This window comes from Phyllostomus hastatus, unplaced genomic scaffold (assembly GCF_019186645.2).
Source record: "Phyllostomus hastatus isolate PE091 unplaced genomic scaffold, TTU_PhHast_1.1 phas_contig_196, whole genome shotgun sequence".
Classification (NCBI taxonomy): Eukaryota; Metazoa; Chordata; class Mammalia; order Chiroptera; family Phyllostomidae; genus Phyllostomus; species Phyllostomus hastatus.
Genome location: NW_025333709.1, coordinates 13,983,249 through 14,125,962, shown reverse-complemented (window position 1 = coordinate 14,125,962; position 142,714 = coordinate 13,983,249). Strand labels below are relative to the sequence as shown.

At 48.4% G+C, this 142,714-nt stretch overlaps 2 protein-coding genes across 3 annotated transcripts; one reads left to right on the top strand and one right to left on the bottom strand.

Annotated features, from left to right (window-relative positions):
• Positions 1 to 32,133: 32,133 nt before the first annotated feature.
• CCDC149 (coiled-coil domain containing 149) lies at positions 32,134 to 128,063 on the top strand. Of its 2 annotated transcripts, XM_045834496.1 has the most exons (13): positions 32,134 to 32,394; positions 67,710 to 67,871; positions 69,771 to 69,809; positions 82,075 to 82,182; positions 96,483 to 96,599; positions 97,424 to 97,596; positions 98,310 to 98,382; positions 99,804 to 99,888; positions 101,840 to 101,984; positions 109,521 to 109,597; positions 110,950 to 110,982; positions 115,541 to 115,657; positions 126,901 to 128,063. In XM_045834496.1, exons 1-13 carry the CDS (start codon positions 32,347 to 32,349, stop codon positions 127,332 to 127,334), a joined length of 1,611 nt encoding a protein of 536 aa, XP_045690452.1. In that variant the 5' UTR covers positions 32,134 to 32,346; the 3' UTR covers positions 127,335 to 128,063. The 2 variants fall into 2 exon arrangements, with proteins under 2 accessions (XP_045690452.1, XP_045690453.1); XM_045834497.1 differs by lacking the exon at positions 110,950 to 110,982 and having other exon boundaries at positions 32,136 to 32,394.
• A 6,901-nt stretch (positions 128,064 to 134,964) lies between these two features.
• On the bottom strand, positions 134,965 to 140,309 carry SOD3 (superoxide dismutase 3). The gene is made up of 2 exons (XM_045834614.1): positions 140,167 to 140,309; positions 134,965 to 136,419 (listed from the first exon to the last, which is right to left on the bottom strand). The coding sequence occupies exon 2, from the start codon at positions 136,389 to 136,391 to the stop codon at positions 135,693 to 135,695; it is 699 nt and encodes a 232-aa protein (XP_045690570.1). The 5' UTR covers positions 136,392 to 136,419; positions 140,167 to 140,309; the 3' UTR covers positions 134,965 to 135,692.
• Positions 140,310 to 142,714: the final 2,405 nt, after the last annotated feature.

Genomic DNA, 142,714 nt, shown 5'->3' with positions numbered 1-142,714 from the left:
TCTCCCCATCTCTCCTCTGTGTCTTCTAAGGTGTGCTTTCCCCATTTCTGCTCAGCCTTTCTCGAAGCCCACTTGAAGATATGTTTTATATACTTTAAAGAAAGATTCCCTACATTTTTCTTACTGACGGAATTCTCTTGTCCCTAGGAATATGTATACACAACAAGCCAGAAATACCAGAGAGTTAATACCTCCAGAATGACTGTCAATATAAAAAAACAAATAAAAAGGAGTGAATAAGCAGCTTAGCCTGCTCACTCCTAGTGGGATGATTGTGGCATGTGCTCCATGCCACAACTCAAAGTCCCCCACAGAGCTGAGCCCCGCAGCCCACAGTGGTCCAATCAGTCCCTCCTTTGCTGGTTTCCATCCTTTCCCAGTGTCACATCCCCACGACCTCACAGTGCTTCTTGGGATTCCCTCCCTGCAAAACACTTGCACCCAAATCTTTGTCTCAGGATCTTTCTGGAGCGACTAACCTAACAACAAGGCATGGAGCTTCCAGAAAGGGGCACATGGACATTGGACAGCAGACCGCAGGCGTCACTCAAGAACCTCTAAACACATACCCCACTCAGAGAAGCCAGCCGAGCTCCTTTCTGGATGTGGTCCTTTGGGGGAAGGAAACCAGGGAGCATCTGCAGAACAGAATCTGCATCCAGATTGCCAGCATTTTCTCTGCGGAAGCCCTTTCACCCTGCGGAGGCCGGTGGGTGGTGAACGGCGGGAGGCAGGATGGGAACAGGGAAGATGGTCCGTGTTGTCCACAGGAAGTTAGGGACAACAACCAGACAACCGAAGCAGACCAGTTTCGAAGGCCATCCTAGCCCAGCCCCATCGCCTGACCTGAGGTGTGCTCCCCTCACTCACCTCCCACACCAACGACACAGCACCCCTCAAGTTTAGACTCATGGTGTCCAGTGGAAATACAGTGCAAGCTCCAAATGCAAGTCACATGTGCAATTTAAGGTTTGCTAGCATTCATAGCAAGTGAGAGAAGAGAAACAGGGGAAATGAACTTCAGTGATATATTTCACTTAGCCCAATACCATCCTGTATTATCACAATGCCATCCTTTCAACATGTAGTCAATATAAAAATTACTAATGTGATATTTACATTATTAAAAAAATACAAACAGCTTTCAAAAGCCAGTATGCATTTACGCTTAGAGCATACTTAAATGTGGATGAGCCGTATTTTAAGTGCTCAGTAGCTACATGTGGCTAATGGCTGCAGTGTTGGGCAGCACAGGTTTGGGACATAACTTCTTGCTGTGTAGTTTTGAAATGTTTTCATATGCTTATCATTATTTAGTCAGCGTTACTAAGAGGCAGACCCCTTGGATTATCATCCTTGCCATGAAACTACCTCAGGGGGTGGTAACTACCAGGGGGTTAAGCTATTTTCTATCCCTTACAGGTAGCCGCACCGGGGCCTGAGCTAGATTTCAGTCCTGGGTGTCTCCATCACGTCACACGTACTGCATCTGTGTTCATGTCACCTTTTTAAAACTCCCTTTTAATCTCTAGCAGGTGCTGGGCAAGACATGTCCCAGAATTACCAACAGAGAAAGCAGTGAGGCTTCCCTTGGTGGAATTCAGGGAACTTTCACCCCTCCGTGTTCTGAGTTGGGTGGGGGCGCACCCACGTGGAAGTGGGAGCATGGAGCCCACTGCAGGAGGTCTCTTCCAGGCCCGAGAGTCTCAAACCACAGATGGCTGATTGGTGGGGACAGGAGCCGGCACCTGCGGGTCACCTCTGGGAGCAAACTGTCACAAGTAGTTGTGCCCGAGGCTGACCCAGTTTGACAGTGGGCCGCACACCGGCCCTCTCCGTTTCAGGATTTGTTCCAGGCATTTGTTTTTTCACAAACCACTCTATTTGCCTCTAAAAATATTCCTCCAGAGCAGATGTGCAACTGGCCGTGACTCTCCGGCGACAGCCCAGCGCACAGCCCTGAGGCCTCCCATTGGGCCTCCGGCTCAGGGGCTGCAGGGGAGCAGGGCGCAGCCTTCCTGCCTTAAGACGGGCAGTGCTGGTCACTCCCATCGCCCCAAAATGAATCCCCCCTAAGAAAAGTGCCAATTCAGAAGGGCTTGCAGGCTGTCTGGCTACCTGTGAACAGTATGCATAGAACTCTCTGGCTGCAACAGAAAAAACTGGATTTGAACCCAGTTAATTAATCTTTGTGTCTGCCTCTGTCTCTCTCTCTCTCTCTCTCTCACACACACAGCAAAAATTCAAAGGGTGGTTTCAGACATAGCTAGATCCAGGTGCTCAGTGAATCACTGGAGTCTGGTCTTCCCCTGGCCTTCTTTTGGTTTTATTTCCTCTGTGTTGATTTCATTCTCAAGCAGGTTTTCTCTTCACAATGTCAAGTGGCTGCCAGCAGCTGCAGTCTTACGAATGCACCACGCCAAGTTCAACCAAAAAGAACGTCTCCTGTCCCTGATAATTTTTAAACATTTTATTGGGGCATAATGGTTATACAGTAAACAGTGTGTATTTCAAGTGTATAGTCTGATAAGCGTTGACATAGGTACACACCCATGAGACCATCACCACAGTCAAGGCTGCGAGTGTAGCCATGGCTCGAACAAAGTTGTCTTTGTAATTCTCCCTTCTCATTCCTCCTTTTCTCCCATCCCCAGTAACTACAGATCTGTTTTCTGTCACTTTCTATTACTTTGCATATTCTAGAATTTTATGTTTGTGGAATCATACAGTATGTATGGGGCAAGGGATGTGAGTCCTGGATTGCTCTGAGTGTAACCAGCTCTTGTCATGCCTTCCTATTAAGATGGCTGACCTCAGTCTTCTCGCCATCCTTCATCTCCTGGTGAGGCGTATTAAGCAGCGCACTCGCTGGCTGCCCAGCAGTCTCGCCCTAAGAAACACCGTGTTCTGTGAGTGGGAGGGCAGTGGCGAGGGCCTGGAGTAGGTGTGCGTGTGGGCTGTGTACTGGGAGGAACTGAGGTAACGGATCACTGAAATAATTTACATTATAGCCTGAAATGGCCTAGATCTGCTTCAGTTCGCACAGCACGGCAGTGTGGTAAATCCGCAAATTCACTCTGGAGAGGGGAGTCAGCAGCCTTTCAGCACAACAGGACAGCTTTAGAAGTCACTTTGAAAGTCTTCACATATGTTAATAGAAGGTCACCGACGGGGTGAGTTGGGATCATCAGGCCTGGGGCAAGTTCACAAAAATCCTTGAAACTTGAACTTACCCCTTATGGGGTCAGGTTGGGTTAACTAGGTTTTCCCTCATCTCACAGGAAGCGCTGTGGCTTCTCCCTCAGCGAAGGCAGAAATGACTCAGCACCGATCCAATTAATTTGGGAGAAGATACACGAAAACTGTGAGGTGTATATTTTTGCCTCTCAACAGTCTAACAATTGTGCCTCAATTTTTTCAGAACCATCTCCAGAGTCTAAGACATTCATTAAGTTTCCTGTCATCTTCTTGGGTGAAGATGAAAGCAAAGACTGTTTCCCTCTATTTTAAAACTAAATTTATTGGGATGACATTGGCTAATAGCATTGTATGAGTTTCAGGTGTACAATTCTATCACACGTCCTTGCGTATGGCACTGTGTGCCCACTGCCCAAAGTCCACTCTCCCTCCATCACCATGTATTTGACCCCTCTTTACTCTCAACATCCCCCCCCCCCATTTCCCTTTAGTTTGGGAGGAGGTAATGTCTTGTAACTGAAATTCCTAGAAGAATTTTATCTTTGTTTCTTTAAAATGCCCCCTTCAAGCCCTGGCTGGCGTAGCTCAGTGGATTGAGCGTGGGCTGTGAACCAAAGCATTGCAGGTTCAATTCCCAGTCAGGGCACATGCCTGGGTTGCAGGCCGGGTCCCCAGTGGGGGCCACATGAGAGGCAACCACACATTGATGTTTCTCTCCCTCTCTTTCTCCCTCCCTTCCCTCTCTAAAAATAAATAAATAAAATCTTTAAAAAAAAAGATCATCTTAAAAAAATGCCTCCTTCAAATATAGTCTAGGTGTGGCACTACCCCCCCTCCCCTTCTCTCCCCACTGGGGGAATTTGATTTAACTGTCGCTCAGGCCTGGAAGGAACTATCTTGCCACTAGGGAGCCATAGACCTTTCAGGGCTGACGGTAACCTGGGACAGCCCCGTGGTCACACAGGCGTGAGAGAAGAGGTCGACTCCTGTGGGCCTGCCACCAGGTGCTCAGGATGGCTGTGGATGTGGCCCAACACAAAATTGTAAATTTACTTAAAACATTATGAGATTTTTTTATGTGACTATGTGTTGCAATGTATTTAGTGTGTGGCCCAAGACAACTCTTCTCCTTCCAGAGTGGCCCAGAGACGCCGGAAGGTTGGACATACCGACTATAGACGTGGGCAACTGCAGGAAGTGCGCGCTGTGCTGGGGGGCCAGGTGGGTCTCATGGAGCATTGCGGAAGCATCCACCATTTCTCCAGTGACGTCATGATCGTCTCCTAACAAGAATGATGAAATCCAGCCTTATGAAAAGTCATGGCAGAAAAGACGAATGCTCTGTGATTCCCCCGAGTTGAGGTGTCTAAAGAAGTCAAACCCACAGACACAGGAAGCAGAAGGATGGTTACGAGGAGGAGATGGGAATGACTGTTTTTGGTGATAGAGCTTCAGTTAGAAGATGAAAAAGTTGGGCTGGGGTGGGAGGGTGAATGGGCAGAACACAGAGGAGTTTTAGGGCAGTGAAAACACTGTGTTCGATACTGTTGTGATGGCTACATGTTTCTACGCATTTGCTCAAGTCCACAGAAGGTTCAACACCAAGAGCGAACCGTGAACTGTGCCGTGAACGATGGACTGTGGGTGACTATGACGTGTCAGCGCAGGTGCACCAGTTCTCATGAATGGACCTTCTGGTGAGGGGTGCAGACAATGGGGGGCAGGGGTGCTGTGCCTGTGGGAGGACAGGAGGCTATGGGAAATCTTTGTGCCTTTCCCTGAACTTCACCATGAATCTAAACCTGCTCTGAAAAATCTAAAGTCTTCGTTAGCCCACCCCAAAGCCTTGGAGCTCTGGTTCACAGCATTTCGAACACACTCAGCACTACTGCACACTTAAAAATGGTCAAGAGGGTGGATTTCATGTGATGAGTTTTTACCACAGTAGAAAATAGTTTTTAAAAAGCCATTTAAATTTCACTTACTTCCAAACCCAGGTGGCCCCACACAGGGAATCACAGAATATGCGTGCATACACATAAGGCTGGGTGTGCAAGGGGTAGAACCACATGCAGGGTGCACACTACATGTGGACGTGAACACCGACACCCTGTGATATGTCCAGGAGGGTGGGGTTGTGAGCATCTGAAGCCACATGGAGAACAATGATTTGGAGCCCCGGAATCAGTGGCCCCGCGTCCTGAGCGATGGGAAAGAGGAGGAGCTGTAGGACAAGGGCGGCCTCGTTGAGCCGAGGTGACTGAAACAGAGGGAAAAGGGCGCCCGTGGAGAAGAAGGTTATTGCGGAGAGACAGTCCTTGCCCTTCATGGATCCCCCTTGTCCTCTAGCACCTGGGGAGCCGTGTTCCCTACGGTGCTGAGTTCTGCCGAGTTTGGGAGGCTGTGTCTGCAGCGTGGGCTTCTGTGAAGACCTGGATTGTTAAGATGCAAATTAATAATCATAATTTCTGGCCCTTAAGTGGCACCTCTTCTTAAAAGGCCTCAAAGAGCTTTAGTATTTACTGTTCCAAACAAAATGCTGCTTTCTCCAGTAACACTGTGAGGTATGAACAGTCAGTCACCAAACCGACAGAGAAAGAAAACATGTTCAATACAGTCACTATCGCGGGAGCATTTTGGATGAGAAATGTGTTTGGTCGGAGAAATTGTTATCAGCTCGGCTTCTCTTCTCTGCTCCCCTTTTAAGACACCATAAAAACCCAGAGTAAGTTACCATGAAAAGCTATAATAATGCTAATTTTGTTCCCATTTCTTGGCTTTTTCCACTAGACTTGAGGCTGTTTAATATGACTTTAAAATTTTTTTCCATTAATAATACCCTTTCTTTTGGCTCCTGCTCTTTTGAAGTTGTATTATTATTTCCCTCTGTGACTGACTGTGGCATATTTGCTGTTCAAAATCAACTCCCAGCGCATGAAAGCATATTCCCAGGGGCCAGGCTGTCCACCCTAGAGTTTAAAAGCTTCCAAAAAACGAGTGGGAGGCATCATTCTGAATGGAAACATTTGGGGCAGCTTGCCCTGAAGCCTCCTTGGGAGCAGGGAGGTCTGGAGCGCGGGGGGTGCATCTGAATGAGGAGCCGTGTGTCCGATCCGTCACTCGCTGCCTGTAGTCCCGGTAACCGCCCAAGCTCCAGAGGCACCCATCACCCACCGCGGGCAACAATTTCCTGTGCACTCCCGTGCCTGGCCCCTTTCCTTCCCCCCCAGCATAGGAGCAGCTTCTGTCTCCAGAAGGGGTCCCTGAGGGTCCACAGATGCTGAGTTGGGGTGTCAAGGGGATCTGAGGCCTTGAAGGCTGGAGTCTCAAAACACGGGAGCATCGCACTCAGAAGTGAGAATTATGACAACTCCCTGTGGCCTCTTAGACCTGGGCCTTCTTGTCAGACGACCCAAAGGGCTGTTATGTGTGCCTCAGACTCACCCCCAAATTGCACAACAAGTCTGTTGCCTTAATAAACACAGCTCGCATGGTGAAACACATCTGTTTATTGAATGAGTGAATAAAAACAGAGGGATGATTTGCATTAAGGCCCACCACAACCCTAGGGGGTAAACATCATCATTATCCCCTTTTTACAGATGAGAAAACTAAGGACTGGAGACAGTAGAACCTTGTCAAGGTTATAGAACTGGCTCAGGGCAGAGCTAAGATTCAAATATTTCTCTTGTCCCGAAGCCTGGGATGCTCTACCTCGCCTTCCAACCTTGTGCCCATCCGCCAGTGTCCACCTCCAGGTACACTTGATTTGGGGCTATTGTGAAGTATTCTCACAACCTGGCCACCAGGAAATGAAAAGAGTAAGGTGGCTGAGAGTAACAAGATCTAATGTTTGCAGAGTGTGTCCTCAGCACCAGGCAGGGTCCTAAGTCCTCTGTGTACACGAATTGATGAAACCCTCACAACCCTCCCGAGAGGCAGGGCTTGAATGGGCCTTTACCGGTGAGAAGACTGAAGATAAATACATTCCTTGTCAGCAGAGGGCACAGCCGGGATTCATAGCTGGGCAGTGTCGCCCCAGAGTCCCTGCTCACAACTTTGCGCTGTCATGCGTCACGTGAGGGAGAGGCGCGTGGTTGTCCCCTCCGCCGTCCCACGCTGTGGGGCCCAGGAATGGCAGCTGTTGCTGCTCTTCTCATCAGGATGAGCTCGCTCCCTCTCCCCTCCCCCAGGTGGAGAGAGGCCACGGCGCTACAGGGGTCCTGGCACGCAGACAGTGCCTCCCAGCTCCTTGGCGCAGCCCACTGACTCTGTCTCCCGTCCTTCTCTTCACAGCCCCCTCTGTGGCCCCCTCTGCAGCCCCCTCTGTGGGCCTGCAGGTGTCTAACACGATCATCCACCCAAGCCAAGAGCCCCGGGGAGTCTGCACCTGAATCCCCGACAGCATCTTAGGGGCAAGGCCGTCCCTGTGTCACCCTGCTGCCTGCGCCCTCTCCCCTCAGAGGGTGTTGGGTCCTCACGGCGTAACCGACAGTTCTTGCTCAGAGGTGGGGCCTCCCTTCCACCACCACAGGGGACGGGTCGGAGCCCCCATGGAGCAACAGGGAATGCAAGGTGTCTGCAGGGCCCCTCTCCCAGGCTGTGAACCACATATAAAGTATTTGGTGTGTGTGTGTTTGTGGAATGTGTGTGAGCCCTCTGAGACCAGGAATCACACCCTGTTTATCTCTTAACCTCAGAACGTAGCACAGATCCTGGCTCATGGAGGTGTTCTGTTGAGGACAATTAGTGAGTAAATAAATGAATACAGGCAGTCAGTCTGTTCTGATTACATTGGACAAAGGAGCCTCGCCACCCCCAACTCTCTCCAGGTGATGACTTGGAAAGGAACATTCTGGGGGTTCCTTCCTGCACGAGAGGAGTCTCCCCGCCGTCCCTACCACCTGCACGTGGGTGTGCGGCATATACTGTGTGCTCGCCCCAGACAGAGCCGCTTCTCTCTCCTCCGTTTTGCCTGAGAAGTTTCAGTGCATCAGTTCCGGCAGGACAGAGATGTGGCATTTCCCTGGGGTCATTGAGGAGAATTCATGAAAAGGTTTTTTATAAAGGTAGGGTTAGAGGAAACCCGTAAAGGATGACAAAACTCTTGAGATTAATGAGAGTGGTTGCTGCCCAAGTCTGAAAGGATAAGGTTGGGGACGTTTCAGGAACCCAGAGGGACAGAGAGAGAGGAGGAGATGAAGGAGAGGGCCCCCAAAGCAAGAGCACAGCCATCGCTGACCAGTGACAAGGCAGGACGAGACCTGAGGGAATAAATAACTTCAGGCCTCTCCTCTCCCATCCTCCCTTCTCCTGCTGGCTCCTCCTTCTGGCTGGGCCTCAGTGGCCCTGGGGACGTTTGTCCTGGAGCTCAGGGTCGGGGGAAGAAGGCTGGTGTCTTAGTCCATGCGAGCTGCTGTCACAAACAACAAACAAACAAACAAACAAACAAACAATACCCATAGACTGGGCGGCTTATACAGCAAACATTTGTTTCTCACAGCTCTAGGGATTGGTAAATCCAAGATCAAGGTGCCAGTTTAATCCGTGTCTGGTTCGCAGACCAGTCTTCTCCCTGGGTTCTCACATGGCCTCAGGGGAACCAGAGAGCCCTCTGGGGTGTCTTTTGTAAAGGCATCAGTCCCATTTGGGAGACCTCCAGTTCTCATGGCTTGCTCACCTCCCCAAGGCCCCGCCTCCAAATACCATCCCATTGGGCGGTGGGTCTCAACACATGAATCTCAGGGGGTCACAAACATTCAGTCTGCAGCTGCTGAAGTATAGGTCTGGAGAAGCAAGCCGGTGTCAAGGAATATGTATACGGGACCCATGGGCAAGACAATGGGGAGGAGGACTGCATGTGGGAGGTGGGGGTGGGTGGGGCGGGGGAGAGTAATGGGGGACCATGGGGACAACGGTAATTGAACAACAATTAAAAAAAAACATTCAACACAGTAAGATGAACCCACTGATGAAAAAGACAAAGCAAAACAAAACTTTGAAAATCATCGCTCTGACCCGTGCCCCCTCTTTCCCAAAGTGACAAAATTGACACAGAACATAGGGTCTTGCATCGATCCAAACCGCAGATCTAGAACCCTAGCTGCTTGATTGCAAATCCCGAATTTGTCCTCAGGAACATCCCTCTAGCTTCCTCTCACGGATGCACTTGGGAGAGAGTCACGTGATTCCCGAAGCACTGGTCTTTGCAACCACTTGCTGATTTTCCGTGATAGGTCCCTTAAATCACCAGCTATAACCCACTGCCCGGCCACTCCGAAGTCTCTGAATTTACAGTTCCACTTAGTCACATCCACGGAGGGGGCTCTCCCTTAGCCCTTCAAGCCCCCAGATTGATTTGGCACTCACAGCCACTGTTATATTTTATACTGAGTCTTCGGAATCAGTTCATTGAATTTTAGCTGTAGCTCTATAAAATCTTCTCCACTGAAATTATTTGGCCGTATTGCGGATGGTTCTGCCATGATCTATCAATGCCACCGACTATCAGCAATAAAAAAAAATCCTCCTTCTTTCCTTTTTTCATTGTAATGAATTTCTAAACTCCAATTGAACTTTGGAAGGCACCTGACTGGCTTTTTGATTTTTAAAAGGTAGCATTTTGTATGTGTATATGAGACATGCAAGATGGGGGTTTCGAATATTGACTATTTTGGATATTTGCTATGAATTTTGAATATTCGCTATGTTGTATAAAGTTTCTGGGGAGAGTCAGGGAAGCTTAGCCGGGATTTCTTGGGAATAAAGGACGGGCGTGGGGCAGGCTCGAGGGCGTCAGGTTCGACTTACACACCTGTGATTTAGTGCGGGTCAGGAGGATGGAGCTTTTGAAGTGAAGAGCAGGCATAAAAAACCAGGCTGAGATTATTTCAAAGCATTGGGCATTGATAAAGAGGAAAAAGTTGCCATCATTCATCCAATGGTTTGAAAAAAATATATATTATCCTGTTGCACAGGAACCTGATTTCCAGGCCAGGTAGGAAGCAATGGAAGCCAACTTTGGAATACTATTACAAGGGGGCTTACGGGGAGGAAGCAGGTGGCGTTGAAAAGAGGCAGACATTTACAGTTCAGGGAGGAAAAGCCGTGCGTGCACATGAATACTCAGACATCCCAGATAATCATGCATGAAAAACCGAAGTCTGAATCTCTAAGACTGCAGCTGGAGTTAACATAAATGAGTTTTAAGGAGAATCTTAGGCTGATGATAAGGCTGATAAAGCTGGGGTTAACATTAATTTGCTTGATAAGAAAACAGAAAGGGAACTCTCACCTCTTGTTGGGATCAAGTCCCCTCATGTTCACCGGGACTGCGGTCCTTTTGGACAGCCATTTAACATGCATGTACCACGCGTTCCCTCCTCCGGGGAGAGCCCTGCAGCTAATCCACACCGTATCTTCTCACGGTTGTACAGCAGGACGCGCAATGGCATTTTAACCAGTGGAAGGCAAGCAAAGAGATTTTTTTTAAAACCACTTTGGAATGCACCTTTCCTTTGTTGTAACATGTGCATTAATTTTATAATTAGGAAAACAAGATACTTTAGTTAAAAAATTATGTTTGAATGGTAAAAAAAGTTGGAGTAAAAAGTCCTCACTCCTCGTGACCCCAGCTAAGTGCAGACGGCCTCAGGGACACCCACGCAGGCTCAGGGAAGACGCCTCCCTCGCCGGGTCCTCGGTTCTGGCGGTCGCTGGCGGTCCTGGTGTTTCGTTGCTTGTGGGTGCACCGCTTCAGTCTCTGCCTCTGTGGTCCCATGGCATTCTCCCTGTGTGTCTCTGTGTCTCTTCTCTTCTCAGGAAGACCCCAGTCCTCTTGGATTTAGGGCACATGCTAATCCAGTATGACCTTATCTTAACTAAATATATTTGCCAAGATCCTACGGAAAAAAATAAGGTCCCTTTCTGAGGGTGGACATGAACATGGTGTATGTCTGTGGTGCAGGGGGACACTATTTAACTCAGTATACCCACCGGATGTAAGTTCTCAGGTCCCACCCTGCACCCACGGAGTCACAGACTCTGGGAGCACAGCCCGGCGATCTGTGTGTGAACGAGATGCCCAGGGACCTAAGTCCTGCACCATGCGGGAACCCATACCCCAGAGGGGGCTGCACACGCATTTCCCACCACCAGTGTTCTGTCCTCACAGAAAGCATGGGGAAGGTGACCGCTTTAGGGAGAAAGCTCTCATGCATGGGATTAGCGCCCTTCGAACAGAGACCCCAGAGAGCTGTCTCCTTCCCCTTCTGCCACGCGAGGGCGAGGACGCAGTGAGGAGATGGTGCCTGCACGCCAGGAAACGGGCTCTCCCCAGTCCCCGAATCGGCCAGCACTGGCCCTCGGCCTGTCCAGCCCCAGAGCTGTGAGAAATACATTCCTGGTCTTTATAAGCCACTCAGCCTATATAACATTTTGTTATGCAGTGTTTTTATGGTATTTTGTTAGAGTAGCCTGAACAGACGAAGACACTATTTGTTTTTCTTCACAGCAATTATCTCAGTAAGAAACCACATAATTATTAGTTTATCTGCCTACTGTTTGTTATCTGTCTCTCCCTCTGGAATATAAATTCTATGAGGAAAAGGAGTTTGTCTTATTCACCATGGCATTCTGAGGGATTGCTTCGAATAATCCCTGGCCTAGTTTAGGACTCAATAAATATTTGCTGAGTAACACCAGGCTGCAAAGTAAATAAATGAGTAAAAGCTGCTGTGATACATGCATGCATGCATACATATATACATGCACACGGACATATTTGTCAGATAAACTAAAATACCAGGAATCCTGATACATGAGCCTTACTCTTCTGCAAAAATCATATCCATCTTAATGCAAACAAGTTTCTTTAAATCCCACCAGCCTTTTTTAAGCCAGAGATCTCTATCAGGTAGTAGGAAAACTTCAGGCTTTGTTTGTTTAATCTAGAAAATACTCTGGGTCAAGGTGTGCAGGACATTTAAGGTAACTCGGGCATTATTTACATTCACTAGACAGGGCAGAGTGATCCTGTGGGTAGGTTAGTGACAAAGTACCACTTAGTCCCCGGTCTTCTCAGGATAGACTTCTTGTGCCGCCCAGCGCCTCCCATTTAAATACATACAAGTCTCCACTTTTACAACAGAACGTCCAAGCAGGGCTGATGGTTCCTTATTAGCTCCTGAGAGCCCACCAATTTTTCCATCAGAGCAACATGAGAACTGCCCCTTCTTTGTTAGTCATCAAAGAAGACCATTTTCTAGTATTTTTCCTCCCTGACTCACTGGCTCTCACCACGCATAAGACGTCAGCCATGGCCCCACTGGGGAGTGCCTATCCCTTCCCCCGACATGGGGTTACTGCGATTCCCGTCACGCCCGGGTGAGCCGTGGAGTCAGGATTAGGATGAGGCTCCTCTCCCCATCACTGCTCCGATGGCTCTAAACTGGTTCGCACAGTCCCACTTCTCTCTCAGTGAACTCGATCTTTGCCCCCTTCTGATGGTAGACCTGGGGGACCGACCACCAGGTCCCTGACACATCCCTCTTACTGCCATCTCCCTGGTGTTGGCAGGTACTCTGCCCTGTACATTTCATTTAGGGAGCCACATGGCTAGGTTGTAATTTAATTTTTCTAAATTTAGTCCGCAGAAGGCTCACGGCCAAGGGAAGGGGATTATAGCTTACCGAGAATTCACATTTAAGCAAAGGAAAGTCCCCTCTGAGGCTCTGGATTTATTTTAAAAGTTTGGAGATTCAAATGAAGACCAAATAGATTGAGCAGCCACACTTTCCTATTGCAATTTAACAGTCGCTTAAGCACAAAATCAAACACGATATAAATAAAGTGACTCAAGTCTCTCCTCAGTGTCTCACCTTAGCTTCTGCTGCCTTCTTTCTGTCTTGCTTTGCCCTGAATGTTGTCAAAGACCCCATTTCATCTTCTTGAAGACCTGTTGCTTTTCAAGGAGAAACAATCGCATCTCCCAAAATGCTTCCTGATCCCCCAGGAGCAATTGGCAATGTGGAAAGTCGAATTACTAGGAGATTGGATCTGTCGACAATCTTGATCAAAGAAGATATTGATTGTGGGCAATACCTTTCAGAAAATCTGCAATGTGTGCCTACCACTGTACTTGGCATTATGGGAAATAAAGCAATAAACCAATTTCATCTTAATCCCTGCTAATAAGGAAGTTAAAAAGACAAGCCATAGCATGGTGGAGTAATTCGGAGCATGCATTGTGGAAGTGACCTGGTGTGCTAGAATCCTGGCTGGAATCCAGTGGGGATATTTCATCTTCTGCGCCCTGGTTTCCTCATCTATAAGTTGGTGACAATAAGAGTAGCTACCTCGAGGGTTATTGTGGGTTTAAATGAGTTAACGCATGAAAACTGGAGAGTGGCATGTAGTCAGTGATTTCGATAGGGATGTGTGTGTGTGTGTGTGTGTGTGTGTGTGTGTGTGTGTCTTCATACAATGTGAAAAAATGCCTAGTATAAGGAAGGGGCAGGTATAGTGCTGTATCAGAGTGCAGAAGCAGGGGACACTGTTTGTAGCTGGAGGGAAACCGGGAAGCTTTCTAAAAAAGTGGCAAAGACAGTAATGCTCACCAAATATTACATTTGATCTGCCTATTTCCTAGCACTTTCTTCAGGGTCACATGACAAGTTCTAGCCAATGGGAGGAATGGGGAAGAGCGGGTGTGGACTCTCCTCTCCTCTCCCACTGCAGGGAAGGAGAAGGCCATGCCTCTCAAATGCTGCAGCTACAAACCGGAGCAAGGCCATCAGCCTGAGTACCTGAGTGTCAGTGTGGAGTAGAGGCCTCCTTCATCTCAAACGCACAGAGAAAATATCAACAATCGACAAGTAGTGTTACCTAACCTGTTTTGACTAATGTAAAATTTTATATACGTTATAAGAAAACCAAGAATCCTGGTTTTTGCACCTTTTCCCAGAAATACTAAAAGCTGTTACTTTGGTGAAGGTGATTGAACTCTTGTGACAAATAAACCCCAAACTGTGTAAAGGCTTAAACACGACAGACATTTACTCCTTACACAAAATCCTAAAAGTGTATTCCTGATTCGTAGGTGGTTCTCTCCACATGAGGGTTCAAGGCCGCAGGCTCCTTCCATCTGGTGGTGGTGTCATCTTTCGGATGTAGTCTTCGAGGTCTCCAGGCTGACCTCTATCAAGCTGGTGAAAGGGAAAGAAAATGGAAGGCCACGCATGGAGGTGTACTGGGCCAGACCTCGATGTGGTACCGATCATTTCTGCTCACTTTCCAATGGCCAGCACTCACTCACAGGCTCTCCTTTAGCTGCAAACTAGGCAGGTCAAGGCTATTTCTCTGTGTGTCCAGGAAGGAGAGGAAAGATGTTTGGGGAGTAATAGCAGACTCTGCCACACCTGCTATTGCTTCCCTAAACACTTGGCTCTTGATATATGTCTATTCAAAGAACGAGTTAATACACTTCTGGTTTCTTGTTCTCTCAATAGACATCGATCAAACATCTGCTCTGTTCAAAGCACATGCTTGGTGGCTGGGGTGTGGGGGGTGCAGAGAAGAATGCAACTTAGAAAGCCTCCCTTGGGATGTTTATAATCTAGTAGAAGAAAAAACCCTCAATCTATGTATAACATAAGGCAGAAAATGGCACAGTCTCCAAGAGAGGTTTAGATAAGTCTTCTTGGAGGTTGAAGAAAGCGGGGAGATGGAGGATCCTGCGATGGGAGGAGGTGTTGGAGGGACAGAGGTAGGGGACTGGGGAGTCTTATGTCAGGAGATAAGATACGGTGTGCTGGCGTGAAGGGCGTCAGAGAGGAGAGAGCAAGCTGAAGCTGGACAGTGTGTTGGGGTCCAACGCCCTTGGACTCACCAATCACACACGATGATGTGCCTTTCTGAGAGAGGCTGTTCAATCACCTCTCTCCCCAGTATCTATTTTTTCCCATCTATTTTTCATTAAGCATCTAACCTGCTTTCATTCCACTTCAAATAATTATAAAGATGCCCATGGAAATGATAGTGGTGGTAGTGCTAACGATTAGGAGGCAGAAGAGATTTTGGAAACTTTCCTCATCGACCTGGAAGTCTTTCTGTCTCGCTCGGAGAGGAGCCCTCAAGCTCACCAGGCAGCAGCTCTCCCGGAACGATTTCTGCTCCCTGGGAGCCCACCCAGGAAAAAGTGCAGCAGCTTCTGGCTGCTTCTGAGAATCAGCAGAGCAGGGCTGTGGGGCAATCTGTCTGGAGAACACAGAAGTCCCCAAGCAGCACATTTAGGCCAGCTCTGACTGTGACCAAATACTATTGCTAGAACATGGGACTGAAAACCACTGGGGCTGGGACTGCTTTTCTCCGCCCTCAGCATTTGTAAGAAGCACCAGTGGATAAGAGGAAGAGTGCTATGCTAATAAAGGTGCTTATTCTTCATTTTAATCAGACAGATGGACCAGCTAAGTGCATGACACTGTAGCAAGCCGGCAGATGAAGTTTAGCAATAATTCAAGTTCAATTTGGTCGAACATAAATGTCACCTAAAGAGGAGATGTGTGCTACCCAGCCCATCACGTGGCCCTGTGACTCTTACTTTTCTCCTCCTCTAGCCTCCAGGCTCATTCCAGCTCCCAGATGCATCAGGAATGACAGAGAAACACCTCTCCTCTGTGAGGACCATGGTGCCTCTCTATTGGTTTCCTGGGGCTGCGGCAACCAAGTACCACAAACCTGGCGGTTGAAAACAACAGCCATTTACTCTCTCACAGTTTGGGAAGAGTATTTAAAGCAGAAGAAACCATAACTGCAAAGGCTCCTGCGTGAGAGGGCGCTTGGCCAGTATCATCGGAACAGAGAAAGCAAGACTAAGGGCAGTGGGAACTGAGATGAGCGTTTTGGACAGCCTGGTAATGGTCAAGTTCACACAATAGCAGTGGTAAGAAGGCAGCGGGTTAAGAAAGTGAGAGAAACATGTATATCATCCATTGTATTGGAATTCCTAAGCATTCTTCAAAACCATCTTTGTCCATGCGCCCTGATTCTGCCCCTCTGTCTTCTCCTCCACCAGCTCTTCCTTCCTGGCCACCTGCCCCATCTACACGCACTACTAATCTTGACCCCTTCTAAGGTAAACCATGCAATGTATGTCTCTCTAGAAAAGCACCTAGCATGTTCCTTTGGACACAGTACACACTGAGTGGTATTTCCTTCTTTATCTCTTAAAATCCTTACCACAACTTCAGGGATTTCCGCTGCAAATCACATTTGAACTGAGGTTTTTTAGGAAAGACCTGGTTTATGTGCAAAGACATAAAGATGTAATAGAATCCTTCCAAAGAGCTCCCTTGCTAATGCTAAATTGCAGGGAACAATGCATTTCCTGACATTTGCAGATCTGCAGCCCAGAGAAAGAATATGATCAAGGGGTGGAAAGGGGGTGAGACTTTTACAAAGTTCTTTGTTGCCATCTTCTTCCAGACTGTATCTTAATTCATGGGGCAAAGCGAAGGAATTCGCATAGAGTAAAATCAACTCGGGCGCAGGTGCCTACGCCCTACCTTTTTGTCCAAGTCAAGTCTTAACTGTAGAAAATATACCTGTTCTATACAAGGGATCTAAGGAAACCCAAAGGACTCCAGGGGGATATAGGAAATTGTGTGTGTGTGTGTGTGTGTGTGTGTGTGTGTAAATGTCTGTGTGTGGAGAGAGAGAGTGGTGGACAAGGCAACATGAGAATGAGCCACAAGCCTTTGACTGCTTAGACAATGCAGAAGAAGTGCCCAGAGCAGGACGTCGTCGTGGGGGGAGGAGGGCGTTTGTAAGTGGAGAACTTCAGGCTAGGAAAAGGTTTCGGCGCCTGCTTTCATCAACCTTATGGCTATTTTTATGAAGGTTTACACTTAGAGAAGTTAAAGTAGTTTTCTTGAGTTCCTTCCCTTTGCTTATAGTTTGTGTTTTTCGGTGTTTTTCGATGCAAACAAGTGCAGCTGTTTGCTCTGTCAGAGCCATGGAAAACATATATTTACACCACATTTATAAGATGGAGAATATTCAGTTGAGACTGAATTTGGCTTCTTGCCTTATGTTTCAACTTTTTTTTCCAATAACATAAAGTCCTTCATTCATGCAAATGGTGCTATTGACTCATCCACGGCACAGCAAAAGAGCTGGGGTCTGGGCATATAAAACCCACTGTGTTTCAGTTCTGCTGCATCAGGAATGAACTTCCTCGATGTGGCCGATTATAGTTTCTAAAGATGACCTAAGAAGTCTCTCATCCCACATATCCCTCTACAACGTGAACTTGACACTTTCCCATCAGGAGGAAGACTCTGTGTCCCCTCCTCTAGAATCTACACAGGCTCGTGACTTCTATGTCGCCAGTGGAATGTGGCAGGAGTGACCATGCGTGATTTCCGAGGCTGAGTCATAAAGGCCACGGGGCTGCTGACCCATTCACCGGAACATTCACACTGGGAGCGGGCTGCCGTGGGAGAGGCCTGACTGTTCTGGGGGCGCCATACTATGAGGAAGCTAAGCAGCCCAGAGTAGCTGTGTACAGGCACTCCGGTCAGAAGTCTAGTCTTCGAGTTCTCCCGGGCCAGGTGCCAGACTGATGGAAAAAGGCTTCACATGCTTCAAACTCAGAGTTGTGGAGTCAATCCCAACCTCCAGGTATTTCCAGCTGAAGCTCCAGACAGGCCAGACACAAGCTACCCCTGCTATGTTCTTGCTGAGTTCTTGATCCACATAATGCATTAGCTTAGTATTTTATGCCACTGAATTTGGAAACAATAGGAATAGAATTGGCAGCAATAGAAATAGAAAATCTGGAATCTGGAAGTGGGGGACCAATGTAACAAAAATCGAAAGCACATGGCATTAGCCCAGGGGCCCAGTGGCAGGTGAGTTCTGGAAGGCCCTTGTGAGGGCAATTAGGGGAAGCTGGAGGGGCCTTGAGGAGCGGGCTAATGAAGGTTCAAAGCAAACAGAGGACGCTGATGCTATTAGAAACCGAAGGAAAGGAGCTCCTTGCTATGTAGTGGGAGAAATTTCAGCAAAACTGTTTCCCGTGGTAATATTTGAATAGCAACTACATCTGTGTAATCTGGTAAACCTGATTTCCAGACAGAGTATGGAGGGCGCTGCCTGACATCTGACAGTCTATAACAAAATGAGAGCGGAGTGAAATGGACTAAAGAATAAACTCTTACATTTTCAAGTGTAATTTGGAGACTAGATAAAGATCCCAGAACAGTCTTTTCAGCCAGGAAAGGATCCCAGATTAAAAAGTGGCTTCTGAGAAAAGATAATTTCAAGATGTCGCTATGAGATCCTTTGTTTAAATCTCAGAAAGATCTAAGGTACTACCTTAGAGATTCTTCCAGAAAAGTGAAAGGACTTCTGAGTATCTTTAGTGTGTGCCTTGTAGAATCTCTTCATTAAACAATAAAACTTCTAAGAATCCCGAGGGCGTTGTCCCACAATAACCATGCCGGTATGCAGCAGAGAGGAGGGTCTGACTCAAAACGATTTGTCGGTGTGGCTTTGGCTAGTACAGTGTGTTACATACTGATACACAATAAAACACATGGAGTTTATTTTAAGGAATTACGTCAGCTTTGGCTAAAAATAACAGAGACGGTACAAAATGAAGATGGGTTTTTGACTTCTAATTTTTTAAGGACAAGAAGCAAGATAAAGGCTATTCAGTTGCATGCACGATTCATTTCTTAAGAAAAAGGAGGAATAACTCAGGGTAGAATCAAGAGCCACGAGGAAAAACTCTTAGAGAGTCTTTACTGAGTCTCAGTCTGTGCTTACTAGTCTAATTCTGGTTTCAGAATTGCTGTGGACCAGTGGCCACTGGTGGTTTCTGTTTTCCCTATTTTTTAAAAGATTTTATTTATTTATTTTTAGAGAGGGAAGGGAGGGAAATAGAGAGAGAGAGAGAAATATCAATGTGTGGTTGCTGAGGGTCATGGCCTGCAACCCAGGCATGTGCCTTGACTGGGAATCGAACCTGCGACACTTTGGTTTGCAGCCTGAGCTCAAGCCACTGAGCTATGCCAGCTGGGGCTGTGTTTTCCCTATTTTTGGAAGGAATGTTGACAGCAGTTATACTATGCCCCTGCTACTGTTGGATACTGTGCTGTATGCTCATCTCTTTACTTCATGGATGTGCAGATCAAGAAGAACGGCAAAGAAATTGACCACCTCACTCCCTCCATGCTCCCAAAAAAGCTGTGCTAGAGGAGCTTAATCCACACTTGGACGTGACTCACGTGATGTGATTCTGGACTTACATTTGATGGAGTTAAGGGATGACATTTTATATGTCTTGAGAGAGAAGTGATTCATTCTGAATGTGCAATAGATATTGTGGCCAGTGGGCATGGCCACTGTAACAGATTGTACTTTCCAAAGATAACTGCAACAACTCTTCTCATCCCCCAGACTCCCCTGAATTGTAACCTTGGTGCTCCTTCCATCAGCCAGTGAAATCTGGACAAATTTTTGACTCACTCATGAACAAAAAAAAAAAAACGTAGTGGAAATGATGTTAAATGACTTCCAAGGATAGATCATAAAAGGCAATGCAGTTTCTCCCACGTTTGCTGGAATAATCGTTGTTGCAACTCCACGGCACAATGTGGGAAATCGCCACCCTGAGCACCATGCTGTAAGGAAGAAAGCCACACGGAGAGACCACACGTCAACAGTCTTGTCAACAGTCAGAGCCTCCCAGGCCAGGTGTCCGTCATGCACAACAATGACCTTCAGCTGAGTTCAGCCCCAGCCACTGAGTTTCTCTGAGCCTTTGAATCTCTGCCTTTGCTCTTCATGCCTCATGGAGAAGAGCACGCTGGGCCTACTGTGCCCTTTCTGAATTCCTGAACATAGCATCCATGAACATAAAGGCACACTTTACACCACAAAATCTGAGACAGTTTTTCTTACAGCAATAGTAATGGAAGCCCCAGACTTCATTTTGTTTTCCCATTTGCAAGATGAAAACTTTCGCCCGTATGACTTCTAAAATCTTCTTTTCAGCTACAAAGACTTGAAAATCTGATTGCATTACTTTATGGCTTCAGGGCATGTTCCCTCACCCCAAATCTGTTTTCTTTCTCATAGGCACATGGCCACCCAGCTAGAGAGCATTCCCGGTTCCTCTGCAGCGGTATGCGGCCATATGACTGAGTTCTCACCAAGGCAACATGAGTGAAAGAAACACATGCCACCTCCCTCTCAGTTGCTTCAAAGGAAATTGTTGGCCCTGGACCTTTTTCCCTCCCACAAGCTGAAACACACTTGGGCCAGCAACTCAGCTCAAACTTGTACTTGAGATCTGTGTCCTAGTCAAGGAAGAACCTCAGGCTCTGAATGGCCTTGGCAGCAGGGCTGGCCTGCCAGCCTGTCATGTGAAGGAGAAATTAAATGTTTTCGTATTCAAGTCACTCTATTTGGGTCTCTGTTACTGTAGCTTCACTCTAATTCTCCCTCCACCCCCCAAAGGCTCCCCATGCTTGTGTGACAAATTCCAACTCTCTTAACTTGGGGAAGGCTCTGATCCTCCCTCCAGCCTGATTGCCTGTCACTTCTTCTCTGCTCTCTGCTCTCGGGTTAAGCTGGTCTTCATGACATTCTTCTGTTTTCATGCTGTTCTCTCTGCTCGGGAGACACTCCTTCTCAGCTCATTCGTATGCCCAGCCAACATTCACATATATGTCAGGTCTTGCTTTAAATGGCACTTAACTTAGATTCCCTGTTCTATGCTGTCATGGCATCTTCATGGCACCCTTGTATTTTTCTTTCATAGCCCCTATGGCCTTGCTAATGAAATAATCATTTGTGTAACTGATACCTGCTTCGCCATTCTACTGTAGACGTCATGGGGACAAGGCCCATGTTCCTCTTGTTTCCTGCTCTATTCCCAGTACGTAAACAGAGCCTGGCCCATAGTAGGGACTCAAAGACTATTTGTTAAATTTTATTGAATGATAAAAATGTAAGATAGCTGACCAAGCTTTGCAGTTCAAGCTTGTGGCCATAGATGTAAGCAAAAGACGAACTTGCCCGTACGATATTAACCCATGACCTTGGATTCATAGTTATTATGCTCACAGATCAGCCGAGCCTCACCCCACTGGGCCGAGGGCCTTCTGAGTTTGCTCCTTCTAGGCCATCTTGATGTCATCAGGGACACTTCTGATAATAGAATCTCTCTCTTTAAAAAATTGGTTTATGGATGAAAAAGTCCCAAGTATATAGGATGCTGAGTTTAGCAGAATTTGTATGTAAATTGGTATTTGGCTGGTGATCAATCTTGTGCTAAAAATGGAAAATCAATAAAAAAAGAGAATCTAAGGGGAAAAATAAGTTGTAGACATTTTTGGTCCAATGAGTTTCCAAGTCTGAGGACACTGCCTCTGAGACCAAGGTTACTGTCTGTTTCAGAGGAGTGTGCAAGAGAACCAGACGGCCATCTTGCCTGAGCAGAAACAGCAGGCGCTCCCTCTGGGAGAGGAGTCCCAAAGGCGGTGCTTCCCCTAGCACTTCTGGGAAAGGCCTTGGCAGTGGCTCCTTGGGAGCCAGGAAGGAGCCACTGTACATGAACAGCAGTGCCAGCATCTCTCGAGCTCCGGAGTTCACCAAACTACTGAAGGAACAAGAGTTGACCTCATGTGCCAGGCAGTGACGGCAGAAACAGCATTCAGCTTGAGGACATCGAAGTAGCGTGGAAAAGGAGTAAAGTGAGCAAAACAGCACCTCGGCTCAGGGCTTTCCACTGGCCATCACAATGGATCGGCGCAACAGAAAGATATGGATTGCGTGGGGGAAGGGCACATGTTGCCGAGTAGCACCAATTCAAACCACTTCTGGCTGAAGTAAGGCGGGGGAAGCCTTGGGGATGGTTAAGCATTCGCTGAGAAGCTAGTGGGCCAGACAATTTATGTAGATGCCTACTTACGTTTGTTACCCAGAGGTGTGGGAAGTCTCATCAGAAAGAAAGAAAACAGCTGTTATGGATTGAGTTGTGTCCCCCCTCCCCCACCGGAGCCCCGCAGAACAGGACTTTCTGTGGAAACACAGTCACTGCAGATGTAGTTAGTTAAGAAGAGGTCATGCTGGAGGAGGGTGGGCCTCTCATCCAATGTCACTCGTGTCCTTATGAAAAGGAGACATTGGGACACACACAGGCACACGTAGGAGGAAGACCACGTGAACAGACGCAGGGAGAAAATGGCCTTCTACAAGCCAAGGTGAGAGAGGCTTGGAATAGACTCTTTCTTCACAACCTTCAGAAGGGACCGACGCAGCCGATTTTGCTTGCACAGCCCCAGCCTGTAGAGCTGGGAGACAGTGAATACCTGTTGTTGAAAGCACCCCGCCTGTGGTCCTTCGTTACAGCAGCCGCAGCCCTCCAGCTCGGAGCACTGTGCAATGGCCGAGCACAGCAGATCTCAGAGGCACGCATGGATCCTGGATCCGCCCCTTGCTAGCCATGTGACCTTGGTCAAGTCATTTAGAAACTCTTTAAAATTCACAGCTTCCTTTTCTCTCAAATGTAGATAATCAGGAGCGATATTCAAATTCTTTAACAGTCCATTAGGTATGCTATAGAGGCTGCCGAACACATCTGTGGCCATGGGAGAGCGACTCTAGCTCATCCATTCTAAAGATTCATCCTAGTCTTGGGCAGCTGGACAGGCACCAAGCATTTACCTGCAGAGACGACAGCAACACAAGTGCCAGGGTTCTGTCCACTCTACTGAGGTCTGGACAAATCAGGCCAAGATGGGACCGCTGTGAAGGAACCACTCAGAGCTCTCAGGCTAATGGAGGCTCTCCAGTAGTGTCTACTTGGGTCTCTCCTGGGCTGGGGTGTTCAGTGGGAAAAGAGGTGAGAGATGGGCTCATTCAAGGGATGCAGAGAAGGTGTTACTTACCATCCTATATGGAAGTATTTTAATATTTCAATAACCAGTTGGGCCTTCCTGACTTTTATCTGCTGAATATCAGGCCTGTGATAACCACAGATACACAGTTTTGTGAAGATTAGATGACACATGTTAACTGCTTAGCAGAGTGCCTGGCATATGGTAAGTGCTCAGTAAATACGAGTTCACATTATTATTGAGAAGTGTGGTACTTAAATGGGGCTAAATTTATTAAGCATTAAATAAGCACATACTATGTGCCAGGCAGTAGGAATACAGAGATGGATATAGCATAATCCCTGCCATCCAGGAGTTTATTTCTAGCAGAGCTGAGAGTACCTTTTCTACTTCCTTGCTTTTCGTAATAAAGGGAGATGAGGGCCTTTCAGCGCCTGTCATTGCTGGCTCCACCTTTCTCTCCACACTCCAGCCTTCACACAGTCCTCATTTGAGTGCTTTTCTTTAGGGACTTGCCTATGTCATGGTTTGGCTTAAGTGATCCCTGATCTAGTAGGTTCTAAACAAACAAACAAACAAACCAGCAAACAAAAACTTGTATTGAGGCCTGAATTCAATTGATTTTATTTCTATTAAGATAAAAAAAATGTCAGGCTTGGTTAATACCTGTCTAATATTCTTTTTGCAAAGAAGGCACCAAAGAATACTTTGCAGTAAAATCAGAATTGCTGCTATGGTCACTTGTTTCCAAAGGTGGTAACCATCCGACTCTCTCCATGCGCGCACGAGGCCCCACTGCAGCCCAATCTAGGAGTGAAGTCTGTTTATTGACCTTGAATCTGGGCTGTCTTGTGAGGAACTTTGACCAAAAGGATATGGTGGAAGTGACTCCACGCCAGTTCCAGAACTAGCCTTTAATAAGATTGGCAACTTCCACTTTGCTATGGTCTGAACGTTTCTGTCTCCTAAGAATTTGTATGTCTAAGTTCTAACTCCCAGGTGATAATATTGGGAGATGGGGCCTTCGGGAGGTTATCAGGTCATGAACGCTCTGCCATCATGACTCGGATTTAGGTCTTTATCAAAGAGACCCCGGAGAGCTCACTTTCCACCAAAAAGACGGCCACGTGGAAATGGGTTCTCACTGGACACTGAATCTGCCTGCATCATGATCTTGAGCTTCCCAGTCTCCACATCTGTGAGAAATAAATTTCTGTTGATTTTAAGCCACAAGTGCATGTGCATGGTAGATTAAAGTTTTGTTATAGCAGCCAGAATGGACTGAGACACACTTCCGCTCTCTTGAAACACTTGCTCTTGGGCAACTCCTTCTGGGAACCCAGATGCCATGTTGTGGGAAGCCCAATTTGGGGAGACACAATAGGTGCTCCAGCCGACAGCCGGCATCGACCACCAGCCATGTGAGCGAGCCAGCTTGGACATCCAGCCCAGCCAAGTCTTCAGAGGACTGCAGCCATTGGACTTCCCCCAGCTGAGCCTAGTCAACCCACAGTGCCGCAAGAGACTATGATACATTCATATTCAAGCCACTGCTTTTGGGTGGTTTATTGAACAGCAATAGATAACCAGAATTCTGTTCTTATGAATCTTGAATATTGGCAAGCTGCAAGCACTGCGAAAGAGCCAGGGCACAGAGAATCTGGGCTCCCACCACAGCTCCGTCCGTAACAAGCTCTCAGACCTCTATCACGCTGGGCCTCTGTTTCTTCTCTTGTGTAAAATAAGGGTCCAGATTGCTAAGATTCCTCATGCTTCTAATGTTCTATGGTGCTGTAATCTGTCTTGAATGATATGAACACCACCTCCACTAACCTTTTGTACAGAGTTCCATTCAAATGTAAAATTCTGCTTTAATGTCATACAGTCACAGAACTCCAAGGTCACCCGGCCCAGGCTGCTCCTTGTGTAGATGAGGGGAAGTCACAGAGCAGTGATGGTGTCCCAGCTTCCATGCTCGCCGCTCCAGCCCATGCTCCCTTTCTAATGTTTTTGTCCAGTTTTTCCTTCTTTCACTTTGCAAAAGGCTCATTGCTTCCCATTATTCAGATGCTCTGGGACTGGATGGGTAAACTCGCTAATGTATGCTTTCTGGGTTTTCATTTTTTGTGTTTTTTAGTTTTTCAATGTTTTTTCTTTTACTTTTTTTTCGTTGTAGTACAATACAGGTAATGTAAAATTTGCCATTTCAACCATTTCTAAGCGTACTAAGTGGCTCTAGTTTCCACGGCCCATCACTGGTCCTTGCAGCCTGTGTGACACGTCATCTCTGAAGAGACCGGCCGTGGACCATCTCTCCGTGAATCTGCAGTGCTCAGCTGCTTGAGGCCACTGGACTAAGGGCCTCGAGGACAGAGGACCAGGTCTAAGCCTGGTCATCCCCAGGGCCTAACTCAGCATATACATGCTCAAGAAATGTTTGTTGAGTGAATAAGTGACCTTATATATTAAAAGAGAGCCTACTAAGACTCTCTCATAATGCCTTAATGTTATTTTTCCTATCCCATGGGAGTAAACAGGGTGAGCAAATGGCAGCCACTGTGTCACATGAGGGCCCCTAGGCACACATTTGTGCCTCTCTCTCCAAAGGGAAGCTACTCGGGGCAACAGCACGCACAGGGTATGCTCCTAAATACCCTACATGACAGCTTCTCTTTAGAATTCATGTTTACTTGCCATATTGTGTTTCTGTTAGAGAACAAAGAGGAATTTGCCCTTTGGTGACTGAATGAGATCAAAGCATTATAATCGGTGTCACCAAGGGCTGACAGATTCTGCCCCATGGATGTAATAAAAATGAACAGATCGCCACCATCCTCTGAAACATGGGCTCAGATATGCCCACAAACCGTGGCTGTGGGCTGCATCTAAATACCTCTTTGTCTGCCACCAGACCAGGTGAGCCCCAGCAGCTGGGGACAGCCACAACGCTCTGGACATCCAAGGGCAGCACCGCTTTGGCGGAAAGAAAGAATATTTGTCTTTCATGGGGATGAAGGGACAGCGGGACCCTTTGGCCTGGCTTTGTCTGTACTGTCTGCACCTCCTGTGTCCCTGCAATTCCCAGCTGCAGGGTGAAGCCTGGCCCCAGAGGTTACCCTCAAACTGCACATGGGTCCCCTGGCTTGTCACGGCCATGGGCAGACTGGAGAGGCTGCAGCCAACTGGGAGAGGCGCATCCTTAGATAAACGCCATGACCTGGTTTGAAGGGGTGGGGGAGAGAAAAATCAGCATCCACAGTGTTGTGAAGGACAGCCTAATGGACAATAAATATTTTACCAGCTCTGGCCATTTATATGAAATGCCACCTTTTCACCCTCTCTAGCAAATTGTTTTCTTTGTTTTTTTTTTCTTCCCAAGCCCATTATTCTTTCATAGTGCAGAGGGAAAAAACGACATTTCTGTCACTTCCCTAGCTGACTCTGTGTAACAGTAGGTCCTAGTTAATGTTAATCTTTTTTCTCCCCTGATCATCTCTGCTGGATAGAAATGGTCCCCCCACCCTAAGACAAAAGTCAGACAGGAGGACAATGTAGGTGATTCAACTTTTGATAGTCATCAGACTTTTCTTTTTTAAAAATAGTCCTTCCAGAGCGACAGGGTCAGTTCTTCCCTTGGCTGGAAGAGGAGGCCAGTGGCCCCCAAGTCAGCCGCTTCTATTTTGAGCTCCCCAAGTCCAGAGAGTGGTCACCTCACCCCCACCAGGGCCACACGGGCTGCCGGCCTGCCACTCCCGCCTGCGGCCTCTCTGCATCTACATTTCCATAAATTTACATCAAATTTGTGCTGAATCATACCCCCCCCCACACACACAGAAGAAATGAAATACATTATCAATAAGTGCAACAAATTTGAATAATCTGAGAGGCCAGTGACTTTTCCTGTCTCTTTTCCATTTAATTCCTTCCTTGGACCACTGCTGCCCCCACACCCCCCACGAGTCCAACAAGTCTTCCTCCTCACCTACCACTGTGCCCCAGGTTTTCCACTTCTCCCCCTGGTTCCTGATTTTCTGGCCTCTCATCAGGTGCCCGGTGCCCCACATCTCCCCCTGTCTCTCCTTTCCTATCTCGCCTCCCCCAGCAGATCGCCCTCTCCTGCCAACATCTCCAATGCCCCCTCCTGGAACCCTTCCATCAGCAGAAGGAGCTGTCCCTCTGCTTCGGCTAGTCCCCACCCCCTGCCCCACAATGCCCTAGCCAATCACATCCTCGCCCGCGCCCCCCCCGCAATGGATGACAATTGTGGGTCCCCAGCCTGCCAGCTCATCATCAGCCCCACTCAGTCAATTTGAGCACCTCCTGGTGGTTCAGCAGGGAGTGGAACTTACTTCCACCCCCTGCTGCCCTGCTGATTGGCAGCCAGCGGGGCTGGGGGGAGCAGCCAGCAACTGATTGTTTGCTCCTGGGCAGGGAAGGCTTTGTGGGGGCAGACTAAAGACCCAGGGACTCAGGGGGCTTTGACACAGAGGATGCTCTGAGTCAGGAACCTGGCCAGAATCCTGTCTGGCTGCCAGCCCTGGTAGAAAAATGGATGAGCCCCTTTGCAGAATATCCCCAGGTAGGGGGAAGAGAGGAGGTGTATCTTCTGCAGAATTGAGGCCAGTGGTCCCGGGGAACCTCAGGTCTCAAGGCTCTGCAGGAAGCCTGACTGCAGTGCACCCTGAGACAGGCAGTTCCCTGCCCCAGGATGAAATCAAGGACAAAGGAAGGCATTTAGCAACCAGCCTGTGGGGTCTCCTGGCAGAGCCTGTCAAAATGGCCTTCCCTTGACAAGAGCAAGAATTGGGGAGGCCTTGGCTCACATAGAGTTAATTGAAATATCTGTATTTTATAAAATATCCATATATCTGTATCTATATCTGTGCCTGTGGGCCACTGTAAAGCACAGCCATTATGAAGCATCTCCTTCCCAGCCTCATCAGACTGGGTTTCTTAATTCAGGCAGGAGAAAAGTGACTCGGGAAACGAGTGCCTGTGAATATCGCCCAGCCTTACAGTTCAAAGAAAAACCCAGCCAAAAATCTCTCCTGGAGATTTGCTTCATTTCCTTCAGTGAGAACTCTGACATTTGGCTCGGGAAGCCGGAATTTGAACAGAAAATACTGTCTGGAGAAGTTGTATCAAAAGCTTTAGAGTCCCCCCTCCCGCCCCCCCCCCGGGGTGGGGGTGTCCCGGGGCTGTGGGGACTTGGCCAGAGCCATCCCGCAAGTCAGTAGAAAACGTGTAATGAGAGGCTCAGGTTTCTAACAATAAGTTCATGTTGTTCTTTCCGAATCTCTCCAGAGATTCTTTTTTTTTAAATTTTGTTTCCTTTGTTTTCATCAGTATCTGCTGGTTCAATTTCTTAGATCAAGCTATTTTGGAGTTTCCACATCTAAAGCTTTCCAACTTTTGAAAGTGAAGAGCATCACTCAAAAGCATCTAAGTGCTTTCTTCCAGCACTATAGGTGCATATAAATAAATAAACAGAACTGGCCCCGCAGCTACAATATATATGAAAAAACCGGGTCCCCGGAGGTTCTTCAGAGCGCTAAGGGGACATGAAAACAGAGGCCAAAAAATAAACGAACGAGCAAAACAGAAAGACTCATAGACACGGAGAGTGGATTGGTGGTTGCCAGAAGGGAGGGGGTTTGAAGGACTGGGTGAAAAAGGTGAAGGAATGAAGGAGTACACACTGGTGGCTACAGAACAGTCACGGGGATGTAAAGTACACCCGAGGGAGTGTAATAATAAAATTGTAATGCCTACGTATGGGACAGGAGGGTACTGGAAACACCGGGGGAACGCTTTGTAAATATATGATTCTCTAACCACTCTGCTGCACACCTGAAAATAATACAAAATAGTACTGACTGTAAACTGTAGTTGACAAATAAAATGAAAATAAATAAATAAAGCCCCCTCATGTGGGCTTTCAAAATATGTAATTAGTATTAACAGCATTTATTTTTTTTACATTTACAACAGGGTAGAAAAGACAGACTATCACACCATAGTAAAAATCAGCATCTCCCCAAATAAATGCATAGAAAAAAATATGAGACATAAGCTAAAATACTTGTAGCAATTTTCCTAGGTCACAGGAGATTTTATTGTCATCTTTCTACAGCAAAGCAAATAAACCTCCATTTAATTAAAAAAAGAGAAAGAAAATAAAGGCTAAAACCGTGTGTTAATGCTTAGTTGGAGGTGGGAAATGGCAGGCAAGGGCCCCTGGTTTTAAACTGGTTCTGTGCACGTGGACTGTCAGATGAAGCATCGAACGCACTGCTTTCATCAGATGTAAGGAGAGCCAGTCAGCAGTTGCATTATTTTTTTTAGTTTTATTTTTTTGAAAAACGTTAACCAGCACCATCATGAGCTGTGTTTTTGTCAGCCTGGGCTGCTGTGGATGACGTATCTAGAGGCCTTCTTCTATAGGGGCCTAAGAGCTTAAATGGTATTTCATTATTATTATTACTCAATGTCAGGCTCCATAAATGAAAAGAGATAAAAAAGATCGCTCGCAGCAACACTGCCTTGGTTTGCGATCTCATCACATCTCACAAGCGAAGCAGGTTTGAGCTGGCAGGTGGGGCATGAAACCTCTAAGGAAAACCCCAGCAACTGGAGATGTTTCAACTGAGTGGGAAGTTCCTCCACACGCCGGGGAGGGAAGAGGCCTGCCACACTTTGATTTTCCTCCCCGATTTTATTCTAAAACACCTTAAACTCCGGCTAACTTACTTCAGAGACAGGAAGCAGATAGGAGAAACAGCATCCCACAGAGCTGTCTTAAAGGGACATGGCCTCTAATGGAAGATTCCTCAGCTCCCAACAGCTTGCGGATGGCCTGTCCTGCTGCCTGAAATGCGTGTCAGTGAATGCTCCCGAGGAGCAGCAGCACTGAAAGCCTCCGCTGAACATGGTAACGGGAAGGGGCAGGATGCTTTCCCACCTGAACGCCAGCCGAGAGCAAGGCACAGACCAGGAGGCAGCGGAAGGCAGATGGGCCAAGTTATGTCCACTCTTCCCACAGTCTATTTCATCGACAGGTCAGAATGCAACCAGATGGTTTGCCAGAGGGCAATATATTGGCAGACAGTACCTGCTTCCTAGCATGAGACATCGGGCTGTTAGGAGCATGAGCTCGGCACTGAGTTAACCCTAGACGTTCAGCTCGGGGATGACCTTCCTTCCACCTCCTCGAATTAAAAGAATAGGCGAGGTGGCCCGGCATGGGCAGGAGGCCGGAAGCCTTCGCTGCATTCTAGCCCCTTCTTTTTCTCTTTTTATTCCCTAGAGCAAAACCTCGACAGTAAGCTTTGCAAACCCTCACGTCCCAGGACAGGGACTGCGGTCTGCAATGTTATTGGACCCGGGATGAATATAGGATTCGTGTACAGCAGGCTCAGAATAAATGTGCTGACTAGCAGTCTCACAGTCGCTGGCCTGCCAGAATCTGTTGTAGAATCGTAGGGTCAGTCGTCAGAGGAGGACCCAAAAGGTCATGATGCCAGGGGCCATCGCTTTTTAAGGGCTGCCAGGGAGAGTTAAGGCCACCCAGGCTCTTCCGCGCTCCTGCCGCCAATAGTAAACCCTTCCAAAGGTTAGTGGCCTAAAGCCAACACAGTTCATGTGGCACGTGACCTGCGGGGCAGCAAATGGGGCAGAGCTCAGTGGGGTAGTTCTTCTGTGGTCTCCTCCGTGGCCGCTGAGGGTCAGTGGCCTCATTCACATAGGGGGCAGTTGAGTGGTTGTCAGCCAGGAATCCCTGGTAGTCCAGCAAGCTTTTCTGGGCTTGTTTCTCTGCTGGGGATCACGGACGCCCATGATAAGCGGGAATAAGCCTGACTGCACAAGCGCGTTACTGGCTTCTTCGCGGAGCACGTTTCCAAACGTTGCGTCAGCCAGAGAGAGTCACGCGTGGCTGAGCCGAGGGTCAAAGTCATAGGCGAGGGCTGGGACTCGGGCAGGGACTCGGGCAGGAAATTATTCACGCCATTTTGCAAACAGTCTACCATGTCAACAAAACTAGGCCAACGGCAGAATCCAATCTTTCCAAATCCCAGGGGCGCTACTTCATTCGCAGATCTCCAGCATGCTGAAGAGGGCCTCTTGGAGCCGGACACCCGAGTCGAGTCTGTGTTTCCCCATCTGATGCATGGGGATAACCCCCACCTCACAGGGTGGATTCAGGATCAACACGGCCTAGAAATAACAAGCAAACACTGGCCGGGCCACTTTACACCTGAGCGTGGGTTCACAGCTCAACCGCCCTGCGCGTCTGGACAGGCGAGTGCTTCTGCAGCTCGGAAAGCTCACGGTTAGCGCCGGTCCACGGGAGGGTTTTAGGCGGCACAAGAAAAGCGCCTTGACTGACATCAACTCCTGTGCGACTCGCCTGCCCCCTGTCATTCTCTTTCGGTCCTTCCTCTTGGAAGTCGCAGGTCCATGCTGGTGCCCCGTCTTTAAGGCCTCTCCTGTCTTTAACGCCTCTCCTGTCACGTGTGAAGCACCGCACTCAGCTGTTGGACCTGCTTAGAATTCAGTAACATTTTATTTGTAATTGTTTCCATTCTTTTTGTTTGGACAGTTGATCATTTAAGAAATAAATATACATAAACCTTAGTAGCTGGAAAAACGATGTTAAATGTCTAACACGTGGTTCCTTTATTCAGGTGTTCAACAGCTCTGCGCAGAGCACCTGCCCCGTGCCAGGCCCCAGTGGGGCTTCCCGTCTGCTGGTCCGAGACCTGATGGCGGTCAGGAAAGGGCTGGATTTGGGGATACAGGCTTCTTGCGGGGGGGGGGCGGGGGGGGCGGGGGGGGGACGACACAGGTGCCCGCCCTGCCTGCCTCCGGTCCTGCAGAGCTGCAACGCTGGGGTCAGGGGTCACCTCCGGGCTGAGACCCGCCGCCCCTTCCCTACGAGTCTGGGCGGGGGCCAGGGCGGTCGTCGAAGCCCGGGGCTGCGCGGAGGGTGGGGGTGGGGGTGGGGAGGCCAGGCCGGCGGGGCTGTGGCTGCGGGCCCGGGCCGCGGCTCCTCCTCCCCTTCCTCCCGAGGCTGACGTGGAGGCGACAGCGCGGGCGGCTGCGGGAGGCGGTGGAGCGGCGGCGGCTCGGAGGCTCCAGGCCCTGGCGGGGCCGGGTGGCTGCCACGGCGGCCACGCAGCAGGAGGCGGAGGCGGAGGAGGGTGGTGTCCCTGCCGCCCGCCCGCGCTTGCAGGAGGAGGCCATGAACGGCGACAGGACCGAGAGCGACTGGCAGGGGCTGGTGAGCGAGGTGAGGCCAAGGCGCCGGCCAGGCGGGATGCACCGGACCGAGCGCCCGCCAGCCCCGGGCCCCGCTCCCCGGGTGGCCGAGCCGGGGCAGGGACGCGCGGGAGGGGGACGCGCACCCGGTGGCCACGGCAGCCTAGCCCCGCGCGACCTGCCAGGTGCGCTGTTCCTCCCGCACTTCCCGGTCTATCCCGGTGCCACTTTCTTCCACGCCATCTGGTGACAGCCGTTGGGGAGGGGCCTTCCCTGCGGCAGAGCTTGGCCCTGGATTGGAGAGAGAGAGAAGCCCGGGATCCGGGAGGCGTTGGAGCCAAGCCCCACCTGCCTCCTAGTCACCACTGTTTAGGAGCCAAGCGATTGGACGCCCAGTGCTGAAGCGGAAAGGTGGTGCCAGGGGGAAATCCGGGCCCTGGGGTAACTCCCGGGCGGAGCGTTGTTATACCTGCAGCGCAGCAGAGGTTTGGGTGGGGGAGTTCAGGCTCCTCCCGGGCCTTCATTCATTCACAATTAAACAACTCGTGTGTGCTGTCGGCCCATTAAATGAAACACAGGTGCAAATTCATTCGATTTGTGGAAGCAGAGAACACCATGCCCTCCAATTTGGTCGTAAACACCCCTGGGTCCGTAGTGTTGGACCCCCGAGCTGTTTCCTCTTCAGTCCACCCCGAGAGCTCTTGTCTTGGGAGGGACTGCCTGACTCCTCCAGGTGGGGGGGTTTGCCCACGTGCCCTTCTCCCAGGTAAGTTGCCTGGCTTACTGCCATTTGCGAGGGCAGTTACCTACGTCACCCAGCCAAGCTGACCACCCACCAGAAATTCTCCTTTCTTTCCCCTCTGAGAATTACCTTCCATCCCCAAGGCCCACGTGGGGCTTCTGTCCCTTTAATCCTGAGCACACACACAGAGTGTAACGGTTTGCTCTGTTCCTTCCCTTGTGGGGAGTCAGAAGGGAAACCCTGCGATGACTTTCTCTTCCCCACATGTTTCTGGGCCTCCAGGGCAGACTCATAACATGTATGCAAAGCATTGCATTTCTGAGGAGGAATGAGATGTCATAGCTTCTCCTGCAGTTTAATTTTACTCTTGGTCTAGTAGTCGAAAGCTCCTAACTCTATCTACGAGAGTATTATGAGACATTTTTATTGCACCCTGCCCCCATCTCCCCTAACATTCAAGCTTTATGCTAAGGAACAGATTCTCTGGGCATCTCTTCTCCAGGCCCATCCAGAATCATACCCAGCAGGCCCAGAGGCTGGAGGTGGTTCTTCACATTAGTCGGGTGTTGGACTCTGAATTAGCAGCAGCATATTCAGCACGCCCACAAATACTTATCAGATGCCTGTTAGGAGTCAGGTACATTGCCAAGTCCTTGGGACTCTGGCGAGGAGAGAACTCTTTCTGCCACCAAAGGACTCCTGGAGCATATGGTACAGTTTGGGAGGGGCCTTCCCACACACTACCAATACTAAGCTAGTACAACAGAGCGGAGTGTGAAGGATGGCAAACCAAAGGAAGGAGATGCGCTGTATTGTAATCAAGCGGTCTCCCCGCTAGGCTGTGTGTTTTCTTCGACTTCCTTCCAGAGGTCTCCACACTGAGCACCACACACGGCAGGTGCTCAGAAAATGCTTGCAGAATGAAGTTGCGATCCAGGGCTTAGCTTGCCTAACCCAGCTGCGTCTCTCCAGTGATGCCTCCTTGCCTTCCACAGACATTCATTAGAGGCCCAAGATGCAGAAGGCACACAGCAAGGGGTTAGCTAGGGGGTGTGGAAATGAATGCAACAGGCTTCCTGCCCTCACAATAGCTAATTGCTACTTCTTGTGTCCATCTTTGATGTTAAGCATTTTATGTGGCCTCATTCTCATAGTGGTATAAAGGAGAAATTATTTCTTATTTTACAGGTAAGGAGACTGGGGCTCAGAGAGTCTAAGGACCTTGCTCAGAACCTCACAGCTGAGGGGCAGAGTTGGAACCCCGGTCTGTCTGACTTCAGAGATTGTGGTCACTAGGCCACACTTTATGCATTTTATTTTGCTTTGTTTTGTTTTATTTTTCCTCACCTGAGGACATTTTTTCACTGCTTTCTAGAGAGAGGAAGGGGAAGAGAGAAACATTGGTGGGTTGCCTCCCATACATGCCTGGACCAGGGATCAAACCCACAAACTAGGTATGTGCCCTGACTGGGAATTAAACACTCAATCTTTTGGGCATGGGTCAATGCTCCAACCAACTGAGCCACACCAGCCAGGGCACACACTTTGTATTTTACTCATCTGTTCATCGGTGTGTATCTTCCACCAGGCAGTAGGTTCTCCAAGGCAGGGGACCATGTCTTGTTCCTTTCTCAATCCTCAGCACCTGGATTAAATGTTTCTCAGAGTGTGATCCACAGAATACCTGCACCAGAGATTTTAGGAGCCAAGAGAGCAAAGGATCACTTTGCATTTTGGGGGAAAATGCAAAATTTTGAGTGTCATCACAAGTCTACTGTGATGAATTGAAATCTCCCTCCCACCCTTCCATAGATCCATCTACCTAACGCCCCTTCCCCCACCCTCATGAGTGTGAACTTATTGGGAAATAGGGTCTTTGCAGATATGGTCAAGTTTAGAATCTCCTAAAGTTTGGATATCATCCTAGGTTTAGGGTAGGTCCCAAACCTGAGTGGTGTCCTTATAAGAGAGGCTAGAGCTGAGGCAAAAGGGGAAAGGCTATGAGAAGACAGAGACACCCTCAGGGGAAGGTCATATGCAGGTGGAGGCAGCAATGGGAGTTAGGCAGCCACAAGCCGAGGAAGGAAGACCAGGGCTGGCCAGCAGCTGCCAGAAGCTGGCAGAGGCCTGGGCCACACTCTGCCCCAGAGCCTCCAGAAGGAACCCACCCTGCTGTCACATTGCATTTGGACTTCTGGCCTCCCCAGCTGTGAGAGAATAAACTTCTGTGTTTTAAGCCACCCAGGTTATGGTAATTTGTGATGGCAGCCACGGGAAACTAATACACCCGGGGCATGGAAGTGCCTGTGGATATAGCCCCAAATCTGCCTTTTCCACAAGCTGAGCCACCCAGGTGAGTCCCCTGTCCACTCAAGTTCAGCTGGCCAGGCGTGGACTGGGCCGGGCATGGAGGATTGGCTGGTTCTCAGCTGGGTAGGGTTTAAAGAAAAATGCAGTCCGTGGCCAGTGGTGTTTCAAAATGATTTTGGCCCCCAGCCAGAGGAACTGGGGAGGAGGCCACCAGACATCTGATCTGGGCCAAGTGGCCTTTTTGCCACGCATCTGCTTCTGTAAAAGTCCCGGTCTCGTCTGCCTCCCCTGCGGTCCGCACGCCGGTGCCCTGCCCCCCCACCCCCCCCCAGGGCCCTGCGCTCGCTTTCCATCAGTGTGCTTCCTCGGCTTGCCTCTAGGAAGCAGTTTTCATTTCAAATGATTCTACAGAGATCAGTTTTATTTTCATACTTTTAGTATAACAAGCTGAAATTACAGTCTTCTCTCAGGCCCTGGAGTAAACACAGCCAGGCCTACGAAAGAGGCATGGCTGGTATTCTACTTGGAAAATTAAATGTCTGGGGAGGGGGGAAATGTTCTTCTTCTCACCCCCTGAGGTGATCTTTCAAAATCAGGGGAAAGTCTGGAAATACAGCTGCGCGAACAATCAATAACTTTTTATTTCCAAGATAAAAATCCTGGTCATCGCCCAGCCCACTGGCCTATGATAAACCATGCCTAATTCAATCATTGATGAATTAATTAGATAGCAGTCACTCTCGTATGCCTTGAATGCGTTGTGTGCAGTGGCTGTGAGACAGATAGAAGAGTCAACTCTGGGCATCTCCCCCAGTACAGCCACTGACTTTGGGAAGAGAGGGGTCGAAGAGGCGTATAGTCCGGCCCTGTGGTTAAGGGCACAGCTCTGGGTCTTGACTGCTGATGGAGATCTGGGGGTGACTCCTGGCCCTACCTCTTTCTTGATGCAAATGATCAAAAACCCAACCCACCCAACTCTGAAGGTGATTCCTTCAGATCAGGAAGAATGTATTGGCTGATGTTGTGGGTTGAACTGTGTCCCCAAAAAGATATGTTCAAGTCCTACCTCCCTGTACCTATGAAAGTCACCTTATTTGGAAATAGAATCTCTGAAGACGTAATCAAGTTAAGGTGAGGTCATTAGAGGGGGCTCCTCATGCAGTGGCCCACATTCTTGTAATAAGAAGAGGGGAATTGGGACACAAAGATGCACCAAAAGAAGAAAAGGTGAAGTCATAGAGGAAAGAAAGCTATGTGGGGACAGAGGCAGGACGGTGGTTACACAGCTCAAAGCCAAGAATATGCCAAGATCGCCGGCCACTGCCAGAAACCGGAAGAGGCCAGGAAGGGTCCTCATCTGGAGGTATTTTAGGGAGCATGGCCCTGCTGACACCTTGATTTGGACTTCCTAGTCCCAAGAATGTCGGAGAATGAGCTTCTGTCATTTGAGGACGCCAGTTTATGGCAATTTGTTGTGGCAGCCTTAGCAAACTAATACAGCTGACACGACTAATGATTCTAAGAGAGGGGCCACTAGAGCACAGCGGGATCCAGTGCTCAAACAGATGTTTTCTCTCCATCTTTGGGTCTGTTTGCTACCTGCCTTCAGTCTCAGCCTCCCATCCTCTCAAGTTCATGACCAGAGGAGAAGTCAGACACTCTTATGTAGTCCATAAAATCCCATGAGGCACCACTTTTGAACTTCTCTGGGAGGAATCACTCAGGAGAGTAGTGATATGATTGTCTTAGGCCTGGAGTTGTGCGTGGGCCCGGGCCCAGACCACATGGACTGGGAGTGGGCTGGGACGTTGGAGGCTGTTTGTCAGAAGCAGGGGAATGGGTGTCGAGAGAATCACCATGCTGTGCAGCTTCTCTGAGCCTCTTTTTCTCCTCTTTATTTTTATTTTTATGCCATATTTGCACCATTTTTTTAAAAAAGATTTTATTTATTTTTAGAGAGAGAAGGGAGGGAGATAGAGAGAGAGAGAGAAACATCAATGTGCGTTTGCTGGGGGTCATGGCCTGCAACCCAGGCATGTACCCTGACTGGGAATTGAACCTGTGACACTTTGGTTCACAGCCCAAGCTCAGTCCACTGAGCTATGCCAGCCAGGGCCTTTTTCTTAAGATAATAGAGTACTTAACTCATAGGTGCTATAATGGTGGGGAGCCAATGAAATAATCCTTGCTCTCTGTCTGGTGTGAAGGGTGTAGTGACCACTGGTATAATAACGACGAACCTCAGGACACAAACTCAGATGTTTGTGAAATGAAAACTTCTTTATTTGGCTACAGCACCTTAGTTTCAATTACCAATGGGTGCACTGTGAGGGCATGGAAATGTAATCTGGATCAGAGTCATGCCTTTCCCTTTCCTTAAACTTGTATTTAAGTTCTAGGGGAGCTTAAGTAGTACTCAGCCAATGGCAGGGGGAATGGTGTCGGGGGCTATCGTTGTTGGCCACATTCTTCTCATTTCAGTCTGGTATCTGTTGGTCACTGGATGTCACTGTTGCATCCCTCCTTGTCCCCCTGTCAGGCCTCTCTGTCTCTCTGGCTGTCTGTGCCATACCCATGTGACTTTAGGGGAGTGAAGAACAAGTTGGTGTGGTGCCTCTTTGTTGCTCTGGGCGCAGGCAGTTCCGCTGCTTTGCCCAAGGTGGGGACAAGGTCGTATTCTGCTGCCCCACAGCACTCCTGAGTGAGGGAAGGTCCGGGAAACTATTGTGCTTTGTCTGCAGAGATGCGCCACACAACACAAGGCTGGGTCCTGGGATGCTGGGATTGTTTTATACTTCCTAAGGAAGAAGGATGTGTTTGTTAGGGTCAAGTCTAAGCCATCATAACAAAGATTCCTACCCCCACTCCAAATACATTGTTTTACATCAGGTAGATACGGAGATATGGAGATGCCTTTCATGTCACAGTGTGGTGGCCCAGGCTGGGAGAATGCCCCTGCTTCATGAGTCATTTAAGAACTCAAGTTTTTTTCATTTTGTCACTTCACCATGTCTTAGGGGTTGGTCCGCAACTGTATGGTTGAAGCTGGCTTGCTACTGTGGTTTTGTCCCAGCCCATGGAAAGGGGGCTGTGGAGAGAGAGAGAAGGATCAGAGTAAGGGGCTTTTCTTTAATTAGGGTTGACTTGAGAGCTGTGCATAGCACTTCTGCTCACATCCTGTTGGTCTGAGCATAGCCGTGTGGCCACTGATAGCTGCAAGGGAGGCAGGGAAGGCAATTTTTAGCTGGGCAGGCCCAACTTAAATTGGGGAGAGTTGTTCTAATCATTACCTGAGGTGCTCTTCCAAAACTTGGGAGATTAAAAAAGAAGAAGGGTGTATTGGACAGAAGAAACTCAGAAGATAACAGAAAACAAAGATAAATTGGACTTTATCAAAATTAAACCTTCTGGTTTTTGAAAGACTCTGTTAATAAAATGAAAAGACAAGCCACAGACTGGAAGAAAATGTGTGCCGAATACATAGCTTACATTCAGCATATATAAAGAACTCTCCCAACTCAGTAATAAGAAAACAACCTAATTTTCCAAATGGGCAAAAAAGTTAAACAGAAACCACACTCAAGAAGAAGTCTGGGTAGCCAGCAAGCATATGAACAGGTACTCAACATCCTTAGTGACTAGGGAAATGTAAATGCAAACCAACGAAGGATGCCACAGCACACCTATCAGAATGGAAAAACAAGCCCATCAAACATGGATACATGAAGGTCTGGCAAGGGTGGGGAGCCATCAGAAGTCTTCTTTTTTTAAAATTTTTAAAAGATTTTATTTATTTATTTTTAGAGAGGGAAGGAAGGGAGAAAGAGAGAGAGAGAGAAACATCAATGTGCAGTTGCTGGGGGCCGTGGCCTGCAACCCAGGTATGTGGCCTGATTGGGAATCGAACCTGCGACACTTTGGTTCACAGCCCGCGCTCAATCCACTGAGCTACGCTAGCCAGGGCAGAAGTCTTACATATTGCTGGGGAATTATAAAATGGTATAGCCACTTTGGAAAACAGTTTTGCAGTTTCTCATAAAATTCTATATCCACTTAACCGAACAACCTGGCAGTCCTACTCCCAGGTATTTCCCTGGGAGAAATGAAGACACATGTTCATACCGTGACTTGTATGTGGATGTCTATGGCTGTCTTGTTTATAATCGCCAAAAACTGGAAGGAACCCCAATGTCCATTAACCGGTGAGCAGATGCACTGGGCTACGTCCTCCGACAGAACGCTGCTCAGTGTTCAGATGGAACGGACTCCTGACTGTGCACAGAGATGGGTGGATCTTAACAACGTTTGGTAACTGAAAGAAGCCAGAGGCTCAAATGGACCTACTGTAAGAGTCCATGCCTATGATAAGACAAAAAAAACAAAAACCAGATCAGTGTTAGCCGAAGCCTGAGAACGGGGTGAGCAGACTGACTGCAGAGGAACACGTGGGAACTTTCTGGAGTGACAGACACCCTCTGTGCCTCCACGGTGGGGATGACTACAAGACTGTATAGGTTTGTGACAATTCCCGGAACCAGTCCACCCAAAAAGGGTGAATTTTTCTCTATGTAAATTATGCCCCTAATTTACATACAGAAACCTAATTTTTTTTAAGAGGGGGGGATGGATATTCAAGATAGCTATCACTATAGAAACGGTATTCCTTGTCTCTCCAGTTCCTTAGCTCACCAGGCGTCCAGGACAGCTAGCCATGCTCCCCCGCCCCCAGTGCTGTCCCCCGGCCCTCACTCAGCTCTCCCCTCCCCAGGCCGTCGGGGCAAAGCTCAGTGTTTATTCTTAGAGACTCACTAGTACCCAAGCTCTCCTTCCTCCCATCTCGATTTTGCCCCTTTTCCAACTCTGAAATCTTTTGTAGCCTTCTGTGGGTGTGTGGGTGGGTGGGTGGGGTCATGGGGATGAGAGCCACTGGGAGGACTTTTCTATGCCCCGAAGTCTTAAGGAGCAGGCTTTCAAAATGAAAAACCAATCACGTTTCCCCTGTGTTTTGCTGGGCACTCCCCTGCTGGGAACACAAAGGTAGGACGTCTGGCTTCTAAAAAGGGACAGGAGTGTGTAGGGAGAAACAGGAAACGGGGACAAGATGGATAGATAGGGCATCAGTTAATATTTCAAAGTATTACTTACATTAACAATATTGTTAAATGAAAAAAACAGTGCACGATAGTGAACAGTATATCTTAGATGTGTGTACAGCTTTCTGAAATAGGAAAGAGCTTCTTAGAAGTGGAACTTGACCTGGCCCCTTCCCCTTTGGTTGAAGAGGGCATGGTGTGAACGCCGGGCTAGTGGCTGACCTTTGAGGACATGCTCCAGGTAAAGATAGAAACTAGTGGTGGAGCTACAGCAGGCTTTAGAACTGGCTAGCCAGGGTGCACGAGAGGGTGCATGGCTTTAAGAGCAGGACAGACAGGTAGCTGTACTCCTAGCTGGAGTCCAAGTTGATGAAAATATTTGGAATAGATTTGTTTCCACTGAATTCAAGAATCACTGAGCCTTGATCATCCGCAAGCCTTTATTTATCAAATCAAGACAAATTTGGTAACTTTGCCAGGAGTCAGGAAAGGACAAGTTAAAGTGAGAAATCAGTCATCTAGTTTTTTCCTGTCGCCATGCACATTGTCAAATACTCGTATTGTACCTATGTCATGGCACTTATTACATGGTTTTGTGAATAGCCTGTGACTTGTTTTTCTTGCCCCTGGGCCTAAAAGCTCTAGAACTCCTGGGAAGTAGGGACCATGTGTTACTGATCTGTGACCTTAACGCTCAGCAGTGTGCCTTGTAGAATACATGAATGTTTGGATGCTCGAATGAATGAAGAGGAGGCAGCATCCGTGGGAGCGGAGAAAAAGGCATGACAGTGAGAGAGCTGTTAATGGATGACCCCACCTGGAGTCCATAGCCGGCTGGATTGGGAACGTGGAATAGAATGAGTCCGAGGTGACCCTTGACGGTGGCTGGAACGGGGGTGCTTGGTACAGCAGAAGGTCAGGGGCGGTGGAGTCTGCTGCCAGGGGGCCGAGTTCCGTGCGGAACTCTGCATTGTTGAGTTTCCTGGGAGCACTGGAACTCTCGTGAGGCGAGCTCAGTGCTTCCTGGGAACATTTCTGATGAGCAGCTCTCTTCATAGAGGCAGACTAATTTCCGAGTAAGTTTATTAAAATTAGCACGTGGGGGCAAGTGAGCACATCTATTTTTAACGGATGGGATGGATTCATGTTCTCCTGTGCAGGGAAATTCGCATATGTGCTTCTAAAATGGACAGTTTCTACTCTTATTATGTTAAACATTAATTTACTGACCCTCACATTGAATAAAATAATTGGCTGAAGATTAGAAGAGGACTTTGGCTAGTCCCTGAATGAAAATGACCGGGCTGAGTGACGTTTCCTAGCCAGTGCCTGGTTTCCCGCCAGTGAGGCCAATCTGGGCTTCGGGCACCTCACGGCCGGGGACTTTGAGTGGCGCAGAGTCTGCGTCTCGCCCGTGTCTCGCCCGTGTCTCGCCCGTCAGGTGACACCATGCCCGTGGTAGGGGTGCCTGGCGCCCCAGGAACACAAACCTTCAGTTGATTGTTTATTTTGAAGTCTCCTCATTCTTATTTCACCTCTTCTATTCTGCTTTCATTATCTGATGCTATTATTGTAACACATCTTTTTTTTTAAAGAAATTACTTTGAAATGTTTTTTAATATGTTCAGAACAAAATGTAATCATTTTAATTTAAGAAATACAAAATTAAGAGAAAACAAAACATCTGAAGAAAAAAATTACAATACTCAGATATTGAATTAAAAGGCACTGGAAAAGAGTACTTTTTGAAATCATGATGCTTGATAGAATGTTAACTAGATTACTAAAAGTTTAAGAAGCTACTGTGTTATATGAGAGCTAGAAGCATCAGTATTTGACCTGATGAAGAACTGGCATAGAGCTGTGAGCAATGGTTAAGCTGTCCATGGGACTTGCTTTGGGAAAATCAGGTGTTAAAACACCACGCATATGTTAATTATGTTCAGGTTATCAGATCTCCTTCAAGCCAGCCTACTGTGCAACTAACCTATAGAGCCGCCTTAAAAAAACAAAACGCGCTGCACCAGGTTCTCTTATTCAGAAGCCTTCCATGGCTCCCCATTCCTGGTATTCAAGGCCCTCCTCAAACTGGCCTCGACCTTTCTAGCCTTACGTCTCCCTGCTCCCCTCATACACTGGCTGCTTCAGCCAACCCGATCAGTCATGCATTCTGGCTTCCACCTTATTTCCATGCCCTGACCTCATGCAGGTGGGCCTTCCACTTCTTCCCAGCCTTCCCAGTCCTTTGAGGTGGAACAGAAGCCCGCATCCCTTCCAAAATCACCCAGGCTTGAACTGAGCTCTCCATCCTGTTGCCCATTAGAGGGTAGGTTCCAGAGCACTCACACAGCACTCACGGGCTTCCTGAGAATGGAAGGCACCTTCTCTGTGCGTGGATCTTAACTCCGACGCCAGTTAGTGAGCTCCTGAGGGACTGGACTGTGACTGCCCAGGTTGGGGTAGGAAACCTGAATTCTGGAATGACGAGCTTCATACGATGGTTCAAGAGGAGCCGGACCCGAGCGAGGATACTGATGTAGCACCCCAGAGCCAACCTATTTCTGGCCCATTTGCAGGGCCCCTACTTTGACGTCACATCCTCATTTATGGGAAGGGACTCATGGATGGGCCTGCGCACCTGGAGCTTTATTAACGCCAGAGACACTGCTGAGGGAATAGGGACATCAGGATTGATCCGTCTCGGTGTTAGGTCGGTTGCTTGGCATGAAGGAGGAGTGAAGAACAGCGCAGGGGTATTTCAGTGGGTCAGAGGATAGCAGGGCAGAAGGTCACCACTGGACACACCAAACGCATATTAAGTACTACCATGTGCAAAGCCTCGTGAGACCGAGGCTCTGAAAGGGTTTACAATCTAGTGGTGATGAGAATGGGGATTAGGCCACTCTACTAGGACACATTGGGATGAGCGCTGTGCGGGTTTGGGGAAGGTTAAGTTTGACTAGAGGATGGAGGAAGGTTCTTGATGGAGGTGGCACCTGGGCCAGGAAGGTTGGCAGGATTTCGGCGGGTAGAAAGGTAAAGGAAGAGTGTTCTAGGTCAAAGGAAGGGAGATGGCAAAGGTTGTGAAATGCAAAGCTTGTTCGGGAAACCCCAGACTGTCTGGTCTCTGGTTGGTGACGCATAGTATAGGGCAGCAGGTGTTGCTTGTTAGGTAGGCCTCGAGTGCCCTGTAGCTGTGTAGGGCGGTAGGGTCCTGAGAGTGGCCTCCGTTGTGGAGGAGGCTGACGGCACGATTGTACCTTTTGGTGGAGAAGTTGCCCAGATACATTGGGAAGGTAACTGATCTGCCAAGAGTATGTGTGAGGGGCTGGACGGGCATGAGGCCTGAGCGGGACACAGAAGCCCACCCGGACCTGTACTTGTACTTCTGTCCCCTTGCTCTCACCCACTCTCAGCCCCCCTGAGTCTGCCTTCACCCCGTCTTTCCTCCTGAAAATGCTCTTGCCAAGACCACCTGAGGCCAGCCTCTTATCTGGCTGCACCCAAAGGTCTGTCTTCTGGCCTCAACCTACTTGACACCTGGCTGTGCAGCCTCTGACACTCCACTCTCCTGTCCCTACATGCGGGGCTTCTGGATCCCTCCGGGTGGCCACCAGACAGGTCCCCAGCCACGTGGCATTCAGCGTGTCCTGCCCTGAATTCATCCTTCCCCCACCTCTCCTATCTCTCTTTCCTTCTTCCACCCCATTTACGTTAATGACATCACTGTGTCTTCTTTGATTCTCTTTCCCAGTTTTCCCCACCCACCAATTTAATTTTCATCAAGGTCCGTAGTTTCTGCTTTTGTCCAAGTCCTTCACTAAGGGCTCCATGTCACCATTCCCACTATCCCACCACGGCCCAGGTTCTCATCCATTGTCGTCAGAATGTTTGCAACATCCTATAAGATCCTTCCTCCATGTGGTTACCAGAGTTGTCATTCCAAGTGCCAAAATGGTTCACTGCTCCTTTGCTTAAAGTACTCTGATGGCCTTTCCCAGCCTGTAGAGTGGAAGCCAGACCGACCCTCAGTTGTCCTCCAAGGGTCCTGCTCCCTCCTCATCTCCCGTAACTGCCCCATATTCCTAATGCCCACTGTCCCCCCAAGTAGAACTCCTGACTGTTACCAGATAACCCCATACCCTGAGTCATCTCTAAGCCTTTGCTTATGTCCAGAGGTGACCTCCCACTTTAAGGCAGCCCCACTCAAGTGTCATGTCCTCCACTTGGGTTTCCTGTCTTCCTCGGGCCGTAAGAGGGTGAGAAGTAGATGGTATATTTCAGTTGGGAAATAGCGTGGGGGTCGTTGGTAGAATAAGAAAGCAAGGTAATGGGGTTCTTGAGATTGAGGGACCCTCTAAAAGGCGGATGGCCACCAAAGTCTAGCAGAATGCCAGGGAAATGATACTTGGCAGGTACTGGTGGAAAGGAAGAGGAAGGGAAAGAGGAAGTAAAGAGAAAGTAGGAAGGAAAGGCATTCCCAACATTCTCTTTGAAGCCAGCCCTACTCACCTGCTGGGAGGCTCCACTTCCGGCCTCTCCCCAGGCTGGTCATGCCCCCGAAGAGCTGGGAGTGAGTGTCTCCATGGCCCTGGCCCGCACCTGGGGTCCCTGCCAGCTTCCTGGCGCGGGCTTCCATGGGTCTCACGTCATCAAGCTCTGCCACTAGGTAGCCACATGGTCTTGGGCAAATCTCCTGACTTCTCCAGCCCTCGGTTCCTCTGGACTGTATAACCACATCTGCCTTGCGTTTCTCATGTAAGATGTGAAGATGAGGTGCGGTGATGTGAGGATGTGTTTTACAGTCGTCAGCCATGTAAAACTGAGGTGGTGGTCCTAGCCTTGCCTAGGCTTTAAGGAAAAACCCTTCCTGGGCCTTCAGAGATGCTTCCGCAGAGAGGTGATGTGTCAGCAGCCAGCTGTCAAGATGATGCCATTGAAAATTCATATCAATGGGGCACAGATTGACGTATCTGCTTGCTCTGCCACCTGCAGACCCCATGGCCAGGACGATATTGGAGGTGGCAGGGATGGACTCCCTTCTTCTAGCCAGTTCCAATTTGCTTTTTAATTTGCTCCAGCCTGGCGAGTTCTGTCAGGGTCACTGTCACCTTTTCTTCTTTCCCGACAGTCTCTGGCATTGCCAGACCTTTCCGTGTGATGGTAGCTCCTCAGTCAGTTCCTAAGCACCTCTCATTCCCATGCCTCCCTCTGCACTGCCCCTACTCACCTTCTGACATCATACCCCTCTGCCTGTCCCCCAGTCCAACCTTCTTCCCAAATGTCTGGACCTTCCCCATTTGTACCCCTTTCTGGCTATCAGTCATCTGCTGACCACTTTCCTTCTTTGCTGGAGTCCTGATTAAGCCCCCTGTTAAGCTGATGGCAACCCTCAGGAAAAGACACAGCACAGACAGGAGCCCCTCTGCCCCCCGAGCTCTTGGAGGTGCCTCCAGCAGCCTTCTTGCCTCCTGCATCTCCTTTCCGTCCCACCCACAAAACTCTGGTCCTGCCCCTTCCTTGTTCAAAAAACTCTGTGGCTCCTGTTGGCTCTCACTTGGTTCAGACTCTGTTGTCATGGAAAGACTTTCTTCCTTTCATCTGAACCAACGTTCAGCCTTGTTTTGTGTTTCTCTTTTTCGAACTTCCTGTGCTCCCAGCAAACAGAACCTCTTCGGGTTTTCACACACTTGGCCTTGGCTCAGGCTATGCCCTCTGCTTAGAACACTTGTTCTCTCACTTCTCCTCACTCCTCTTTCAAGCCTTGGCCATGACCGCCTTGCCCCCCAACTGAATGCTCCCTTGCCTTCTGCGACCCCATAGCATCTAAGCACGCTTCCGTGACTGGCATCTCCCTGGCTACCTTATGTCAGAATTATTTATGTTCTTGCTTTGCCTCCAGCCAGGAATTGCTCCCAGCAGGAATGGGCTGATTCATTTGTGAGTCTCCCACTGTGCCCAGTGCAAAGTCCTGTGTGTAGTGAACAAATTTAAAAGAGAGGACAAACCTATTGGGTCCTCAGTTAACACTTGAGTTGAAAAACTATTGCATTAAAATAAGAACATTCTTTTTTTTTTTTAGGCAGAACACTACTCTCCTCCATTTCTTCCTCTAAAGTTCTTTTACATCTTTCTGACAGACCTTCTGAGTTTCAAAAGACTGTGATCTTTTAAAGATAATCAGTTAGAGCTCCTTTTAATAAGCCCTAAGAGGTTTATGAATTTACTAGAGGGCAGGTCCTTCCTCCCTCTCTCTCCCCCTTTTTCTTTTCTTTCCTTTCTTCCAAACTGGAATTGTATTGAATCAGATACGTTGCTTGGAAAGAGGCAGAAGCGGCGGCTGGGAAATCGCTTAGTTGTAAAGAGCTGCTTTCTATAATGGGCTCTGACCTGTATTACAGGTGGTCTGGACACATGCCAGCCTCGAACTCTGTGCTGGACTACAATCTAAGCTTGCTCCGAGGTTACCACCACCTCGGTGCCCCCCATCGCTGACACTCATGCAAATAAATGGTGTAATTTCTTTGGTTCCTATGGTCATCTTCTCTTTATGAGAAACACTAAAAATAACTCCTTACGTTTGTCTTTCTTGTCCTGACATGGAAGAGGGTTTGCTGTGTCCCAGGCACTTTGCTAAATGTTGGAGTGGAAAGTCCAATAGGATTTTGCCACCTTCCTCTCTATTCCCTAATCTGGTCCTCATCGGCACCTTGCCAGCTAGGATGAGCAGCAGGTAGGCCTTCCTTGAATAGCCAAAGATATGGAAATTCTAAGCCCTTCTTTATGGTCACTCAGCAAGACGCAGGTATACGGAGCTCGGCCTTGTAACTTCAAGGCAGACGTGTTTCCCCCGGGAGCCCTGGGTGCAGACACTCTGCCCGCTCACATCAGCTGACCAGCTCTAAACCCAAGAACTTGAGCCAAGACAGAGACTTTTGGGGTCTGGTTCCAGGTTCCTGCCCAGACTTCGATATGGGCTAGAAGTTGAACAGAAGCAATGTCAGGAGACCTGCGGATGTGACCATGTCTTGAGGGATGGTCAGGACACCGTGTCTGCTGTCCTGGGCCAACCCCGGTGACCCAGCCCCTTTGTGAGAGAGTCTAACAATGCCAAGGCTCACCGCTCCTCCCGCTCCTGCTTCACCCCCAGCAAAGAGCTTCCTTAGGCAGCTGGTGGGGGTGGGGGTGGGGGCTGCCTGTGATGGACTGAGTCTGCACGAGGAGAGGTTTGGGAAGAAAAGTGAGTGGCCAAAGGCGTTGCCTGGAGATGATGAAGCCTTGGGTCGGATGGAGTTAACTTTACATATCTCACTGATATGAATTCACCACATCCCCTAAATTTAGAAAATACAGATACATTAAAAAATTATATCAGTACACAGAGCTGACTGCTATTAACATTTTCATGCATAATCCCCAGACATTTCCCCCATGCCTTTATTCCTAAAACTAAGGTTATATTGTATGCTGTTTCATTTTTTCATTGGTATGGAGACTAAGTACACACAGGGAAGGCACGCAGTGAATGCTCAATGAGCTCTCACGTGGACACGCACCCGTGTGACCACCATCCAGATCCAGGCACAGACACCCACAGCTCCCCAGAAGGTTCTGTATGGCCTCTCCCAGGCACCCCCTCCCCCAGGGAGCCATTATTCCAACTTCTGTCAGTGCATACTGGCTTTATAACTTGTTCTTTCTCCTACTCAGCAGTAGTAGTGAATAGCTTCCATGTCACTAACTTATTGTGATTATCCTCATAATCATCGGTCACAGTGGGAGCAGAGGATTCCATGGTATTGACTCTCCAGACATTTGTTGGACTTTGAGTTTATGTCTCAGAAGTACGGATAGCATTGTCCCCCACAACCAGAAAGCCCGGATGTCTGATCGGGGTTGTATTTAGCTGTGGAACAGGCTGCAGGGTCAGTGACTTGGAGGTTTTCCTGTGGTTTCTTTGCAACTCCTGCTTGTGCCTTCCCTGGTTCACTTGCTTTTTTGAGTACAGGTATGTCGTACTGACCATCCTGCTAACCACTCTGTATGCTTGAAAGGGCATCTCACACCCTAGCACGTGGTACAGAGTTTTTACAGGAGAGCAACTTCTAATTCCACTTAAATTCTTTTTTTTTTTTTAATTATTTTTAGGCCCTGGCCAGGTAGCTCAGTTGGTTAGAGCATCATCCCGATATGACCAGGTTGTGGGTTTGATCCCTGGTCAGGGCACATATAAGAACCAACCAATGGATGCATAAGAACAAACAAAGCAATGTTTCTCTCTCTCCTTTCCTCTTCACTCTTGAAAATGAATTTAAAAATTCATTTTTTTATAGGAAGAATTTTTTTATCTTTAAAAATTTTTTTTTTATTTTTAGAGAGGGAAGGGAGGGAAATAGAGATAGAGAGAGAGAGAGAGAAACATCAATGTGCGGTTGCTGGGGGTTATGGCCTGCAACCCAGGCATGTACCCTGGCTGGGGATCGAACCTGCGACAGTTTGGTTTGAAGCCCGCGCTCAATCCACTGAGCTATGCCAGCCAGGGCTAAAAATTCATTTTTAAAAGAGGAGAGAAATTCATCAGACAATTTAAACACCAGGGTTTAGAGTGGCATTCCTTTTAGACAACATTGCAGAGCCAGGAAAGTGGCCGTTTTGGTTCCTGGAATCCTTCGTGAAGTGCAGGCACTGATGAAGAGGAGTACCCCACACGTCTCCCAGAGACACGCTCCCACCCACTGCTGAGCAGGGAAGTCGGGGTCATGCAGGCGATCACCACGCATGTTTGGGAACCTGCCCCGATTTCACCCTCTCTAGGTTCAGCTTTTGGTTAGTTTACTACCACTATCCTTACTACAACACTATTCCGATTGCTGCCACTACTCTTAGTGTTGTTATTGTTCCTGATCGCAGTGAAGTTTTTCTTTTACTGTTTCCAGTTATTAAGCACTTGTTGTGTGCCAGGCACAAGGTGAAGCATTTTTCATATAGTATTCCGTGTAGGCACGTACTTGAAAGAAAAAGGAAACATTTTATTGAGCCCTTTTTAATGTGCTGAGTCCTGTGCTGGATGCTTTATATATGCAATTTCATTGGTTCTCGCAATTGCCTTGGGAGGCAGCTAGAGTTAGTACTGTGTTATAGCCATGGTCAGGAAGGCTAGGAGATGGCGAGTGAACCTGATGGACTGCGTGAGTAATGGGAGAGCTGGATTTGAACCGTCGGCTTTTCTGATCCCAAAGCCTGTGTTTTCTCCACTCCACCTACCACAGCCTCACTGGATGGATGGATGGATGGATGGATGGATGGATGGATGGATGAGCAAACCAACCAACCTGATACAGTCAAATGCTCATTTTTAGGAAGTATGTATTTTGAATTATGGAGCTAGAATGAAGATATTCTCTCCTTTACACTCTATTTAATACCTTGACATAGTCCTTAGGTATCCAATGTCGCTTGTCAGCGGTGACATGGGGCTCTAACATGAACTCAGTTACATACCTTGCATTGTAAGGTGCCAGATTTCCTCAGTATCAGTTCGGGCATGTTGGTATATTAGTTAGGATTAATTTTAATGTAGCACCCAAAACAACGGTGGTTTATATAGGATAGAATTATCTGTATTTCTCTCTCAGGAGCAGTAACTTGGGACGCCAGCAGCGTGGGGCCAAGACGGCAGCTCACGGTTTATGGAGGACCCAGGCACCCTCAGTTTTCTCTGGATGACCACCACATTCCAAGAGTGAGGCTTTCATTTTATGGACCAATATATTGCTGGAGGGAGGAAGCCATGAAAAATAGCGTGCCCTTCCCTTAAGGAAACTTCCTGGAAGTCCCATAGGACACTTCCACTTCCAGCACCTCATGTGTGTGTAGGGACGGTCGTAGGACCCACCTCATAGGGTCTCACTGCCAGGGTCAAATGAGTCCAGTGCCCTCAGCAGTGCCCGGGGCTCAGTGAATGGCAGAGGAGTCTGCTATCTGTGCTTCCAGTGATGCTTCTGTGGTCACATCTGGGTTCTGGGCCCAGCAGTCTTGGCGGGCTTTCCCAAGCAGGACTTGTAACTGCTTTAGCTCTTGTGCCCTCCCATGCACAGTGGACAGCAACCGGTCCTGATGAATCTAGGTGGATGACGACTGTGGGTGAGGGTGATGATGATCGATACCTCTTAGTCCATGCCAGCCACATGCCAGTTGCTGGGCTAGATACCTTGTTTGATTATCTCCTTTACTCTTCTCACAAACCCTGTGAAGTCGATAGAATCATGGTCATCGTTTTGCAGATCAGGGAGCTTGGGCTCAGTGGGAGGTGGAGTGACTTGCTCCAGGACACGGAGCTTGTGGTGGGGCAGGGGCTGGAGTGCAGGGAAGTTAGGCCCCTAAGCTTAGGGTTCTACTGGGGATCCCCATTGCCCTCCATATCCCTTTAGGTCTCTCCGCCTCTGAAATTTCATCTCCTTTTGGAGGGTCAGCCTGGTCCCATATTTCCCGCATCATCTCGATGCTGTTCTCTCCATAGGGACCTTTGAGTATTCCTGCATTTTCTTTACTGAATGAGAAATGCCCGAACCCGGACATTACTGGCATCGGGGATATCTGTGTGCCCTTCTCCACAGAATTTTCGAGTGTCAAGTCTGAATTCGTCCTTGGAGGAGAGTAAAATGGAGCAACATTTCATTGTCTTTTAAATGCTCTCCTGATGAACGGTGATGATGGAGGTCCTGGTCGTTGTGAACACATTGTTAAGGAAAGCGAGTAAAATTATGCCCAAATTGCCTCGTGGTCCATTGGTGATGTGTAGCCAATGAGAACGTTGCCATGTTCTTTAAAAGCCATAATTAACTCAGGCCCCCAGGGGAGCCTTTGCTAACGCAATCAACTCATTTGCACTTATCAGTCAGAGAGACAGACCTGGAATGGAGTCCCTGCCTTAAGAAGTTGTTTACAATTTAATCTGTCCTCCAAAATCTCCAGTGACTAGGATCACCAGGATTGCCCACCCACCCACCGTCTGGAGTGAATCTCCACCTAACTTTTTGCTGTGGGGCTGACTTCTGACCTGACAGTTCTCCTTGAGGAAAATGTCTCACTAATCAGTATTGCCTGGAGTTGGTGGGAGGGAACAAGAATGACGAAGCTGAAATGAAGGAGCAAATTAACGGTGCTCGGAAAAATGTGAGCGAGGTGCGGAGAGGGGGGAAAAAACAGCCCCCAGCCACCAGCTTCGGCTGGGGAGACCTCCTTCCTGCAGGTGGAAGTTTGGGCCCAAGCGGCTCTTTAGTGACGACTCTCGGTTCTCATCCAGAGAGAACCACTGGGGGAGCCGTAATGATCGCGATTGATTAGAATCTTGGCCTATGGCGGTAAGAGCTCTATTTACTTGGGTAATTAAAGTGGTGATGGATTTGCATGGCTGATTTCAAGATCTCTAGTCTGCAGATGAGTGCCTTTAGGGGCGGACTGGGAAGGAGCACCTCCTTGTTGTAGAGTATCTGCACCTGACTCGAGCATCTCAGCGAGGGGAGCCAGCGAGTATTCCCACAAAGGCTGCATCTCATCTTCAGGTTGATCCTCGTCTTGAGCACTCTGGCCCTTTCATGACACTTTTTCCCCCAGGGAGATACCATTTTCCAGGAAGGCAGGGTCTGCTAGCACACTTAGGAATAGAGATTGCTTTCTTTCTCTTCTCTGAGAGAGGCAGGACACTGGCAGGAAGAGCATGGGACAGGCCTGGGTTCAATTCCCACCTCGTCCTTACAAACTGCGCAATTTTCTTTAAGCTCTTGGAACCTTAGTTTCTTGATCAGTAGAAGGAAATAATAATGTTTACCTTTTGTGGTTGTGATGAGGACTTAGGATTTGTATGTGCGAAATGCTAAGTCACCTTTGGGCACCGAGGAGCCTCCAAATGATGATGGTTGTTCGTATCATCATTCGTAGCAGAGCAAACTGAAGCACGGAGAGGGTGAGGGGCTTTCTCATGGCCAGTGGTAGGCGATGGCGGTGAAACCCGTGTTTCGCTCTAAATCCCGGGTGCCACGTTGCTTCTGTTAATGACTCCTTTGCCTCTATCTCCTGAATACCTTTTGTTAAGGGACGGTCCAGGACTCAATTCTAGTTTTGCAGATGCCTCCCCTTAAGCCCCTCAGGACCTCATTGAGAGAGGGCAGACACTGCTCCGGGCACCCTCTGCCACGTGGTGTTTGGGGCAGACGAGACGGGTTAAGAGCTGACAGATATGCAAGAGGGTGCTGTAGCTCAGTGATAGTGAGGGTGTTAGGGGACTTTTTTTATTTCTTTTTGGGACAAGGGAAAAATGAACCACAGTATTTTGACAGTTTTTAAAGACAGTTTGACCAAAAGTTGTCCATGCCATGCTGGCTTTTTACTGTGCCCCAGCCCCCAAGAAAAGCCCTCTGCAACTGAATTGGAATATCGTGTAATGAAGTAATCAGAGAACCTATCATTACATGCCACGTGTGACTTATATAACGTCATGGCATATGTGAGAACTGGTGATGTGAGCTGTCCCCTGGATACAGTGTATCCCAGGCCCCCGGCAACCTGGAGAAGGGAGAGCCTCGGGGGCCCGGGTGACTTCAGTGTTCCATCCCAAAAGAAACCAGAACCGCACACCCCACCGCCAGGATCTCGGCCCGCGGCCAGGTCGGATCAGCCTAGCAGTGGGAAGGCTGCAAATTCATCCTAGGTGGCGACGATGTCTGAAAAACATACTCTCGTCAGCACATCTGGTGGGGGTTCCTAGCCTGTCCATGGCCAACCAGAAGGAAAGCCAGCCTTTCCTTCTCATGCTTCCTCCTTGTATTAGAGGCCTGCAAAGAGCAGGGGCCACTCTTTGCAGAGCGTAGGGACTGGGAAGGTGGGGAGAGGGAGGAAAGAGCAATAACAGGAGTGAAAGGATTGAAATAGATATTCCGACAAACCTGCCTCACTCAGAACTCCAGCTAACCAAGGCTGTCAGTGGGTCCACATACCCGCCAGCTACCGTAGTTCACATTATACACTCTTCCAATTACCTGAAATCTCACTTAAAATTCAGCACATCCCCTGGGGCATTCAAATAATCAAAGTTTGCCTGTCAAAAGGAATACTGGAGAGGGGAAACCACCAAGATGACTCCGAGGAAGATAGATTATGAAAAAAAAATGATCTTAGAGAATGGCATTAGAGTCATTAGGTTACCAACTTGAAATTGCTGAAGTGTTAACTGAAAATTAGAGGTGAGCCCAGGCTCAGGCTGGGGTCGTGGAAATACTCAGGAAGGTGTACAGCCGGAGACTGAGGTCTGGGCACGCACAGGAGAGGCCCACAGGGTGGGTTGCGTTGCGAGGCCGGCATTGCCGTGGGGCGGGGACTTCAGCGCCCGGCACAGTAGCATGTGGTTGGTGCCACGTGGCTCTTTATGCTGCAGATGCTTCAGCTCAGCCTGGCCAGGTTAGATATACTCGTACATGTATCTCCAAGCGACGGTCGTTGTCTGCCTACCTAGCGTGGGGAATCTGTAAGACTTCAGGAGATGAAGGTGGTGAACTGAGGATGTGGCCGTGTGACATAAGGAAGTGCTCATTCTAAGCGATAAAGATGAGCGCTTCTCCGTACGCATGGAGTTTATGTCACTGGACGTTTTTCTTGTAAACGTGATGCTACAATGGGCTTTAGAGATTGGGGCTTAATAAATGGATGGGTCCGGCACAAATAATGCCTCTTTTTTATTACAAAATCCTTTATTACAAAACCACAAGCGTGTAATTCTGTAACATAACAGTATCACGCTGAAGCACACCGTATGACATTTTAGGGGAAATGTTCGAATTAAAACTCTAAGTTATTACACCCATATTATTACCTCTACCAGCCACACTCAAGCAGGCATTACTTCTGCCGGACCCTGTGCATTACAGATATATAAGTGAATTTTAATATAATAGGTATATATACATACTTTTCAGCTTAGTGAAAACTGAAATTTGTTGACTTCTCAGATATTGACTGAGCGCGCACTCTGGGGCAGGAGCTGTGCTTGCTCTGGAGATGCAGAGGCGAATGACCCTGGTGGCAAAGAGGCCTTGGCAGTGGGGAGATAGACAGGTGGGCGGGGGGCAGCGCTGCAGGGTGTGGCACGCTGACCAAGGTGTAGCCAGAATGCCTCGTGGCCACCGGGAGCCAGTTCTTACTCGGCCCCAAGGATGGCAGGGGGCTCTCCAGCAAGGACTTGGGAGCTGGGTCCAGGACAGGACGAGAAAGAGAGAGGGGAGGAGATTGAGTATGGGGTACCTGTAGGAGGGACTGACGGTGACACAGTGGGCAGGGGAAGTCCGAGAGGTGGGCTGCAGGAATGTATTGAAGGGCTTTTTTTTTTAATTGTTCAATTACAGTTGTCCCCATTTTTCCCCTGTGAAGGGCTCTTGTTTACCAGCCTCCAAAAATGCCTAGAAACATTTTTAAAGAAGAGTGGCAGGACCTAATTGATGGCTTTCAGAGAGACTGGCACCTGGACTAGACAGGGAGGGAGACAAAAGGAGGATGCTGAGATGGCCCCGACCAGAGATCACCGGGCAGGTCCAAGCAGGGGTTCCGGGAATGGGGGGAGTGGCTTATTTGAGGTTGGAGAAGTTACGTCGATTGTTGAGTCCTGTTTACCTGGAGCTGCTTATTGGGTGGGGAAGGAGGTTTTCCTGGCTGGAGGAGGGAGGGGAAGGAGAGAGAGGGCAGTAAGAGACTGGGAAGTTAAGGGGGGTCAGAGGAGGAAATACCTCTAAGAGTGAGTCTGTAGTTGAGAAGTTTCTAAATCATTCCTGGGCTTGAGCGTCATGCGTTTATCATGACACTGAGAAGCCTTGTGGATTAACAGGCCGTGTTCGTGCAGCGGTGAGTGAGGGCAAGTCTGATCGCATCAGTGCCAGTCTCCAAGGACCCCCAGCCCCTGTATGACGGAGAGGTCCCCCGGCGGAGAGGTCCCTCCCTGCCACCCCACTACCTCCGTCTCCCTCAGCAGTTATCTGGTTGTAAAGCCATCCAGATAGTAATGTAGTATGTCAGATAGTCGTTTAATTATTATGATCTTCCTTGTAGCAATTATGACTTGCTTTATTGCAGATAACAGTAAACGGGTAGATAAAAGCCACTCGGTAGTGAAAACTGTGGGTTCCGCTTCCCAAGGTGATAAGCACAAGGCTACCTTCATGGTGTTTGTGGGCGGGCATGAATTAACGTCGACAAATGAGTTATGAGCTCTGCTTTAAAAACGTAATTGGAATGCAATTCAAAAGAGAGCTGTTTTTGAAAGGACAATAAAAATATTTCATGATATCTAGTATACACGCCAAAAACCGGGCGCGTGTTATTGAGTTCGTTCCATTTGAATTTCACCGATTGCCCAGTCTACTTGGTGTGCGGCCTTTCCCCCTCTGCAGCGGGTAGGTGCCCACCCCACGGCGGCCGCGGAAACTCCGCCCCTGTCTCTGTGTTTCTGTGTATGATTAATAGAGACTCCGAAACTAATTAAAATAAAAAGGATTATTATTAAATACCCGCTGTTTCTTTTTCAACCTTTCTTGGTTCACGAGAAGGGGAACAAGGTTGAGAAAGAAGCTCCATAGAGCGGGTCTGCCTCGGCGACTGTGGCGAACGCCCCCTGTTTTCTCACTTCCCAGCACTCATTTCTCCTTCTCAACGGCACCTCCTCCGGGAGGTGGCACCGCGGGATGGGATGCAGTCTGGAGGGGCAGCTCGAAGGGACACGATCTGGTTGGCTTGTCCTCCCCCAGGGCACAGGGTGGCGCTGACCTGCCGTAGGCCAGCTGCAGACGCCCTGGAGCGCAGAGACGGAAAGACCAGCACACTGTGAGTTCAGCTCTGCCCCGTTGGGTGGACCCTGACCTGGCTTTCCTCACTGAGACCTGGTGGTCCCTGGTCCTACCTCAGCCTCCGGAGCCCCCTTGCTGCCTGCCTGTTTCTGAGTTTACTTCTCTGCCCTCCTGCCAATTCCATGAGTGCTACCATCCTTCCAGTACATTCATTCCCTCGTTAGAGAGTCCGTTGCTGTTGCTCATCATGCAACGATCCTGATGGGTAGACGCAGAGAACCATCCGACTCTGTCTCGGATTACCTTTGCGATGAGGGATAAATTGACCTCTTTGAGCGTCAGCGTCCTCGTCTCGAAAATGGGGCTGACCATACAACCTGTTTCTCGGGGCAGCCCTGTGGATTAAATATGTTTCAAAGGGGGCATTTAGCACCATTTGGAAAGTAGTAATGTTCACTGCATAGTTAGTGGCTGCCTCATTCACTGCTATAATCAAATAAAGGTCTTCTCGTTATTATCGTTTTGGGCACATTGTAGACATTCAAAAAAATACTAACTTGTTTTCTTCTTCCTTTCTTTGGAAAACAAGCCAACCCTCCCCCCCTTTTCTGGGGTTAGAAAGGAGAGCAAATACCCCTGGCCCCTACACCACACATGCATTTGACGAGCAGAATTACACCTTGACTAGGGAGTGAAAACAAAGGCATAAGGAGAACTGAGTGTGTGTCCCTTGATCCTACTTGAGTGACCAGAAAGTGGGACATTTTTCTGTGGTTTGCCCTGCTTGGCTCAGCTCTTTAGGGTGCGGGTGGGTGGCCGTGTGACCCAGCCACCCACTAATGTGATGCTGATGCCAGCTGCCTTGGCTGAGTCTAAACCCATGTGTGCGTCTGGTAGCAACCTGCCAAACTATATTGTGTTAGACAAGGTGAAAACAAACCCCACATCAAAAAGACCAAAACCAGTGTGTGCTTTGCAGGCCTGACCAATCAGATCAAACTGCAGGATCCAGAGGCATGCCTGCAAAGTGGGGGATCTGAACCCCAACCACCTTCCCCTCCACATGTGAGCTTGGCAACAAATTCTACCCAAGGTGTACATAGTCCAAGAGAGTTCACACCACAGGATTGTCAACACACACAGATGTAGGGAGAGGCCCCGAGACTGAAAATCTATTCTGTAAGCAGAGGGCAAGAGAGACCAAAGAAAGAGGCTGGCCACTCTGGCCTGATAATTAATGGAGGTCATTAAGGGAAACTTACCTACCAAGCGTGTCTTGGGCAGCTGCAAGATGAAATGGATCTCTACACCCACTTGGCAGGGGCCAAAGAATGACATGGGTCAAGGAGGGGCATAGTGTCGGGTACTAGTGAGTGAGTGCTACCAGGTGCGGGAAGTTACTTTACACGCTGAACAGGTCAGGACGACAACCAGTTCCAAGACGCAGCACATAGCTGGAGGTGGGGGCGGGTGGGGCTGGCTTACCTCAGAATGAGCATCAGTTACAGTCAGTCTCTAAGGGGGTTTGCAGAAAGCATTGTCCGTTCTGGTCCAGGTCCAACTTGAGGGACAGACAGCGGTCACATCGTGGAACAGTCTCCCCCTCCACAATGATATCAGGATGCAATTGTCTTCCTAAAAGGATTCTTAATGTCACTCCTCTGGTCCGAGACCCCTGGGGCTCCTGCTTGCTGGAAGAATAACATGTGAACTCCGTTTGGGCCCTTCCCGACCTGACCACCACCTCCCTCCCTCCCCAGCTTCTTTGCATGCAGCTTTTATTCCCCCCACCACCAAGCCAGCCCAGCACAGACCCCTCCCTCTCCAACAGATCATCTTCCTGAGCCTCACCTCTGCACTTTGCTGTGGCTGCTTGCCTGCCCAAGAGTATTGTTTTCTTGTCCCCACTACCTGTCACGACTTCCCTTATCCCCAAACAGAAGGAATTCCTCTGCTTGTTTTTTTAGAATTCCTTTCAAACGTTCATATCTTCTTCCAACTCTTTGAGAACCTTCTTCGCCAAGCTGTGCTCACTCTCCTAGTGATACAAAGAGTGCTGATAACAACGTGCATGCAGCCCTTACTACTTTCAGTGTTTTCCATGTATGAGTGAATTCTTTTCATTCTCACATCAGCCCTCTGAAGGTACTATAATGATATCATTTGGGAAACTGAGTCACGGGGAAGCTAAGTGATTGATCACACAGTTAGTGAGTGGCAAAGCCAAGGTTGAACTCAGGTATCCCAGCTCTTCTGCCACGTTCTCAACGTCTTTTCTCCGTTCCGGGAGCCTTGTTTGTATCTCCTTATAGCATTTAGCATAATATTACTAACAATAGTTACTACTGTTAGTAACTGTTAGTAAATGATGGTTAGGCTCCTTATGACCTATTTTATTACATTAGTAATTATGATCACTGTAAAAAAAATGTGCCAGGGACCATTGTAAGTCTATAGGCAGTTATGTCTCTCTAGGAGGAATATACACCTCAGTTTGGGAGTATGGAGAGAGTGCTGAACTTGGGATGAGAAGAGTCCTCAGTTCAGGTTTTAGCTGCGGGTCCTACCAGCCAGCCTTGAGTGAGTCAGTACACTATTCTGAGTCCCAGTTTTCCCATGTGTAGAACGAGGGGCCTGGCTTGGGTGATTCCTACGGTCTTCACTGGCTGTGAGTTTGACAATCTGTAAAATGGGGACAATGCTACATGTTACAGGGATGTTGAAGCTGTAGTAAGACAATGTATGAAGACTTCTCATTCACTTCAGAGAGATCACCAGCTGTGTATCGTGCCTTGTTCTTTGTGCTGGGGATGCGGAATGAAAAAGCCAAGTCCTTGCTTTTGTTGTTGGAGATACCAACAATAAACCAGTAATTTGTTATATAACTCAAGGTCAAGTACTGAGAGCTGTGAAGGAAAGCATGAGGGGTTTGAGAGTCTGAGTGGTGGCAGATCGGAGCCAGCTTTCTGAGAAGCAGATATTACAGTGGAGATTTGAACGGAGCCAGGGAGCAAGCCAACAGTCCAAGCAGAGGGAACGAGAGTGCGAAGGCCCTGAGGCCGGAGTGGGCTCAATGTGCTCAAAGACTACAACGGAGGCCAGGGAGGATGCAGAGCAGGGAGCAAAGGCAAGTGGAAGGACTAGATTTTGTTTTAAATGTAGTGGGAGGCCACGGGGGATTTTGAGCTACCACGTGCTGCCATCTGTTTTTATCTTCCTTGTAGGTGAGCAGAGGCAGGAGGTGGAAGCAGGAGGCTAGGGCCACAGTCCAGTCAAAAGATGATGGTGGCTTGAATGAGGGTGATTGTGGTGGAAGTGGGTGCGAAGTATTCTAATTCGATGTAGCTCGTGAAGGTAATGCCCATGGGATTCGCTGATGGATTAAATGAGGGCTGGGAGAGAAGGAGAAGAAGCAAGGATGACTGCAAGGGTTTTTGTGGAAAACTGAATGTGGTTTGCACCAATTACCAAAAGGGAAGATTTGGGGAGGGGAAGGTTCGAGGGGAGACCAAGGGTTCAGTGTAAGATGCTTCTCAGATGCTCAGATGGTCGTGCACAGCTGGGCATCAGTGTAAGGCATGCGGGTGACAGGGCTGAGTTGGTGGAATCAATGTGGGTGAAATTGGCACAGAGATGACTGTGAAAACCTTTGGAGTGAATGAGACCCCCTGGAATGGGCTGGGGGTCATGGTGGGATTAGAGTTAGCCAAAAGACAAGGGCTAGGGCCCTTGTCACAACGGCCACAGCTACACCTGCCAGTTGTCTTTGAAAAATAAAGTGTCTCATATCTGTGATCCAGCTGGCGAAGACCCCAGGGTGGCGAGCCTGTCATGCACTCAGCTAGCCCGAAGTCTCAGGGGTGTGGAGGTGGCTGATCACTGAGCAAATCCACGGGGAGCTCCTTGCCCCTCAGCCACTGCCCCTGGAGTAGGATTGAAAAGGTCCCAGCGGGGATGCTAGTTTTCCAAACAGGGTCTGGAAATACCATGAATTAAAATGCATTTGCTTTTAGTTCCCCAGTTATCTCCAAGAACATCTTGTTAAAAAATATGATTGGCCTCAAGAGAGGTAGTATGTGGATCTGCTAATAACTTATTTGGTACCATTATGGAATAGTGAAAAGAGCCTGGAATTTATAGGTAGGAGTCCTAGTTTGAGGTGACAGTTGTTAGTTATGTGACTCTGAGAAAGGTAATTCATCTATTGTGTCAGTAAAATAGGAAGAACTTTTTGTCCCACTTGTCACATAGTGTTGACTAGCAAATGAGAGTGTCTGTGACAGTGTTTTGTATGCCGTAAATGCTACTAAAATAACATCTTCCATTTTGAAAAAGTTTACGCAGCCAAAGTTTAGCATTTCTCTTTTATTGCAAGCTCACAGTAGATGCAGTGAGGTGGGCAGACCAGGTATTAATTAATCCAAGTTGTGCCTCAATCCCAAAGACATGGCTAATTATTTCTATCACGTAACGGCCTTTATTTGGTGCCTTTCATACCTACTCATGACTCAGAGCTCATTCCGAGAATCACCTTCTCTGTGTAGCTTTTCCTCTCGCCTACTGCCCACCCACCGGCCTCATTTTTGCCTCTCTGGGTGCCTTTCACTGAATGTTTACTGCCTGCATGAAAAATGTGCAGAGTGGTTTATTATAAAATAGTAGTTTCCAAACTTTTTAAATGATAGTCCACAATAAATGCATAAAAGTATGCATACCTATGTATTTCTTCTCACACACATATCCAAAAAAAGTTCCACAAAGCAATGCTTACCCTTCCTGCACAGGACTCATGCTGATGTTTTCTGTTCTATTCTGTAACTTTTTTTCTTTTTTTAAGAAAATGAGGTTCTGCAACTGAATCGATTGCGCTGCCCACATGAACGTAATGGTGCCCCACAGTTTGGAAAACGCTGTTATGGAACACGCTGGCCGTCAGGGACCCTGTTCTTTGCCAGTCGGTTGGGTCATCTGTGAGGCTTTCCCGCTCCAGCATTCATGCTAATTCTAAAGATGGAAGAAATTAGGAGGCTGTGGCAACAGCAATTCAGCATCGTGGCAGCTTGAACATTTACTGCGTGGAGAGTGCTTTTAGTTTTTCCTAGACGACATGAGGAAGTCGAAATCTAATAAATGCTTAGGTTTGGGGCAATTGCTGTGTGAGAAAGATCTGATTTTAGTCCTACCTATGTCATCGAGACTGTGTAGACGCAAGGGTGACTTCCAAACAGAAGTTAGGTTCCCTGTCCAGAATCCCTGGACCTCAAATGTTTCAGCTGCAGGAATTTTTTGGCATTTTTAAAAGGAATAATGCAGTAAGCACACTGTATATCTTATATCACCCCCAGTAGGCGTGGGCAGCAGCCTGTACTCAGACACATTGATCTATCTGCGCAGAAGGTATGAATATTCATACTCAGTGGTGAAACGACCCAAAACAGCCTCACATCCGCTGAGGTCATTAACAGGGTATGAATGCATTTGCAAGTTTTTAGAAATTTGGGGGTTTCCCAAAAAATCCATAAGGGATTGTGGAAGTAAAATTTTGTTTTCCCGGCTTCACGTTTTTCCTTTTCCACATCAACTGGAACATTTATCCCTTTCGGATACCAATGCTTGGCTAAATGCCTAACACGGAGGAGGCACCCAGGAAAGAATTGTTGAGTGAATAATGGGGGCCGACTACAGCTTATGGAACCCCCCTGTGAAGACCAAGCCGCTTTTGAGAAAAGAGCCCTCTAGTTCTCCGTGAGGCCCTCCGTCTCACCTTATTCCACTTCCCACGAGCGCATGGAGACCTCCTTGCTTCCGCTTCCCTGCCTCCTGAGGAGCAGAGGGGAGAGACGTTGGTAGATTTTTTTTTTTGTTTTTTTCCCCTTCTTCCTTCAGGCCTTGCATCCAAGGAAAGGAGAGGCAGGCCCACTAGTTTTAGAGAGAGGGGGTTGGGTGAAAACATAAATAAATGTTTGACCTGTTTGTCCTGGGTCTGAAAAATAGCCGAATGCAAAATTGCCCTTTCTTAGCTTTCTTGTGCTGGGAATACCAGCTCAAGGTAGTAACCAACACTGGGAATATTCTGAGTTTCTTCTGTGTGTGTGTGGTGGGGGGCGGGGAAGAGAATGCTTAGTGTGTTGGGAATTGGGATTTCACAGGGTTGGCTCTACAAAGATCTGGGTTCGAGTTCTGACTCTGCTAACCCCTTGGCACATTACAGAAACTCTTCCGTTTAAGCTCCACGTACTTCTTTAGAAGATGAAGATAAACTGTGCTCTTGTGAAGACTGAAGGTGATCGTACATGGAAAGCATTTGTCACCCAACTTTGGGATTTCTTGTTGTTGTTGGCAGTGATGGTGGAACTGTTAACCCTGGCCAGAAGCACAGAGCAGGAGCATATACAACCTCCACCGCTGCCCGTTCTATGATAGGGTCTGTTCAGTCAGGATGGTCTCAGTCATGCTCTGGTAACAAACATCCCCCCCCACCACCACCACCCTGCAAACCTCTGAAACTTCACACCGTGAATGTTCATCTGTGGATCACACAGATTTCTCCATGGACCCCAGTGACTCTCCAGGGCAGTTCGTCTGTGTGTTGGCTCCACTCTCCAGGCTGATTTGTTCCTACAGCACCTCCATAGCAACACGCGCTCACCTAGCAGCGGGGGGGGCGAGAAAGCCTGGCGATTCTCACCTTGACTCTTAAGTGCTCCCACCCTGTATGTTTCTCACATCCCCTCCAGTCCCACTTTATTGGGTAAAGCGAGTTACATGGCTTTGCCTTCAAAGTGGTGGGGAAGGACAGTCCCTCCCCCTGTCTGGACGTCAAGGGGACCTGGAAATACTGGAGAAGAGGCACTCGTGCTGATCACACAGACATTTACCCTTTTCTCACTCTTGTAAATGCAGCCGAGCACCCCTCCCAACCAGGCGGCTGAACCCCCTGCTGCGGAGAGACTCTGGCGTTGTCGCCACTGTCCTAGATGATCTTTCGGAATCACGGAGCCGGCTCTGTCCTCGACTCAGCAGAGCAAGCACTTTCCGGGTGCTTCAAGGAAGTCACGCCTCCCTGACAGGAGCCCCTCATCCCAGTGTTTTCCCTCACACCCTTCAGCCCCCAATGATATGGGGTGCTGGTGTTAAAATTATGGGTTCCTCCAGTTGGAGGGCACCCTGGGAACACCCCTCATACTCCAAATGTGGAAACCGAGGCCCAGGCTGTGTGTGCTTACTTTGTGCCTTGTGGTGTGTGGTTTTCCCAGGGTCCCAATAGCTGCCGATTAGCTCATTGTTAGACCTACATCTGGATGGAGGCCCCCTGCCCCATCGGGTAGCTTTTCTGCCGTCCTCCGCCTCCCACATCCACACCCACTCCTCCTCCTTCAGGAGCTGAGACGTCCGGAGCACTCGGCTGGCCCGGCTTTCTGTGTTATGATCAGCCGAGGGGCAAACCCCTGAATTTGCTGGTTGGTGAGAGCTCCAACAGGAGGCTCTTCGGCATCTGTTTTCTTTCCTTCCAGGTTTCTGTTGTTTATTCCCAGTTTGAGAGAGAAGAAATGGGACAGGCTAACAGCTGCCATCACAGGGACTCGCCCACCATCACTGTAGAACGAGAGTGAGAAAGGCCATCCCCACCCCCAGCACCCCCCCAGCACACACCTCCCAGAGGCTCGTATTGTCGTTTTATTGAGACTCTGCAGGTATAGGATGTTTGGACAGATACAGTGATATATACTGTATTTTTTGGACTATAAGACACCCCCCCCAAATCTGAGAGGAAAATGGGGGTGCATCTTATAGTTCGAATGTAGCTTACCTGGCTTGCTGGGGTGGGACAGCGGCAGCCTATGTTATTTATGTTATTAAATATTTTACCACACTTTCTGCTTCAATTTTTTTTTTCCTATTTTCCTCCTCTAAACCCTAGGTGCGTCTTACTGTCCGAAAAATTTGGTAGTTCATGCTTATACTTGGGTTTCAGTGAGGTAACGTTGGTTAATAACATTATTGAAATTGCAGGTATACAATTCGATGTCTGTATACTCTCGTGGGCTCACCACTCAAAATCTAGCTTCTTCCTTCTGTTACCATACATTTGACCCTTTTACCCATTTCGCCCTTCCCCACCCCCCCTTTCCCTCTGGTTACCATGATTCTGCTTTCTGCATGTGTGACTTTTTTGTTTGTTTTGTTAGTTACTTTTTCGTTGTATAGTCCCACATATGAGTGAAGTCATGTGATTTCTCTCCTTTCCCATCTCGCTTGTTTCACTTAGCAGAGGGTCCTTGAGATCTGCCCACGTTGTCGCAAACAGCAATGGTCCACCCTCCGTGCGTCTGAGTCGTGTTCCCCGGTGGTGTGCACCACACCTTCTTTACCCCGTCTTCCCTGGATGCACGCTTTGGTTTGTTCCGTGTCTTGGCTATTGCCAATAATGCTGCAATGAGCGTAGGGGGCACACCGACATTGATAGCTGTTAGGGAAATGCTGATGCTGGTTTAGAACCACTCCAGCACTGGAAGGTGGCATAGACACCCCCAGGATGGTTCTGAGACCATTCTGTGGCCCTGAACTTGGGGGTTGCTGCTGGCCTCTCAGTCCTTCCGAACTACTGTAGCCGGTTCTAACTCCTGAGACACCACGAAGTGTAGATGGGCGTGAGAATCACCTGTGCCGTGTGCTAACTGAAAATTCCTGAGCCAGTCACCAGAGACTCCGATTTAGTGGGGTCTGGGCTGAGGCCTGGGAATCTACATGCTTAAAAAATATTTTGTTTATTTATTTTTAGTGAGAGGGGAAGGAAGGGAGAATAAGAGGGAGAGAAACATTGATGTGTGAGAGATACATTGATTGGTTGCTTCTTGCACGTTCCCAACTATGGACCTGGCCCGCTACCCAGGCTTGTGCCCTGACTGGGAACGGAACCACTGACCCCTTGGTTGGGAGTCCAACACTCAGTCCACTGAGCCACACCCCCCAGGGTGGAATCTGCATTTTCACCAGCACCCCAAGGTGGCACAGAGCAGTCTTTTCCAGGGCCCCTTGTTGATGTGGCCACACAGGGCACAGGGGCTACCGGGGGGTGGAGGTATCCCACCTCGAGCCAGGGCAGCACCACTTTGAGCCATTTTAGAAATGAGGTTTCAGCCTAAGATGTGTTCTACTGATAGAAACAATTGGCGTGGAATACGATTTTTGAAATTCTAGACCATACAGAGCAGACGAAAGAGCAACCCGGCAGCGGCCGTCTGAAGACCACCCTTTGTGGGGTGGCTTCATCTTCTACGCGGAATGCGTTTGCTTTCTTACCCTTCATAGAGTCATAATCGTCCTGTTTTCCGTGCCCTGAGGGGAACTGGACTGCGGCGATCCTGGTCCCCGGGTCTTGGCAGCGGCTCTGTGCCTGGTTTCTGCCAGGTGCCTTAGACCCACAGGAAGGGCGCACCGCTCCCGAGGCCTCACTTGGGCCAGGCCCTGGGAGAGGGATGGCTCCGCTCTTGGATCCTCACGGTCCACAGTTCAAAGTCAGGGAACTTGAATTTGTACTTTGCAGGTAGTGGTGGCCCTGACCTGTTTCCCATCAGTAGACCGGATGTTGCAACTCCACTTGCCCACTGTCCCTTACAATGTCTCCATGCCACTGGGGTTTTCTTTCCTGGAGTCGGAAGACACTGAGTATCTTTGGGGCTTCCTGTTTGGATCTGACAAACTGAAGGGACAAAGGTGGCTGTCTTGGTGACACCAATACTAATAGCACTGACAATGGAGGCTGCTGATTCAGGGCAAGGAACTGCAGGCACAAGGGCAGGCCTGTTCAATTGTGTGTAAACGGTATTTTTTTTTCCTGTGAAGTCTCAATACCTCCCGTAGGACGTTGCAGCTGAGGTTTCTGAGCCACTTGCCTTTGATATTTACTCACTGGGGATTTGACTCTCGAGAAATCACTGTGGCAACAGAACCATTTTGCCTCCACGAAGACGATGTCAAAGTCTTAAAATCCAGGACGTTTTAAGGCAGGGTTCCAACCTCATTACTGCCAGGGATAAGATTCACCCAAGGTGGAAGTGTCTTCTCTTAGAACACAAATCCGTCTCGGAATGGCTTTTCTTTCCCCTTTGTTTTGGAGGCTAAGCAATTACTTTTTTTTTTAAGGGGGAAAAATTGTGCTAATGCACAAAACTCTCTTTTTCCCCTTTCATTTATTTGAAATGAAACTTAACAAAATCAGTTCCGAGCAAGCACTATATATGAGTAATGCTTTTTGTCCCTGGAAGGGCCTGGCTCCAGCGGCACGGGAGTGCTGATTCCCTCCGCTTTGTGCGAGCGTCCGTAATGACAAAGTGCCGGTGTCAGAGTGTATAATGAAACTATAAATTGTTTTCATGAACGCTCTGAATTTGGTCTTTTACGGGGCAAATTCAAAAGGTACTTCCTGCCACATTTCACACATGCGAACGGCACCAGACCGCGCAGCGTAGCCAATAGAAATAAAGAAGTCCGGCGGAGGCTCACCCTGGCTCATGTGGTGGGTGACCGTCAGGGGAGGGTGGTGCTGGAGAGGTGGAGAGGTGGGGGGAAGGAGGCACAAAGAGTTCCTGGGAGGTGCACCTGAATGTTTGGGGTAATTCAAAATGTGGCTAAAATACTGAGCTCATGAAATTGGTCGCTGTGGGAGGAGCTGCACCAGAGACACAGAAGTTGTGCAAATCTTGGCCAAGCTGGTGAACGACGACTCTTGAGGGAGAGAGCACGTCTGCTGCTGCCTGGACAGGTGCAAGATATTGCAGAGATCTATGGTTCAACTAAATTATTTTTAATAGCATTTTTGTGTTTTTTTTTAAATCATAAAAGCCATATGGGTTTGTTCTAGAAAATTTAGAAAATGCAGAAAAGCAAAAAGGGTAATATTTTAAAAGCATGCCAATTATTTCGCTACCAAGTGATAATAGTAATGTACAAATGTGTTATTAAATGTGTTTCTGTGTCTATCATTTTGTAAAATTTTAAGAAAATTGTACATAATCTTACCTGGATATATACGTCCTTTTTAAACAAAAACTGGGGCCCAGCTATCTACCTATTGGGCTATATAGCTCTTGAAAGGTGTTCTACTATTTTACTTATTTGCCAAGGAAATGATTTCATCAGCCCCAGTTTGCCAGAGTTCATGAACATCCAAGATCTCGGCTCTGTCGTGAGGGAAGTAGGTCAGGTATTGCCGCGGCCTTCCAGTGCGTGTCAGTTACTGACAGATGCGTCTGGGTCTACGATCTCTAAAAACAAAAAAAAGCAACAGAACAAAACATAAAACCAACCCCGCAGGGTGCGTTACTCGGAGGCCTGCTGACGTTTTGACCAGTCGCTGGGGTTTATTTTGCAGTACCTGGTGTGCAAAAGGAAGCTGGAGAGCAAGAAGGAGGCCCTGCTGATCCTCTCCAAGGAGCTGGACACATGCCAGCAGGAGCGGGACCAGTACAAACTCATGGCCAATCAGCTGCGAGAGCGCCACCAGTCCCTGAAGAAGAAGCACCGGGAGCTGATTGTACGTATCACGTCGCAGTGACGTGCCTGGTCCCGCGTTAAGATAGAAAAGAGGGCATTTCAACACGCTGTTTCTTCATAAAGGGGTTGAATTCAAACAGTTCCAAAGTGGAAAAATTAAAAAGTGGAAGTCATCGTCCCTATTTCCTCCACGACCCAATTCCACAGGCTAGTCACGTGCACATCCCCCCCCCCCCACTGCTCACATGGGCACCTATGAATCATGCTCACATATGTATGTGTTTGTGTGCCTGTTTACTTATTAATTTGTTCATGTGGAGTGTTTTTTAAGAAGACTTGTGTTATAAATCTGCCCTGTCTAATACAGAAACCACATGTGGTTATTTACATCCCATTTTAAATTAATTGGAATTAAATGGAATTGAAAACTGGGTTCTTCAGTCTCATGCCATTTCATGGACTCGGTTGACATCAGCGGCCGGCTGGTGGCGACAGTGTTGAGGTGTTGACTTGCATCACTGTGGAACGTCTCAGGGGGCTCCTGGGTCTGACAGCTGGATGCAGGATGTTCCCCTGCTCCAGAGTGAGGTCGGATAGCATTGCGTGCATGCTGTTCTAAAACTTGCTCTTTTCGTGCAACTCTTTGTTTTGGACACCTCTCGAGGCCACACTTACAAGTTTAGTTCTTTTTTAAAAACAGTTGCATAGTAATATTTCCACAATTTTTTAACCTTTCTCTTATCATGAGCATTTAGGTTCTCTCTAGGGTTTCATAGAGCAAGACTTTTAAGGGTATACATTGTACGGAAATAGAGGAAACCAACAGCACAGTGCTATTTTGGATACTTGCTCCTTTTTTTTCCTCATGGATACAACCGCCTGTTTAAGCGCAGGCACTGTCGCTAACATGAGCTGCCTGTGCTGGGATCACTGCTCTGTCCTGGACCAGAAACAAAGATTCCTCAGGTTAAAGTAGTGTTGATGGATACTCGGACAGTGTCAGGTAGCAGTGCTCTCCCTCGTGTGACATTTGCTCATTCTCCAGAGGTATTTGTATTCCTGGGTGATCCGCAAGGGAGAGGATTGAATCCTTTAAACACAAACAGTCTGATACGACGGCAAGTTCTCAGTTAATTTTCTTTTATTTTGATCATTATCCCTTCCACACCCCTCGAATTATTCTATTCATAGAAAAAACTCAAGTGATCTGTTTAAAAAAGGAACTCAACTCGGACCAAATGAAGTGTAAGTTTTGGCTCTGCTCAAAAATAGTTTTGATAAATGTAGTTGTTTTGTTTTTGTTTGTCGGTTCACATCGTTTTATTTTTATTTTATTTTTAAAGGGTTTTTGTTGTTGCCGTTGTTATTTTCATGTGAGAGAGAGGGGAAGGGAGAAAGAGAGGCATGGATACCAGAGATCAAAGCTGCAGCCTAGGCATGGGCTCTGACCAGGAATCCAACAGGCGACCTCTCACTTGAAGGAATGATGCTCCAGCCAGCGGAGCCACACCAGCCAGGGCTGGTTCACATAGTTTGAGAAAATATATAGGCTTGGTCCTAGTTGGAGCTGATCCCTTAGAGCAGGAGTTTTCACCAGGGGCCACATCAGCCTCGTGGCTGCCTTCAAAGGGCTGAGTGTAATTTTAGGGCTGTATAAGTGTAACTACTCCTTAACTAGGGGCAAGGAGCTTGGGTAGAAACAAGGTGCTGGACCAAGTAAAACAAGGTGGAAGGCTGGATTCAGCCTGTAGGCCTTGTGTTTGCCTCCTGTGTCTTAGAGACTTTTCCAAAACAACTCTGGTTCAGTTTATAGTTAATTTTTTAAGTGTATTTGAGCTTGGTCTAGCACATTTCTGGTTGTAGGGGGTGGGAGTTGGGAGGGTCTGAATCTAAGCACATTTTTTAAAAAAGCTAAAATGTAGCCCTTGTTTCTTCATAGGATGGAGATCCGTCACTTCCTCCTGAAAAGAGGAAACAGGTAAGACTTATTCTTGCTCTTGGATAATTCTTGAATTGTTTTCACTGGTGCCTTGCAGCAGTTAGGGGGGTCAGGGAGTTCCACAATGTATAGAGAAATCTTTCATTTTCCAGAGGCTTCTGTACTACTGGAGGGAGTGGGTGGTCAGGATATTGTGACTGCCAAGAGGGGATGGGGCGGGGTGGAGGGTGAAGGACGCCCGGTGAGGTCCAACAGGGTGGAAGAGGACACCCCAGGTGACCACGTTGTCCTTCTTCGCTGGGAATGCTGTTGGGAAACCATGAGTGAGTTGAGGGTTCGTGGTTATAACACTTCAGCTTTCTCTTCCGTGAAGGGCACTCTTCTGCTATTTATCTTCTGCCACTGCAGACATTTTTAAAATTTCATATTTTATTTATACTTTATACTCTAGTATCGTTAGCATACAATACTCTATTAGCTTCGGGTGCGGTGATTCAACATTTGCATACCTTGCGACGTGACCGCCACAGTAGGTCTAGGACTCGCTGTCCCCACACAGAGTCACTGTGATGTTATTGGCTGTGCGCCCTGAGCTGTGCGCTACATTCCCGTGACTTGCTCACTTCGTCAGGAGAAGTTTGTACTTCTCCCCAACCCTTCTCCTCTGGCCACCATCAGTTTGGTCTTTGCATCCGAGAGTCTGTTTTTGTTTTAGTTCATCTGCTCACTTGTTGTTTTTTTATTTCCACATGTAAGTGAAATCCCATGATACTTGGCTTTCTCATTCTGACTTATTTCACTTAGCGTAGGACCCTCTAAGTCCATCCACGTTGTTGCAAATGGTAAGGTTTCACTTTTTTCATATTCCCAAGCAGTAATCCACCTCTGTATCCATACTACATCTTCTTTATCCATTCATCTATTGGCGCACGTCTGGCACTTCAGACTTTTAAAAGCCATCTTACCGGCAAAACTCACAAGCCATTGATGTTCTTTTCTCCTAAGGTAGCTAATAGTGTTTGTTGGCAGGTTCAGTTTTCCCTGCAGATTTCAGATGCCCACTTTCTCAATGAACAAAGCCTTGTATGTACACATGGATCCGTTCCTGGACTTCCGGCTGTGCTCCTCTGAGCCTCCTCTACAGTCCTGTGGTCGCACCACGTTACTCTGGCTCTACTTCACAGTGCTTTTAACATCTGTCTGGGCTCACTTCCTTCCCTGGGCCCGTCTTTTCCAGGAAGATACACTTACAAACATTTCATCAGGTCCTCCTGATAAAATCCTCCCAACCCCCACCAAAACCCCTACCTGTTGGTATTTTGATTCAGGGTTTGTTAACTTTATAGATTAATTGGGGGATAGTTAACATTTTCATATTACCACGTCCAGGAATACTGCACATCAAAGTTCTTTTCATACAGTTGCATACATACATACATACATACATATTGCTTTTTCCAAAGATATCTTTGTTAGAACTTTCCTTAACTTCACGATTGTTATCTACCGACACACCTTGGAGTAAAGCCATTTATGGGTGTGAAGGGAACCCGGGCGATGGCGATGTTCATGCCGTGTGTTCTGTGTTATGGGAAGTCTGCGCCAGAGGAGAGCTTCAGAACTGCTGGATGCCAGTAAGGACAGATTTGTTTGGTCTCTTTGTAACTGTAATGGCTAATCCAAACTCCTGTTTTTGTTCATTGATCATATACCTGGCACTGCATATAAACCCCTTGGGTTCATTACCTTGTGATTTTTGATGCTGTGTTAACAGCATGCCCAACACACACACGTACACATACACGCACACCTTTATTCTTAAATAGCAATGCAGTCCTGTGCTTACCATTCAGTCATTTGGTTCTACTCTCTGCCATAACCTCCTGGCTCTTTTATTCGATTGCTTCACAATGCTTCAGGTCTGATCTGAAGTCAAATTTTTCCATGGAGCCAACTGATTTACTTTCTAAACAAAATTACATGGAAACTTATTATTAATGTCTGAAAATCGGGATCCTTCATCTGACATTGCTAGGTGCTTTTGTTTTTGTGGTTTGGGTGGCTGTGAGCAGTCATCTTTGCCATGAGTTTAGAATGTGTTAGTATTCATGAGGGAGTTTTCCAGTGTAAATGAATTCACATTCCATGACTCTGACAAAAAATTTACAGTGACTGAGGAGAATCTGGTGAATTCCAGTACGTCTGTCAAGCTGCATTGTTACAGCTCTAAAAACAAAACAAAACAAACAAAACAAAAAAACAAGTTTGTGTCCTAAACACTGGCTTTGTAGATTTTAATGTGGCTTTAATGGGGCGCTGAGTTTCTGTCCCTCTAGGCTTAGTGTGGTGCTGTGAGCTTGCACTCGGCACCCTGCCTGCCGGGGTTGGAACCGCCGACCTGCTGCATGAGACAGCATGCACTGGGGTGCAGGTGACAGAAATTCTAGACAGCTTGAACAGCACAGGAATCAAGGACCTCACATAACCAAGAGTTCAGAGGTAGTGCAGGCTTCAGATGCTGTATAGTTAATCATCATGCACTCAGTCCCTCCACTGTGTACCACTCAGCAAATAAAAATACAGGACACCCAGGTCAATCTGAATTTCAGGTAGACAGTGAATACTTTTTCAGTATACAGATATGCTCTATGCATTATTAGGGACATACCTATGCTAAACATTATTCATTGTTTAGCTGAAATTCAAGCTGAACTGAGTGTCCTGTATTTTATCTGAGTGCTCACTCCATCACGGTGCCAATTTTAATGTCAGTTTCCTCTTGAACTTCGCATAAGTTTTCTTCTGAGGCTGGTTCCTCTAAGCAGAAGAGGCAGAAAACCCAGCCCTGAAATATAAGTCTTTCCCCCAAGTCTAACTGGGCGAGCGTTAGATATAGTTCTCTTCTTGGTCTACTAGCACTCGCCAGGACAGCACCACATAAATTGCCTTAGATTAAGTACCTGGGATGCAAGAGCTATGAGGGAGCCAGCAATGGCACCCATCCAACTAATTGTGTGGCCTTGGGAAGGTTTCTTTGGGTGTCTGAGTCTCAGCTTTCTTACCCATTCATTGGCAGAAAGTGGTAGCCACTGCATGGTGTGGCTACGAGGAACAAATGCGATATTGCAAGTAGGGTGTTTTCCGTTCCATTTTTCTGGACCAGTGGTTCTCACACTCTTGAGAGTCAGAGGTATCTCTGAGAGTACAGTGAAAACCATGGGCCTTTGCTCCAGAAATGGGACACATGCCCACAAACAGTTTTGCATTCAGTTTCCTGGGTTCACACACTGCTTGCAGCCCATTCATGGACCCTGGGGCTCCTGGGACTGCATTCAAGAGATGCTGCTCTAAATGTCTTGAGGGTTCTTCTCAGATTCAGTGGAAACAATACCACACTCTCTGTCTTTGTAGTGCTTCGTGCTTTTTTCCCCAGAGACTGACTGTGCATGCATGGCTGGCTGGATGACTGGCTGGCTGGCTGGATGGATGGATGGAGGTAATCTCCCAACTATCTTCTGAGGTCACACTGGCAAGTTCTGTCTTGCGTAAAGTCTCAAGGGTGCATTATGGGCATCACGGATTCAAACTTAACCCAACCACTTGCTGGCTGGGTGATCTTGTGTAACCTACCTGAGACTCAATTTCCTTCCCTTCAAAATGAACATCATAATGAGACATATTTGTGAAGTTCTTATGAGGAATTGGTATGATAATGCTTCCAGGGCTGACTTCCTTGTAGTTGGTGAGTGCTCCACGGAGAGTAAAAAAAAAAATGGGCTGGCTATTTTTTATTTTTCCTGTGACTTGCCCAAGGTCACATTGCATGCTGATAGAGCAGGACGAGAAATCTCCTCACTTGTGGTTCAGGGTTTGAGTTCCGGTGTTTTGGTTTTGCATCCGATGCTTGGAATGTTTGAAGGCAGAGGAAGCAAAATTGGTATTTAACCCGACTCCTCCTGCAAGTCCAAAGATTAAATGCTTTATTTGAAGCCCTCTGCTTCAGGGTGGTGGAGAGTCAGAGCCGGGCCTCAGAATTTCTACCCAAGCCAGCGTTCTTTCCTGTGGCAAACAACCTCTGCCCATCATTTCTTCCTGCCTTTTTTTTTCTGTCTCGTCCTCAGAGGACAGACCAGAACTTTCATGGTTGTGGTTCTAGAAATATAGTTGTCGAGGTTTTCTTTGAGAACTTAGAATCCCTTTTAAGACAACTCAATTTCCAATGGCAAATCATCCGTTAAAGAAGCTGTGAAGAAATCGTGACAACAGTGATGTGCTAATGGCTTCTGGTGGAATATTGAAATGAAAATTTCTTCTCGACAGTCCAGGCAGAGCTGTGCACCGAGCACCTCTTGGCACCGGAGCGAGAGCGCACCAGAAGGTCTCTGACGACCCTTTCAGTATTTCTCTTTCACTAAACAAGCAGTTATCTCCAAAGGAGACCAAGATGGGTGTTGAAATGATGATCTGGGGTTAATCTTCTTAGGAAGTGGCATTTGGGGGGACCACAGCACTCACGTTTTTCTCACACAGATTTCTCCTTGAACAAACAATCAGCTGCATCTCTGTCTCTTCCTGTTGTGATTTCAAGCTGAGAAACCACAGGAGGTGCTCCTCCTAGTCCAGGAGGGAGCCTTTGCTTTCTCCCTTAAAAGGTGACAGCTTGCACTGACCGGTGTGGCTCAGTGGGTTGGGCGTCCACCCACAGGCCGAAAGGTTGCAGGTTCTATTCCCTGTCAGGGCACATGCCTGGGTTGCAGGCTGGTCCCCAGTGGGAGTGTGTGCACGCAGGAGGCAGCTGATGGCCGTTTCTCTCACACATCAGTGTTTCTCTCCCTGTCCTCTCCCCCCTTCTCCTTTCTCTATACTAAATAAATAAAATCTTTGAAAGTGGCATCTTATTTAGACAGTGGCATGCACCAGGATGACCACCCAGGAGACACCAGAGCATAGCATGGCCCTTTGTGAGGTGGGGTGGACAGGAGCCTTTCACTCCAGTGGCAGGGTCTTCTTGGCCCATCTTCTCTTAGTCCCCAGTGACTGCCGATCAGAGCAACTTTGTATCTGTGTCCTGGTTTGAGGCTCAGAACCCCAAACTGCCTCCAAAGATCCCGAGTGCTTTGAGATGTTTCCTTCACACCACTTTGAACAGTGCAGCATCCGGGGAAGACATCCAGGGTCCAGCCTGTGGGAAACCTCCCAAAACATAACAGTAACTTCCTGCCGAGCCCTCATGCCTATTGCTATAGGCCCTTTGGGTCCTTGTAACAATTTTGTAAGGAAGGTGAGAGTGCCACCCCCCAATTTACAGATGAGGAAATTTAGGCTCCCCGAGTCTAAAGAACTTGGGAGCTGTTAAGGGAGCCACTGAGTGGCAGATGCGGAATCGTAATAGCCAAGATTAAGCAAACGTTTATTTAAATAGCAACCTCCCAACCCTGTTTGCCTGCAGGCTGGAAGTGCCCTCACAAGTGTGTGTTTTGAGATTATGAGGTGGGAGTAGGCCACTGAGGGCTCCCTGCACAGCCAAAAAATGCATGTGGAATAATCTCTGGTGGGGGGGGGGTGTTTTTTGTAAATCAGAAAGCTGTCGCCGCAGCCAAGGCCGTCACTTGGGCAGCTGCTATGAATAGGGGCCCTTGCTCAGCAAAACAAGCTTCACTTTATTACTATTAACACAGGAGTTGCCACAGACCAAAGCAGCCAAGTAGAAATTGCAATTAAATTTGCTATCAATCACACCTCTCAAGTATGCTTGATGTTTCATCCAATGCTTTTTGTCTTTTTTTTTTTTTTTTTTACATATTCTTGTTTAACGTTGTGCCTTCGCCTCCTCCTGAAGGTGTGGGTTTAAGGGGTCTGGGGTGCCGAACTTCTTAACACCATGGAGCGGAGCAGCGTTTTCTAAGTCTGGTCTCGGCCTCTTTTTTTCCTCTCACGTTCCCTTTTTAACTTACTCTCCTTGAGGAAGTGCCTAGGTCACGGTTTTACCCGTCTCTCTGCCTCTCTCTGATTTTTCCCTCCCAGTTTTGAATTCCAGTTTTGCTATGTAAGCAAACTGAGAAGTAAGGTGGAGGGCTTTCTGGTAGGGCATCCTTTTTACATTTTGCCTGAGAGTCACTGCTCCATGGCTAGTTAACGGGAATGATGGTCCTCTAGTAACTCGCGGAGATTCGAGAGGAGGGAGGGATTGGTCTCAGCACGTCGCTCTTTCCGTCCTTCCGGTCACTGGTCTGAGTTACTTAAGGGCTCAGGTGAGGGAGGACTCCTGGCTCTTCCCAGTGTCTGGGCTAGCACCAGGTGGGAAGGTTAGTCTTAAACTTTTCATCACTTTCTTCTGATTTTTTTATTCTTCACCCTCTTAAGTTCCGTGCTTGGGGGGCTGTGGATTTAACTAACAGGAGAAAAAGCATACAGTTTTGTGAGTATTTCATGTGCAAGGGCGTTCACAGACGTGGACCTCAGAGGAGTGGTTAGATGTGGGGGTTCACATACCGTTCAGACAAAAGGAAGGGGTTTGGGCTTCAAAGGGTGATCAACTGTGGGAAAGTGACGAGGAAATATACATGCGGAAGCCGATGGAAGGTGGAGGTTATTTTAGTTAGAGGTGCTGACAGTGCCACCTCGCCGTCTCCGGTGGCTGGAGCCGCGCTCTTCTTCCTGGGACCGGAGAGGATGGGACTACATGCCCACAGAAGCACGCGTGTGCCCTGCTTTTAGGCAGGAAAGGGGAAGAAAGAGAACTCGCTGTGGCTGTTGATTCTCAGTTGCCTTAGCTCAAGATAACCCTTATGACCAAGTGGCACATTTTAGAGTGACATCCTCTGATGCCCTCGTCACCATCTCTTCGTTTCTCACACTGGGGAGGAAAAGGGTACATTGTGGGTCCCTGTCTCCCCATCTCAAAGGTTTAGGGCTGTTCCCTCCACCGAATATCCTGTCGTCCCCTCCTCGGGAACCAGGGACGATTACTTGATCACTGTAAACAGGAACCCTTTGGCTGTGGTTGTCATTGCTAAGTGTGACGTATCATTTTTTTAAAAAAAATCTCCCATCATTTTTTATGTGTTTAAAAATGTGTTGCATCCAGAGTGTCAACTGTGCTGACACATTCTGTGGCAGTTCTAAGGGAACTGAAAGAGCAGTAGAGGCGGGTGTTTGGGATGCAGCTGGACTTGAAGGAAGCGGAGAGAGGCTCCCTGGCCCACAGGGCGAGTCTGCTTTGGTAGAAAGCAGAAAGGCAGTGGGCGGTAGGGGGGGAGGTCTGTGGGGAGGTGCACCTGGGCCTCTCAACTCCCAGATCTCTGTCAGGGGCCGTAGCCTTCAGCTCTGTGCAGGGAGAATTTCCAGCATCCTCCTCCTTTCCACAGCAGGCGCTGGCCTTGGCAGCCTGAGTCTGCAGACATCGTTGTAGGTGGGGGTGCACCCTTCCTCCACGCGGGAAGGCCTGCGGAATGGAGAGCTGTCAGGCACTGTCAGCCTCGGGTCTCGGGCTGTATTTTCATCAGCTCTCTCTCCCCTCCCTTCCCCATCCCAGTTTTCACAGATCCCCATCTAGCCAGAAAGAGGGACTTAAGTGTATATGGATTCTACACCGTTTTCCATCATATTCAGCGTCCCACTATAATCAGAGCTAAAATGTCAGCCTTTAATGTCGGCCCTGGCTAGATCTGAATATGGAAAAGAGGCTTCTTTGTAAGCCTTTTCATGTTTTGCTATTTATGCTCCCCCGCGCCCCGGAGATTTGGAGGAAATAATCTCTCGGTTTTGTTTTCTTTCTCTGTGAAATCCTTCCCAGCGTCTGCCGCCGTTTCCCTGACATTTCCTGTACATGGCGCTGCCACTCTAAACCGATGGTCACAGAATCCTTCTCAGTAACATGGAGACAAAATGGGCTGCGTCGCCGATAAATTATAAGCAGGCGTCGCGGGTTCGCCTGATGGATTGTTGTGGTGAATGTGTGTGAGTCACGGGGGTTATTTTTGGTCAAAAGAATTGTGTGAACTTTTCTCCTCTATTTTGAGTGCTTTGAAATGGACTACTTCTTCTTTTTCTTTTTTGTTCTTTCAGGTGTTAAGGTGTTAGGCACTGTATCAGAATAGTCATTTTCTAGTTTTCAAAGTTATTGTTTTGGAGTTGAAGAGGTGGAAGGCCTGATGAATAGGAAAGAATTGTGTGCTGACAAGTAATCCAGCTGGTGAAATGTAAAAGAAAATTACAAGTCACTGCTTTAAAGCGGGACACCGCCCCCGCCCCAGCCTGCCCCAGGGGTCAATTTTAAAGCTGGTGTACATTTACTGTGGACTCACTCGGAGGCAGCGCGGTTCTGATTGACTATTGTTCCGCAGCTACAGTGGACAGGCCTGGCTTTATTTTGGTAGATTTCTTTTTAGCCGGGCTGCAGAGTAAATAATGTTTGACAATCACATCACCGGGCCTCTGACCCGCTGTTTCCTAAAGCAGCCCTGTCCTCTGCTTTATGTATCACCGGCCCCCTTGAGGGTTATGCCAGGCACCTGCCCTGCTCCATCTAACGTCTAAATGCCAGGGAGCGTTGCCAGGCTCAGGGCTGTGCAAAGTGAGGCCCAAGGACCAGGGCCAGGCTGCAAGCCGCTGTTTCTGGACAAGCTAAGTGCGGACATTAAAAGCGTTCAGAAACTTTGATAGCAATCTGACAGCATGGCTTTTGATTCTAACAGACACTTGGGGTCTTGATGTCTTCTTAAATTCACTTTTCATTGCGTTTTGCACAAGTTCTGGTCTGGGATGGAGCGGAGGCAGAGAACTGGTCTCTCACTACGGAGTCGTACAGATTTAGATACTGTGATCAGGTTGGTGAGGGAACGCCCACCCACCTGAGGGGCTCAAGCCATTATTGATTCAAAAAGGGAAAATTGGAGACATCGCAGTCTTTTGTTGTTGTTGTCGTGTGTCTTTTATTAAGTTTTCACTGCTACTCTTACAAGCATTTCTTTCTGAGTGTATCTTCCACAGGCTTCTGTGAAAGCAGACTTTGCTGTGTCCTGCAGATGGCGGGGCTGACGTGTCCCATCATGTGCGGGCTGTGGTGGGCCCCTGGGAGGCTGCCCGCTGTACCAGGCCCCCCTCCCCCGCCTCCAGGCCAGTCCCTTGGCCTGGGGGCCCATCCCTCCACCTGTCGGAGGAGGACTGTGTTTGCTGAGCTAACGTCTGGGAAATGTTGGGGAGCCATGCGGAGGGAAGGCAGAGGCTGCCCACTGCTGACGGTCTGTGCTCAGGAAGAAGAGCTGTAGGGGCGGAGGGGAGGAGCCAGCAAACGGCAATCAGGAACCAAATTGCCTGTCTGTCCGTTCACTGCGGTCTCTGGAGTGAACTGGTCTCCAAAGTGGAAGTTTTCCCATGGGAGAGGGACACAGGGAAGCCAGTAGCTGGAGCAGGGACACGCCCACCGGGATTTCCACAGGCACTCCCTCCCTCCCTCCCTCACTCTGTCCTTTCTCAAGTCTTGGTTGAAATGTGCCTTTCCCAGGGAGGCCTCTGTGGCTGCTTCCCCTGGCACACTCTGTTTTATTTTTTGCCTGCTTTATTTTTCTCCACAGCACCAATCATCCAACTACTGGGCCATTATTTATTTTGTTATAATACAATGTAATTAATGTACTATCACCTGTTAAAGTGTCAGTTGACAAGGGCTGGGGGTGTTATCTGTATTGCTCACTGCTCTAGCTTCAGAGTCTAAAAGAGTGCCCGGCACATAGTAGGTGCTCAGTAAAGATTTGTTGTATAAATGAATAGATGCGTAAGGAAGAGCGAAGAGGCAGGATCACAAAGGACCCATCTGTGTCCGAGGAGGCATTTGGTCATGTCTACCCGACGGTTCCCTTCACGGTGGAGTCGGGGCACATGGAAGGGCATAGCCATGGGAGGGGGGGCAACCAGCCTTTTACCAGAGCCTCTGTGCCAGGCACTGTGGCAGGTGCCCTGTATTTATTACTCAATTTCAGTATCAAATCTGCACACGAAGTATGGATGGCAAGTCCATTTCACAGATGAGAAAACTCAAGAAGTTAAGAACCTCACCCGAGGCCACCCAGCACAGCCAGTGGCGGGACGGGGATCTAACTTAGTCTTTCTGATTCCACAGAGAGAAATTTCCAAAGGTAGCCCATTGTTGTTTCTTTTCTTGCCTCCCTATAAAAGGGGAGTTAATTTTCCTCATCCTTTGCCAAATTTTTGTCTGAATAGTGGAATGCAACTGTGACCAGATAATGAGACTTGTAAATACAGGATAGAAAAATTAGATCAGATTAATGTTCGCAAATAAGTGAGCAGAAATCGGGGCTTGGTTAGACCCCGTCAGTGGGGATGAGTGGGCCTTCTCACGAAAGACTCCCAGCTGGGCACTGGGTTCAGGGTTGGCCGTTGTCATTATTACCCCAGGTTCCTGCTGGGGCTGAGTTCACACCTCCAGGCCCAGCTATCGCCTGTCATTAAAAAAAAATGTATGGAGTATCTACTAGGTCAGCAGAGAAAACAAAGTTCCTCGCCCTTCACGAAACTTCTATTTTAGGAGGGAGACAGAGACAGGAAACAAGTAGTGAGCAATAAACCAAAAAGTACACGACGTGGTGCGTGAAAAGATGACAATGGGAGAAGGAAAACGGGGTATAGGGGACGGGGCTGGGCTGCAGGTGGGCAGGTTGCAGTATCAGATGAAGGGGTGTCGGTGGGCCCCCCGGAGCCCATGGACTTCGAACAAAGGCCTGAAAAGGGTGAGGGTGTGAGCTGAGAGTTATTCTGGAGGGAGAGCGCTCCAGGGAGAGGGAACGGGAAACAGCACTGGGCAGGGAGTGGGCCTCGTATGTGTGCAGAGCAGCAAGGGGCTTGGAGGGAAGCTGAACTGGGGCGGGGGTACCGTGAGGGGAGAGATGCCAGGTGCCCCAGCAGATGGGAAATGGGAGAGGAGATAAAGTAAGGAGTCAAGGATGAGCCCAGGTGTGTTTTATATTCTTTCACCTTTATTCTTTTGTTAGTACCTAACAGAACTGAGTACCCCCCCACATTCGTAACACTGAAGCCTTTGGAGATCTAGCCACTACGGTTACACCAGTGTCCTGACGGCTCTGGATCTGAATTTCTTCGGCTATAACATGAAGGGACTCTATAATGTTTAAAATCCCTGCGAGTAATGATTTCTGAATGATTCCTTCCCAGGAGTCACATGCTGATTGCTTGCTTCCTTCCCTGTGTCCTCCCTCATTTATTTATCGTAAGTCTTTAAAACACTGGCTGGAACACCAGCTTCCTGGAGCCGAGGCAACAGAGAACAGCATCTCTGCCTCCCCGTAGCTTGCAGTCTTCTTGCTAATCTTAGATAAGACCATCATAAGCAAGGTGAGGACTGGAATGAATGACAGCTACAGAAATACAAATAGTGCTGCAGAACAGGAAGCCACGTGAGGCTCAGAGGAACGGTCAGTTACAGGCTTGATGGATGGATGCAAGCGTGTCGGTAGGCGGGGAGAGCGAGCGAGTGCCAGTTTGCAGACCCTGAAAAGGGTGGGAATGCGGTAAAGGTGCTGTGTATTACGGGGAAAGGGCAGGGACGGTGGGAGATGAAGAGGCACTGAGAGGGGAGACTGGCCATTGGACAGCCTCCCACATGGGCCAGAGGGATGTGGGTCGCAGCTGGATGCAAATCTTAAGGAAGGGGTGACATCGTGAAGATGGACGGGCATGTGACCATCCTGGCTGTTTGGAGTAAGGTGGCAGGAAAACCAGCCCAGGAGACTTTTGAATTATCTCTGGATCCTGATCTCTGAAATTGTGGCACATCACTCGTGTTTTCTCTCGTTTCTTCCTTTTGTGATCAAAATTCTGGGCACTGAGGTAGCAAAGAGAAGTTTATGAAACCAGATCTATTTGAAGGGCAAACAACTATCTAAGCAAGGAAATGAAACTTTTCCTATATTGTTGGCCTACATTTTGCAATTAAACTCTATACCACTTGCAAGATTTTTAGTGAAAAAAGCATTTAGAGTTTTTTTTTAAAGTGAAATACAAACAACTTTTTTATTACTTGTCCTTGAGCCATTCTGGAAACAAAGAACATCCCCAAATGGAAGTTCACAGCCAACTTCATTTCCTCCATGCATTCGTCATGGTGTGATGTGCACACTCACTGCATTCGTGTATGCGTTTGTTTACTCTGATGAGCTTTGTGTGGTTCAGCTGGGCTTGGACGCCAGCCCCTAGAAGCCTAATAAAGCCTCCCATTTATCCACTCCTCCATTTCTGATTGTATTTCATAATGTGTTGATATTTCCAGGCTAATCTTGCACAACTACTGAGAGATTCTCAGGACCGAAACAAACATCTGGGAGAAGAAATAAAAGAACTGCAGCAAAGGCTTGGAGAAGTCCAGGGTGACAATAAGGTACGGTGAATGCTTAAAGGGAGAAGGCCCTGCTGGGTGGTTGTGTGCCAGAGGTTTGTACGGAGTTTGTCGGAAAAATGTAATGCAGCATTTGCTGAACATTTTGTTATAGGTTCTTACACCTGCAATGAAAATTCACAGTTGGGCATTTCCTATCTTTCTGACACTCCCTTTGTGTGTGTGTGTGCATGCACACACGTAGGTGTGTGTTTCTGGGTTGCTCTAAAATGTCATCACAACTCATTGTAGAAGTTTCACTGTGTTCAGCTTGGTGGTGGATAACACTGTGGTCGAGGGCAAAATAAAACCCAAATGCTATGCTTCCCCCCTTCATACAAATAATGATTTGTGGCTCAGATGATTTGGAATTATTCACATTCGGTTTTGAATTTTAAATAGTTATCCTACTAATTATGTGCACATAACCAATTTATTTTATTGCTAAATTTGGCAATTTGTATGGAACATTGCTCAAAATCCACTGTTTGGTATTAATCAAACTCCCCTGTTGGCAACGTTAATTATAAAATATGAACTCATAAACCAAACTAAATGTGTGCACTCTCCTAGCTGAAGCTGCGAACAAAAGCACAGTTGAGAAAAGGACGAACTACTGAAGTTTAATTCTGTCCTCACAAGTAATTTCCCATTTTGCCAAGAGTGATGCACTTCCGGTCCCCTGCCAGAGGCAGCTTGCTCAGCGGAGGTGGCCATTGGAGTTTAACGCAGGGCACCCACTTGGCAGGAAGGAGGTCCTTCTGTGGGGGGTGTTTCTCAAACATGACCAAATTCCTTGATAAAGTGCGGTGGTGGTCATCATGTATGGGAGTTGCTGGTTATTGGAAGGCACCATTTTGAAAGACGTCCACCCTTTAAAAAAATGCACGGCAGTGTCTGGTTACCCAAGGACCCTTCCGTAGCAGAAGAGCAGGGAGGTCTGTGCGCGTACTGCTTGCTACCTGGAGAGTCTCCAGCTATGGGAAGTCTTTCTTACAGGCAGACTTCTCCACCCAACCTGCCTCTAAATTTTTTTATACCCCTTAGATTTAACATATATTTGAAAAAATTAGGCTCTACTGCTTCCGGTCATGAAATAGGGGGTGGGAAAGAATGCCTAAGAAAGGTTCTAATCGACCCGGGACAAGCTCATCAGGCCACTGGTGTGGCTTTGCGCATCGCTGAAAGGATGTAGCCTCTGGAACCTGTGTGTTCGGTCAGTCGTTAAAGGCCAGGCCTTAGTCCCCTCCTCCAGCGATGACAGCAGGGCAAGGTTCTCTAGAGGGTAAAATGGAGCATGTGTAGTAGTTTCCTTTAAACCCATGAAAATACAGCAGGAATTTTAGACACATTATAAGCCCACAAAATACTGAAGCATTTCATAATGTGATTTTTATGGGTCCTCTTGGCTGACTGATTCTGTTTTGGAGCTACCCCCCACCCCCAACTTTCCTGAATGCACCTCATCTTTTGGTCACTTTTAATTGATCCAACTTTCAGGCTTGAGCTATTTTAGGAACTGACGGTCACAACTGACATTCCAAGGAAAGAGAGGGAGGCTGTGCGAGTGTGTGTGACGCTGAGCACCGGTCTGGGGCTTTTCTCACATCGACGCCGTCTGCACTTCACGGTTTGCGTGTGCGCTGGGTCTTTATTCCAGGAGCTGGACGCAGTGATCAACCTTCGTTTTCTCACCCAAGGGTTAGAATTTAGTGACACAAATTCACAGCCGGTGGAGTAATTCACCTGCCCCAACGTGTCGGGAGGATGTTATGATGCTCCGCAGATCCCAGATCTAGGCACCCAGCCTCTCCCTCTCAGAGGAGACCCACCGCAGTGAGCCCGGCGATTTCAGCCGTTCCCATTTGCGTCTAGAGTTATAGGGCTGGCTTCTCTTCAGGCCCCCGGGAGTCACGGACTTCCTCCTGCCTACCCTCACCCCAGTCATCAACATTAAGACCAGATTACTTATTTGATAAGGACACCGGGCATCTTGAGAGACACAGAGGCCCCTGGTCAAAGTTGGCTGTATATTGAAAAATGGGTTAACTCTTCATTATTATTATTTTTATTCATCATGTCACTTGCTACTCCAACCTTTCTATGGCCTCTGCATCCAGTCCCACCTGCTTGCCATGGTGTGCTAGGCCTTCCATTATTTGGCACCTACTGATTTCTCCAGCCACACCTCTAACCACTAGTCTCCTCCTGCTTCAGCCTTGCAGCATGAATTCGGCCCCTTTGCCAAGCTGAACTGCCCTGTGCCTCAGGGCCTTTGCACCTGTTGTTTGCTCTGTCTGGCACACTCTTCCTCTTTACTTCTTCTGCAGACTGCTGCTCATCTTCCAGGTTATAGGTCAAGTGCAGCCTTCTGTACCTCCTAGGGGCAGGTCCTGGGCTTGCCCACAGTGCTCTGTTCTCTCCCCTCTGCCCCTGCCACCAAGGGCAAGCTCTTTGCAGCCTGGATTCCTGGCTGGTATGCTACTGTATGCCTAGGAATGAACATTCTTAGTTCCTGATGCATAAACATTATTGGATAAATCCTTGTGAACGACCAGAATAAATGGATGAGTCAGTGAATAAAACAAATGAATAAAGGAATGAAAAGAAGAGCAAAAGGGTTCAAAAGCAAAAAAAGAAAGAGTACAAGAACATTAGTGGACTCCCTACCACTCTGGTTGTTGTCAGTCACTCTCCTCATGGGGTGAGGAGTTGTTTAGAAATTTGGAGAAAGGGGCTACAAAAGCAACCCATTTCATCAGAGGCAAATACCAAATCAAACTAAGCCAAACCCACAGCGTGAGGCCTTGGGAAGCCCCGGTGGAGGGGGCAGAGGGTTTGGTGCCAAGCCTTGGTGGACACGGGGTGAGGTCTTCTTCCTCGACCAGCTCCGTTGCTGAAGCCTGTTGAGTTCAGGAAACCTTAATTGCTGTTGTTGAACTCCTAGCGCCTCGCTTTCCAAACAGAGGGGCTGATGGCATCATTTTATGAGTGACCGCTAAAGTGGAAGATTTTTATCTTTGAGTTGCCATTTTAACTGGTGACCCTTATCCGTATTTGGGGAGCCCAGCTTCTTGATGTTAAGTACATTTAAGAAACAAGGTGATAGGAAATTACTTGCCTTGGATATTTTAAGGTAGACTAATTTTTCCATTTGTTCAGCTAGAGCCTTGTAACCCCATGTGCCATAAAGCATTTTCAAACAGCCTCTTGAAGGATTTGTTGCCACCCTGGCTTGCAAACAGTTTAGCACTCACGTGGGGCTGGCGGGGGGTGGGGTGGCTTCTGTGACAGTGTGGGGGTCCTGTGATCAAACACCACCTGCCGTCATCTCTCTGAACAGTGCCCAAGAATTTCCCGGGGCTCCTAGATCGACAACCCCCAATCCAAACCAGGAGAAAGGGGTGAAAAAGGAAACTTACTAGACACCCTCCCCTGCCTTCATAATTATAGTTCTGAAAGGTGAGCGAGGAAAGTAGAGGCCTGTGGGGTTAGAAGGACACTAGCTCCACAAATCACCCTGGGAAGAGGGCTCTCAGTGTGTCAGTCTCTGAGGAATAACGACCAGTTAATTAGGTGGAAGGATCTGGACCATGCTGAGCCTCAAGCCTGGAAAGCGGCCCACTGCGAGAATGGCTGCCCCACCCCTCCTGCCCCAGAGGTCCTCCTGCTTCCTCTTGCGGGCATCGGAGTGGATTCGGGGGAAGGAGACCAGGAGGAAGGAGGAGGCTTTTGAGAATTTAAGGGTTAGTAAGAGTCAATCAGCAAAACTAGCAGAGCACGTGTGAGCCACAAACACCCCCAAGGGGAGCTGGCGGACCAGCTGGGCCTCCGAAAGAGGAAGCCTGGCAGGTATCACTTTGCTGACTTCCATGATGTAAATGACTGATGCCATGACAAACGGCAGGCTACTCAAGTGACGTCACTGAACTTGGAGTAGGAAAGATGGGCACTCCAGGAAGAGCCAGCCGGCCACTGCTGAGTCATGTAGTGTCATACAGCAGGCCTTTGAATAATATTGTTTTGTTCAGCATCATTTTGTTATGAAGTTGATGAGGAAAAAATAGATTCCTGGCTGGGGCCACTGTCTGTGTTGAGTTTGCGTGTTTTCACCACGTCTGCATGGGTTTTCTCTGGACTCTGGTTCCTTGCACATCCCAGGGACATGCACGTGAGAGTCTACATTGTCCCAATCTGAGTGAGTGTGGCTGTGGGTGTGTGATGCACCCTGAGACGGAAGGGCGTCCTGTCCAGGTGGTCCCATCTTGCACCCTGAGCTGCCAGGACAGGCTCCGGCCAACTGTGACCCTGAATTAGCATCAGTGGGATGGAAAATAATTATCTTCACTTGTTTCTATTAATCTTTCTTAAGTGTATGTATAGTTTACATTTATTTTAAATATTTAATATTATAAGTGTTTTGGGTCTTGATTTAGAAATTTTTGGTGATCTTTTGTGACCAGAAATAGGCTGTAGGAACTTATATTTATATCGGTTAGCTTACAACAATATTTGTTTCGCTATACATCATTTTGCTTCATGTGAATCTCCAAGAACTTGTTGGTGATGGTCAGCGAGGACTTACTGTAGGTCTGTCTTGGGAAAGTTTTGGACCCAGGTGTATATTCCTGCTCTGCTAGTTACTATCTCTATGGCCTTGGGCAGGTCAATATCATCTTCAGGCCTCAGTCCCTCATCTTTAAAAAGGGACTAGCAATGCCTCCGATAGACGTGTTGTCAGGTTTCATCATTTATTCATCGGCACACACCTGGGGACTTGTTGTGTGTTGATTAATGTTCTGAGATTTAAGGAGACAGACATCAAGGAATAAAAAGGACAAGGTACTTGTTCTCTCAGAGCTTATGTTCTGGTTGGGGAGACAGACAGTGAGAAAATAAAGTAGATAAATAAGATCATTAGACAGTGGTTAGTGTTGGGGAAAAAAAGGAAGCCGGAGAATGAGATTTAATGATTTTGTGTGTGTGCACCCGCAATATTAAGTGTTTGTACAGTGAGTCGCCTGGCGCCCAGGAAGCACTCACTCCGTCAAGGGAAAGTGTGGCTGAGCTGAACATCCCAGACTCCTCTCCTATGGACTTTCCCCAGGAGCCTGGGCAGGTGCCTCCCCCAGGGACAGAGACTGGCAAGAGAAGCTGGGCAGATGACACCCCAAACTCAGCCCTTCTCATCCTCACTCCAGGCTCTGCCTGCCCCCAGCCCTATTGCTTTGGTGCAGAGTTCCTGGAAGCTTCCTTGCATTTTGTGTGTGCATTCCCCCTGTGGAATGAGAACCTGATAGTTATACCAGGGGCCGCAACTCATGTTCCCGTGGAGACAGCCAGCAGCTGATTTTCTTGTCCATTTGCTCTTGTTTTTCTTCATTGTGCAGAGAGTATGGCACTGTAGTGCAGAAAAACAGTAATGCGGTGCCAGGCATGCAAAAGCAGGAGGGTTCAGGTGGGCGTCCGCTCCTAACAGTGTCATATATTCGCATTGCCTGGGCCCCCGCTGGCCCGTTTAAATGTAGCTGTTTGTGACTTTGCATAAACACCAGGTTTTGCCCTTAATAATGAGCTTTCTGTTACACCAGCTGACGTCTCTCAGTACCTCTGTTTTATCTGGTGTTGGCACCATAAAACAATAGAGCCCTTCTGTGACCGTACCTTTATTTGACGTGGGGCTTTTGGACAGATTCAGCGAGCAAACCAATTAAGTCAAAGCCACGAGCCAATAAAGACAGACCAGTGAGCATGCAGGTGATTAATTAAAGTACACTTTGTTTAAAAATTTTTTAAAAAGAGCTCAGCTGTGGATGCTTGTAACGGTCCAAGAGGCGGCATCAGAGAGCTCTCTGCAAATCGTTCCTCTTGGTGCTTTAAAGAAGCACAGAGGTGTCCTAACCTGTAGGAAGCCAAATGAAGAGGGCGCACTAATGAAAAGCTCCTGCCTAGGGCGTTAGAGAAATTAATTACAAAAAATCGATATGAGTGTGATAAGGGTCCTTCACTCGCCTCAGCCCCCTCATGTCTTATTCTAACTGGATCTTGACTGTGAACTACAGGTAATGCTCAGCTAGTTCAGCAAGCAGCCAGACCGGTCCAGCATTCCCTAATGTTTCATTGGCAAATGAATTAGATGCACTTGGTCTCAGAGACATATTCAAGCCTGTCCTGGCTTATAGGAGCTTGTAGCCTGGGTGGCCCATGTGACCCAAACAGCATGGTTTGGGACTTCAATCCCAGAGACCAGGTGTTGTAATTACACTTCTTAGTGGAGAACTGGTTCTGAAAGATACCTCTGCCCAAGGTTTATTTTATAGTGCAGTGTATCCAAATCATACTAAAGCAAAATGAAAGCAAAGCAGCTTTAAAACTGGTGGGACACTACTATGGCTCTGGGAGCAGTGTATGCTGACGTGCCTGAAGGTCGTTCAGGGGCTTCCTAGCTGTGTGATCTCGTGTCAGTTGCTTGACTGCTCTGTGCCTCAGTTGTTCCCATCTGTACAATGGAGGTAATAGCAGTACTTGCCTTATGGGGGAGTGGTTCAGTTCACATTAACACATCTTTATCGAGAAGCCGACTACGTGTTCTGGGGACAGGGCAGTAACCAATGAGTCCCTGCTTGCACGGGGCTTCCATTGCAGTGGGAACGGATAGACTGCAGGCTGGTACATATTTACTCATTAAACAAACGAGCACGCCCTATTTCACAGATTCTGAGATGCACAGTTTTCCACATTTGAACACCTCTGTCGTAGGCAATGATATCGGAGTTATGGTTGGCATTTTTGATTCTTTGTAGAGGTGCATAATGGTGGCTCTTAAAGTGGATGGAGATTTATGCCTGATGAGCTACAGTTGTTCCTCTTCGTCTACAGCTTTGCTTTCCACGGTTTCAGTTACCCGTGGTCAACTGTGGTCCAAAAATATTAAATGGGAAATGCCGGAAATAAACAATTAATAGATTTTAAATTGAGGGCGGTTCTGAGGATCGTGATGAAATCTGGAGCCATCCCGCTCCTCTCCTTCCTGCCTGGGATGTGACTCATCCCCTGGTCCAGCGTCTCCGCACTGCGCTCCCCGCCCATCAGTCATGTAGTAGCTGTCTTGGTTTTCAGATCGAGATAGCATACTACTTGCACTCAAGTCACTCTTATTTTACCTAATAATGGCCTCAAGTGACAAGAGTACCAAAGAGAAGCTGTAAAGTGCTCCTTCCAAGTGAAAAGTCTGTATGAGTGTAGGAAAAAGTATAGTATATGGGCTGTGGCACTATCCGAAGACTCAGGCGTCCACCAGCACTCAAAACACATCCCCCTCAGGTAAGGGGGTGCCACTGTATGCCATCACATGTCAGAAGGTGGTAAGTGCTAAATAAAAAACACAGAATATGTAGAATGCAGCCTGGGCTGAACAGGAGCACTGTGTTGTGGTCAGGGAGGGAGTGTCTATTCACATGCCCTTTGCACAGAGATCTGAAGGGAGAGTGGGGGAAGGTGGTCCAATAACCCAGGGATGAGGGGAGGAGATGCTGCAGGCAAAGCGAGTCCGGGTGATAAAGGCCCAGCCTGGGGCCTGTGGGGCTTTTGTGAGGATTCAGTAGGAGAAGTTACACAAAGCACAGAGCACACTTGCTGGTGGTACACTGTTGTTGTCGTCATTGTGGTTGTCATTGTTGTCCTGGAGAGGGACAGTGTAGCGTAAACTACAGCACCCTGGACTGCCAGGGTTCCATTGCTGGCCCTGCCATTTATAGGTAAGGTCTGATGTGGACAACTCACGTTATGTCTCTGTCTCAGCTCCTACCTGACAATGAGGATAGCGACAGTACCTTGTAGGGTGCCAGCTGGGCTTACATGGGTCTGGAGTGGCGGCTGCTCTGCACGCATGTTTGCTTGAAGTGTCAAGACTGAAGCCTTGGGCGAAGAGTACTCCTGAGCTCTGCCCAGAGACCTGCTTCAGAGCCCTCTGGGAGCCCCTTAGAGGGTCGTGCCTGGGAAGAGCTGAGGACAGTGTCTGCCTCCTGTGGTTGTGGGAAGCATCGAATGAGAGGCTTCCCAATTTAAGAAGCTCCTGAGGATTCCCCGTGGTGAGCCAGGCACTGCTGTGGGTGCCGGGCTAGCTTGGTGCGGATGACAAGTGAGGCGCCTGCCGCGGTGGAGCCGGCAGTGGGGAGGGCACGAGCAGGGGTGCGAGGTCGTGCCTGTACATACGATGGGGACAGTGGGGCAGGGCGGTGGGGGGGGGGAGTAACCTGGGGGGTGAACAACTTCCTCAATGGCATCCATGGAAGACTTCTCAGAGGAGGTGACATCTAACCTGAGACCTGAAGGTGGCAAAGAAGTGGGTTCTGGCTATTCCAAGGGCAGAGGGGTGCAGAGGCCCGGGGGCAGCAGGAACATGTGTGTTTGGGCCAGCGTGGCTGGAGAGCAGAGAGTGGGGGTGAGGGTTAGGGATGGGGTGGGTGGGGTGGATGGGGAGCCTGTTAGCCTCCCAAGGGCTGTGGCATTTATTCCAGTGCAGTGAAGAGCTGCTGGAAGAATCACGTGAAGGGGACTTCTAGCACATCATTTGGCCCACGTTGGGTGCTCACGAACTGGGAAGCCTTGGTACACGCTGACGAGTGGGTGCAGGATGGTCTCCGGAGCCTTGGGAGAAAGAACGCGAAAGCTGCTGGTTTTGTTTTCATTTATTGCTTTTAAGTAGCAGACGCTTCAGGTGAAAGCTAGAAGTGGACTAGAAAGTCGGATTCTGGTCATACAACAGAGTTGCCTGCGTGGGGCCTGTTGACGCTCTCGTGTTCTGTGTTACTGAGGGTATTCCAAGGGCTGGGGGGCGACCGGAGGGGAGGTAGAGAAGACCAACAGGAAAAGCAAAGAAAAGACGGTCAGGGCCTTGTCTACGAAGTTGCCGGCCCAGCACTGTGCCAGATGAATGGTTAATGAATGCCTTTTGGGGCTGACCTCGTCCTAGGTGTGCTCTTTGCATCGCTGCACCAGGAGTGGGGGCGAGGCAGGGCTGGCCTTGCTCCGTGCTAACAATTTTCATGTGATCCTCCCCGTCACCCCGGCCGAGGGAGTCACCTTATAAGAGCTGTGAGTGTGCCCACCGTGACTGGGGGCTGCACCTTCACAGCTCTGTGTCAACAGCATGGTTCCATTGACAGGGAGAGTTCCAGCCACGGTGCTCCCTGCGTTACATCAGCGGTTTTCGGCCTTTTTCATCTGACGGCACACATAGACTATTTACTAAAATTCTGTGGCACACCAAATCACATATTTTGCTGATCTGACCAAAAAAAAGTTGGGATAATTTTGATTCATTCACACTGGATGGCTCTTGTTGTACTGGCTATTGTCATTTTTTTGCTTGACAATCTAAGGGAAAAGTGCCCCTGACGAAACAGTCAGGTATTGCATGTTTTAAACATTCCCGGGGCACACCGGTGGAAGACCACTGCATCACAGCTTCACGCTGTGAGGATGGAGGCGTGGGAGTTGGCTTTGTGCAGTGCACAGGCTGGGTAGCCACACACGGCTGTGCTGACTGCAATGTAGCTTTTATCCTCACTAAAGACTGAACGTGCCCCCATAAGGTTCCTGTGTTGAAACCTACTCCCCAGGGGGATGGCAGTGGACATGGGGCCTTCGGGAGTGGATTAGGTCCTGAGGACGGGACTCTCACGAATGGGATTAGCGCTCTCATCAAAGAGACCCCAGGGAGCTCTTGCCTCTCCACCACTGAGAAAACAGCCATCCGTGAACCAGGAAGCAGGCTCTCCCCAGACACCGAATCGGCTGGCACCTTGATCTTGGACTTCCCAGCATCCAGACGTATGTGCAATAAGCGTCTGCTGTTTGTAAGCTACCCAGTCTGTGGTGTTCTGTTGTAGCAGCCTGAATGGGCCGAGACAATGCCATTAAAAAAACAAATAAACAAACAAACAAACAAAAGAACATGTCCCGGGGCCCAGTGAACTTAGATGGCTGCCAAGGACACCTGACTAGGATTAGCAGAAGCAGGGTCCATCACCTGGAGAGTCAGAGCTGCTCCTGCCCCTGGCTGCCTCTCAGTGTCTGGGGGCCGGTGGGGGGAATGGATTCAGGCAAATGAAAACAAGATGAGAAACTGCTGAAGGCTGCGAGGGATGGAACCTGAGATCGGGGAAGGAGCCAGGGGGGCCCAGAGGAGGACCAGATTTTGGGCAGGGCCGCGGCAGGGCAGTTGGACCCAGTGAGCAGGGTGGGGGATGGCACCTAAGAGCCATTAGGCCCCATCCTTTCCCAAGCGAGTCCGTCAGCCACATCCCAGCCACAGCTGCGCCTCATCCATACGCTGACGACTCACACCCGTAATTCATTCATAAGCGTTTATTTCCATCTAAGTCACCAAATGAATGCATTCGCTAATGGCAGTGCAGGCACTTCGCAGGGCACTGATCCACTTTGAGGGCTGGCAGGGGGAGGCTGGCTGGGCAGCGCGGACGCCATGTTTGAGGGAATTAAGTGCCCTGAGCGAGCAGTTGCTTCCTCCCCGTTTCCAAGAGGGGAGGTCAGCGTCGTCACCTGCAGCCCGCAGAGAGGGCTGGCCTGGGAGCTGTGCTTTCTGCAGCCGGGGGCCCATGTGTGGAAGCTCACGTGGAGGGGGCGATGACCATTATTGCAACAACACTCATAACAGCAGCTAGCATTCACTGAGCACTTTTTACCTTCCAGGGGCTGTGCTAAGTATCGCAGAGCAATCCGATCTTCTCTCTCGCAGGATTACGTTCTGAAGTCAGCATGTAAGAGGCAGAAACTTGTGTCTAGTAGAAATTCCCCTTGATGGGCCCTTAAAATTGCCCATGAAGTTCAGGGTATGTACACCTGAGCAGTGGTATTATGTATAAATATGAACAGTATGGTTTTGCCCACCTCCCAGCAGGGGTGGGTAAAGTCAGCCAATGTTTTAAATTTTTATTTCTCCCTCAGTCTCTCTTCTCCATCTCTCTCTTACTCCTCTTCTGCTCCCCCCATACCTTTTTTCCAAACACATAAAGTTGAATGCGCTAAGTTAAAAATGCATTTAATGTGACTCTACTCTCTCTCACCTGACAATGAAGAGCTATACTGTGACTGTCGTATTTTTACAGAGAAGGATACGAAGGCTCAGAGACATTAAGGCACATGCTTGCGGTTGCACAGCGCACAGGCTGTGGAGCAGGGATGTGAACCCCCAGGCAGGGGGACTCCGGAGCCAGGGAGCTGTCAGCTGGGAAGGCGGGAGGCCCCTCCATGGGCGCTGCCGTTCCTGCTGCAGTGGCCTCCTCTGGCCCCTTCGGCTGATTGTGCTTGGGAGTCAGACCCAACTAATGATCCAGCTATTACCAACTTGGGCCTCACTTTTAAAAATAAGTGTTTCAACCAGTCTGGCCCTGAGATTTAATAGCCGATATTGTATGCACATTAAACACCAAATGATTGTTAACATATTTATTGGAGCTTAACAGGCATCCAGTATATAAAAGATGACTGTCTTCTATGGCTGTCAGACCTCAATAAACATGTTTAATAATTAATTGGCATTAAGCAAACATAATTGTGTAATTCTAAATTAAGTGTTCTGTGGAGCGTCCCGCGAATAGAAAACCGCAGTGGTGTTTTATTACTTAAAGTTCAGGCTGTCAGTCTGGCTTTGCATGCATCGGGAAAAGAGCCCACTTTCAAAGCCATGTCGCAGGCCTCCTGTTGCCTCCCAGCACAGAAAGCAGAAGCCTGCCTGCTCCTGGACCCTTTGACTGGAGAGAAAAATTTTTTATTTGCTTATCTGTTTGTCTTTCGGTATATTCACTTGGGGTTCTGCAAGTCCCGAGCCAAAAGAATTTTCACATGTCAGTCAGCTTTCGGTTGAAGGAACCGGTGCCGCCGTAAATTCCACCCCACATTTGCCACGCCCAGCACCGTTGATCCTCGCCATTTACTGGGGTTATATCCTCCAACGTTGCTGCAAACCCTGAATTAGCGAATACTGAACTACCGCTCCTAGGGGAATCACAGGATTAGGTTTGTTGATCCTGAGAGAGAAGATATCTACCAAGAAGGGCTCCTGTGGCTAAGTGGGCTCAAATTCAAAAGCAGAGGCTAGCAGCCCTTTGCAGACAGGCGCGTCTCACACAAGCCACACTTGAGGGAGCAGCCTGCGCTAAACTGCCTGCTGCTTGCACCAAACTGCCTGCCTGCCCTGAGCCGGCCCCTGTAAAGGAGCTCCTGGAATCCTGTTTCTGCCAACAGAACTGAGGCTTTCCCTGTCTAATCAGATCTGCACAACTGTACTCCCTTTAGTGTCTTCACTGACCAATCAGAGCGTGCTTTTTGGGGACCAGGGTCGGGGACCTCCCTCTATCTGTCCACTCCCCTATGTATGGCTCAGGGAGAGAGAGAGCATTTTCTCACAGCTCTGCTGAATCACAGTTGAGCTATTTGCACGGAATGAAACTTCCTCCTTCACCACACCCCAAGTCTGGGATTCCTGTTGGCATCGCATTGGTGCCAACACTGGTTGACAGGTTCCTGGGAGCCTCTGGTCACAACATTGTGTCAATGTCAATACCTCACTTTGTTTTATGTGTGTTTTGTTCTGTTTAAAGTCACATTATTTCATGTGTATTGTTGATTCATTAACATTGAACTCACAGCCAAGTAGCACTGTAATTCACTCTTGAATGAAGCTTAGCTAACGCACATATTTCCTCTGTAAGACCCATCCCAGTCTTCTTGCACGGAGACACACTAGACAGCACTTCAGCATTATTCATGGGGGCCATTTTAAACAGCAAAACATCCAAAAAAAAAGCACAAAACTATGGGGGGAAATGCGGCACTAAATAGGCCGTGAAGAGGACACTTGTGTAGAGAGCTAAGCAAGAGGCCGAGTGTAGCCTGCTGCAGCCTCAGCTGGTTGCCAGGCTGGCAGACGATTCACATTTTTTTGCAACTCTGCACTCGTTTACCCACGTCCGTGCATGATTTGAAAGTGCCACGGGTGTTGATTTTGAGATTACAAATAAATTTGTGCACATTTGAAAATATAGAATCCTTGAGTAATGTAGCTCGACTGTAATCAGATTCCATAAAGCACAGCTGTCTGTTTACACCCTCTGCCAGGTCCTTATACAACAGAAGCCATTCCGCTGCCTGGAACATGGTCTGCCCCATCCCAGTGAGCCCTTGGCACATAGTAGGTGCATAATAAATACACATCGAGGTCAAATGAGTAGTTTTTAAATAAGGACCCCAACTCAATGTCATTTGACATGCTCTTTACTTTTCTCCAGTCATTATTTCTTTTCAAAGTTTGTTATTTCAATCCAGTTAATATTCTACCTCATCTTTTGATCTTCTTTATTTTCCATGTCCATGAGTTCTTTCGTGTTCTTTTTTCTTTCTTGCTTGATCCCTCTACACGTTCCCTACCCCCAAGCTGTCAGCCTGCTCTCCATCTATGAGTCTGTCTCTATTTTACTTCTTAGTTCAGTTTGTTCATTGCATTCCACATATAAATGAAATCGTATGGTATTTGTCTTTCTCTGACTGGCTTATTTCCTTTATATAAAAGTATTATGCTCTTTTCCTCCACTTAACATGGCATTCTACACACATCTGTGGGATTCCGTAGTTCACATCACCCTTATTTAAAACAGCTACAAACTAGCCCATTGATTGATTGCATTATAGTTTGCTAACAATTCCACTATTGTTAGAGGCTGTCTCTAGCTTTTTTACTGTTTCTGTAAGCAACAGTGGAATCTACTTTTTCTTTTTCCCTAAAGCTAGTCCCTGTCTGGGGTTTCTCTTAGCCTAGATTGTCAGAAGTAAAGTTACAGGATCATTAGGGTGGGCGGGACATTCGTAAGGCTCTTGGTGATACAGCCTCATTGTTAGGAGTGTGCAAGCATGCCCATCTCCGCATGTGTTACCGCGTTTTAAAGTTTTCACCACGTTTGAAGAAATGCAGTGTGGTTTTCCCCGCCATGGCTATGCTACACAGGACATCCACCGTCACATGCCCAGGCCGCATGCCAGGTACGCATGCACGTGTGTGTGTGTTTGAGTGTGTGCACATGTACAAAACACAATGCATTTGTTTTAAACTCATGATATGGGCCAGAAATATCTTTGTCTTGTGCTTTTTTCCAGCATTTCTTAAAAATATTTCAAAAACTTTCTGCCTAGTATGCTTGGGTATTTTTTTTAATCTATTCTCTCTCTCATTTTCCCTCTCTCTCTCTCCCTCTGTCTCTCTCTCCTACTAACGGAAAATGCAGCTCTTGAGGATGACAATTGCGAAACAGAGGCTCGGAGATGAAGAGATTGGTGTGCGGCACTTTGCAGCCCATGAGCGTGAAGACTTGGTCCAGCAGCTGGAGAGGGCGAAGGAACAGGTTACTGCTAACATCTGTGCGCAGGGAATGGGTTTGCACAGCTGGTCACAACCCAGGGCTGAGTGGGCCGTGTCCCTGTCGCCCAGAGGGTGTGGGGTGCCTGGGATGCGAGTCAGAGGAGGATGGAGGATACAAGCTGGAGGCTTTTTTTCCCTTGGTCCTGGCCTCGGTTCCCAAGCCGCCTCTGCGTTTCTCTGGCTTCCAGCAGGTCTGCTGTTACTTTCGGTGTCATTGTTCTGAACACAACAAGAAAGCGCCCCCTTGGCCAGGATAGACAAGGAGGGAACAAAATGTGACAAACTGGCCTTAATTTGCCAGTTTCCACTCAAATGCTGAGCAGTGCTTTTTAGGCAAAATCTCAACGGGTACAGAGTCCTAGTTAGGGAACAGCGGAGAGAGGCCAGACTTTGCCTTCCTTCTCTTGCTAATTGGGTTTGAAGAGCAGAACGAGATTTCTGGGTCTAGAGCGGATTGAAAAAGCACGTATTTATAAGACACTGCCTGCTGCTCCCAGCATTGGGCTCTGCCCTCTCCCAGCCTCTGGTTTTAGGGCATGCTGCTGCTGGTGAAGACTAACTGGTTCTGTTTCTCCGGGCTGGTGTCCCCTCCCACCTTAGGTATATTTAGTAAGTGTCTGTCAGGACGTCGCCCCCTTCCTTTTAGCTTTGATCGTATTCCAGTGAGTGGCTCTCATGGCTTTATAGCATGCGGGTGGCATTAATAAGCTCTCTAAAAGCCAGCCAGCCACGCAGAAGGCTCCATCTCTGGCCATAAAGCTGGTGTCGGAGGCACGTTTTGAGTAAGGGCACTTCCTCTGGTTTCAGATCGAGTCTCTGGAGCACGACCTGCAGGCGTCTGTGGATGAGCTCCAGGACGTGAAAGAAGAGCGGTCTTCTTACCAGGACAAAGTGGAGAGGCTCAACCAGGAGCTCAACCACATCCTGGGCGGCCACGAGAACCGCATCATCGACGTGGACGCCCTGTGTATGGAGAACAGGCAGGTGGCCCGGCCCAGGCCTGCGGTCCGTCGGGCGGCGTGCTGGCTCTTCCGCGGGCCTGCAGCCTGGGGGTTATTTGCAGCCCTATTCACACTTGAGAAAATTGCCTTACAGTGAAAGGAAAGTCACAACCCTCAAAACGATGATATTAATGTCACGTATTAGTAGTAAAAGTCAGGAAAGTAGTGCCACATGCCGACATGTGTACCCCTTTCTCCTTCTCCCTGATTTGGGCGAGAGGGTAGGAAACTGGGAGAAGCTGCTTGTTATTGCTATCAAGGAGAGAGAAAAGAATAAGAAAATAAATTGAGAAATTCCCTGAGCTGTTTCTTTTCCCCGAGGCGAATTTCAGTGTGTGTATGTGTCTAACTTAATGTTATGTCTGGTGTCGTCTCTTCCTGCCTTCCTTCCCAGTGGAATCACCTTAATGAGAGTTATGTGAAAGCCGTGTTGCTGTCCCTCAGGGAATCTCCGCAGAGGGCTCGTCTGAAGTGGGGTTTTTGTGATTTGGGCATATTTGACCTTGATCGCATTCATTTAAGCAGAGGTCACAAAGATACACTTTTCTGCCCCTCCCTTCCGTGGGAAGCAGGCATTACATGTAAAAGAGGGCTCCTCAGCCCGGTGCTTTCTTTTTCTCTCCTCTCCTATCCGAGTGTATGTTTTTCACTTCGTCCCCAAACACTTTCTGGTTGCATTTTTTTTTCCCCAGGTACCTTCAGGAGAGATTAAAGCAACTTCATGAAGAGGTCAACCTCCTGAAATCGAACATCACCAAATACAAGGTAGCAGAACCGTGACGACGAGCCAAGGATTCACTACGCGGTGTCTCTAAATGTCATCCTATTCCCATTCTCCTTTATGTGCCAGAGATATTTTAGTGCCTGCCCGCCCTCCCAGAGGGAGGCCCCTAAGAGCTTTAACTGAGGTGACTGGTGAGAATTAAACCTGAAACAACAAACACACACCCTCCTCTCCCCAGTTTTGTGAGGGCTCCTTCTCTTGTGGTCACCAGGACAGGGCACAGGGACAGCCCCCAGAACCTCGATGCGGTCGCCTCCCAGCCTCGGTCCACATGACCTGAGGCTTCTTCTCCAGCTCTCCTTTAAAGCATCCTGTCATCAGATACTATTTGTCTCGTAATGGGCCATAAGAAAATGGTTTCCGAGCGACGAAGAAACAAAGATTAGGAAATCACAATCCAGACCATAATGTTCACATCTCCCCGAAAGGACAGAATGTCTAAATTCTCCCCACTGTTACTTCCTCTCATTCCAGCACCATTAGTTTGATAATATCTATTTCTGCAGATGTTACTTGTGTTATAATTAGAAAGATCTCCTGGGTGTCTCTGCTTTGAAAATAGATTGATTTCTCTTCCTGAGGGTGAAGTTCTCCAGCAGTCTGGATGCTTGGGAGGGCCTTCTCATTTTCCTGGCATTTGACGTGGGCTTTTTTTTTTCTCAGAAGTCTCCACGCTGTTCCTCCTTTCCGTGTGTGGGGCCACACTTCAGTTTCTACCAGTCTATATATACACATGCAGCCAAAGAAGAAGGCAGCTTTTAAGGATGTATAATTAATACATAATTTCAAAATGTGTGCATGTGCATTCATTTACGAGCATTTATTCGGTCCTTCCATGTGCCAAGCACTGGCTGTACCATGCATATCAATTCTAACGGAAGCACCTCTTCTGGGAATGACATTTAGGTGGCACGTATGCCCTTCCCTTTCTTATGTGCATGGCAGGTGTCGCCGATCGATGGTGGCCCTTTTTCCAGTGGAGCCATAGAATCCTTCCAAATACCAGTAGTGACTTCTGGGCATCGGTGCATGAAAGTTAACCTGTTCTCCTCCCATGTCTGTTTGGAAGGGGTTTTCGTAACCAGTGACTTTGCACATTAGACTGAGTTCTTGCTTCAGATTTGGTGACGTCACAAGTACCCACTGAGTACCTTTTATGTTTGGGAGAGGGTAGTTGCTGTCATTAGGCCAGGCACCAGTTTCTTCTTAAATGCTTTACTGGGTCCATACAAATCCTAACCCTTTGCCGGGGACTCCGAATTTGAACAGGTGGGCCAGCTTTGGATTCCGCCAAGGGTTCTCGTCCGCTGAATTGGGAGGATGCATCTAACTGTAACTGGGTATTTTTCCATGATTGTCTCTTCTGACAGAGGTTTTTATTTTTCTCCCCATTCTACTTTAGAATGCTCTCGAGAGACGGAAAAACTCAAAAGGCCAGAGTAAATCCGGCAGCAGCGCGCTGACTGGAGTTCTCTCTGCAAAGCAAGGTAGGGGGCATTCTCCGGGGTCGGGGGCCGCTTGGCATCGCAGAATGCTGGGCTGCCAGTCCACATCCCGTTTTGTGGGCTGGGAACCGAGCTGATCCTTAGACCCTTCCACCTGCAGCGGGATTCCCTGGACAGCTTGATAGAATGCAGATTACTGCCCCCCACCCCGAGTCTCCAATTTAGTAGGTCTGGGGTTGGCCCCGAGAACAGGCATTTCTAAGAAGTTCCCAGGTGATGCTGATGCTGGTTTGGGGGCCCGGCTTTAAGAGCCTGAGCCTTAGAGGTTTTCCTAGTAACTGGCCCTTGTTTGTGTCCCTTCCCCTGCGCTGTGCTCTCCTTTCAAGAATATTGTCCCTCCTCTGATCACCAGTTTAGCATCTCCGAGTCCATGTTCAGCCTCATCGAATTGCCCTTTTTCGTGGCCTCCTTGGGCAGAACAGAAGTCTCATAGCTGCTGAAATCATTTCATCATAGGACACGTACCTTTTTCAAAGAAGCTTTTATTGATTGCAATTTTGTTCCCCCTCCTTGTCGATTCCGATGAAAAATAATGATCTCCCAGGAACAGTCCAGGAGAATAAATAGCAGAGAGCTTGCTTCTGACACTTACTCCTTGGGAATGCAGTGTTAAACGTCAGCCTCAGGTTGGGCATGCTCGACGGGCCTGCTCTTGGGGTGTCAGCAGCGCTGACAGTAACACTCAGATGGATGGCAGTCTTCATCCGAAGCAGGGGGGCTTAAAACCTGCTGACTCTCCAGCTTACCTACAACCAAGGCACTTTTCCAAGCAACTTCTTTTTATCCCACTAGGAAAGGACACTCTAGAATTGCTTTTTAAAAAGTAAACTACACTACTCTATAGAAATGGGAAGTAGCCCATTGACAGCACAGCATCTTTGAATGCTGAGATGTACTGTTATCACCACCATGGGGACTGCCAGCCATGCCCAAACACCACAGCGGACTGGTAAATCTGGACACCCTTCCTAGGTAACCATTTGGCAACCTCTGATGCAAACCCTTAAGTGGATATCCTTTGAGCCAGCAAGAAAGAACTATAGACATATGCAAACATTTTGCTTCAAGAAAATTCTTCCTACATTAGTTATAATTTTAAAAAAAGCCCTTAGAAACAACATATTTATTATTATATATCTATGCACAAACTACTAAGAAGCTGTTGACATTTTGTTTTAGGACACAGTCAGGATGTGGCATTAGGTGAAGTGAAACAAGCAGAGCTTTTCCCATTTTGAAGAGAGGTGTGTGGGTTTGTATATCTATATACAGACATAGGAAACGGTGTTCAGAAACCCACAGTGATTCGTACTGTCCCCTTCTCTCCCGTCTGGTGGGAGTGCAGGTGGCCCTTGTCTTTTTGTGGAACCTGTTAGTTTATCTACCCTTTCTAAAAACACGCTATACAAAATGTATTTTGTAGTTTAAATAATTTCCGAAATTCTCTTGCCCACGGAAAGCACCTCACCCTGGGAAATTCTGTTGTAAAGGAAGGAGCTCAGGACTAGAGTCATCACCATTAGTGTGGCTGTGAGACCTCCAACTGATGTTTTTAATTCATCTGCACCTTGCTTTCCTGTCCACGAAATCGGGATAAATGCCACTTTCCAGGCGGATTTCTTTTGGTTCATTTTAAGTCTCAAATGAGTCAGTATAAAACTTTTGTTGAATGTCTAAAATGCTAGACAAATACAATAATTATTCTCTTACAAATTGCTAACAAAAGTCCATGAGAACTTCTTCCTTTCTGCTTACCCCACACACTGAATTTTATTTTGTTGTACGTTTACCCTCTGAAAGGGACTCTTCAAAGCACCATAGAAGCATTTAGAAGCTGGGCACTCATCACCCCCCAGACCGAGCTGACCTTGGTTTGCACTCCGGTGTCCCGCGAGAGCTTCAGACTGAGTTGTGAATGTCATTTCCCACCTAGTTCAGGATCTGTTGTCGGAGGATCACGGGTGCAGTCTCCCGGCCACCCCGCAGTCCATTTCTGATCTGAAGTCTCTGGCCACAGCCCTATTGGAGACGATCCACGAGAAGAACATGGTCATCCAGCACCAGAGGCAGACCAACAAGTAGGTGGCGGGACCTTTCGGTGGGGGGTGGGCAGGAGGGGTGTGGGCAGGAGGGGTGTGGGGCGATGGCAGCTGGTGGGGCTACAGGCCATAAGTTAGGCAGGGGAGAAACCTCAGATCTGAAAGGAAACTTCTTGGACTAGAACTATGCTTCTGCATCATGACAGCACCTTGGTGCTCAGTTAGGTCAAGCCCACGAATAATACTGGTTACTGCTTATTGAATGTTTACCCTGAACTCCTCACTGACTAATGCCTGTTAAGTGGCAATTTTGATCGCACTTGCCTGGGTTACTCCGCCAATCAGCCCTCCAGGTCTTCTTTAGGGGAGGCACCTTGGAAGGCATGTGCTCCCATAGCCTGGCTTTGAGGGGCTCTGAAGGGTAGGAACAGTGAGGCATCCCCTCAAAGGCAGCTGAGCCTGAAAGGGACTCTCATGTCACTCTTCAGAATCAGCAAAAAAGACGGTGAAAAGGAACAATAACGTCCTATTTGGTTTTTATAAACATATTGACTGTACTGGACAAAATCAAGCAAGTTAAGGTGGCCATTGGAAAGTACAGAAGCAAAACTGGAAGCGTTCAGAGAACGGTGAATAAACAATCAGTTAAAGCAGCAAACACTGCGCACGGGGCCGGCTCATGAGCTAGCACCTGTGGCTGCTCAGCACCCTGTGCTCAGAAGCTCCCTGCATTTGGTCTGATGCTCCTGTCTCCATGTTAAAAGTCTGAATTATTTTTTTAGCAGGCGGGCTGCACATTGTCATTTTGCACTGGGCCCTGCCGACGACGTAGCTGATGCCAGAACCACAATGAAAGTGTGGAGGAAGTGAGCAGGCAACAAAAGGCTGGGCTTCCAGCAAGAAGGGGAGGGACCAGGGAATCGGGGCCCTGGAAAATGATTGAGAGTATTGTAAAAACAAAATAGAAAAAAGAGGAGATGGAAGTGAAGGGAAGATCGCGCAGGAGATTAAGATATATATAAAAGAAGGCAGAGAGCAGTGGAGGGAGTCTGGGCAATCTCAAAGAGATGACAAGGGTAATTTATTGAAAGGAGTTTCAAAAGTTCTTTTAAAAGAAACCTTAACCAAGGAGTGAAACAGCCAGAGGCTGAAATGCAGATACTAATAAGGGAAGGGGGAAGGAATGGGAATCTTCCCAGAACAGGCGTGGAGGACTGTTTTTTTCAGGCAGGATCCCTGCAGTGTTCTGCACTGCTGTTGATCTGACATACCTCGCCCCCCTGCCCCCCCACCCCACAGGCTGGGTTCCTGCTGGGCCCCTCACCTGTCCTCCTGCGGCCATGTGCATTCCCAGGGTCCCTGGGCTCGCGCCTCTTTTGAGAAAGTCTGACACTTTCATTTTGCCAGGTTTATCTTTGCTTTAATGCGATTTTTCATTCTTAACTATTGAATAATTTTGAACTATTTCGTGGTTCACATTTAAAAGGTTAAACAACAATATACAGCAGGTCCTTGAATAATCAGTTTGTTACAATGTTGATGTGCTGCTAGGAACTTAACTCCTGTTCCTATCAGCTAGCCTGTGGTAAAACTGGATTCGTTATACATCATTCCACTTAACGTTGAAAGTGAGGGCATTAAGTTAGCACTTACTGTATCTCCAAATTACTGCTATCTCTTAGCCACCAGATTCCCCTTCCTGGAAGAAACCACCATTCCTCACTTCTTGTGGGTCCTCCCCAAGCATGCACGTGTGACTAAGTGCATTAATACATTTACATAAACACACAAAAATACTCAGGTATGTTTATCTAGATATTCTCCTTTTTTGACACATAGTAGATAGTATACATTTTTTTAAAAAAGGTTTCCACTCTGCTGCACTTTGCCCATAACAATAGATCTCGAAGATTGCTTTATATCAGCACATAAAGTACCTAATGTGCCATTTTTAATACTTAGAGGGTCTTAAGTTTCATATTTTTGATAAATGTTTTATTTGGGAGCATGTAAAGGAACTAATTAAACAAGAAATGGAGTTGGGGCTAAGAATGAAATGTGAATTTTGTCTGCTTGCTGCTATCCCCCATGATTTAGCATTTTATAGCTAAAATAACAAGATAGCTTTGTTTTGGTGGGGCATGATAAGTAGGAACAAAGATATTCTGTTCCGGAAGTGGGCCTTCCCCTGCCTGGCAGTTACCACCCCCCCACACCCCCACCCCCGCTTGGGAAGGTTCGCGGAGAGACATCGGGAAGAACTGATGACTAAACCTAGGACTTCACATTTTGAGAGCATGTTCAATTACAAGGCATTTTGCTTGAGGTACTTGTTCCCAAAGAGTTGGCAGTTGTCTGATTGTGGCTAAAGAAGAGATGAGGTTCACTTGTCTCATAAACAGATGGCACAGCATGAATAGAAGAGGCAGATGTTAAAGTATTGTTTCACTCTCCAGTCCTTCCCAACAAACCATCACTGTTCCAGAGGGTGTTGGTGGTGTTGTTGTTGTTGTTGTTGTTGGTGGTGGTGGTGGTGGTGAATTCATGAAGGCATCCTGGCCTTTCCCTACCCTTCCAGCTGTGTCTAACACTGTTCACTGCTCTTCCTCCTCCCTGGACAATGGTAAATAGCTTAGAAGCTCAAAAATCTTGGTAGCAACACAGCTGTCAGGCATCAGAGCAGTGATTCAAAAGAAGGCCACCTGGGTGGAGGTGGCGGCAGGGTTATCTCTGGGTCTGCGTAGAGCCACAGCCAGCTGCTTCTGTGTCAGGCCCTGGCTCTCCCCAGGGGCCCTCAGTCAGGGACCCCTGCTCCCTGTGTTGTCTGGAAAGCAAGGACAGAGGCACAACGGTGGCCAGTTCCCAAGTTAGTTCTGCCATCTCCCTCTATGATGCTGTTATCACAAACTGCTACTGAAAATCCATCTATAGGCCCAACATCTTGAGGAATTTCCTAATCTACTGGGTAGACATACGTTGAAATCTCCCCTATCTTAAAACAAACTGTAGGTAGATAAAAATTTTCTTTAAACTCTCCCTATCCTACAAAAAAAAAAAAAAATCCTCCCTCAAGCCTGTTTATGCCTCGAGCTACTGCCCCAGCTCCCTCCGTCTATTCCCTGCTCAACCACGTGGAGAGTCATTCTCCATTCACTGTCTCAACTTTCTCTAGTCTGCTTTTGTCTCAGCCTGCCATTTGGATTCTGGATTTCACCACCTCCACTGAAACGTCTCTTCCAAGGGTCAGGCACATCCTCTGAGAGGCTTTTCTTAGACTTTCATTTAGAAGTATGACCACTTCTGGAATAAGACTATACTGACCATGCTGTCCTACCGGGAACTCTTTCTTGGCTTCCAAGGCCCCTCATTGCCCAGACTCTCCTCCTCCTTTCCAGGTGTGCTTCTCGGGTCCTCTCTTGCCTTATGCAGGAGGCGGTCTAGTCCCCTGCTCCTCTGACCTCTCCCGTGCTGTTGGTGAGCAGAGCCACTTCCTCAAGACGCGCTCTCCTCTTTGCACTCCTGGATCTTTCCTTTCTCCCTTGCATCCAGGTGGGTCTCCGGTGGACACCTCACACTCCTCACCTACCTCCTGGTTGTGGCCCCATTCCTTTGGCTTCCCTACACTCCCACTGGCTTGTTTTGGGCCACCATCGTCACCGACTTGGACGATGTTCATCTAACTGGTCTTTCTGCTTCTACTCATAGTTCTTCCAGTCCCTTCTCAACTCCGCATCCAGAATACTTTCCCTAGACTTCGTTGTGCTGCTTCTCTGCTTAGCACCCTGCAATATCTCCCCACTGCCATTGTATAAATCTTAACATTGTCAATATGGCAACAAGATCATGAAATCTGGGTCCCTACAAGCCTCTCTGGATTCATCTTTCTTTCATTCACTCTCCACTTCTGCCCCACAGTTCTGCTGAAGGACTTGTGTATTTCCGGGCCCAAGTGTTGTTTCTGGCCCCTTTAACTTAGCAGCTGCGTCACCCTTGGCGTGTCCATTGACCTCCCTGGGTCTCGGTTCCCACATCTGCAAAATTAGGATGATAAGAGCTGCCTCACTGGTTGTGGCAAGGGGAAAAGGGAAATAATAACTGTGCAGTGCTTACAGTAATATCTGGTACAGAACAAGTGATTGACAAATATCATCTGTTATTAAAGCCTTCCGCTGGCACTGTACGTGTGTGTGCATCTGTGTGTCTGTGTGCCCCCAAGCTTTTAGTCCCTCAAATACGGGGACGGGGTCTGCTTCTCTTTGCTGTCCTCTGCAGCCGCAGTAGCTGCTTGTTGAATTGGTCAGACTGAATTGAATGGACCCTGTTCCTCCTTCCACCATCTCCATCTATAAATACAGCCAGCTGTTAAGACTCAAATAGCCCTCTTCTCTCACTGGGCTGCATCACAACACGTTTAGTGGACCACCTGCCACATTCTCTCAGTGTCAAGCCAATCAGGAGGTCCCTCTTTGTCATTTGAAGCATCTTGGGTTATATTTGGCAAGTCAGCTGTGGTTACATCCATATTTCAATATAAATGGTCTTTAACGAGAATTTGCTCCAGATGTGATAGAGCTCGGTTTCCATCGCCCTTACTGGGTATTGGTTAAGAGTGTGTACTTCGGAGGCGAACTGAGGCTGAAGTTTGTGAATCCTGAGGACTCAGAAGGGCTCCTGGTGGCTAAATAGACTCAAATTAAAGGGAAAGAGCCTCACAGCCATTTCTGCACAGGGCCTCCCACACAAACTGCACTTCGCCTAGAAGCCTCTGCTCTAACGTGCCTGCCTCTGTGCTAAACCGCCCTCCTCTGCCCTGAACTGCCTGTGTTTCCATCACGTTTATGCCTTCAGAGCCAGCCCTTGCAAAGGAGTTCCTGGAATCAGCTCCAATAGGAGTTCCTATTTCAACCAGTGGGACTAACTAAGGCTTGTCCCATCCAATCAGAGCTGCTCTACTCTGACCAATCAGGACAGTGCCTTTGGACCAATCAAACTGAGGGTTCGGCATCCTTATTTGCATAAGGACGGACCAATCAGGGAGGAGGGATGGGGACTTCTGTCTATATAAATCAGCTCCCCCGCTAGATGGGGGAGCATACTTTCCACAGAAATGCGAGTAGTGGGTTTCTTGGTTCCAGACCAGGGCAGTGTGGTGCAGAGCAGAGTGGGGCATCACTGAGCAGACCGCCTCACAGCCATGCTGTAGCACTATTATTGAACTGTTCCAGAGCAGTGCTGTGTTCACCGCTATGCTATATTACCATTGAGATGATTGCACTAAGTAAAATTCCCTCCTTTACTGCACCCCAAACTGGGGGTTCCTGTTGGTGTTTGAATTGGCACCAATGACCATGGATTGATAGGTTCAAATCCAGACTCATCACCAGCTGAGTCCTGCATGGGGTTTTGGTCAGGCTGACTAATTTCCATGCCCCTATCTGATAATGGGAGGAGAAGTACAGGATGATGGTGAGAGCGCACTGGGCATTAGGAAAAGACAGAGCTTAGAGATGAACTCTGGGTCCTCAGGCAAGTTGCTTAACCTCTCTGTTCCTGGGCGTTCCCGTGTGTAAAAGAAGGATAAAAAGACAATGCACACTGCAAGGTTTTTGTTAGGTTTGATGAAATAACGCCAGCCTGGTAGGATTCAGCATGGACCCTGATTCATATTCAAGACCCAGGAAAGGTCAGTTTTGCTGCTGGTGTTAACAGTAGTGTAGTTGCCATTGTTATTGGTACTATTACTACTACCCCAGCTTCTGTTGGGTCCATGTGACTGTCTGCGGCCCTGCATCAGGTGCCTGTGCCAGGCCAAAGAGGCAAACAGTCACCACAGGCAAACTTAGGCAGGGCCTCTGAAAGCAGCTTTCTGGGAACACCGGCAAATTCTCCTCCCTCCATTTCTGGGAGACATGGCTGCGATCTGGGAACATCAGAAAAAGTGCAACCAAATGTCTCTTTGCCACACCTTCGCGCATCGCCCTGACGGTATCCTTCACCATCCACAGAAGAGTTAAGCCTTATCTTTGCTTTCCGAGAGGCAGCCACCCACAGAGGATCTGATCTCGTTAAGAAATAGGCGTCAGCTTGAACACTGCTGCGATTGCATCTCAAACCCATCAGCTGGTGAAAAGGGAGCTTGGATCAGAAGGTCTGAGCAAAACATTGAAAGGGAGATTACGAAGAATGGCGTTTATTGAAGGGTCAGAGCCATGAAAGCAGAACAGACCCAACAATTGGAGTGAAAATTGAAAGTAATTGATAAAGACTATGCAGAATTTAAGACTTCAGGAAAAGAGGCAAAGAAATGCTCTAAGTACCTAGATGAGGAAAACCACATATAGTAATGTCGAAGAGTTTTCTGTGAACTCACAGGGAATATTAATTCAATGCCCTAAGTCAATTCAGATAAAATAAGGATGAATTCAAAGCCATATACGCGTGTGCAGATATATACATATTCATGTCTCCGTGTGTATGTGTGGGTGTGTGCAGCCATCTCTGGCATATAAAGAGAACCAGAAGAACAATTCTGGTGTTCTGATTTCTCCTGTTGAAAAGAATTGAAACTTTGCTATTAAGGATATTTCTGCATCGTTTTAGCACAGCAGTGCCAAGAAAATCCCCCAAATCATGTAAAGACTAGTTTTGTTTCGTTTTTAAATATTCAGGTCAATGGAAAGTGACTAAAGTTTTAAATGACTGTGAAATCATTTCCCAATATGTTTAATTTTGTGTCAAGGAGGGGAAATATGTGCCCACGAGTATGTCTTTCCATTCATACAAAGTTTGATGTGCTGGTAAACAGTATAGTCTTTTCCAATACACATTCCAGAACTTACATATCAATGAGTCAGTCATAATGGCCACTTTGGAAAGCAACACCATTATTCTAGTGATTCTGCAATTACCAAGAGTTCTTTAGAAATGTCTGTTTTTTTTTCTAAATTCTCTCCATTAATAATTACAAGTCATGAGAAGAGAAAAACATTTATGTAATCAAGTGCATTTTTAAACATTTACTAGTCATTATGCTAGATATGAAGGATGAATCGGATATCAGTCTGAAATAGGCAAGGTCTAAGATGGCAGCTACTAGGCAGCTACTATTATTTTATTGACTCAAAGCAGCATCACCAAGCATCTTTATCCATGTTATTTTTTACACTTTGATTGTTTCCAAAACTCAGATCTGCCTTCAGAGAATCAAGGTGTGCTACCACTAAGGGTACTCAAAATTCAGTCATCTTCAGCAATGAGCAATTCTCACATAGAAACGCTGTAAGATGCCTGGATGGTGGTGGAATAATTGTTTAGCTTCTCTGAGGAACTGCCCTTTGGGAGAGGAGTCACTGCAATGGCAACATTTTAGTATTTTTTAAAAGTATTCACTTTACTTTTATGTGTATTTCAATAGAGAGAGTATGTGTGTGTGCATTCCATTTTTAGCAAATATCTTAAATCTTAAAACATTTTCTCCTAGTGCACTAGTGGGTGTCCCAAGTAGCCCGCTCACAGCCTTGGGAGCAGATGAGATGCTCATTAATCTGTCTGCTGCAATTTGCTCCCCTTTTCCAGAATCCTAGGGAATCGGGTGGCTGAACTGGAGAAAAAATTAAGAACTCTGGAAGTTTCTGGTTTGTGGAGTCTTCCAGGTAAGCAGAACTTCATAAAATTTGTTTTCCTTTTTTTTTCAAAGGAAGCACTCTTGTAATTTGCAAAGAAGATTCTACCTCTTCCATGTCCTTTTATTTGAAGACCACTGCTGAGAAGTGTTTTAAACTTAGCAACTCTCATTCTGGAGGGAAATCAGAAAATTAAAATAAATATGCAGGTTCTTGTCTGTGTAACTATGCAGTTTTACTAATGTAAATTCTGAAATTGTCATTGTGTGTGTCTGTATGTTTTTTTAAGATATGTGTTTTTTTAAAAAACTTCGGGAATATAGGAAATTGTTTCATTATCGTAACCCGTAGGTGTCTTATAAAGATTTTTTTTATCAATTGAATCCTCACCCCTACCAATGAAGGTAAGAATATACAGAGATTTGTTCAGTTTGATCATCGGCCCTAAAACTTAAAATCAGAAGAACAAGTGCTCCGACAAAAGGCACTTCACAGCCTCCCCCTGCTGCTCTCTACCCCCCGTCCCGCTTGTGATGTGGCTTAAAAATCAAAATCTCCCGTGTGGAGTCTTCCTCACAGTTGTGCACAAGAGAAAACCCCGATGCTTCACTTTAATTAGCTATATTTACTCTCTTGTCTTGAAGAAAAATGCCCCCTTCATGAGATGCAGGTCAGTCATGCCCCCTTTTTTCTTTACAGCTCCAGAAAAGTGGGCTTATCATTTCCCTCTGTGTCCTTTCCCCCTAGAACCAACATTGTACATATACTTCAGTTACTTACCCTTTCTGCGCCAACTGGTCTCCCAACTGGCCTCCTCTACCCTTGATTTGTATCTGTTACTTCCCTATAACGTACAGTGAATGAAAATTGCAGCAGGGATATGGACAACAGCACGTCTCTTAATGTAAATCTGCATCGCTGCCGTAGGTTGCCTGGAAGTGTGTTTCATAAATTGGAATTTTTAGCCGTGATTCTGAAGTGGAGGTCAAAAGACCTAACAGAACTAATTAGTGGCGAGTGCCATCCTGGGGATTTGAATGATCCATTTTGCACAAGAACCTTTTGATGCGGTTAAAACCTTATCTGCTTTGAAAGCCTTTCTTTTATTGCATTGAATTTCAACACAGTCAGGCAAATTTATCGTTTATTTGTCCAGTCAGATTGCTATTTCTGTGCATGTACTGAAGTTTTGATTTTTTTTCCTCCTCTCCAAATGACTTAGTGAAATTTCACAATGTTTTATTTCTACAACTTATGTAAAAAGCTGGAAGTTGAATAACAATGAATGCTGAGAATTTTCTGTCTTTGGTGATGTTGGGTCTAGTTTGGAATGGCTATTATGCAATAATAATTGTTTCTTTCCTTCCTTTTGCTGCCTGAAGGCCTGAGCTACAATGTTTCAGTAGGATTTGGGAGTATGTTCTATTTGAAATATCTGTGTTTGTGGCTAATATCAGTAGTGCATTAATATCATCCCTGCATGTAAATAAACAGAGATGCATTCTCTATGTATCCTTGTCCTTCCCTGGTTAGAACAGTTCATTGAAATCGAGAATTCAATTAGTACAAAACAAATATTAAATGGTAAAATTAGCTTTGAGGGACCCAGCTGAGTAGATTTTATGCCATGGCTTGTCTGTTCTAATCTCCAGCCTCCACATAGATGCAAAGTGGGAGGACAGGAAAAAGAGTGGCGATTGCTCGGTGGGATAGCACTGCCCTGGAACAGGGATGGAAGATGTTGCAATGAAGCATCGTCTCATGCTCACTCTCGAAGCCTCCTGGGGAGAGTGAGGGAGTAGGCCCCTTCCGGTGCAACACTGGTCCCTTCTGTCTGCTCATTGTTTTACGGCTCCATTCTGTCTGCTCATTGTTTTACGGCTCCATCAAAGAGCTGAATGGCAGAGCAAGAGGCAGTATGTTCTTTTCCTCCTCCTCTTCTCCTCTTCCCACTTTTTCCTCCTTCCACTTCCTCCTCCTCTTCCTCTCCCTTTCCCCAAATAGGAGGCACATTACAGTGTTTTCAGCCAACTGGAGGAAACTAGGTCCCCAGGGTTCCAGAGAACTGCTAGCTCTCCCTTATCTACCAGCATCTTGAAAGCATCAGTGTCTCCTCCAATCAACCAGCCCATCAGTGTGTTTGATCCCTTTTCGAGCACCACCTCAGTGGATGTAGTTCTGCACCAGGTGTTCTAAGACATGCCCCTTGCCTGCTCTAGGCACCCACTTTCCCATTAGGGAAGCAAGATGAGTATACACCAGGCAGTGAGAGGAAAGCGGAAGAGACTATGTGCTTAAGGGCTGAGTGATTACGACCCCCGTGTGGCAGGTGTCGGCCAAGGCCGGACCTGGAAGGGCACTTGAGAGCAAAACGTTCAAGGATGACGAGCACGTGGCATATAACACGCACCCCCATGACAGCGGCGGACACTGCACGTCAGTCACACGGCTCTTCTTCGATGGCCTCACGTGTGGCCCCCAGAGCGGTCTTCCACTGGGTGGCTTTCCAGAAAGCTGCCTCCTGCTCAGAGTGGACCTGTGGGAGAAAACACTTTCCTCTTTCCCAATCCAGTCTGGCTCCCTTGTTTGAGGTAAGGAAGTTTCCTTAGGAAGCCCGGGAAGTTAGGGGATACCTGAGACCACAGTGGCTGGTACGAGAACCCAGGTGTTCAGATCTTCCTTTCGGTGGTCCCCTGTGCCAGTGAGCTGCAGCTTGGAGAAGAGGCGATGGGTAGATCAGATCCTCTGGGGAATGGCTCACAAAGCCAGCTGGATTGGAGAAGAGGACGTCAGAAGCCAGAACAGTCTCTTCTGAGACACGAAAGGACAGTGGCGAAGGAGCCCACCCCTCATGGCTACGCAGGAGTACTTACTGCTGGGCGCTGGACGTGCTATGACTCTCTTTGCCTCTCTCCTCCCCCCCTCCTCACTCTCTCAGCCGACAGCATCTAGCTCTTGATGCTGTTTGGCAGACTTGGGGCAACCCGGCGAACTTGCTGGGGAGTAGACAAGCTTGACAAATGTCACAGCCTGTGGGGAAATCGTCTGGACAGCAGAGCATAGTCCACGCTTTGAACCAGTCCCTGGGAGGTAGAAAAGGTATGGGGCTATTGTGGGGAAACCAGACGGACAGTGGGCCGGCCCGAGGGACCACACCCCTTGGGTAGGGGTGACCCCCCCCACCCCCAGCCCCTGCCGGCCAGCCTCCTTCTCCCAGCCCTTTGCCGGCCTCTGCACGGAGGACAGGGCTTGGGGAGCGCCAGGAGGAGGAGGTGTCCTGGACGTGCTCGTGCTCTGAAGAGAAACCCTAAACGCCAGGCCAAGTCGGGTGAGAGCAGAGCCTGGCTCTTCAGGGTTTTCGTTTTCATTCTCTCCTCTCTGCCTGAAGCACCAGTCTGAGGAGGAAAATGTGCATTTTGAAAGTTCTTGGTTCGTTTCAGAGAAGGAGTGAGGGGTGTTGTGTTAGAAAGAGTCAGCGGGGCTTCCAGAAGCCGACACCGGCTGAGTGGGTGGAGGGCCGGGGTGACCTTCGACCTTAGTTGAGGTTTGACCCTACTTTGTGGGTCACCCTTGCCCCGCTCCTCATCCTCCAGTCCGACAACCCACAGCGAAACTGTGGCACGGCAGCAGCCCATTGGATCAGAGCTCAGGTCAGCCAGTGTAAGTAGAACCTGGACTGAGTTAGAAACCATCCAGCTGGGGCCCTTCCAAGAGAGACCTTTGAACCCTGTAAATATTTTGCAAGGATGACCACATCTTGGCATGTTGCCTTAAGATGAGGAGACGCTCTCCTCAGGCGGGTACTCGGGGAGGTATGTCTCTTCTCCCCACTCCCTGCCTTGATCGGACATGAAGGAGTGGCGGCTGCTGTCTCCCTCCCCTGTGTGCCTGCTTCCCGGGGTCTTGGGGGGGTTTGATGTTGCTGGCTCCAGTGCCGTTTGGGGGGCTTTATGGGCTGGGTGATGCCCTGTGCGTTGAGAGGGCCACAGGCGGTCCACCCTGGAGAATTCCTCATGGCAGGACAGGCTTGGGATCTCAGCCAGCTTCCAGTTCTGCCCATAATTCTGATTCTTTGGCCACCAGGGCCTGGGGGACTTGGAAAGCTGGTTGTTCACAGAGGGGCAGGGTGTGTCTCTTACTGAGTCCCCTTAAAGCCAGAGAGCTGCCAGCCTACCTGCTAGAAAAAAGGTGGGTCAAGAGATGCTTTTCTTTCCCCACCTGGAGGGCAGTAGCTGTTGCCTGTGGCGAGAAACAGAGAGAAGTCCATCCTGAGGCGTCTGCTGTGGGTTCAGAGTGACCATTAAGCCCTCCAGGTGTTTCCAGGTGGTCCCTTTGCAGCTCCGAGGGGAGACCCGATTGTGTTGACTTCACTCCAAGAATCTCTCAACAATATCCCAATGGTTCCCTTTGGGAAGCCTCCCCAGCCTACGAACAGGAAGATTTCTGGGGTTTTGCCGTGTGTGAGGAGTAGCCGTGTTGGTGGGGAACGAGAGGGTCGGCTCCTATTGGATTTCTGTCCTTCTGGGAAGACCCTCCGAGAGCCGAGAAACCGGAGTGCCACGGCTGCTAATAACACACGCCATCTGCCTGGGGCCGCGGCCCGCAAGACATCAGGATTCCCGAGGATGCATCTGCCATTTATTCACACGTTTATCAGATGATTATGGAGCACCTACCACGTGCAAACTCTCTACTGCAGTCTCGGGAATCAAGTTAATAAGATATGGCCAAACGGGAGGATGGTGCCATAAACAAACTGAGGACTCAGACCTAGAGTCCAGGTTCACCGAAGGAGTGAACGTCTTCCCACGAATACTGCTCTGTGCGCTGTGGAGCCTGAAACTAAGGTCACAGAACTTTAGAGCCTCTGCCTTGAGCCCCATTGAATGGCTTGGCTTCAGAAAGGGTCTTGAGCCAAGCTGGACAGCTAGGGCTGGAGGGCAGGCTGGGACGTGGCCCCTGGGGTTTGGGGTTCACCACAGCGGTTCCCACCAAGAGGGTTCACCAGGGGAATGCCGAGGCCTCGTGGAGCGAAGTCCGGGATCCAGTCCTGCCTGCTGGGCCCTTTGGGCTGCTGCGGCAGCCGCCCTTCATGTCTGTGTGTTTCGAGTCTGTGTTCGCAGAGCTCCGGTTTCAAAGCCATGCTTCCCCGCTCCTCACCTCCATCACTCGCCACGGCCTTCAAAGTGGAGTCCTAACGCTTTTCCTTCTCTCCTTCTCTCTGCCTCGTATGCTCTCTATCTGCTTAGGGAGTTCATGCAATTAGATCAAAGGTTTGGGCTGCTCTGGGACTCTCCGTTCTAAGTGAAAGTTTAGCTGTGATCATTTGAGGGACCTGATACTACCTGACTTACCACAGAGTTATTATTCACTCTTAATGACCAGATCAAATTAAATCGGATATAGTGTATGTGACAGTGCTGTGGAAGGTGCCTTGTAAAGTAGTGATTTCAGTAGGAGCCATTTATTGAGTGCTGACTCAATGCCTAACATCAAAACCACCCAGTGAGGTGCGTGCTGTTATTTGTTCTCATTTAACAGGCAAGGGCCCTGTGGCTCAGACAGGTTAAGTGACTTGCCTAGAGTCACCCAGCTAGGAAGGGACAGAGTCCAGAACACAAACATTGCAGTGCGGCTCTAAAGCCTGTGCACCCAAGCACCCTGCTGGTATTTGTAGTGTTACTGTGTCACCCTCATCAATGCCACCCCGTGTTTGGCTGACATACAGGCTGCCCCTTACTGGTGGTGCATTTGTGGGCAGCCATATCCTAAGCAGACTCTCAGGGCACATAGACAGCCATTACCTGTCCTCATGTCACAGAAAGGGCCTGCTGGCCATTGCCCTTCCACAGTGTTACCTGTGACTGAAGAAGGTGCGTGTCTGCCAGCCAGTCCATTGCGTGGGGGTGAAGGCACTATAGCAGCAACCCCATTGAGACCCTAACATGTCCATTTTCCCCTTTTCCACAACAGGGGGCAAGGACACCATACTGTTCAGCGACCCCACCCTCCCCACCACGCAGAGGTCCAGATCCCCGTTGCTGAAGCTGGTTGAGCAGCCCGCTGAGCACCAAGCAAACCCCAAGGATGGTAAGCACACCTTGATTTCTCGTCTTTGCTTGGCTTGTGCCTGGCACAGAGGAGGGCTCAGTGCACATCAGTCCTTGCCCTTCTCACAGCTTTGGGGCACTGTTGGGTTGCTCCTGGTGTTCCTCAGTTACTTCTTTCTTGGTGCTTACGTGGGCTCGTTGTGTCTGGAGCTTCCAGAGGAAGAACACAGGCCCCTGCACGCTGTGCACAGTGAGTTCAGAGACTATTAACAGTGGCTCAGAGGTGAAGGGTGAGGCCTTTTTAAAAAAGATTTTATTTAATTATTTTTAGAGAGGGGAGGGAGGGAGAGAGAGAGAGAGAGAAACATCAATGTGCAGTTGCTGGAGGTCATGGCCTGCAACCCAGGCATGTACCCTGACTGGGAATTGAACCTGTGACACTTTGGTTCCCAGCCCACGCTCAATCCACTGAGCTACGCCAGCCAGGGCTAGAGTGAGGCCTTTTTTTGGACAACTTGGGTTCGTATTCCAGCCCCATGTCACACTGGCTGTGAGGACTTGGGCTAGTAGCGTCAGCCTCTGTTTTCTTACCTATAAGTGACGGTGCCAACCTCAGAAAATTCCTGGCACGTCACCTGGCACATGGTAAGTGGCCTGGGGATCAGTTGCATGGGGAAAAAGTCCTCTGCTCTACCAGGCACACTTTCTGGATGCCGAGTGTTCTGAAGGGGACCATTTAGGGAGCAGGTGAGCCAGCAGGTGTGAGAGCCAGATCTCTTCCCAGGTGGCAGTCTTGCCTCTCCAACTAAACTGCCCTTCGCATCTTTCTCAGTTTGGCTCATCTTCTTCCTCCATCCCTGGTGTGGTTGCCAGCTTCCAAAAGGCTCCACATGACCCCCTCCTCCTGCCACTCAGGTCCTTGTGTAGTCAGTCCTCTGCTGCACTGTGTCCAGGGTGATCTGTGTAACTACACAACACAGCAGAAGTGACAGTATGTGACTCCCAAGGCTAGGTCATAAAAGACATGTGGCGTGTGCTTTGCTCTTTCTGTTTCGGATCATTCACTCTGGAGGAAGCTGGCTGCCATATTATGAGGACACTCAAGCAGCCCTACGTGCATTTGTGTGGTGTGGAGCTGAGGCCTCCAGCCATTGGCCGAGTGAGGGAGCCATCTGGGAGGCAGGTTCTCCAGCCCCAGCCAAGCCGTCAGCTCAGGAGAGACCATTAACCAGAACCACTCAGATACACTGCACCCAGGCTCCTGAGTCTTAATGCTGCTAAGTTTTGAGGTCATATGTTACACAGCAGTACATGACTAATACGCCCTGCATGTGGGTGTCAAGGACCTTTCCTTGAACATCTACATTTTTCTCTCCATCTTCTCTTGCTGCAGAGTCATGCCTTCAACCATCACCTCCATGAAAACATTCTCGCGATATTTTCCCCCACTGGGTCCATCTGCAGAGTTGCAGTCCCACATTTCCCCCAGTTCAAACTTTCCTACCCAGGTACCCTATGGACTTCTCAAGAATGACACCAGCAACTCTTCCTGCCTTGTCCCCTCGTCGCCACGCTCCCAGCTACCCAGGCTCCACACCTTCGAGTCATCACGAGCACGGCCAACTTTCCTTCCCCTCCCCTTCCGCTTGTGGTTTCCAGCCCAGCCCTTTCCTTAGAGCTCCTTGTACCTCTGCTCCTACCACCGCTGACTCAGCACGGGCCCCGCTCTAGCTCCTCGGCAGGGCTCTTGTCCTCTCCTGACCTCATTCCCATCTTCACCCTGCTGCTTTAATGTGAAGCCCCTGGAGCTGTACCCACCTCTTTGTACCCGCTCCAGACTCTGCCGTGGCTGCTTGAACTCACGGCTCTGCGGCCTTGTCTAGCCTGCCTTTCTAACCTTACGGTCCTCTGGCATGAAAACTGTGCTTGATCAAAACACAAAACTGTGCTAATCAGCTCAATCAGTTAGCTATTTTTGTATAACAGACCACTGCAAGAGTTAGAACTTAGAGCAACAACGAGGCCAAAAGGGCTATTTATCACAGGCCTTTGGGTCAGATGGGTGGGTCTGCTAATCTGAGCCGAGCTGGACAAGCTCGCTCACACCTCAGCACAGCTGTATTTTGGAGCCTGTGCTGATCACTCATCGTAGTGCTGGAACGGTAAGAATAGAAGTGAGGACAGGTCTGGGTTTCAACAGAGAGGTTCCCCCGGCACATGCAGGGAGACTTCCTGGAGCGCCCCCCGGGACTTGGACGGGTCACACACTGGCCAGAAGACAAGGCCGGGTCTTCCCAGCCAGCAGCATGTGGCTATTTGCGAGGCTGGTCTGTAACACAGCATGGCCCGCTGTGCATTCTGGAACATGTCTTGGCCAGTGGTCATCCCGCGCCAGCATCCAGTGTCTGCGTGCAGAGCCAAGCCCCCGTCTGCTCTGGGCTTGCTGAGCCCCCAGGTGGGCCTGGGCCTGCTACGCAGACGTGGAGCATGAGCCTGGCTTGATTTTCACAGGAGTGGCATAAGTGATGGCCTGATTCAAATGAGAGCTTCCAGGATTCCATCATTAGCTCTCATTGTTCCAGCCCCGGCCCTCGGCAGCACAGGCAGGAACAAGGAAGCATTTATGTAGCTGCGATCGGCGTTGGGGCTGGCCTGCCTCCTCACCACTCTCTGATTAACTCCAACGGGAAGCAGCTCACACTGGGGGGGACAAAGCCCATCAGGGATCAGTTAACAAAAGAAGACGGATGTCCCCCTTGGGCCAGTGGGAGGGGAGGGGGCACATTTTTAGGTAACCAGCAATCTATCCTTCAAAGAGCTCCTGTTTCTTCATTGTCTTTGGGAGAAACTATTTTTTCTCTCCCCACTATTTATGTCATAATGCATTTGTATCAGTTGATTGCCTCATCATTATTAATATGGGTGTTGTTATTAATAACTATTAATGATACTAATTCTGTTTGCCAAAACAGCACGGGATAATTACTGTTATTTATAATAATATTTTCCAACTCCAGGCAAGTTCAGAAATCTTGCTTTTATGAAAATGGCAATGCTGTGTGTCTGTTCTCGCAGGGAAGATGAAACTTCCACAGCTTAAGAGTTAGTGTTCCAGAATCGCAGAATTACAGGAAGATTTTGCGCTCACTGCAGGGAACCAGAGGCCCTAGTTTTGGTTCGACAGTCACGGCATCTTCAGTAACTTTGTTGGGTCTCCTGGTAATGACTTCAGTATATTTCTTAGACACCTGTTGGGTAAACAAAGGGGAGGAGTGTTTTGGTAAACCTGCCATGGACCCATGAGCTAGTCCTGGAGCCAGGCCTCTATATCTTTAAGGCCCTGGGGCTCTGAAAAGCTGGCCTTCATCAGAAAGTCACCCCTGGCAGAAGTAAACAGTAGAATTTCAGCTTCTCCCATTCCCTTTGCAGCTGTGCTTTGACCTCTAATGACCACTGCAGTTTTGCTCCCCTCCCCACACCCCAAAATCAAAGTTTCAAAGCTCTCCCTGCTAATCTCAGAGGCCTGCCATTTTTAGAAAGATTCTCACATTTGATTATGTGCAGACTGCCACCTAAAGAAATAACGCAAGGCCTGCCCTGGCTGGTGTGGCTCAGTGGATTGAGCGCAGGACTGTGAACCAAAGGGTCGCTGGTTCGATTCCCAGTCAGGGCACATGCCTGGGTATTGGGCCAGGTCCCCGGTAGGGGGCACATGAGAGGCAACCACACATTGGTGTTTCTTTCCCTCTCTTTCTCCCTCCCTTCTGCTCTCTAAAAATAAAATCTTAAAAAAAAAATAAAAAAGAAGTGGCACAAGGCAAACTGCCAATGGCCAGAAGTCCCCAGTCTAATTAGACCACCCTCACTCAAATGTAAATGAAGGTGGAGAAGATTAACCTGACCCACAGTAAAAACACCATAAATGCTTTAGGGATTAGGTTGTTACTGGTAAGGTTAATTAATTGTTCGGGGCCACCCGAATACACTGTTAAGTGTCCTGGAAGAAATAACGTCATAAGAGTAATTTCCAGACGGAGTTTATTCATCTCACGCGGGTAAAAAATTTCGCTGCAGAAAAGACCATCATTTACTCCTCCTGAATACAGCTTCTCGCTCCAGTCTGGAAGCTTCGTCATGTTGACTCAGTGTTGCCCATGCTCCCTGTGCAACCGCTATAAAAATTCCACTTGTTACTGTGAAAATTCTGTGACTGCTTCCCTTAGCACCTCAGAAGTAGCTACATGTTTGTGTGAGTTAGAAATGTCTTTCTCATCTTTTTTTTGAAAGTGCCATTTGTAAGAACTTTTAGGGTAGCAACTTGAATACAGCCTGGAAAGAGTACCATAAATTCAAGGATTGTTTTATTTATTAATACATAGTATTTAAATAGATGAATATATTCATTTATTCATGAATTAATGCATATATCCATAGATTCAGACATTTAATAAGCTATTGATTGAGCCCCTCCTATAGAACATTGGCAGAGTTAAAAAATTAATCTGCTACGGTCTTATACTTCAGCTGGTTTTTATAAGCTAACTCTATATAGGTAATCATTTAAGGATAAAAAGAAATACTGTGTTCCCTTGGAGGTCCAGACACAGCCTTGGGATTAGGACGCTGGAGAGACTACTTCTGGCCAGAGTTAATCAGGTCGGCTTCATGGAGGAGGTGGAGGTGGTGCTGACTGTTGAAGTTGGGCATCTGGATACAAAAAGGAATGATGGTCACAGAGGGCAGGGCTGGGATGCCGTTGAGGTTTGGTGTGGCTGGAGTCTAGGGGTATAAGGAGAAGAGCTGGGGTGTCAAGTAGAAAGGTCATGGATGTTGTTGGGTCGTTCAAGTTCTTGAATGCCAGGCTGAGCGAGGGCTTGGGCTTTGTTCCTGTGGCAGTGGCAGACTCGAAGGCCTTATAGCTGGGGGAGGGCACAGTCGGATTTGTGTTTTAAGCTCGCAGGGCTTCTCAGACTGTAATGTGCACCCAGATTGCCCCCAATCTTGTTACAGATGCAGATTCCAAACCAGTAGGTCTGGGGTAGGGCCCCAGAGCCTGCATGTTGAACAAGCTCCCAGGTGATGCAGCCACGGCTGGTCCGCGGACCCCACTTTGAGAAGCAAAGCTTTAGGGAAGGTCCTTCTCCCGACAGATTGGGTGAGAGCAGGAGACTAGGAGCAAAGGAACCGATTAGGAGCTAACATAATGATCCTGGCTGGACAGAACTGAATGGTTACTTTTTTCTATCAAGGAACTTGCTTTATTCACTCATTTATACACTATGGCTTTCATTGTAAGTACAAGTAATGGTCTCATTTCAGGTACAATACCTGCTGAGGTCAGTGAGTTCTCTGGAGAGTAATACATAGTTACCCGTGACTAAGCACACACTTTAGACAGTGCAGTGCACATTTGTTTGAACTTCTGTCCCTGGGACTTTTTCTATGGATATCAAACAGGCTAAAGAGAAAGGACATGGCTTCATTTGAAGGTGAAAGCAAATGTGTATGGGAGGGACGGGAGAGGTGTGGGCACAGTGGCCATGGGCAGAGGGAGACCTGTAGCCAGCTTCCCCAGTGATTCTAGCCGGCTTCCCCAGTGATTCCAGCCGGCGGTGTGGTATGCGCAGCCAGCAGCTCTGTCTGTGTCCATCTTCTCTCCTTTCGCTGGGCCCCGCCCCCTCCTCGTTCCAGTAGCTTCAGTTCAGCCTTACGGTCAGTCTCTTCTCTCGAGTGTTTCATTTCTTCTGAAGTTTCGCAGACTTTTCTTTAGCAGTGTTCAGCCATCGCAAGTTTCTTAAAACATTAAATACTATTTTAAGTAACTAAATGCTCAACAACACATCCAGCTTTTAAATTAAATGGATGCTCAAAACACGTCTATTCTTTTTTTTAATTTTATTTTTCAGTTACCGTGGACACTTAATATTATTTTATATTAGTTTCAGGTGTACTGCCTGGTGGTTATGCATTTGTATAATTTGTGAAGTGATCCCTCCATGTTTCCAGCACCCACCTGGCCCCATACCTGGTCATTATATTCCTGGTGATTGACTATATTCTCCATGCTGTACTTTAATAATACTTTACTTATCACCATGATTATTTTGTAACTACCAGCCTGTACTTCTAATCCCTTCACCTTTCTGATCCAGTCCCCCAAATGCCCCTCCCCTCTGGCAACCACCAGTCTGTTCTCTGTCTATGAATCTATCTCTGTTTTGTTCATTTATTTTGTTCTTTAGGTTCTGTATATAAATAAAGCATGTGGTATTTGTCTTTCTCAGTCTGACTTATTTCACTTAGCATAATACCCCCTAGGTCCATCTTTCATGCTGTTACAAATGGTAAGATTCCATTCCTTTTAATGGCTAAGCAATATTCCATTGTATATATGTACCATGTTTTTATCCAGTTGTCCATTAATGGGTATTTGGGTTGCTTCCATGTCTTGGCTGTTATAAATAATGCTGCAATGGACATAGAGGTGCATATATCTTTTTGAATTAGTGTTTCGGGTTTCTTTATAACTAGAAGTGGGATTGGATATATACCCAGAAGTGGAATTGCTGGGTCATAAGGCAGTTCCATTTTTAATTTTTTGAGGAAACTTCACATTGCTTTCCATAGTGGCTGCACCAATCTGCATCCCCACCAACAGTGTGTGAGGATTCCTTTTTTGCAACATTTCACCAATACTTGTTTGTTGATTTATTGATGATAGCCATTCCGACCATTATAGGGTGATATCTCATCGTGGTTTTAATTTGCATTTTGCTGATGATTTGTGACGTTGAGCATCTTTTCACATGTCTGTTGGCCAACCATATGTCGTCTTTGGAAAAGTATTTGTTTAGGACTTTTGCCCATTTTTTAATTGGAGTGGGTTTTTTTTTTTGGTGTTGAGTTTTATGAGTTCTTTATAAATTTTGGGTATCAACTCCTTATCAGAAGTATTATGGGCAAATATCTTCTTCCATTCAGTAGGCTGTCTTTTTGTTTTGTTTATGGTTTCCTTCGCTGTGCCAAAAGTTTTTAGTTTGATGTATTCCCATTTGTTTATCTTCTCTTTTATTTTCCTTGCCTGGGGAGATAGAGAAATATTGCTAAGGGAAATGTCATTGAGTTTACTGCCTGTGTTTTCTTTTAGGAGTTTTATGGTTTCAGGTCTTTAATTCATTTTGAGTTTATTCTTGTGTATGGTGTAAGAAGGTGGTCTCATTTCATTTTTTTTGCATGTATCTGTCCAATTTTTCTAACAACATTTATTGAATAGACTGTCTTCACCCCATTGTCTGTTTTGTCTCCTTTGTCATATATTAATTGACCATAGAGGCATGCATTTATTTCTGGGGTCTCAAATCTGCTCCGTTTACCTATGTGTCTGTTTCACCCCACTGCCCTGTGCTTTGATTGCTGCACCCTTGTAGTGTGTTTCAATTTCAAGTAGGATGACGTCTTCAGCTTTCTCCTTTCTCAAGATCACTGTGGCTGTTCAGAATCTTTTGTGGTTCTATATGTATTTTTGGATTAGTTGTTGTAGTTCTATAAAAACTGACATTGGTATTTTGATACGCATTACATTGAATCTGTAGATTGCTTTGGGTAGTATGGACATTTTAAAGATGTTAATTCCTTCTATTCTTGAGCACAGTATATGCTTCCATTTACTGTGCTCAAGAATAGAAACCTTCTTCATTTTCTTTCTTCAAAGTCTTATAATTTCCCAAGTACAGGTCTTTTACCTTTTTTAGGTTAAATTTATTCCTAGGTAATTTAATTTTATTCAGTTGTAAATGGATTTTTTTTTAGTTTCCCTTTCTGACAGTTTATTATTGGAGTATAAAAATGCAACCAATTTCTGAATATTTATTTTGTATCCTGCTACTTTATGAATTCATTTATCAGTTCTAGTCATTTTTTGGTGTAAACTTTAGGGTTCTCTATGTACAATATCATGTCATTTGCAAATAAAGACAGTTTTACTTCTTCCTGTACATACAGGGTGTCCAACCTTTTGGCACCTGTGGGCCACACTGGAAGAAGAAGAGTTTTCTTGCACCACACATTAAATACATTGTGACATGTAATTACAAAAAAAAAAATCTCATACTGTTTTAGGTAAATTTACAATTTTGTGTTGGGCTGCATTCACAGCCACCCTGGTCTGCATGTGGCCTGTGGGCTGCAGTTTGGACACCCCTGCTTTGCAATTTGAGTGCCTCTTATTCTTCTTATCTGTTGCTATGGCTAGGACTTCCCATACTTTATTGAAGAAGAGTGATGAAAGTGGACATCCTGTCCACTTTCCTGATCTTAAGAAAAATGTTTTTAGCTTTTCCCTGTTGAGTATGATGTTAGCTGTGGATTTGTCGTATGTGGCCTTTATTATGTTGAGGTATGTTCTTCTCTATCCCCACTTTGCTGAGAGTTGTTGTCATAAATGGATGCTGAATTTTGTCAAATGCTTTTTATTTCTGTATCTGTTGACATGATTATATGATTGTCATCTTTCATTTTGCCTGTGTGGTATATCACATTAGTTGATTTACAGGTATTGAACCAACCTTGCATTTCAGGAATAAATCCCATTTGATTATGGTGTATGGTCCTTTTAGTATATTGCCGAATTCTGTTTGCTAATAATTTATTGAGGATTTTTGCATCTATGTTCACCAGGGATATCAGTGTATAATATGTTTTCTTCATAGAGCCTTTATCTGGTTTTGGAATAAGGATAATGCTGGGCTTGTAAATGAGCGTGGGAGTCTTCCCTCCTCTTGAATTTTTTCTGAATAGTTTGAGGGTAAGTGTTGATTTTTCTTTGATGTTCAGTAAAATTCCTCTGTGAAGTCATCTGTCCAGGACTTTTTTCTTTTTTTTTTTTTTTGGATTACTGCTTGAATTTCATTTGTTATGATTGGCCTTTTCCTATTTTTTGTTTCTTCTTGGTTCAGTCTGAGAAGATTGTATGTTTTTAGTAATTTATCCATGTCTTCCAGATTGTCTAATTTGTTGGCATTTAATTGTTAATATAGTATTTTCTTATAATCTTTTGTGTTTCTGTGGTGTCAGTTGTCACTTTCTTTCATTTCTGATTTTAGATTTTTGGGTCTTCTCTCTTTTTTCCTTGATGAGTCTGGTTTAAGATTTATCAGTCTTGTTTATTTTTTCAAAGGACCAACTCATGTTGTCATTGATTTTTTTATAGTGTTGTCTTAGACTCTATTTCAACAGGTTCTATTCTTAAGAAACACTCTTATGCATTATATCAAAATTAAAGTGGGTCACACATATAGTAGTATTAGTATATGCTGCAGAAATTCTAAGCTGCATTTTAAATCAAATGTTTTACATTCTGTCATTTCTTAGGTTGTATCTACTTAGATTTATGTACTTTTAAATACATAATCTTTCTAAATTATATGACTAATCCTCAAAAATTCACATAATTCTTATCAACAGTCGCCTGCCAGTACAGACACAAACCAGAACATGCAGTCTGATTTCAGTATTCGAAGTACAAAGAGCAGACAAAACTCATCCTTGCACCTTGAAGTAGGGTAGTGGTCACCCTTCGCAGAAAAGAAGTGACTAGGAAGGGGGTCCAGGTGGGGTCTAGACTGGATCATGTTTGTGGGGCATCAGTGGTACTTTGTTATCCCAGCTGCTAGTTACATGGCATGTGCACTCCATGAAGATTAACTGAGGGGTAGATTTAGGATTTTTGTATACTTCTATGTATGTGTACAAATCTATGTATGCTATGCTTCCATCAGAAAAAAAGAGAGAGAAGTAAGGAATTACTATTTTTTAATATTCTTGAATGCTTAGAATGTTCCAAGCACTGTGAGCGAGTCAGGCGATGTCCCTACATACATTCTAGAATAAGGTACATGTGTGAAATGCTGAGCGCCAAGCCCAGTACAGCAAAGCACCTAGGGAGCTGGCGTCATTCACTGCAGGAAGGAGAGAAACCAGACGGTGCAGGCAGACTGGAAGGCAGCGTAGGATGGACACAAGGACACCGACAGGCGAGAGAACTGTGGGACATGGGGTTGCAGGGGGAGTGGGAGCAGGCCGGGGGAGGGGGCGGGAATCTAAGGGAAAGGAATTGAAGTTTCTCCTAAAAACCACAAGCCTCCAGCAGAAGGTTTTAAGCAGAAGAGGGTCAGAACAGGTCAACTTCCTTTCTGACCCTCCTACAGTTTGCTCTCTGGCTTTCTGCAAAGTTCCAGCTGTTAGCCCCAAAGTACACCTGCATGTGTGTCTCATGTAAGCCCGATGGCAGTGGGGTTCTACTCTGGTGCCACTGGGGGGACCAGGGAGTGCTCCCCAGGCCCCTCAGCCTGAGAGGCATCCACCCGGGCTGAAATCATCCCAGGGAGCCTCTTTCATACATTTCATCACTGTGTGTCCCCAGGGCTAAGAAAATCTTGACTTCTGGGAACCTTGGGGTTTGGTGTTGAATTCACATGTCCGGGTGCTTACAGCTCACTCCCCAGGTGCTTCCCAGTCATGCAGGGCCACTCTTGCTTGCTGGGTCTGGAGCGGGACCTCAGAGAGTCCCGCCCCTCATTCTCTCTCCGGGAAAAGGGAGAGAGGCCAGACAGGTCCGCCCCATCACAAAGCAAGTGTAGGAAATGAGGGTTAGACACCCACTCTCAGAGCCTGGCGTTCCCTCCTGTCTCCAATCAGTTACAGCTCGACAATTTCTATTGCTAGAGCAGGGGCTTAGGGGACAGTTTAGCTGGGGACAGAGGGAGCTTGAAGCTGCTTTTGCATATAGTTTTGTCTGAAATTGAGGGAACTTCAGCATGGGTATCAAAGAGTGAGGTGCTGCTAGAGAATGGGGGGGCTGGGGGACACTGCGTCCCGCCCACCCCGAAGCCTGCAGAATCCCTTTTCATTTCCAAAGAGCCCCAGGCCTTCACTGAACTACAGAACACACAGAACCTTTGTCCTCAATTTGAATATTTCATGGGCACAAGGAGCTCCCACCAGAGAGGCAAGCAGGAGATAAGAGGGTCCTGGACAGGATGGATTATGAAATGACCCAAGTGCTTCCTTTCCCTCCCTCAACGACACATTAACCACCCAAGCACCTGCTGCTTTCTTTTTGAACTTGAGTCCAGTGTTCCCCTTGGGCAGGGGTGGGGGCAGGGCGGAAGCATTTTCCATCTCAGAGGCCCCACGGCCATGGGCGGAGGTGCGGAGGAGAGGGACGGGAAAGGGGGAGGGCTGACTTCCCGCCAAAGGTCTGAGGCTGTCCTCCGTCTGTTCCAGGGGAGGTTCAGACGCAAGCACAAGATGAAAGTTGTGCCGCCACGGAGGTGTTGACAGCGCTGGAGGATGCTGGGAGGCCTGCTGTCAGCTCCCCAGCAAATCAGAGCCACGGGAACCAACGCAAGCACTTTCATCCTTCATTACCCCAGTTGCCTTCTGAGGAAGAAGGCGTCAACAGGCTTGGAAGGGAAATACCGCACCTGACAGAGGAGCAGGCAGCTGCAGAACTGGAAGGGGTGGGGGGAGAGAGTCCTGCCGAAGGCTTGAGGGACGGGATGGGGCCGTCCCCTCGGGGCCTGGCCTCCAAGGGGCTGCTCCCCAAATCTGGCCAGGACTCCTCTGAGTCCAGCCAGCCAGCGGCCCAGGCTGCCACCCTGGAAGATGGCAAGGAGACCGCAGAGGGTGGCGGCCCAAGGAGCACTGTGAAAACATGAGGGGGACAGGGGCCTGGCACGATGACACAGCGGAGGCACTGGGGACCACGGAGAATTCAGTGTCAGACAGCTCTCCGAAGCTGCTTCCTCCTCACACACCTCCAGGCCTGCAAGTGAGAAAAGACGCAGGTCCGGGCGCAAACTGCAACTATTCTGAGGATGCCCGCGCGGTCTGATTTATTAAACGCGGGTCCTCAAGTGTCATCTCTGTCTGCCGAAGACGCGCCGCTGCGAACGCGGCCAGGCGCGGAGTCGCGTCGGCCATATGGCTGGTTTTCCGCATCCGTCTTTCTGTCAGCGTTTGTTTTATTAGAGATAAGATCCTTTTTATTATTAGCATTTAATGTTGATGATCCACATTATGGGAAGAACGCGAAACCGATGGGATTTTTAATCAGATCTCCGTCTTTGCAGCGGTTAGGCGGCCGGAGAGAAAGGTGGTGTACCTGAGTGTGATGGGTCCAGAGGGCCCGCCGCCGTGCTTCACCCGGCCAGGGCCGCGCAGGACCTGCCGTCGTGGGTGTTCTCGGCATCCCGCCTGCAGCCCTGTCCGCCGCGGCTCCCACTGGCAGCTGGAACAGGGCTTAAGCAGGCTCAGAAGGTTGGGCTTCCAGGTTGAAATCCACAGCCCCTGTGGAGGCCCGTGTGCTGACGGCGAGAGCCGAGTTTTCTAGCCTGTAATTCTGGAGGATTAATCGACCTGGATTGATGCAGGGATAAGAAGGGAGGAAGGGGACTCTGGGGCGGGGGCGGGGCAGGGGGGGGTGTTGATTTTTTGTTTCTGAGATGAAATGAGGGCGGGAACCTGGAAACGCTGTGCCTCTCTGATTCAACCTGTGCTGCTTATAGGATTCTGTGGCCACGTGGGATGGGGGCAAGACAGAGCTGCTTGGGGCCACTGCCCCACCCTACCGCAAACCTCGAACCCCTCACCCCTCACCCCTCCAACAGAATGTGAAGTCTGCCTCCTTTGTGCCACGCCTCCACCCCTGGGCACAGAGATTTTAAAGACAAGACACAGAGCTTGTGGCCCCGGGGTGGAGAGAGAGAGAGAGAGGAAAACACAATAACTTGATTACAGCCTGGAGTGGAGACCATGGGACCCAGTACCAGCTCCAAGTGCGGGGAAGGAGGGAGTGGCCGACCCTACCTGCTTCTTTCCTTGGGGATAAAATTAGCTTTTCTCGGCAGCATCTGGCATTGCAGAAAATTGAAGGCTCGTCAAATGATAGAATTTTCTTTGAGCTGAACTCAGTTTTTTTGTTGTCTCAGGAAGACCGGAGACCGGATCCCAAAGCCCAAAAGACCTCTGAGAACCAGAGTCACTCCTTCGAGAGACTCCCCTGCAGGGAGAAAAGAGGCTCCCGAGGTGGGAAGGGTTGGAAATTCTTCCTAATAGTCAGATGTTTACCCCAGGGTTTGTGATCACGTGGGCGGCCAGCCCTTCCTGACACCTGCCCGCCCCATTCCATCTCCAGGCGGGCGCCACTCTGCCAGCAGGGTAGGAGCCGGGTAGGAATGCATTCACGCTGCCTCACCCCAAGGGGGGAAAGTACAGACAGGAAGGTGCAGTCTTTTGCCACATGCACAGCAGGGGGAACCGCCAACTGCTTTCTTTCCACTCACCAGGGGTCACCCTTGCTGGTGGCATGGGGCCAGGGCGGAGTCAGGGCACTGCTGCTCCTGGGGAGCTGAGCACCCCACCTGCCCCTGCCCGCCAGGCCCAACTGCCCCATTCCCCACTCTGTGCTCCAGCCTCCCCCCTCCCCAGGCCTGCCCCCTCAACTTCCCCTCCAGGGCGGTGGCTTCTGCAGCTGCAGAGCGTGCACAGCCGAGCAGCCACAGAAATCACATTGCTGCTGCACTAGGCCTCAGCTGTCTGCAAATGTTCAGCACTACTGCCTAGGACGCCGGAGTTGCCAGAGGAAAACAATAATAATAAAAAGAAAAATCTCTTCCCGCAGAAGCTCTGGTTTTGACACACAGTTGGCCAGGTGCACATCTTTAGGGCCCATCATTACCTTCTGAAAAGCAAGGCTTATGCTAAACTAAAACACATTCCATCATGGGCAGGAAAACTCCCATGAGCACCAGAGAGCCTGGGGTTCAGGGCAGGGGGGTCATAGAGCGATAACCTAAACTCTGTGTGTGCCGTCAGCCTGGGAAGGTTTCGTGTTATGACGTGGCACTGGAGCCAATGAGTTGATCCTGTTGTATGCGCAACCTTGACCTTGCACTATACACACAAGTGACACTGTCCCACCTCTGCTATCCTAACCCAACATGGTTCTGTGCTCCATTAGACATTAAAGAGAATTTCAGCAATTACTTGTGGTTGTCTTTTGTCTTTGTAAGGGTCACTATGAAAGTGTGCAGCATTCTCTCCTAGTTTACCAGATGGCCCTGGAGTACTCAGGTACTCTCAGCTGTAACTCACACTTTAAGAAACTTAATAGGAAAATGAATTATATTGCATCAAAAGAACTTTAGAAGTAGGGCATTCCAGGGCTGGTTCATTGAAGAAAGTCATCAAGGATCTGGGTTCTCATCTTTCTGCTTGGCCTGCCAGTGTCAGCTACTTCCTCAAGCTCACAAGATAGCTGCAATGGCTCCAGTCATCACCTGTTCTCACCTCTGTGTTCAAAGGCAAAAGAAAGTTTCTCCTTCTGTGTGTGTACGTTTAAGAGCAAAAAACTCAGTTCTTGTCACGTGTCATTGGTAACAATTGTTGCATACCTATCTATGTGCAAACCGATTCCTGGCAGGGGAGATGAAATTATGTCACGGGTTTAAGTTTATCAAGATCACCCTCTGAACTGGGGAGAGGCCTGTGCCTGAGCACGCAGACTCTAGAAGGGTATAAACACCAAAACAAAAATCAGGTCTTGAGAAATACAGAGGAGATGAGAACAGATTTGAGTTGAACCCCCAACAACATTGCCCCTGAACCCCAACACATCTGTTTTTGTCTTATTTGTTTCTCCTTAAAAAGCCAGCATATCACGTTACCGATGAGGGTGCAGTTGGGGGGGCAAGGTTTGGGGGTGGTTTGTCGGTTTGTTAAGAAAAATGCCGTCTCCTCGCCTCTCTTCCCTGGCTTCTTTATCACCTGTCCTGCTTTGCAGCTGGAACGTTCCCACCTTTGTTTACCTCTTTGAGTGAGTGTGTCTGTCCTTCCATTATTTTTCCAGCGCGGTTGCCAGCAGAATGCAGAACAGTCTGGATAAATGAAACAGAGCTGACAGGTCTCTTAATGAAAGCTTCTTTGCACACACTGCATTTCTTGTGATCTCTCTGTACCTGAGCGCCTTTAGGTGAGGTTTTTTTACATATGAGTGTTTGTCGTGCTTTTAATTAAGGCCTGTGGAAATGGATTGGTTTTTGTAAACCAGGCATTTCTCATCCCTAACTCCTTCCCTTGCTGGGCCTCCTCGGCCCACCTTCCCCTCCTCCTCCCCCTTTCGTCTTCACCTCGCACAGCTATTCCCGAAGTCCCTCTGGCTGGGAGGCTCCTGACGGCATTCAGCGCCACCCCTGCTGGAACCTCCTCCCAGCTGGCAATCCTAAATAAGCGAACGTCGTTTTCCCATCATCATCCCTCCCAAGCATGCACCACCGTCACGATGTGAAGTTCTGTAAAAGGGCCCTGGTATCAGTCATTCACATGTTGGAGAGCATTTTTGGACACGCTCTTCTGGCTGGCGTCGCAGCACCCCAGTTCACCATGGGGCATAAAAGGACCAAGCTCCTCTGTAAGGAATTTCAGAGACCAGCGACTTGCCCCACGTGGTTGTCTTCACTGTCTCTTTAAAAGTACAGCATGCCTTTGCTCCTCTTGGTTTTTTGCTCCTGTAAAAAAATGGCACTTTCTCCCTGCTCGATCACTTTCTTGCAGGCCTGAGGATGGCTAGGAACCCTACTTGTCTTTGCAAGAGTTCTCTACTTGAGCACCTCCCCCCCCGCCCCCCCGCCCCCCCGCCCCCCCGCCGCTTTCATTCGGGAAGCCTCCATTTGAAATAATCTTCCTCCTTAATAATATTGGGGGCACCTGAAGATGTCAAAAAGGCAAATGAGTCCCCCTAACTCGCTACTTTAATATATTCCTTTTTTTCCAGATGTCTTTCTGAACAGAGAAAAATGTGAAGATCAGAGAGATGCAATAGAGAGCTCGGTAGTGGATCTAAGTCGAGATGAGAAGCAGAAAGAATAGAAAGGACCCGTCTCTCGATATTATGATTGCTCACAAAAACAAAACACGTCGGTACAGTGTGAAGGCAATTTAGGGTGATAGATATTGATGCGCTGCCTTACATTTCACAGCCCCTCTTGACTAAATGAGAATTTTTCGAATGCATAGTGAATGTTTGCATAATACTGACAAGTTTGACTTTCTGGAACCTCTGTGAGCCCAGGAATACACATATTTTGGGCTCTTAGCCAAGACCAGGGATAGCCTATTAAATGTGAAACAATTGGCTTTTTTTTTTAAAGAAGGCAAAACAGCTGGTATTTTGCTCATTTAAAGAAAGAAGTAACTTCTATTCATTTGCAGACCTTGCTTTATTGGATTCTATGATCATGTGCCATAACTATAGCGTTTTTGTGACCTGAAATAAAAAGGTGTGCCCTGCCTGGTGTGGCTCAGTTGGCCGGGCATCCTCTCGCAAAGTGAAAGGTCACCGGTTCGATTCCCAGTCAGGGCACGTGCAAGAGGCAACTTATGGATGTTTTTCTCCCTCCCTCCCCCTCTCTCTAAGAAGAAATAAATAAACTCCTTTATAAATAAGTAAAGTGAAAATGTAATTTTCCTGATATGCGTGATTAATTATCTGTCTGGGCCATTCTCTCTACCCTCGCTGCAGGCCGAGCACAGGCTGAGCGTTTCTTCGAGCACATTGTATCATTTTATCAGCCCCACTCTGTCGCCTACGATTATTAGCTCACGTGCTCGTCACGACCATTATGGAGAATGTAAAGATTTGATGCATTCAGTCAAAAACGCCAGATCCAAAATCAGTTGGGTTATTTCCTGCAGGCTTTCAAGTTGACCAAAGCACTCACTGATTTGCTCTATTTTCTTACGTTTTCAGTATTTCTGTATATACATGTGCACTGAAAAGCCCAACTCAGGGAAAACTGCACTGCAATTCTGAGAAGAAGCTTGTCCTACACATCTAAAGATAGCGTTTCTAATTATTGTCTACATTGTGTTTAAACTGCGCGGCACTCGAGCATTATTCTCCTTTACCAGCTGTGTCTAGGTAGAGTCATTACATCAAACGCTTCTAATTTTACACAAAGAAATCAAAACAAGTGTGTGTTTAAATCTCAGTGACAATGCAAACCCTGTGAGTCAAACGGGCAAACTGATTAGCAAGCTGGCTGGGAAGTCAAACCAGAAAAAGGGAAGGGATGATCAAGATAGATCTGTAAGGGGGGAAGGGTAAAAATAGCCCCCAAGGGCCCCGTGGGGTCCACAATCTTTCCCTCGCCTTAGGTTCTGGCCCCACCTCCATGAGCTGGGGTCACAGAGTTTCTTTCCGCCAGCCTCTTAATGGAGGCGGAAATCCTTACACACCTAAGAGGTGGCGACCTTTCCTGTGCTTCCATTTTTCTAGTTCAAGGTATTCAGCACCTTACAAGGTGACCCAATCCATCAGTAGTAGCTATTTTTCTGACCTTAGCCAGTGTTCTTAATCAGGCATTTATTAGATCCTTAGGGCGGTGTGTTATTCTACACACCTTTCACGAATAACTTGATTTAATCCTCACAATAATCCGGTGGGATCGTCTTACTTTTCAGAGGAGAAACCCCAGGCTGACAGAGCGGCAGTGACTTGCTCAGCTTGTAAGCGAGGCAGAGCTGGGGTTCCAAACGGGCCTTTCTAGCTGAGCCTGAGCTGCCAACCACCGCACTCCGAGCATTCCTTTGCCCTGACACAGTGAACTGTGATCTGGCCTCCTGTTATTTCCTCTCTGCTTCTTGGCTCTGGAGCCCCATTGAATAGTCAATCCATTCCCTTCCCACAAATACACAGAACAGAGAGGAGCAGGGCTGCGAGGGTCTGTCTGTAGTCTGGGGGGAGCCGAGGGTAGAGAAGAGAGAAATGAAGGACAGGAGGTGCTAGGGTCTGAATGGGCTCCGCCAAAATACACATGTCGGAACGCTCCCGCCCAAAGATGATATAGCAGTAGGAGGTACGGCCTTTGGGAGATCCCAAAATCATGAGAGGGGGTGGGGGATGGGGAGGAACACTCATCTCATCAGTGCCTAAGACGCTCCGGAGAGATCCCATGCCTCTTCCACCAAGTGGGGACGCAGAGAAAAAGCACTGGCTATGATGAACCCCAGAGAGGCCTCCAACCTGACCATGCCGGGGCCATGACCTTGGACTTCCAGCCTCCAGAATTGTGAGAAATGTCTGCTGTTTCTAAGCTACCCACTTTGCGGTATTTTGTGATAGCAGCCCCAATAGACAAAAACAGAGGGCAAGTGAGGAAAAGCACCAGCTTCCTCCTGAAAAATAAATACAGACATCCCGGGCCGATCCTGAATTAACCTGTGATCTGGGCCGCAGAGTCGAAGGTGGCACGTTCGGCATTTCACTTCTCTCTGTCATGTGTCCCTATGTAATCGTCCCTATAGGTCCCTATAGGTCCCTGTAGGTGAACACATCTCTGAGATCAGGGTATTTAAAGACTCCGTTTGCTCATTTCTTTTCAGTGCTGACCTGGACAGTTCAAGTTAATGTTTCAAGCCGGTGAGAACACGTTGCTGGAACAAAGTCACCAGACAATAATAGCCTTTGTCTCCCGTTGTCACTCGGTTTTAAGGAAAGAATTTTCAATAACAAGTTAGTCCTAGTAAGAGGTAAAAATAACCACTGGGAATGGGTTTCTGGCTATGGTTCAGTTTGACTCACTCTCTTAAGAGTCTGGGAGACACGAAAGCCGCCTCCCAGTAACCAGGGTGGAAACGACCCGGCTAGAGGGTGCGTGTACGCCAGGAGGCCGAAGAGTCATTATGAGGACTTTGATTCAGTAAAGGAAGGTGGACACGCAAGACTGATCTAGTCTATATGTAGATTATAATTTTCAAGAAGAGGCTGAAACTCCAACAAGCCTTGCATCAGAATCAGCCTGCCTGGGGACCCCACTGTTTCCCAGAGCCTTTGTGTCGAGAAGAGCAGCGTCCTGGCTGTGGAAGGGCTGGCAGTTTCATTTGCCAACGCCAGTCTCCCTGAAACTTGCCCAGCGACATTGCCTCATGGGCCCCGTCTCCACTGTCTGGGAAATAGACCTCACACGGCACTTAGGGGCAGATGTGAGGAGCACGGGGCCCGGGCCAGTGGCTCTTGTGTCAGAATCGCCAGAAGCTCATTGTAGATAGATTTCCTTCTCTCTGGTTGGGTCCACAGCACGGGATGTAGCCCAGGAAGCTGACTTTTTTTTTTTCTCTCTTCCTACAATAAGGGGTGAATGAACATTGTTGCCAGCAGAATTGGGAAGAGGATGACAAGAAGTCCTACGGGGACTTTCGGAAATATCTTTGCTATTTCCAAATAGTAACTGAGCCTGGGAGAGAGGCCTCAAACAAACAAAAAAAAGAGTAACCAAGGCCCTGGCGCAATACTGAGCTGCTGAGTTTTTAATGTGCAACGTGAAGATTGGCAAACAGCCCCAAAGGGTATCTGTCTGCTCTCTGCAGGGTGGCAGGGTGCCAAAAGCAGCTGAAGACTCGGGCATGTGCTGGCAGGGCCACATGCTGGTGGTGGGTGGGGAGGCCGGGATCCTGGGCAGCCTCAGGCGGGTCTCGGAGAGCGTAGGAGGAATGTAAGGGGTGGGGTGTTGGGTGAGCCCTTAGGGCAGAGAGGTGTCTCAGGGCTCATGGGGTGAGGGTAGGGGTGTCAGGGTGGAAAGGGGCCTTAAGAGTGTAGGAGAGCTTCAAGGAAGGTGGGGCATGTGTTAGATGGAGGGGTGTCCCTCTGGGGGTTCTCAGAGCTGGAGGAAGGGGGTTGTGTTCTGAAGGTGGGGCTGCCCTCTGGATGAGGGGGAGGGGGTGTCTCGGCATACCTGGTTGGAGAACTCAGGGTACAGGGGACTTCTGGGGAGACCTCAGCTATGGTGGAAGTGGGACCGCAGGATAGAGGGTGTCTCTGGGAGCAGAGGGAGAAAGTCAAAGTGGGGGCAGGGTCTTGGGGCACATGGAGGGGATCTCAGTGTGCTTGGAGGAGCTTCAGGGTGTGGAAGGGGTCCTGAGGCACATGGAGAGGATCTCGGGGCTCCAGAAGGGGTGTCAGGGCGTAGAGAGGGTCTGGGGCGCGCAGGAGCTCTCCGCCGCGCCCCGGGTGGGCACGATCAGGCCGTCTTGCACTCACTGTCCCGCCGCCGCTTCCTGCGCTCCTGCACCAGGCGTGCCCAGGGCTCAGGCCCACACAGGCCCACCACGCAGCAGGCGAGCCGGCGGCCTGCGTTGCCGTTCTCCAGGCTGGCCAGGTTGCCCCCGCGGCCCAGGTCGTCCTCGCCCTCGTGCACTACCAGCGCTCGGCCCACGATCGAGTGCGGGCCGCTGAGCGAGGCGACGAGGCCGGAGCGGTACTTCCAGAGGCTGCCGTCCCGCACGGCGAAGTTGCCGAAGTCGCCCGGGTGCTGAGGGTGCTGCACCCCCAGGGGATTGTAGTGCGGCCCGGTGGACCCACAGCCCTGGCTCAGGTCCCCGAACTGGTGCACGTGGATGGCGCGTTTGGTGCCATTGGGCTCGGGCGGGAAGCCCTCCAGATTGAAGAAGGCCTCCAGCCGGGCGCCCGGCGCCGGCTGCCGGAAGAGCACGAAGCCGGTGACCTGCGGCTGCTCCGCGTCCAGGGAGGCCGATGGCTGCACCTGGCACATGGCGTGGAGTGCGGGGTCCTGGCCACCGTCCGCCGCCCGCCCCCCTGTCACCTGCTGCCAGATCTCCGTCACTTTGACGTACATGTCGCGGACCTGCTCCTCCGTGCTCAGACTTGCGTCCGAGGCACAGGCCACCAGGAACAAGGAGACACACAGCAGCGCCAGCATGGCTGGAATCCGGCACCTGCGGGCACCGCTGGGGTGGGGGCGGGGCGAGACTTAGTCAACAGAGACAGGAAATCTCAGGGACCCCAAGCCCTTGGATCTAATCCATCCTCACCAAAGGGGACCTTGCCCACCCCTTCTTTCAGCCCTTATTTCTCCAGGGCTTCCTGCGTCCCAGGAACTGTGTCAGCTGCTGTGCTTTTCAAGATGACTGACACACAAATCTCAAGAAACGCACAGGGCTTTTTATGAGCCAGAAATCTGATCATGGTCCTCTCTAGTCCTCTCTTCATGAGTGAGGAGTCTTGGGTCAAAGGCGGGGTGTCGCAGGGCCCTTCCGGACCTCCGCCCTCCCCCCTCCTCATCTCCCCTCCCCTGCCACTCTCTGAGCATCCCCCCCCCCCCTTACGGGCAGGGGTAGGACTTGCTGCCCTGCCTCTTGATCGTGGCAGTGCTGCGCCCTCTCTCTGAAGCGCCCTGTTCCCCTTCTCTACCATGCTGGGTAGACTTGAACACAGAAACTCTGTTTTACTCATCAGTATCCCTAGCACCTGGGCCCACACCTGGCACTGGGAAACATTTAATATGTGATTGTTGAATGAGGAGTTCGCTGAGGGACAGACACGTCATCATATCATTCCAACTTCACTCTGCGATTCAAGATGGAGCCTTGTGCTAGGAATGGATGGACGAAGTAGTGTCCATCTCCCTGGGGAACTCCAGGAAGGCTTCCCAGAGGAGGTGACTCTTGAGCTGGATCCTACAAATAGGAGCTTTGGAGCCAAGCCCGGTTGGAAGCCCATTTCCGGCAGAAGGCACAACATGACATAGTCACAGGCTGTGGAAGGACACTGTTTGTTTTGGGGATGGGTAGACATTCAGTGTGGCTGGAACCTGGCCTGTGCCACCAGAGAGGAGTCAAAGCTCAAGAGTGAACTTTGAGCCAGGGATCGAGGGGCTGGGTTTGCCACGCTGAATGTGGATATTAGCTGGGAGGCTTGTGCTGGTGGAAGTTTTCAGCAGAAATGGGGATGATGAGATAGCTTTTTAGTTCATGAAGTGCGGCAGGAAGAAGGACACAGGCTAGGCTTCGGGGATGCGGAGGACAGGGGAGAAGGCATGGGAACAGCCTGGGCAGAGGTGGAGACACAGAGAGGGAGAAGCAGAGACAGTCAGAGGGCCATGACCTAGGGGGCTGCGGCTGGAGCCCAAGGCAGCAGTGAGGAAGGCTTTTTCCGAGGTGGAGGCGGCAGAGGCAGAGAGGGGCAATGGCTGGGGAGACATTGTGGGCAGCCCTGGGTGGCGGGGGAGAGAGAAAGCAGTGGAGGGTGGCTGAGTTCCCAGGGGAGAACGGTGTCTGGATGGTGGTCCAAGGCCCCGAGAGGAGGGAGACCGGGGCAGATGCTGGTGAGTGCCCAGGCGGGATGTTCCGCAGACAGCTGGCACTGACTGGGGCACTTGGAAGCGGAGGTGTAGCTGGGAAGGGTTCTCGGTGTTGGCGGTGCATGAGATTCTGACTCTTAAAAATCAGAGAGGCCCAGGCTCCACCTTAAGAGATTCCATGGGCCGGAATTGTGTCTTTTATTTATTTATTTTGTTAAGCTCCATCAAAGATTCTGGGACCCAGCCAGAATTTTAGAGTCAGACACAGATTCAAATCCCAGTCCCAACATATAGTAACGGTGACATCCCCAGAGAAGGTTTGACTGACCCCCTCTTAGCTGCTTGTAAAACGAGGCCAGTCCTACCACCGAGGGTCACGGTGCGGACTAAATGAGAGGGCATATGCTGAGAGATTTTCACATCTTTAAATCTTCCCACAGGGGTCGATGCCACCTCCCAAAACCTGGTGTGAGGGTCAGCTGCACTTTCAAAGCCCTTCTCCAACCCCAAAGCCAGTGCCATTCTGAAAGTCAATGCTGGCGTTGAGTATTTACACTTTCCATCACCGTTACAGAAAGGTGAACTAGTAGGTGATTAAGAGAGTGGATTCTGCCCTGGCTGGTGAGCTCAGTGGATTGAGTGCCGGCTGCGAACCAGGCATCGCAGGTTCGATTCCCAGTCAGGGCACATGCCTAGGTTGCAGGTCATGGCCCCCAGCAACTGCACATTGATGTTTCTCTCTCTCGCTCTCTCTCTCTCTCTCTTCCCTCTCTAAAAATAAATAAAATCTTAAAAAAAAAGAGAGAGAGTGGATTCTAAAACTCACTCACTGCCTTGGTCTGAAACTTGACTCTGTCACGGACCCTCTGAGGGTTGCTGTTACTGTGATTTGTATTGCAGAGTAGCAGAGAAAATGCTGGACTACGAACCCACATGCCAGGCTCCACCCCCTCACCGAGCCTCAGTTTTCTTCATCTGCAAACAGGGGTGATGGCTCCTCCCTCAGAGGTTTGCTGGGAAGCTTAGAAGACACAATTCCAATTGCTCACACTTATGGAACACACGTGCCAGGCACTGTTCAAAGCAGTTAGCACGTGCTCATTCGTGTGAGCCTCACGAGAACTCTGTGGGGTGTTGTTGTCACCCTCACTCTGAAGTGTGGGGAAACTGAGGCACAGAGCGGCAAGTGTTTTGCCCAAGGTTACACACTCAGTAACAGCTGAGGATGAGACTGGAAAGTGTGTGGTCTTCTCCCAGCCCCTAGCTCAGACACCACACTCAGCAGCTGTCATGGAAGGGCCTCAGCTCAGAGCCTGGCACCTAGAAAGTTCTCAGTAAATGGCAGCTCTTTTCTTAGACATCAAAGACAAAATGCTGGTAGAGATTTCAAGCCCATCCCCTGAGAGATGATACTGAAGCCGTGGGAAAAGGAGTGGCAGGTAGGGGGGAAAGGTCAGAGATTGACAACAAGGGAACCACCTCTGACCCAGGCTGTGTGGCGCACTAAGCGGAAGCCCAGGAAGCGGGGACCATCCCCGCCAGAGCTTAGCCTCAAGCCTCCCAGCACTGGGGACCAACCCCTCCTCCTGCGGCTGTCCTGCCCCCATGGGAGGGCTGTGTCCATTGGAAAGTTCTTCCTTAAAAACAGAGCCAAAACCAGATTGTTTTCTTTCAGGGACACTTAGGTAATCATTAACATGTTATGGAGATGTTTTTCTCTTACAAAAAAAGAAATTCTCCCTGAACCCCAGTAAGCCCTGACTCCTTGTTTCCTGAGCCTTTGAGTCCTGCCCCGTGAGGCCAGCTTGCATCAGGCTCGGCCTTTTTGCACAGTGTCCCCTCAGTTTGAACTGTGGGCGACCAAGCGGCTTTTTCAGGCCCTCCTCTGTGCCTGGTCTGTAGGGAAGACAAGATGATCAGAGAAACGGGACCAAAAGGCCACCGAGCCTGGGCCTCCTTCCTGGGTCTGGTCTGGGGAGATGGCAGCCTGGCCCATTCTAATCCCTCAGCTCACTTGTGGAAGGAGCTAGAAGCTCACCCCTCTCTTCCCCCATAAGCAGGTGGCTTTTTCTCAGTAGCTCCCCCTGCTCCCCAGAGCTATGCAACACCCAGAAAGGGCAGCCTTGCTCCCCCCAGATTCCTCTTTTCCTGACACTGAACTCCTCTGGGTCTGGCCTGGGCAGATCCAAAGCAGAACAGCGACCTCTCCCACTTGCCTCCCTCACCCCTCTCCCCAGCTCCCGACTCATCCCTCACAGCAGCCAGCTTCTCTGTTTCTCTCTCAAGAAGATGATCGAATACTTTTCCAAGACCAGGCCCGAGGTCTCACCCCGGTTTCAAACTCTCACAAAGCAAACTCCGAGAAGAATAAAATGAACCTCAACTTGGTACCCACCTTTCCAGCTCTTCCAAGTGTGGGGCGGGGGGCAGCACCCAGCAGTAGTCGGCTGCAGGAATGCAGACCGACTCCTGCAGCCGGGCTGTTTGTGGGTGTGCCAGAGAGCCAGCCCAGGGGAGTGGTCACCCTGAAGAAAGAAGGTCATTGGGCCAGTTAGGGAGGGAAAGCAGGCCAGGCTGGCCCTGGGTGAATTGCCTCACCTCCTGCTCCTCTGTTCCCTCCTCCCTCGGCCTCTCCCCGGCCCCGGGCTCCCTGGCCAAGTATTCCTCATCATGACTTCACTGGTTTGTGCAGACGTAGCCAGTGACCTTCAGCACGCAGCGGCAGGGGAATAAAAATGAGGCAGAAAATAGCCTCTTTGGAGAGGTGTACAATGGTTTCTTTCTTGAGAGGCCCTTCGCTGTCACCCGACTTCCTCGGTCATTGACTGATTTTTGCTGGACGCGTCTACGGTGGAAATGGGCGCCTGACAAATACGCATGATGTTTTCTCAGGAGTGTGCCGCGCCACCTGGGAGACGGGAGAGCAGCTGTGGCGGCCCAGGTTGCAGCGTGCCAGCTGTCTCCTCCTACTGATGTGCCCATGAACCAGCCAGCTCCCTGTGCCTCCCCTTTCCCATCTGTAAAATGGGGATATGATGCCAACCGGTGTCATCGTCGGCAGAGTTGCTGTCACTTTGTCAGGGAGGTTGTGAAGGAGCATGGTGACAGAGGGTGTAGTCTGGCAAGCCTTGGGCCCGTGCCATCCCCTGGGGCCTTTCTTCCTTTGCTGCTGGGATCCTTTCTCAATCACAGAGCTCCTTCCAGAAATAGAAGCTTTTGTTCCCTCGTGAGGAAAGGCAGCTGGTCTGGCTGCCTCTGTGTCCCCCAGCCATTCCTTCAACAAACGTTTAGTGGGTGCTCACTCCACGCCGGGTATTGCGCTGCGCACCGGTGTCCCAGGCTGCAGGAGGGGCTCCCCTCTGGGGAGGGAGCAGCAGTGCCAACAGGTCCGTCCACTGCAGAGCGGGGAGCGCAGCTGCGGAAGGACGGACAGGGCCCTTGGAGGCCCCGACACTGGTCCTAACCACAGAATTCCAGACTTCTGGGCCCCACTCCAGGCTGAGTGCGTCAATGGCCAGGAAGTGCTTTCTGCAATCATCTTTACAAAAAGCTGGTCATTCTAGTGAGCAGCCAAGTTTGGGAACCACTGCGTGACTGGAAGAACTCAAACAAAAGACCTTTGACCGGGAGTAGCTGTTCCAGAAGTTAAGATGGAGACTTCTGGGAACTCAGCGACTCTGGCCCCTCCTCCCGCCATCCACCCTCAGGCTCGCTCAAAACTCAAGCCTCATCCGCTCAGTGCTTGCTGCTCTGCATTCTGCGGCTGGGTGTAGTGGTCTTGACGACTGGATTTTCGGAGTTCCAGGTTCCGCCTCCCACCCCGCCCCGCCCCACCCCCACAGCATTCTGGTTTTTCATGGTGCATCATCTTTCATCAATTTGGGGGTCGGGGGTAAATCTGTATATTTGTCCAGTTCCTGAAATAGTAATTAGACAGGGCGGGGCAAAAGTAGGTCTACAGGTCAGTATTTCAGTGTGTAGAGTGCAAGGCAGTCACTGATGTTGCAGAGATAACGACATGGTAGAGAATCACCTGTGTTTCTAACTCTTCTTTTGTTTCCCCTTTAGGCTGGGAGGTAGTAAAGAGCAATGATTAGCAATCAGAGAGTCTTGAGTTTAAACCTTGACTTTGCTATTTTCTAGCTCTGCAACTTCAGACCCATTACTTACACTCTCTAAATCTCATTTCCTTACCTACGCAGGGAGCAAATTAATAGCCATACAACAAAACTGTGGCAAGCATTAAATAACATACTATATGGAAAAGTGTCTTGTAAAGTTTTCTGTTGCACGTCCAGAAAACCCAACCCAAACAAGCAAAATTAGACTTCATTAACTCCTCATAATGAAGAGTTAGAGCTTCAGGCATGGTGAGATCCAGGGGCTCCAATACTACTATCTGGTCCAGATTTCATCTTTTTTTTTTTCATCTTTTATTCTGCTTTCCTCCATGTTGGCCCTATCCTCAGACAGGTTCTTCCTTAGTGGGGCAAGGTGGCTGCGATAACTCCAGTCTTTCTCATCCAGTTTCAAGTCCCCGGGGAAAGAGAGGATACCTCTCTTCCAACAGTCCCAGTCAAAAGGTCATTGTATCTCATTGGCCCTGAATAGATTATCCTGGAACCAATGCAGTGCTGTGGTTAGTCATGAGCCCGTCTCTGGAGCAAGGGGCGGAGTCAATGTCCCCTACATTGACTGAAAATGCAGTGGTTTCCAGAAAGGAAATTGGGGTGCTATTGCCAAAGGGAAGGGAATTGAGTGTTGCCAGGTCCAGGGTGAATTTCTCCTAGGAGACCAATTCTAGAATTCCATATGGAGATCTTTCTTGGACCTTAAAGGAAGTAAAATTAGATTAAAGGAAGAAAGCACCACTTGATATAGTGGTCATGAACTTACACAGGGGGGAACAAAAGTAGGTTTACAGTTGTGAATATGCAAGACAC

What these genes read in the sequence shown, in the direction of transcription:
- CCDC149 (XM_045834496.1), top strand. Translation starts at nt 32,347, where the DNA reads ATGAACGGCGACAGGACCGAGAGCGACTGGCAGGGGCTGGTGAGCGAG. An exon ending in AAGTCCAGGGTGACAATAAG is followed by an intron (nt 82,183 to 96,482) that starts GTACGGTGAATG and finishes CGGAAAATGCAG; the next exon opens with CTCTTGAGGATGACAATTGC. An exon ending in AGTTCTCTCTGCAAAGCAAG is followed by an intron (nt 99,889 to 101,839) that starts GTAGGGGGCATT and finishes TTTCCCACCTAG; the next exon opens with TTCAGGATCTGTTGTCGGAG.
- SOD3 (XM_045834614.1), bottom strand. Translation starts at nt 136,391, where the DNA reads ATGCTGGCGCTGCTGTGTGTCTCCTTGTTCCTGGTGGCCTGTGCCTCG.